Below are 143,567 nucleotides of genomic sequence, written 5' to 3'. Positions count from 1 at the left end.
AAAAGCTCAAGATTTGACAAAGCCATATTTAGTGCATTTCCCAGCTGAATGGGGAATTGCCATTATGCATTCAGTTTAAAGAACACTTATATTTATTCCAGGAAAGCTCTAATGCAACCTTTTCCTATTAGTTAAATAAAAGATTAAGTTAATGCTGCCACATATTTTAAAATTTACTGGAATAATTATCATGGGGAAAAAGAAAAGCCAAGACTTTTGAGATGAGTTGCAACGTTGGTAAAACTTTGCTGGGCATCATTCATTAATATTCACAATAAATTTCACTAATTCTAGTCTGAAGCAACACTTCCTCCTTCCATTTTTCACCTTTTCCATCGTTTCATGGAATTTCTGGTGTTGTTTTGGTGTCAGCATGCATGAGTCTGTCTCCTTGAAAGAAAGGGCAGGAGAAGGAGTTGCAGGACATGTGCTGTCCAGAAAGCAAAGGTTTTGAATGGGGCTGTCAGCAAGCAGGTGCTGTTGGTCTTTATCATGCTGGGGAGTTGAGATGGGACAGGGCTCCTGTGGAAATCAAGTGTCCTTCCTCCTTTCACATGGAACAATTGCTTGATGTGGGACACCTGGCATCAGCTTTTATCCTTTCAGCACTTCCACACGTGAGCACATAAAAAGGGTGACTAGAAGTAACATGAATATAAGTTTGAGCAAGGAACTTACCTTTCTTTTTCCAGCATGGTCCAGCTCAGATTTTTTTCCTTACTTTCTAATGGATGGCAGGTTCTCTGTCCAAAGCACAGGGTGTGCAGGAGACAGACGGATTAAAATGACTGAGAAATTGTATTATTTTATTTTTATTTTAGCTAAACCGTGTCCTCTGGCTCACAAGACTTTGCAAGGAGACCTGCAACTCTTTCTTTAATGAAAAGGATTCCATCACACACTTCCTATTTTTTTTTTTTTTTTGGGGAAAAGCAGAGAAACACACAAAAAAAGGTCTAAAATAAGATGTGCAAATATTATTCAGTATTGTAAATGGGACCAAGAACCAATTTGTGGTCAAATTTGTTGTTCCGGGAAGGATATTTTATTCCATTTTCCCTAATTTCACTACCCAAACCCAAGATTTTATTGCTTTTCATACACCCATGCTTGCTTCTTACCAGCAGCGCTGACGTACAATGTGATTTCCCATATTCCCGCCACTGTTTACTAAAATGTTTTTAAATTATTGAATCCGGTCCTGCACCGGCCTTTCACCACAGGCTTCACTGCACAGGCACAGTGTGGGATCTGGTTGGGAGCCCTGCTCCTTCCTTTTCGCTTGTTAATTAATCATGTCATGCCACTGATCGGCTTTTGCTGGCCAAGGACTGTTTTCCTGTATTCTGAAAATGCCACAGAAGTGTTGCTGTAAAGGTCTGGCGTTCGGGTAAGGAGCGATTCCTGGCTCCAGCGAGCATCTAGAGTAGAGTAGCATCTACTGGAAATTAAATGAAATGACAGCTCGGGAATGAAAAGCACAATAAAACCTTGGCAATACAGAGGAGGCGGCTGCTTCTGCTCCTCAGGCACAACCTTTCCACAGCCCGTGGGACAGTGGGATGAGATGACCAATCTGGATAAATCCACATAGCTGAGCTGTTTGGCATATTCCTCAGTTAGGTTTTATCAAGACTCTTAAATGGAAGAGAAGCCTTCACAGAGGACACATCAGTGTCTGGTCCCAGCTGCACACCTATCCCATCCTCTCTCCACAGGTTTGCAGGGACCAGTGTCCCAAGACACTCTGCTGGGCAGAGCTCCCACACTCTCCCACACTCCTGCCAGCCAGTCCCTACACTGTTCTACATCTGGCAACCGGCATCCTCCTCTCCTGGGACAAGGTTTTGCTTGAAGATCCTCCACAGGAAAGGAGGAGGCGTTTTCCAGAGTTCAAAAGCAATCCTTCGGATTTTGACCCCGAATTTCTGTGGGAGGCTTTCCCCCCGAGGTGACACACAGCCAGCATCTCTGTCAGCACCACTTTGCGTAGGTAGCTCAAACCTACATCGGGAGTGAGAGAGGGAAAGTTCTCCCACTAAGTGGGCTGCCATTGATTTTCATGTGTTCAGAGGTATTAGAGTGGAAAAAGAACTATTAAATCATCTAGTCAGTATAATCAGGGCAGAACTACTCCCTGCTGGACATTTACTGGTGGTTTGTCAACTCTAGTTCAGGAAATTGAGTTGTAGTGTTCGATATAATGGATCCTAAATTTCCATTTAATATCAGTTTTCTTTGGTTTCTGCTTTTATATTAATGCATTCATGTGCTTTATATTGATTGACTTTTCTTAGTGTAATGAGAACAAAATGCCACTTATCATTTAAGTCATTTAACTCAAACTAGCAAGCTATCAAGCTAGCTCCTCCCAGGGGAAAATCATAATGGCCAGAGCAGAGAGCCATGTCAATACAGAAGTGTTGGTAAGATAGATAACTTTACAAATGTTTTAATTTATTTCAAAACAATAGTAGAGAGTTACACAGCCGATTATACCATCAGATTCTTCAAAATCACATGAAGTGAACCAAACAGAGCATTAACCTTTGAGCCAAATCCCCGCTTGGTTATGACCACTACACTGTGGAGATCTGCTTGAGAAGGACTGAAGGAAGAAGAGTAAACTCATTTTGCTTTCCCTACCCTCAACTAATAAAACCTGATGTTGCTGTAGTGGGTTATTCATAGATTTCCACGTAGCAGCAGACCTAGCATGAGAATAGATGACAGAGGAAGGTTTTGATCTTTATAAATAGGCTGTGGAAAAAATGCTGTGATTACTGTCATATACCCCTCTAGTACCAGGCTCTTAGAAACATGTTCTGAGTTTTAACACACCAACTGTTTCACAAATGCTGCCAAACTGTTTGCTGCTGGAAGAGAGCTCCAGGATTAAACATCTGTAGAGTGAAGATGCAGTGCAGGGTGAAGTGTAATCTAAAACTGCCAGAAAGCAATTAAAATCTTACCATTCTTAGTAACACATCACTGGAATTATTTAGAGCATTAATTCTGAATATTGTGTAGCAGCCTGCCCTATAAATTGGGTGAGAAATGATCAGACTGAAGATGTTGTACTCCTGTCATACATACTTTGTGCCAGACTTCTGACTGTCAAGAGATCTGTTCTCCCTCTCTGCCAAAAAAAAAAAAAAAAAGTTAATTACAAGTAAATTATTTCAAGACAATCTGAAGTACACTTAGACCAGGCAGACTGCTGTCAGCAATTCTCTGCAGAAGGTGAAGAATCACAAAATTTCCCATGACTTCAGGCTGTTTTCCTGGAAAGGCATCAAAGATTGAACGGAGGAGAAGGTGGCTGGGACTTTAGCTAAGTCACACTCCTTGTTTCCAGAACTAATTATACTGTTTACACGTGGCTGCTCTCCAAGGAAAACAAATCTATCCATGTTTTTTTTGTCCACCTTGACTCATTCTAGAAGCTGCTTTTGATTCATCCTCCACAATCCTATTAACAAAGTCAGAAGGCAGCATAAGGGTAGGCAGGATGAAGGTCCCTGTCTCCAGCGATGACATGATGGGATCTCATGAGAAATAAGAACCAGCAAGTAACATCCTTCCTCTAATGATCACCCTGAATGAGTGATGAGGCAGATGAGGCAACTTCTTGAGCCAATACCTTCCAAGCCTCCTGCTGGCCCCACAGTCATTGCATCCTTGGCCTGGGAGTGCTGGGGACATTCTGGGAAGGACCACGTCCACGTGCCTTCTCCAGCTCTGGCTCTTACCTGGGTCCTGCCAATGCTTCCCAGTGGCCTGTAGTGGAAAAGGTACTGCAAATGCTTGACCCTCTCTGCTCCCTGCTCCCATGACTTATCACCTCACTTCCCACATTTCCAGGCAGAAGACCTTTAGGCCACCAACTTGTCCCTCATAGGGAAGTTTCTGACATGTGATCATGCTTCTTGTCCCTTCTTGACCTTTTCTTTTTCCCTGGTTCTGATAGCAGACTTTTATGTTTCTGTTTCTATTTTCTGCATCTGTTTGAGACCAGAGCTGCATAAGTACTGAGGAGATCCAAGGCTTACTAACAGAGTAAGCTTATAGTAGCCCCACTGACCTCATAATTCAGATATGTAACACTTCTTGTTCTTTGTAAAGTGGAGACACCAGACACAAAAACAGAAGCAGCAGCTGGAGCTGTGTACCCCACAGTGCCAAGAAACAACCATAACAATACATCGTTGAGCTTCTTCTTAAAATTTTCTTTAAAAGAGGATTTTCTTCTCCCATTCTCCCACTCTTCATCCCCATTCCTTTATAGAAAATTTCTCACATATTTATTCCTCCTTTTGGGTTAGAAACCCTTTTTCTCAAACCCTTCTTTTCTGCTCTACCTTCATTCATACACAGATTTTGTCTCCTGTTCTTGTGGTTATGGGTCTTTCCTTAGCTTACAGATATTTTTCATGTCCCGCCTCAGCTACAGATCAACAAAGGCAAGTGAAACAGGCTCTTCTAATTGCTGCTTAGGATGAGCAAATCATTCTGGGACAGTTCAAGATAATCACTAAAGCTGTGGGCCTGCCACTAATCATGATACCTTTGGCTCAAGCAACTGTCCTGTAGGGACCCTCCTTTTAATCACTCAGTAACAACATTTAGTATTCAACATTTAAATTATTAGATGGCAAATGCAATAGCTCTGATACACACAATCACTCATCTGGAATACACCAGCAGCTGCCTCATCTCTCTGTTCCTGGAGTGGCTTCAGGGCTGTTCCAGTGCTGCTCCATAGCTTGTTTAGTGCCTCTCCTTGGGCATCTGCTCACTACTCACCCAGTAACTATCCCTTAGTGCTTTCTCTGCAATTATCTCGGGTTCCCAGACCCTGTATGATTGCTCCCATAAACACTTTGCAACCATCTTTCCCCAAAACCGAGCCTCTACTGAGATGACAGCTAAACTTTTCCTGGGGCTGTGAGAGTTCCCTGATAAGATCCCACATAACGTGCTGGAGAACGTTTCTCACCCAAGAAATCGAATTAGTGGCACTTTCACAGCGTATAAAATAATTGGGAAAATATGCCAGAGGGTGGCAGGGAATGGTGCTGAGTCACTGGATATTAAGCAATGCAGAACAATGCAAACAAGGATTACAGACTCTTTGGGGATGCCAGGTCAAGGAACCACTTGGAGGCAAGTGGGAGCCCTTGCCTGACATGCAGGCACAGGCAGCTGTCACCATAGCCACGCTCTGGCACAGGGCAGGGAGGTAAGAAGGGAGAGGTCCTGAAAGCCAGTGTGGCTAAATGTTATCTCAGCTGGGTCTTGTTACTCACCTAGGGAAGGTAAAAGGAAAAGACTAGAAAACTATCTTAAAGCAGAGCTAGAAATACAGCTGCTTATTACAACAAACCTTGATTTTTAAAAGAATTTTTATTGGACTTTCTTAAATAAAGATATATGTCTTTTATTTTGTAAAATTAATATCACCCTGGTGTCCACCAATGTGGATACAGATACCAATCTGTATTTTTTAAACTTGATAATGGACACTGGCTAATTGATAATTTCTAAACTTGATAATGGATACTTGCAGTGGATAATTGTTAAATCTCAGCTCAAGGATTTAATCACAATCTTTAGTACACCTTCAGCTACATATTTTGGTTTTTTATATTCTCTTCTGAAATACTAACAGAGTCGGGCACGAACAGAGGGTGGCCTTAGGTGTCTTCATCACAAAACATTAAATGCTAAAGGTATGTGGTAATTAACTTGTGCTTAGAGAACTTGCCATGAAGCTGTTGCATAAATCCAAAACTACAGCAGACAGAATTATTTCAGAGTTTATTTCACTACATAAATACGCATCACCAGATCCTGACTTTTTACTCCTGCATTCAGAAACAGTTTTAGCTAATTGTTACCTGTGGTTTTGGAATAGCATAATGTTACAGATGCCAGAAACAGAAGAGAGTCCTTAGTTGCCACAGAATCCAGAGAGCAAAGTGTCTTGAGGGCAAAAAAGAAGATATTCTGAGAAACTGTAAGTGCAAAATCCTTTTTTCATTTCTTGCTAAACAGACATGGCAGGGTGTGGAGAAGAGGCAGTGTGTTTGCACCCCAGAGGACGGGAGCTGGCTGTGCTTCTTGTGAACCACCATAAATCACCAGGAGCACAGGAAAGAGATGAAAGCTACTTATAGTCCTCCCTGCAGAGTAGAGACACGGTTGTGTTGTATTTAATTTTTTTATTTTATTTTACTTCGTTTTTTGTATTTTATTTTAATATGGGGCCACAGATTTGTCATCATAAAAACTTGCAGCACTTGAGTAGAGGGGATAAAGCCTATGTCTCTAGAGTTTCTCTATGTGTATTTGATAACACAATGTTAGGGATGTCTTTAGGTCTCAGATCCATTCAGGGTTCAAGATAAAGTTCATCTCCTGATTTCTTCTCATTTTTACATTCCTTTGTATTTTTTAAATGAAAGCATTTTACTATTAATTGCTTCCTGACTTTTAAGTGAGTTTACTCAATATACAAAGCCTTTACAGATAGTTTCATAAAGTTTGTTTTCTACCTGTGTGAGCCAAAACCAGACAATATGGCAAGTTTGAAAGATAAATCCACACAGGCCTTTCTGAAGAGTAAAAAATATTAATTTCAACTCTTATATTTCTAGATCACCTTAAAAAGAAGAGAGATGAAAGATTGCTTTAAAAAAAAAGGGGGGGGGATATTTATATCATATTGGCTTCTACTGATGAGATTACATGGAGAAATATGAATTGTAAAACCATTTAATATGGCAAATATAATTTGCCACTGATGGTTACATTGTGCTCTGTACAGTGTTATAGATAGGATTAGGTAAATGTGCAACAAGCAGAGTGTAAATTCTTTCCTATTTGATGAAAAGGGCAAGACTGAATGATTTTGTGTCCATTCTCTTGCAGATGTCCCTGCCACGATGGATGTTCCCATTCCTGTTCTGCCATACTTTTTGAGGCAGCAAAGCCCAACTACTTGCAGATGAAGGTAGGAAAGCTGTTGGAAAGCTGCTAGAACAGCTTCTTGAAGGAAGCAATGGAAACTTGCTTGGGGACACTGGGACTGAATGTTGTCACGGCAGCACAAGAGGCTCTGAAATCACAAAAAGAAGAGATAAAATGCAGATGCCAGTCCTGAGGATCTACCTGATATCCCAAGTCGAATCTGGTTTCCCAGAATTGTGGTAAAGATGAAGGAAGCAAAGCATGTGATGTGTCATCACTGATGCCTTCTGCTCTGCTGATAAGGCAGGGGAAGGACTGTCACTTGCTAGTGACAGTGACATTGGGATTGCAGCTTTGGAGAGCCCAGCTGTTCTACTGTGCTACATGCAGGGGATAAAGAGGGGCAAAAAGTGATGCAAAACTCAGCAGCCTTAAAAAGGCACAGTGGTCAAGCATCTGAACCAGGAAATCCAGTCTCTTCACATTTCAGGTCCATGTCATCAGCCATTTTAGAAACAAACTGATCTTCCTTCCAAAGGCATGTTTGGGGGGGTTTTGCCTGTTTTGGCTGCAAAGCTTCTTCAGAATCAGATATCATTAATGGCAGACAGCTGTTGATAATTCCTAACTTTACTACTGGCTGACCTTTATTTATTTAGTTGTTGTCATCTATGCCTGTTGCCCCCCTTCAATTCCCAACATACATTCTCCAGGATGCTCTTCTCCCCTTTCCTTGTAATCTAGTCTCTCCCCTCACCTAATCATCTGAGCAGCCTTTATTCCCATCTGTTACAAATCACTGGCTTTCATATGTTTGGCAGGAGCAAGAGAAATTAGAATTTATTTTTTTTTCCTTTTTTTTTAACAAAGGTTGGAGGAATCTATTTTCCTCCCTGTTACAGGCACTTGCATCTCAAATTCTGGTATTAGAATCCAAATTTGAAACCTTCTCATGCTTTCACTGAATTGCAAGTCTAAAATCTATGGTGTGTCCATCACTGAAACCACAGAACAAATAAGACCTAGGGAACACAATCCCAGTCTGTAAACACTTATGCATTTTGTTCAGATTAAAGTATTTATGTTCAAAGACACATAAACTTACATTAAAATGTTTTAGAAGTGCCTGAGTTGCCAAATCTCACTGTCTTGCAGCTGGACTTAGGTTCTTCCACCATTTACTTGTTTTTTTGGTATCAGCTGAAGTTCTAAATTTCATGAATTTACAAGCTGCCACAGAAATTCCCTTTATCATAGACTGAAAATAGGTAGCAGTTGCATATACTTTTATTGCCTTTCTACACAAATTTAATTTCACTCCTTTGACTGAAATGTAAAACACCAGGAAGCACAACTTGAAAAAAACTAAAACCTTATGTTTCTCCAATGTGCAAATGCAAACAAATTAATATGTTTCAAATTTCATCTTATACTGATCAGCAAAGTATAGATTGACAAATCATATTACAAACCAAATTGCTTCCTCCATTTTTTAGCAAAACCAAAAAAAGTCAAATTAGTTGCGGTCCCTCATTCTTTGAGCACAGAAAACATTTTTATCACCAACATACCAACTATTTTCCCATGTGCATTGCGCTCCCCATATGTGTAACTACAAAACAGATCAGAAGGAAACAGGAAAAAAAAAATCAGAAAACAAAGATGTATTTCTCCCTTCAAAATATAATCCTAAATGCAGCATCTGTAATAATTAGCAGCCTTTTACACTCAGAAACAATTTTAACATAAATGAGAATGTAACCTGGAGTCCAGGACTCCAAGCATTAAAGAATATGAGGTTATTCTATGTATATGAGTAATTTCTCCTCAGAATATTTGCAAGATTAAAAACCAGAGTAATGTGATAAAATGATACGGAAAGAGGTTGTTAGACACCAGTTAGATACCCTTAATGGAGTCTATTTAGTATTAGTCAAACTCACCGGCTTTATAGAGATTATGAGCTATTTTAACAAAACAAAATTAACCTATCTCGAGCACTTTCAGCTTGGAAGCTTTGCCAGGGAGAAAAAAAGTTTAGCTAAATACTCCATTTTGATAAACAATCACTCTGTATTCTCCAGTATATAGAAAGTAAGCTCTGAACATCCTTGCTGATGCAGAGGAAATACATTAATGGAGTGTTCTGCACCATATACACAGAGGTACATTCTTGTTGCCTGTATAGAGTGGTCCAGCCCTCCTGCTACTGCAGTTAGCAGCAAAATGCCAGGTACTGCAGGAACCAAACCTTGCCTAAATTGTCACTGAAGTGATAAGGCACCAGTGAGCCATAGACTTAGAGGCAGCAGGGTCGCATGCATTGCATCAGCAAGAGATCTGGCCCTGGGTGAGTCTACAGAAGGATAATGTTAATTTTTTTTTTTAATTCAAATACTTTAAAAGGAAATTTTACACATAGACTTATTTTTCCCTGAGCTTTAAATGGGCAGCAACGTGCAGCAGAGCACTTCCACAGCTCACAAAACTTCAGTGATTTTGCTAAAAACACAGGCAGTGCCTTTGGAACTCACACTCCTTTCTGGATGAGAGGACCTTGTTATGTGGAGATGGAGAATCTGTTGGGTGAGCCTTAGATGGTGGACGTGTTTTTGAAAGCATAAACAGTTTGACAGTAATTTCACTTTAATGTTACATTAGCAGTTTGTATCCATTTTGTTACAACCAGACCTTTGAGCCACAGTATATATAAATCATTTTTGGCCAAAAACACTGGAGGGAAAAAAAAAGAAGTCTCTTTACAAAGCCAGAAATGTGTAGCCTATCATACAGCCAAGTCCATCTGCTGCACAGTCCTAAATCCTAAGTATATATCTTAATTGGATTGAAATTTTCTCACTTGTACCAGAGGAGTGCAAGAACCACTTTACTGAACTTGGATGATCTTCTCTGGTTTAGTCCAAGTCCTACTTAGGTCAACAGCATACATTTAATGACTCAGGCAGAGCTTAAACAGAACAACTTCAGATCTCAGGAGTCAAACCAGTGTTTTCTAGAAAATTTTCTGATCCAATGAGCTTTCTTCTGACATAGCTCATCTAAAGCTCATTTCTCAACCAGAGAAATGGTTCACTGCAGAAGGACTAGCCAAGGAACACTGGATTCTCAAATACAGCCTCAGACAGCAGAGAAATCACCACAAAGCAGGGGGAAAAGGCCAAAAAGTGAAATTAAATATCAGTACAAACACTCACAAGGTGCTGAACAGAACAGATGCTTATTCTGTACCATGACCCTTGCTGATCATAACAGTTCATCTGCTCAGGATAGCTATTCTCAAAAGATGTGAAATAGTAAATTTTGTATTGTCTGATGAAGACATACAATGTAAGATTTCATCCAACTCTGTCACATGTAACAGAGCAAAGACATCTTCTGTTATATGAAGACAGAAAACATCACTAGTTATGTGCATGATCAAAAAGGTACCAAGTTCATCAACAGACACAAACACCCAAACTTTGACAGGGACAGTAGCAATCAATCACAGTGTGTGGCAGACCAGGAAACTCACCCTGGACTAGGCCAATGAATCAAAGTATTGCTGAAACTGAAAATACTAATGCAACTGTCAAGGATTTAAAGAAATTAAATTCAGTAGTATTAAAGCAATAAAACTCTACCAACATCGTGGTTCTGAGGCAAAGAGATGTCTTAATAACCTAAAAATAGAATTGGCACTGTCTTCTCTCCCCTGAATCATAAATAAAAGTCCTATCATGGTTAATTCAGCCTTTCAGGTTTCCCAGACAGATGCTGTTCTTTATGGACAGAAAAAATTTCTCTGCAATTTTTGTAAGCGTATATTCTGATACCCATTACCAGTCAGTTTTTTTTTTCTTCACATTGGTGTACTGTGTTAGAAGACTGCCATTTCCTCCTTAAAGGTAACTGGACACATATGGACCTTCTACAGCTATTAGCTAGGTAATTATTTAAATAAAAATCCTTCCAGTAAAGGAATTATTTAAGCAATAATATAAGTAAAATTCATTTTCGACTTGATATTTGCCCAAAAACCCTGAGAGCACTTCAAGATCATTCTTGACCATATGCATGTGAAAACACATACATAAATAAATGCTGCAGGTGTGTGACTTGTCCTATCTATGCATTAAAATAATGCACTGATTAGCACTGTTACACTACTAAAGTTGTCATTGGAATGATGAAGTTTTAGAAAACTGTGTTCCAACGTCTTCTATAGCATCTAAAGTACCTAATAGTCTCTTTGTAACTAAATTCATGTCAGATGGATGTGAAGGAAAATACTACTACAAGACCACTATGGTCTAGTCCTGTTAATACAAGAATACACACCTATACACATGGATAGGTCCATACAGAGGGGAAGTTCTATCTTCCAACAGAACTGAGACAAAAGTTCACACGCTGGTAGGATTATATGGAGACAAAGCTAGCTACAACCCATGTGATTTTCTTACTCTTCTGATATTCTTCTCCCTCTTATTATTCATATAATTATTATTATTACTATTAGTATGTCCACGTGAGAGAGGTTCACAACAATGACTGCCTGTGTAGCTGTAAACTGCTTGTGTTGCTTTCTCATGAGAAGCTTGAGCCCAAATCTTGCACCCAAGCAGGAGCCTGAAGGAAAGAGAACAAAGTTTCTCAAACCATTCTCCTACCTGCGTTTTGCCTATAGCTAATAACAGGCTCTATCCTGCCATGTTTGCATTCACCTGTGTCTGACATCTAGAATTAAAGGGCCCCATTTTTGGCTGCCTGGTGAGACACTATCATAAAAAATATTAAGACCTTACTAATTAACCTATAAGGAAAGGTCATCTTCTTAGTTACAGATTAACTTCTTAAACAATAAGACCTCTCATTTAAAACAAACTATGCTTTCATTTTAAATTAATTTACACTAGGGACTGATTTCCATTTTCTCTTAGGCTGGGAATGCAACTATTTTCCAATGACGACATAGGCTATATCCCTTGGTTATTGACAATCCTCCAACAATGACTCTAGAGTGTCAGCCAGAAGTCCTACTGATGTATCCTATAGCACCAATATTTCACGTGGCATTAAAATGCAGCTGGTAACACCTAGGCTAATTTTCACCTCTGGTAAAAATGTCACAAGCTTGAGTGACACAGACAAATGGCTCTAAATTAATAATTTCATTATAGATAGCAAAATACAACAATTGAAGCTTCATGCTTAGCTCTTTCATGCTTCTCAGCCACTAGTGTGCAAATACAAATCTATTTACCTCCTAATTCAAGAGGAGCACCCCCCACTCTTTGAGAATCACTTCAGGGACCTGGTTTTCCTCCAAACACTTACCAGGATAGGGATTTCCTGACTAGAATGGTACAAACAGTTTGTCGTGTTAATCTGTCAGCATCCATCTGTGGTTTGAATTTTTATTGAAAAAAATAGAGCATTCTATAGACTCAAAAGTTCTCTTCTAGTGGGTCAAGATAGACTTGTGATTTTACACAGTGGCTACTTCCTTAATTTAAATACATTTTCTTATTTGAAGACAAAAACCACACTGAAATACTTCTGCCATAGCAATGCCTGGCTTTGTAACTTCAGAGACCACTGTAAAAATCAGGCAGTCCTGCAAAAATGTAGCAGTGTGCTTAAATGTTACCTCAGAAAAGAAAGAGCAAGCTTTTTCTCTGTAACCTGTAGCCCTATTTTCCTTTCCTCCATTGTGGTCCTGCACTGGCATTCCACTTCTTCAACTGGAATTTGAAGCCTGTCTATTGCTAACTATTATATCATCAACATTCTTCACAGATTACAAGTTAGGAACCCAAACTTTGTTGTCTTTTCGGTTTTTTTGTTTTGTTTTGTTTGTTTGTTTGTTTTTTTCTTCAGGTGTAAATGAGTGCAAATTCCTGGAGTGATATGGTTTAGGCTGGACAGTGATATGAAGTAGACAGTGGAAGCACTACATAAAATTTCCTTTTCAGATTTTCTTATTCTTTTTTCAGATTTTCTTATTCTTGCAATGTCATTGTTCAGTTCACTGGGTCTACAGGAAATTTAAAGCAGCTGCTTTAACTTCTGAGCCTTTAGTCTTTACTGAAGTCAGAATAATGGTACTTTAAAGATACGTTTAAACATGTATTCTTATCACATGTCTTTTGGAAAAGTTGTAAGATTTATGAAATATTGCTGAACACTCATTTTTCTCCATAGGCTCATCTGTCCAAAGTCTGAGCAGGCTATTTAAAATTTCAATCACTTCTAACAGAATGGTAGTTGCTGCACCACTGTGATAGAAACATCTGGATTTTATTCCAGAAGCATTCTACAGTTCTGGCCGCTAAACCGCTTTTTCTCACCGAAAACTAGTCTGTGAGGATTTAATTTTATTCACCTGAAAATTCCATTTGTCTGACCTTTTCACTGAAATGCACATGCAGCATCCTTCAAACTAAGGGGAGCTGATATTAAAATAAATCACAGAAGGGAGCGAGTACATCACCGTCACATTAGCAGACGCTTTGAGACCTGTTGAGAACTATTATCTTTCAAAGGAAAAAATAGAAAATGCAGACAAAATCAAAGCCAAACATAAAGAGTTATACCCTCTGAATAAATTAAGAGCATATAAATACATTTCTGAAGTAGTCTCCTGCTCTTTTACAGAAGAAACTCACACAGTATGTCATGCTTGTAATTACAGTGATTTAATACAGTCATTAGCCCCACAAAGAGATGAAACTGGTGCCAGACAAGAAATGTAAAGCACATCTCACATTTCACACAGGAAGAACAACATTAACATATATATATATATATATGTGTTTGTGTGTGTGTATCTATTATAGATAAATACAGATACACAATTTGGTATATATTATATATTTATTTATACTATTATTTTATTGTGTATTTTTATATATTTAGCTGTATGTTAATATATATTATTATACACATTATATAATAAGATCTTATATAACACAGATTATATAGTATAATAATCACAGGATCACAGAATAGTTAGGGTTGGAAGGGACCTCTGGAAATTATTCTGTCCAAGGCAGATTCACCTAGAGAAGGTGACACAGGAACTTGCTCAAGTGGGTTTTGAAAGTCTCCAGAGAAGGAGACTCCACGAACTCCCTGGGCAGCCTCTTCCAGTGCTCTGCTACCCTCAAAGGAAAGAAGGTCTTCCTCATGTTGAGGTGGAAGTTCCTGTGTTTAAGTTAGTTCATGGCTGTTTCTCCTTGTCCTGTCTCCGGGCACCACTGAAAAGAGTTTGGCAGCATCCTCTTGACACCTGCCTTTGATACACCTGTATGTGTTGTTCTGGCCCAGGTCCCACAGTCTCTCCTCACAACAGAGATGCTCCAGACCCCTCATCATCTCTGTAGCCTCTACTGGATCCTCTCTAGCTGGCCACACTCTTCCCAATGCACCCCCAGATACCACTGGCCCTCCTGGCCACAAGGGCACACTGCCAGCTCACAGTCAGCTTGTCACCCACCAACATCCCAGGGCCTTCTCAGCAGAGCTGCTCTCAACTGGCTCAGCCCCCAACCTCTACTGGTACTTGGGGTTATTCCTCCCCAAGTGCACGACCCTACACTTGCCTTGGTTGAACCTCAGCAAGGTTTTCTCTGCCCAACTCTCCAGCCTATCGAGGTCCCCCCCAAAAGGGAGCAGAGCCTTCAGGTGTATCAGCCACTCCCCCCAGTTTTGTATCATCAGCAAACTTGCTCAGGGTGCATTCTGTCCCTTCGTCCAGGTCCTTGATGAATAAGCTGAACAAGGCTGGACCCAGGATTGATCCCTGGGGAACACCACTGACTGCAGGCCTCCAGCTGGATTCTACTCCACTGATCACGGCCCTCTGAGCTCTGCCATTCAGCCAGTTCTTGATCCACCTCACTGTCCATTCATCTAAAATCAAAATTCACCCTGAGCTGACCTTTCAGGATGTTATGGGAAACTGCGTCCAAAGCCTTGCTGAAGTCGAGGTAGACAACATCCAGTGCCCTCCCTTTGCCAACCTGTATGTATGTGCATATATAATACATAAAGATAGTATGTGTGTGTGTGTATGTGTATTTATACATGTAAATATATACTTTTTTCTGTGGATATGAATACATAACACATATATACTCCATCTCCAGGGGACCCTCGGCGCACAGAAAGATACGCCCTCGCCGTGCGGCGCTTTTAGCGTGTCCTCAGTCACCTTCAGGGATGGGGGGAAACAGGGAGAGGGCATTTTCCTACTGAAAACACGGCTGTTTTGGCGATCCCGCAGAGCGCAGCGCAGCCCCGGCCACCCTGGTGCCGGCCCGGCCCCGCCCTTCCGGCAGGGCCGCGTCACTTCCGGCAGGGCCGGGCGGGCGGGGGCCATGGCGGCGCTGGGGGAGCCGGTGCGGCTGGAGCGAGGTGAGCCCTGTCCCTGTCCCTATCCCAGCCCCTGCCCTTGTCCCAGCCCCTGCCCGGCCCGGCCCGGGCGGTCTGTCCCTGAGCCCCTGGGCCGGCCCGCGGCGGGAGCGGCGGCGATGGCCGAGCTCCCCCCGCGCAGGAGCCGAGCCGCTCCTCTCTCCTCCGCTGCTCTCCTCTCCTCGCTGATTTGGACACGCTTCCCTTCCCTCCCGGCTCTTTCAGCGTGCCGCTGGGACTGGCCTCTTCGGGGCTTGCTTGGCTTTCTGCAGCCCCCGGAGGGTTTTTCCTCGCGTTTCAGGTCGCGGCTGGGTTTCCAGGGGTGGCACTCGTCCCGGGCCTTCTGCAGCTGAATGTGCTGAGCTTCGCTGGTGCCGGCGCCTCGGCCGGTTCTTACTCAACCTGCCGTCTATTTGTTTCTGTTTCTCTCGCGGGAACACTTCATCCTGCGCGCAGCAGAATTATTAGCTCTAAGTTCAAGGTGTTGGCTGTGTGCTGGTGTGCTTTTTTTTTTTACTAGTTTACTTTGTTTTGATGGAAGACAACTGACACGTGCAAGGGCCCCTCTGCACTTGTTCCTGATTCTGCTCAACTCCATTGCGCTCTCACGTTTATGTTTCCGTCCCGTTTTTCCAGTATACAATGATAATTTGTATTGTTAACGCATGCGGTGTGTAACTGGAATTATGAGCGAAATCGATAAAATATAAAACCTGGGCGGGTATTTTTCTGTAGCATGTTTGTGATGTTAACCCAGGGCTTTTAAGAAACGATGATAAATTACCTTCAGTGTGATTCTTCAGTCCACAGTAGCTCAGTGAACACATGCTTCTATAACAATATACGTGATGGATTTACTGGTGTGTATTTAGGACAGATAGGGATTGGAAAATGGAATTTAAATGGGGAAATATTGCTGATAATTAGAAATCGTGTTTTGGCGAAGGAAAATAAGTAGATGGAGTGTAGGTGATTGAATGGAGTGACTGTTTTCCCACTGCCACTCCTACTGCGACCACCACCTTTGCTCGTGGTGGTAGATGCTTTTTTGTAGGCATGTAACATGCAGTACATACCCACTTTGTTTTGTTTGGTACTATCACGTTACCAGAGAGCTCAGTTTTCCTGTTTTTGCTAACCCTGCTTCCCATTCCACAAGTGAACTACTTGTAGTGCGTTGGAGTTGGTCTGTAAATAGTGACTTATGTAAGGTCTTTGCTTCCCACTGTGCAGCTCATCTACCCTCTCTGCTCCAAAGCTTGTTAATTAGGGCAGCTGCTTTGGCAGTGGATTAGTTGATCTTGAAAGGTCTGCGGAGTTAAACCTCAGGCCCCATCCTTCTTCACCTCATTACCCTGCCACTATGCTCTGTCCGTGAAAACAAACAAATCTGCAGAGTTACTTAGGGATCAGTGGAACAAAGGAGCTATTTGGTCTTCTGACATATTGATCTTTTATAAGACAAGAAGAAAAAGGGAGAACCTTATAATGGACGTACAAAAGCAAGAGCTTTATTTACAGAAATAAGTAACTCTGTTAGTTGTGTGGTTTGACTGCAGATAACCTGAGGATGAATCATCATCAGCTCGAGAGTGAACATCACTATTGTTGTTGGCAAAGAGCATAAGAGAAGAGAGAGTAGTGTAGAAAATGAGCTGATTTAAAATTGTTACCATATGCTTACCAGGGCAATTGAAACTTCTTCTGTCTGTTTTCTCCTCCAAGCTGTGTTGCAAACACTGCCACCCAAATTCACTAGAGGGTCGGAAGGAAACAACAGTTAACATTTCAAAGTTATTCTTATGGTTTGGTGGTGACATGTGGTAACTCTGCATACAGCTTAGGAATCCAGACTATTTGAACATAAGCAGTGGAGGTGGTTAATCAGGAGTATCTGTGAGGATGCTGCATTTTTCCTCTTTCAGTGTTTTGTTCACGCATGTGCTTGCAGGGGTGACTTCTTGCTGGCTTTTTTTCCCCCACACATTCTTTTAGTTTAAATGTGTATTTTTTTCAGGATTCCGATTTAATATGCCATGATCACAAAAAATGATTTGTGAAGAACAGGCAGCTGGTATAAAAAGGATGAAAAGGTTAAGAGAAAATTGATTTTTTAGTTATGTGTGGATTACATTTTATAGTTTGTTTGGGTTTTTTTTTTAAATTTTTTTCCCTACCTCTGGAGTTATTTCTACATTGATTCTTGTTGAAATCCAAACACTTCTGTGCTGTTCATTTTGATCTCTGGTGCTGAGCAGTTGGCTAAGCTGTAGTGTTAATATTGTGAGGAAGACACCTTTCAGCTGGTCACATCCAGAGCAGTAATTCAGGAGGAAGCAAATTACATCAGCACAGCAGTCAACAATCTTTTCTTGCCAAGTGTGTGTTTTGCCACTTTTCCCCAGCCAAACTAGTTCTTTCCCAAAGTGGTATTGTTGGGATGGATTGAACCCCTAGTTTTTGACTAGCGGTGCCTCATGCAGTTCAGCAGAAGAAAGTTATGCTCAGTTGCACTTTCAGGCTGATATAATGGGATCCTCTCAGGAAGGTAAAGCAAAACAAACTTGGGAACAAAGTGTCCTGCTAATGGGATCCATTGTCTGTATCTACCTGAGCAAGAAGTGTGGTGCGATAAAACATTTACTGAGTGCTGAGGATCCAACTTTCATGCTGTGTTTTACTGCTCTGAGTTTTTACTTTATAGCAACAATTTGGCCCTTTGATCTGAAAGGCCCTTTTTTATTAAAGTGTATCTGCTGCTTTATTTTCATTTAAAAGGAACCCACTGTATCCTAATCACTTTTTGAAAAGCTGATTCTGTGTTCTTAGTCTGCGCTTTTTGAAAGACACAGCTTAGTTCCCAAAACAAACCAGTTTTACCTTAGGGTATAATATGCTGTGTCATTAAATGTTTTGCCTGTTAGGAGATAAAGGTAGGAAATATATGTCATTTACTGGCAAAATATGCAGGTCAAAAAACCAGAAATTATCCCATGGAGTTCTGGAGTCTTCATTTCTACAGCTACCCTTTGGATCAGTAGATTGCTGTCACGGTTTAAAATTTCTTGCAGTATCCTAAACAAACTCATAACAAGTTCACACACCTTGCAGCTTAACGTGGGTCATGGACCTGAGGCTCAAGAATGTCTGTGTAGAGCTGTACTCTTTATGTGCATGAAATAATCATTCGTCTGCAAACATCAGCATGTATTTAAATGATAGATGTGTTGTAATTTATGTACTTGCTAGACTTTCTGCATGAATATATGGAGTGTTGTGAGATGGAAGTGCTGCTATTGCCATTTGATCATTCTACTTCAGGCTGTTTAGTGGGAGACTTCATGAAATTAGGATAATTTGTACTGCTGTTGCCGAACACAAGGATTACTAAGAATGTTAGTTATTTTTCATCATCTAGAATGTCTTTAATTTCACCAACTATTTTGGATTTAAAATGAAGTACAAAATATGTGTTAGGAAATTAAAAGCTTTAGAAGCATTTATTTTCATTTTGTAATTGTATAAATTGCAAAGATCCATGTCTGTGTGAAATATGCATGTTCTCTGTAGAACATGGGATTAGTAATTTAGCTTTTGATATTGCTTTGCTTTAGATAACTGCTGCTTGTAAAGCTTGAAAACACTTGCCAGAAAACACCAAGTTCTCATGGCACATAGCAACCTGAACTCTCATCTGAAATAATTTGGGTCTTGTGGCTGTGGTGATGATACTTGAGTGTTTTTCCATGAAGGGAAAAAGTTTCCATTCCATGGATGACCAGTCTGTGAGGTTAAATTATACCTTGTTGAATCAACTGCAATGCCTGATCTTGGTGTAGTAGTCTGTAAGGTGTGTGTGATAATTCATGGAAGTGGACAGAACATCACTGTGGGCTATGTCTTGCCAGTGTACTTCACCCTGATTTCAGAACATGCACCCCACTGCCTTTTCAGCATGTTATGTAAGTTCTCTCTTTTTACACTTGTTTTTTGGGAGAAGTTCGTGGCTATTGCACGTCTTCTGTGCTGATGTGATGCCATTGAGTAGATATGCATTCACATGAAAAATGAGTGCCTAAAGGTTAATTACAGAAAAGAAGAAAGTAATGCATTTGGGACTAGCTGTGTCCCAGACTTCATCCTTTTCTAAAATAATCTGTGCATTATTTATATAGTAGATTATTCACTGCTTCTTGACCTTTGTGATAATGAAGGTAATCCTTTCCATCTGCTTTTCTGAGAGACTGTTCTACTTCTGTTCGAGAACTTGTGTGTTTCAGAATCATCACTAATGTAGCACTTTGGAAATACAAGTGAGGGATGTGAATGTATTCAACTATTGTAGAGCTGCCAAGAGAATGTCACATTGCATTTGATGCCTGTCTTGAGTCATACTGGTGTGGAATGAAATCCTTCATGGAGTTCAGTTTCACAAAGCAGCGTTTATGAGAATATGGACAACATGAACTCTTAGGAACAAATTTCAAGGAACTGAAACAAAGAGGTTTGGGCTTCGGGATTCTAGACTACAGAGATATTGTCTCTCAGCTGAGGATATCAAAAGGAGTTTTGTTGTTTTTATAAGCGCTTCAGGGGGAAAAAGAATAGGCCAGATAGTTCTTAGCCCTCTGGTAGGGAAAGTACTGAGTTCAACTAATTTTTGAATGTAAAAGGAATGTTAGACAGAATATTTGACAATATTGTAGCTGGTGTTAACAAAATCCTGTCGGTGGAGTAGATGAAAAACACTACCAATATACCATATGCATGTATCAGTGAAATATTTCAGTCCAGTTCAAACTTTGAGGGAAAAATCAGATTTTCTTTGTAATATGCATGTGGCAGTGACAACTCCAGATATGTTACAGGGCTGGGTTGCTGTGGTTGACTTATAAACAGTCTGAAAGTACAGTGTTTTTTGTAGCATTTTGTAAATACATGGTTTTACGGGCAATGAAACTAATGTGTGGTTTTAAAATGTATACAAGTGCACACAGACAGACTGCTGCATTAACTTAATTTAAAAAAAAACAACAAACATACCTTGAATTTCCTCAGGCATTCCTCTTTACTATTGTTTTTTTTTTTTTTTCCCCAAGACATCTGCAGAGCAATTGAATTGCTGGAAAAATTACAGAGAAGTGGAGAAGTGCCACCACAAAAGCTACAGGCATTGCAAAGGGTCCTTCAAAGTGAGTTCTGCAACGCTGTAAGAGAGGTAAGTTAGCATAAGCAGTTATCTTCAGTTTAAGACCAGTATGATTTCCTTTTTCCTTTTTGTGCTCAGAGCAGTAAACTGATTTTGTACTTTGTAAAAGCTGAATTTGATTTACAGAGCTTAATAGAACAAGATTTATTTTTAAATAAGTTCAAAAGAAAAGAACTTGGGACGGCATAGCTGTACAAAATAATGGCTCAGGAGCAAATCACTTCTTAAAGGTTATTTTGAAAGTCTGTCCTTAGTGGCAGCTAACAGGCTGTTATCCTGTTGGAATGTAAGAATAGTCAAGGTACCAATTGCCTATTTTACTTTTAAGCCAAATCCACGTCACCTTTAGGTGGAGCCTTGGGCCACCTCATCTTCATTCCAGGTACTCTTTTGGAGATTTTTAGGTGTTGGAATATGCCTTGCTGTTGGTGATGATAACACCTGGAATGATTTTAAAAAATCTGTTTGTAGACACAGATGCATCTGAGTGTTTTCATCCTATGGAGGATGTTGTGTTTCTTGCTTGGCAAGTCCAAGTGGTTGGCAGGCAGATGTGAGGATGTGGGTTAGCCTTCAGTGCAAGGACTCCTTGGCATTAGTATTCTCATTGCCTCTGTGTTTTCGGTTCTGTCTGTTCCTGTAGTTATTCAATTATTTGCCACTGAAACTGTTTTGTCTCTAAAGGTGTATGAACACGTATATGAAACTGTGGATATCAGCAGTAGCCCAGAAGTTAGAGCTAATGCAACAGCAAAGGTAAAAGCCAAATATAACTTGCATAAAATTCATTACTTTGGAAGCAGAAGAAGATTATATAAAATTCTGAAGGATATTATCTAGATGTCTGATAAAATGGATAAGCTTAACGGGTTATTAAAAGGGTATAAAAAGATTTGTTATTTTTAAATTTCTTCTATTTTAATTTTATTCTTGGAGTTCTGAATTTTTCATGCTAGTGTTAGTATGTAGAGAATTAATCTCATTTGTCTTAACACTTAAGTACTTTGAGATAAAGTACATTTTCAGCCTGCTCACTGTGTCTAGCTAAAGGGACTGTTTGTGTCTCACAGGCCACAGTAGCTGCTTTTGCTGCAAGTGAAGGTCATTCCCATCCCAGAGTGGTTGAGCTGCCCAAAACCGAAGAAGGTCTTGGATTCAACATCATGGGAGGCAAAGAACAAAATTCTCCAATCTATATTTCTCGAATTATCCCTGGAGGTATAGCTGACAGACACGGAGGCCTGAAACGTGGAGACCAGCTGCTTTCTGTGAACGGAGTGGTAGGAGCTGCTTTTCTCTTTACGTAGCAGTAACTGCTTGTTTCCACTTGAGGGCACACAGAGAATACACATGGCACAAGCTCACGTCTTTTGACATCGGCACAATAGTTTCTTTCTGTCCTCACAAAAACAACTTGCTTAGGTTTCTATAGAGTTGTGTGCATTGAGAGTTTTAGGCTTATGCTTTAGTTATCTGTCTCAGCTAGGAACTGTACGATGTGTTTCAGCACTTAAGAATCTGAGGGGTTGTATAAAGGTAGTTGCAAGTATTTAGTGAAATACTAACTGCCTTTATGACTTCCTCTTTCATCCAAGTTTCATAATGCAGATTCTTATTAATATAGTTTTCTGCACCTTCTAAGGTAAGTAGTAAATTATGCTATCTTGCATTAGACTGACCAGATTGTTATTTTTCCCAATAAAAATGCTACTGCATGATGAAAGCTGTAATGAGATGGAACTACAAGGTGATGTTACCTTAAGTTGTGTGGTATTTTTTTAACTTCCACTTAAGTGTATTGAGCTTCAAAAGCAGGCTTTTTTCTGTTTTTTAAGGAATATAGTATTTTTTTATGTGTGTTCTTTTCTGAGGAGTTACAAAAAGTGAAACAGGGAGGCTGGAAAGAGGAGATTATGGACAGGCTTTGCCTTGAGGCAGCTTTCAGTCAAATGCAAGGAAATACCTCTCAAACACTTGCTTTTGTTTACAGAGAGGCTCTCTGCTGGCCTAAAATTAATGTTCTCATCATTACATCTGTGAACCAAATTTTATTTTAAGACTGAGGGTCATACTGAATCCTGGGGGTGTTTGGCACATGAAAGGAATAGTGACTTACTAGGCATCTTTTCTCTGGGAACTCCTGGCTAGCACAGATCCCCAGCATACTTGGCTCCTGACTATTACCTGGGAGTCCAGCTGGCCTTTTCGAGAGGCATAAGAGAAATCACAGCTGTAGTGGTGCAGCTGTCCTTGGCTTAACCTTCCTGTCATTTGGAAACATATTTGGAGGGGCTGGTGCAAAACTGTCTTCAGATGAGTCCTTCCTCAACCACAGACCCTCTTAAAGACAACAGAACCACCACTCCACCCAAAGCTGAACCTGATCATCAGACAGTTGGCACAGCTAACAGTGACTGTGTTTGTGTGCATGCAGATGTATAAGTGTGTACATGGCTGTTGTAAGAATACAGTGTGTGCATAAATTACTGTTGAGAATGCCAAGATAGTCTCAGAAGAATCACTGTCATCTGACGTTTACAGATGGAATCCTGTCGTCGTAATACACGAACAGGCATTTTCTTGTGATTGTAATTTCTACTTTGATAAAAGTGATAAAGAAAATGCCACTGCCAAGACTGCAGGGAATGTGCCTGAAGACAAGTTTTATTTTTTTCGGGTGGGAGGTCTTGAGTGTACTGCAGAATTTTAGGTGTTTTGGTATAATTAAACACAGAACTTTACCATCCTTTTATTACTGGTTTTAAACACAACAGCCTACACATCCACTTGAATAACAAAAGTGAAAACATTCAAATGTATGTGTTGTCTAAGTCTGATAGAAGAGAAATAACTTGGTGGTTTTTTTAACTTTTGTCTTTCTTTCTGTGAGTAACTTTATAGTAACGGGGAAACCCTCCAATCAACAGGTACATCACCTGCCTTCTAGCTTCTAGTAGCACCATTAGGAGGTAGGCTTGGGGTAGTCCTGTCGTTGTGTTTAATAGGTTTGGGAGAAATAAACTTTACTGATAAAATATGTGCTGTCCAGGAATGTGTGTTTGGATGCAGTTTTTGCGAACCGTTGCTTAAAAATTTTAGTTAGATTAATCTAATCTAATTCTGAGAGTTGTTTTAGGGAAAGTATTTTTATTCTGTTCTTCCTGAGTTGGGTTAGGCTGTTCTTAATCAGTTTAGAGGAAATTAACTTGAATGTCTTGTGTTTACTGAGAGAGGTGTGGCGCACTAGGATAAGCACCACACTGCAGGGTGGCTGCCCCACTTCAGGCACCCAGTGTTCTGTCTTGTCATAACGCAGGGTAACATCAAGAAGGCAGCAGCATCTTGCAGTAGTCTGTGGCAGCTTACTAAGCAAATGGAGGGTGGCTACTGAATTTAAAAATGCATGCCAAAAGAAGAAAAACAATACTGAATTTTAAGTAAGCATTCTCCTGAAGTTGTTGATTTTTAAGTGTAATTTCATAATTGACAAACGTTATCCTTGAAGAATTTAATTGTTCAGCACAAGATTTTTGTGCTCTTTTGTTAATGCTAGTGAGTATATTTATCATCATCTCGTTGGTTTGCTGAAGCATAAATCCTGAACGTGTGTGACGTGGTCCTTGTGCAGTCTTGAAACTAGAATACGTGTAAATAATTATAAATAATTTGCTTATATAGAAGTTGTACAAAAAAAAAAAATTTTCAGAGTGTGTCTTTACTAATAACTATACTTAATGGTTTATGCTTTACAGAGTGTTGAAGGTGAACACCATGAAAAGGCTGTAGAACTGCTGAAGGCAGCCCAAGGAAAGGTTAAATTAGTTGTACGATACACGCCAAAAGTCCTGGAAGAAATGGAGTCAAGATTTGAAAAAATGAGATCGGCAAAACGCAGGCAGCAAAACTAACGTTGTATGCAATAACTTAAAGAGAAAATATATTCCTTTTACATATTATAGTTTCTTTGTGACTCGGTTGATCCAATGCCTGGGCTACAAAAACCCCATCCTTTTCATAGAATCATGGAACGACTGAGGTTGGAGGGACTCCTGGAGATCCAGTCCACCACGCCCTCAGCTCAGAGGAGGGCCAGCTAGAGCAGGTTGCTCAGGACTGTGACATGCTGGGTTTTTAAGCATCTCCAGGGATGGAGGCTCCAGAAGATCTCTGGGCAGCCTGTTCTAGTGCTTTGCTCTCCCTTACACCATGAAAGTCCATTTTTAGTTTAAATAGAGCTTCCAATATTTCCACTTGTGCCCATTGCCTCTTGTCCAGTCACTGGATTCTACTGAGAAGAGTTTGGCTCTTTATTTAATCCTCCCTTTCAGGCATTTACACAGGTTGGTAAGATCACCCCTGAGCCTCCTCTTCTCCGGGCGAGACAATCCCAGTTCTCTCAACTTCTCCTTGTCTGTAAGATGCTCCAATCACTTAATCACCTTTGTGGCCCTTCACGGAACTCGCTCTTGTACACCCATTTCTGTAATGAACTGGGTAGCCCAAAACTGGACCCAGCACTTGTGTCTCACCAAGACTGAGCAGAGAGGGAGAATCCCCCTCCCTCAGCCTGCTGGCAGTGCTTTTCCCAGTGCAGACCAGGAGACTGCCGGGCTGCTTCGCTGCAAGGGCGCTTGGTGGCTCACAGCTTACTGCTGCTCTGCCAGGCTGCTTTGCAGCTGGTCAGTCCCCCAGTCTCTGCTGGTGCGTGGGGTTATTTCCCCCACGCTGGGTGTAGGACTTTGCACTTTGCTGAACTTTCTGGGGTTCTTGTTTGCCCGTTTCTCCAGCCTGCTGAGGTCCCTTTGGATGGCTCGCTGAGAGCGTGATCTGTCCCGTCACCCGGGTTGTTAATGAGAACAGGCAACAGTTTGGACCCCAGCACAGGCCCTGGGGTGCATCAGTAGTGACTGGCATCTGGCAGGACACTGTGCCACTGATCACAAACCCTCAGCAGTTTCAGAATGTTTTCAGTCTCCACGTGTTTCACAGTTTAAGAGGAATGTGTACTTTTAAAATGGCCTAAAATACCCTGAAAAAACATATACGGTGATATTTCTATTGATTTTTATTTTTTTTTTAATAAATCTCACGTCAGACCTTTAAGCAAGAAAACGAATTTACAGATTTTTCAAAGGCATTTAATAAGACATACTGGTACAATCGGCATCCCTTTCTTCCTGTTCTCTTTTGGCATTACTTAACATAGAATCTGCAGGGGTTTTTGCTGAATGACTTTTGGAAAAAAAATTCTTATGTAGCAGTATTTTGGCACTTTTCTTAAGAATATGTTGTATATCGACTATAAAACCTAATCACAATCTACTGTGTAGCTGATAATGATACCAGATTTTGTAACGTTTTGGTGAATACGTTGTTTTTACACTTCTGCTAAATTGTAATTCATTATTCTGGAAATTGTATTACCTCTCCTGTAAATAATTTACAGTTGGTGTTCTCATATAATGATTTTGTAATAGCCAACATTTACAAATTTGCAACAATCATTCCTGTAACTTATATTATTTTGTACTAATTTTAAAGCAGTTAAGGGGAAAAATATGACTGTTGTATGCAGTTCTGGATTGACTCTCTAGATGTATTTTTATATTGAGAAACAGAAGGTATATTAACGCAGTGCAAAAGAATTCCAGATGTTTCCCTGACTTTCTGCTGTTTAAAAGAATTATTCATCTTTACTGTCATACCTCTCTTATCTTTTTCATATCTTCTATTGTAGTCTTATCTACACGCTGAATGTGTTGGTCCTGCAGTAGTTAGTACCTACATTACTGATTGTTATATTTATAAGAGTAAAATGTTCTGAGTCTTAAATGCCAGGTTACTGTGACATGTGAACTTGTCTGGGGTTTTATTACTGACTGCTTCTGACTTGGAGGATTCTTGTTTGTGCTACAGAAGTACTACATCACCACTGCTAAGTAAGGACATCTCCATCTGTAAGCAATTGATGTCTTATCTCATGCATGCTTGGTGATGGCATGGGTTTTGTGTGCCCTCTTGGAGAAAATTTCTGGACAGAGATTCACTTTTTGGAATCTACCAGGTGTAGTTTAGGTTTGGGGTTTGGATTTGTTTTGGTTTGGGTTTTTTTTGAACTTCACCTTTTGGTATATATCTAGGATTAACTTCATTGTCTACTGGGTGTCTGTTCACTTGTATGGCAGCTCCGAGTCCTTCCTGTTAGTAATTTGATTTTTAGAGGCTTAAACTGAAAAGTGCAGTTCTTGCTGTGTGATTTCTAGTCTGATTTCACATGGGGCAGTATGTGAAAGGAAAAAGGAAACAGCTAGTGATCTGAAAATGGCAGCATGAAGCTTGTGCTTTGTCAGGTGAGCTATTCGAAAATAAAAAAAAAAAATGTGATTGCTACAGGCAAGTGAGAAATGTGATTGCCTCCTGCATGTTTGTAAGCATGGTAAGCCTGCAAAAAGAAATTTCGAAGATACTGGTAATTTGAAAATTCAGTATAAATATTTATCAGCTAGATGACATTGAGCACTGAATTGCATGGTTCGTTATGTGTCATAGGCCTCTTTCAAAAGGCCTCATGTTACTGATACAACCATGATGTTGAATTGTATATTTTTATGGAACAACTGATGTTTAAAGTATTGAGACCAAAATCATTAGTTAGATCAATTGTGGATGTGTTTTAATTTAATTGTAAATTAGTAGAGGTTTGTTTTAGAGCCATATATAAATATATATATAATATAGAAAGGTATGGATACAAGATAGAAATGTGCATTTTACAACCTGTATCCCTTGTGTTACTGAACAAAGAGGTGTGTTTACTTACTCTAGTGCAGCTAGAGCTGTTAAATGCAGTAGCATTTTCATTCTGAATTGTGAATTGAATCCAAATATGTAGCATTTGGATACAGTTTGTCAACTACTACAAAATGTGGGGAGGTGTATCTGGGCATAGAAATAGTACATGTAGAATTTGATAAAATGTTTTTTAAATTGCAATAACGAAAAAATGAATAACAGACAACTAGTTGTCATCTTTTAATACTATGAAAACCCTTTAGTAATAAGGAAAGGGTGGATTAAAATATGCCAAGAAACTTGATCTCTGTTACTACTGAGCAGTGCCTGTACTGTGTTAATATGCAGTCCCTACACACTTGGCATACTTGGGTGTGCAAACAGATTAAGAAGAGGTATCATTTCTGGAAGTAACTTCTGCATCTGTTGCTGCTGTGAGGGATCTTTGGTTTTATCAACAGAAAAATAAAAGTTAAATCTCACACGCGTTGTGATTGTGTGTTTTTCTTCCAACTTTCCATTCTGAGTACAGGTTTCAGATTGCTGTAACCTCCAGGGCATAACATGAGCACCCTGCATGGGTGTGGGTGTCCAAAGAGAAACTTTAAATCTGTGGTAGTTTGTTCTCCTGGTTGTTTATGGATCTTCCGTTTCCTACCCCAGCGTTTTCTGATTTGCTGGAGAAAATCAGAATGCTCTGAAGTGTGTATAGTAACTTGGACTTCTTGCTTTTTTGAGACCTCCTTAGTCTCAGCTACATAAACTCGTTATTCTCAGTCAGATATTATCTTTTAATTGTTTGAAGCAAGTATCTCAAGTAATGAGATGCTGAATTTCTGTAAGTCCTTGCTTAAAGAACTTGTAAGATCATTAGAAAAATGTGCCTGGAGTTGAGAATTGAGATAAAAGGTAGGAGAAAATGCTTCAGTTCTGAATGTTAAATAATGGGGGGAGTGGGGTTTTTGTTGTTGTTGTGAGGGGCTTTTTTGATTGGTTTTGGTTTTTTTTAATGTAAGTAGGCTGGACTGTGAATTGGAAATATATGCAGAAATATTTATGTGAATATCTGATGTAGAGGATTAATAATACTTGAAATAAAAAACACACATTTTCGGTTTTATTTTAAAATCGAACAATTTCCATGACCGGGCTTGTGCCATTGATGTAAGTCAAAAAGCAAAGTGCATTGTCAAAGGAGTTGCAATGGTGCAAGGAAAGAGTGAGACTGTAGTTGGTAGATAAACATTGGAATTAAAGGGAATTCCAAGGTATAGAGTAGTATGGGTTTCTGTGATTCTTTGTCTTCTAAAAGCCTGATGAGAAGTTGATTCCAGAGCAGAGTCTGGGTTGCAGTGCTCACTTTTACATGGAAATTGTCCTTTTCTTGGAGAGTCTTCAGAGGGCACACTCAACACAAGACATCTGAAATTCAGAAGTGTGCCTCAGGATAAAATTGGCAGCTAGTTGTAGTGATAAAAAAAAACCAAGAAAACTGCAACAAAAGTTCTAGGGAAGCCTTTTAAAATTAAGTTAGAAGTAATTTGAAGTTTTGATGTGCTGCTGTTTCTTCTCGCTTTAGAGGCACAGGTTTAGAGTGACAAAACCATGAAAAATAAAACAAGCTCTGCATCTCTCGCCTTTGTTGGGTTTTGTTGTGTGGTTCTTTGGTTGGTTGGTTGGTTTGGGGTTTTTTTTGGTGGGGGGGAGATGAGTAAATTGGGTATTTTATTGTTAGGTTTAAAATAAAATCTGCTGCTCTGACACATGCTAATCATTTCTTCCCCACTCCTCAAAAAAAAAAGAAAAAGGAAGGAGCCTTGTCACACATTGCAAGGCTTAAAAAACTGGATCTATTAATTCCAAATAGAGCAATCCTCATATCTCTTTTATATCTGTTTAGTTTCATCATTTGCTATATTGATAAATCCTGTCTATATAAAGAATGGCTCCCGTTAGTATAAAAGCTGGACTAAGATGGATACATTCCAATATTACTGGGCGTTTATGTTCAGTCTTTTAAAACCTTATATGGAGATTGTGTCCTGTTGAGAAACAGTGATATTTGAACAGTCATTTTCTCCTTCTAGAGTAAATTTCCATATCCCCTTCCCCCCATTTTTTTCTAAATAGAATATTTTTCTGTCTGGTTAATCTCACTGGGTAGTATAGAAGGCAAACACGGCTCTAAAAGTTACTCAGGGTTTTGTATGAAGTTACTGATTTTTTTTTTTACGTCATATCGTCTGTTTTAGACACTCAAGATGTATTTCTTTCATGTTTCCTTCTGATTTCTCCTTGCTTTCTAGAAAATAGACTGGGAGGGGGAGGGAAAGGGGGGGAACCTGGAGAAACAAGTGCCGCCCTCCCAACCTGACCAAAAACGTCCAAAGGTGAGTACAAGCACCTGTGCCTGGTTCTTATCTAATCACACTCTGCTTCTCTGCCTGAGCAGTACAGCAGCATTGTCTGAATAAAATCTAATCATTGGTGGAGACTGGATGGCTAACAGCAGGGAAATAAGTCACCAGGCCTTTCACCTACTTCAAGGGCCTGGAAGTAAAAGGCAAAAGTTAGTGATTTATTGTATTCCTGGCATTGCAGCAGCACCTGGAAGTCCTAGGTTTGAGTTGGGGTTTGAAAATGGCCACTGTTTTCTGTTTGTGTATTAATTTCCACTCTTGTAAATGAGAGTGAGATACAGTGGCCTACTTTGCCTTCCTGTACCGTTACAAAAATATGGGAAAGAAAGACCAGAGCAGCTGAGCAGTGTCAAAAAGAGTAATTAAAATACATGTGTATGAAGGACCTTGAGAGACATCCAAGGCTCGGGAGGTTTTAAAGACCTTTTTTCCTTATTGCAGAATGCAAAATCTGATTGTTGTGGACAGGCACTGTGTACCTTAGGCATTGGTCATCACACATAATTAGACATACAGTGAAACTAAAGCAAGTATTAATTTTGATGAGTATTTGAGAATTTTTCTCCAAAATCCTTGCAGAGGATTTTTTAGAACAGTTCACAACCTCCTCCAATCCTCTTAAGAATCAGGGTTGTGTTGTATTTTGCAGTGTACAATGGCAGAACAAATGGTTTGGCTCCAGAAGCCCTCAATCTATTGCTGCGAAATTGTAGTTTTTGTGGCTGGCACTGTAAGATAAATGCTTCTGAGAAGTGGAAAAAAAATACAGTAGAAGAAAATGAAATGAGTTTTTGCAGTTTCCTATGTGATTTTATTTGAGGCAATTTATAAATTTTTCTTTTTTTCCTCCAAGGACTACAAAAGTGAGCCTGTCCCTCTGCATGAGCAAACAGCTTGAGTTGCAAAACTCTTGGTATATTTATTAAAACTTTTAATTTTTTTGCTGAATTTTTTGCTATTATTTCTTTGTAACCTTGCTGAAGCTGAGAAGCTGAAGCAGCTGTCTTGCTGCTTCATGAAAGTGTTACAGAATCACAGAATCAATTGAATTGGAAAAGACCTCTGAGATCATCCAGTCCAATTTATGACCGAACACTACCATGTCACTAGACCATGGCACTGAGTGCCATGTCCAGTCTCTCCTTAAACACCTCCAGGGATGGTGACTCCACCATCTCCATGGGCAACCCATTCCAATATCTAATCACCCTTTCCATGAAGAATTTCTTCCTAATGTCCAATTTAAACCTCCCCTGGCACAGGTTGAGGCTGTTCCCCTTGTCCTGTCGCTGGTTGTCTGGGAGAAGAGACCAATCCCCACCTGGCTACAGCCTCCTTTCAGGGAGTTGTAGAGAGTGATGAGGTCTCTGCTGAGCCTTCTCTTCTCCAGGCCAGACAACCTCAGCCATCCCTCCCAGGACATGTGCTCCAGACCCTTTAGGAACTTTGTTGCACTTCTCTGGACCCACTCCAGCACCTCAACGTCCTTCCTGAATTGAGGAGCTCAGAACTGGGCACAGCACTTGAGGTGTGGCCTCACCAGTGCCAGGTACAGGGGCAGAATCACTTCCCTGGTCCTGCTGCCACACTCTCCCTGATACATGCCAGGATTCCACCGGTCTTCCTGACCACCTGGCCACACACTGGCTCATGTTCATCCATTGTTGACCAGCGCCCCCAGATTGTTTCCCACTGGGCCACTTTGCAGCCACTCTGCCCCCAGCCTGTAGCACTGCAGGGGGTTGTTGAGGTCAAAGTGCAGGACCCAGCACTTGGTCTTGTTGAACCTCCTGCCATTGGTCTCAGCCCATTGATCCAAAGGCTTTGCTGAAGTCAAGGTAGACACATCCCTGTGTATAACATGTCTGTCTGAGCTGCTGGTGCTGTTAGGCTTGGGTCACACTGCAGTTTAACCGTGCACAGCAACAGCTTTAGGTAAATGTGAGGATGTACTCAACATAGCGAGACATAATTCTAATTAGACAAGCAGAATGCAACTGGGTGAGTAAAAAAATTGGATCACCGTGATAAAGGTTTGCAGTTACCTAAGGAATGTGATGGTTCTTGAACCAACCCTGTAAATATGTACTGTGTTTTACAGAACAAAACTCGAACCTCTCTGCGTGGCAAGCCAGAGAGAAATTGTGGGAAATGACTTAGCAGTGAGAAAAAAAGACAAGGATAACAATATTGGCAGAGAAGGTAAAATAGGATAAAATAGGCCCCAAATTACGAGTGTATGCTTATGCTCCAAATTTTGAAAGTAGCTTCATGTCTGATAGATGAACTTGATGATAAATTCTAATTACTTAGTGTTCTTTCCTTCCTCCCCCCAAGATAGAAAATAGTTAAAATAAGGCTGAGATTCCTCAGTTACTCCAGCAGTAAGGATTCTGCTGAAGCCTGGTGAGTCAGTTGCCTTTTACCTATAAGAGCTTTACAAAACTGCAATTTAAAGTCAATCCTACCAAAACTATCGCACCCACAGATTAGTTGTGTTTATACAGCTTCAAAATATGGATAAAAATATAAATTTTTGTTCTGCTGTTGTATTTGAGTGAGAGACAAAGAACAACACAAAAATGTTGGACAGTGATGAGGAATTGTGTGCTATAGGAAAGCAAGCCCAACACTTCTGTTCATCTTTGAGGCTCCATGTATAGGAAGAAATCAGTGACCAAGTCATTTCAGAGAATGTGCCAAAGGTATCTGGCATGTGTGCAACGTGATATAAATCAATGCATTGCACCTAGGATGTCAGTGAGTTAATTTATACTAATAGAAAATTCAAGTCAAAACTTATGGGCTGTGTATCCCCTCAGTCCTCACCACAACACTAAAAAGAAATAATTTGTTAGCAGCGCAACTGAAAATTGTTCAATACTAAATGGTTACATTATGGTTAATTGTTCCCTTATAAGATCCCCCGTATTTCTCCCTATGTATTTCTTTTTCCAGATTGTTTGAGTTATTCTGTGATGATGATAGTTAATGTACCAAATCAAGTCTTCCTTGATAAAGGACTTGAAGAAAAGGATTTTATTCAGTCTTACATAGGAGCTTTAATAATATTTGGCTAAACGTTTTAGGATCATGGGCATGTGCTGGGAGTAATTTATCATTGAAGATAGTTTACTCCTTTACATAGGCTCTAGTATAATTCTTCAAAATAGTGTTTAAATAGGTTTACAGCTACATAATCCTTAAGCTGGTCCTCTGCAGAGGCAGATTTCCCCCTTAAAGCACTGCTTTGTTTAGGTTTTTTAATTCCTGGTATAATGTCTTGCCTTCAATTTTATACTGGTCAGCACTTCAGTGGCTTATAAAAAAAAGTTAATAACAGGTTGTGTGACTTTAAAAATGTGATTCTTTTTGTTTCCTGTGGAGGATCTCAGAGAAAGGGGTATGGGCAGGATGGGAGCTGCTCCAGGGTGGCGAAGCCCACACTAGATGCTGCCTGAGAGCCCCTGCCTGCCCCTGCCCACCCCTCACCCAAAGTGCTCTCCCTGCTAATCCTCAGTTGGCCACATATGGTGAAATATGCCAGAATGCATAGAATACATATGGGTGGATATGGACGTTGCCTTTTTTGCTTCTGGTCTTGATCTGCATGCTCTTCCACATCAAACCCCCATCAAATCCAAATGAATTCATGTCTTTGAAGGAGGATTTTTGCCAGAAGCAGTTATATTGCTGGACAGTTTTGTGGCAATAAAAGAAAAAAAATTCCGATGTCCATACTTTTTGTATTTTTTTCCCTTCATCTCTCAAGCTTTCCTAATGTCTTTTCAGTGAATGTCTGACAAAAGTTTTACAAACACCTGCCTATACATCGGTCTCTAAATCCTGAAGAATTTATGCAGCGATACAACATCAGTTCGTGGTGCTTTCCAGTTTCCCCAAAGAACAGAGCATAGTTTCTCCACAGCTCAGCTAAAGTGAACCTTTCATCTATGTTTTTAGTTGACTTGATTGTTAGATCCTCATGTCCGTCACCTGGTTTAAAGCACAGCTTGGGATTTTTCTCTCCTTTGCAGTTATTTTTTTATTAAATAAGCTAATTGCTGCCTTATGCTGTATTTTGAGGGATGCTTCTTGGCATTTGTGACACTAAGGACTAGATTTTTAAACTATGATAATTTCAAATTCCACGGGTACAATTTTTAGTAAATTTAGTCATTTAGTAAAATGTGCCCATTTTTTCCCAGCTTAAAACACCTTGTAGATCTTTGTTACGTAAATAAACCAGCCTTGCAGAAAATATTAGAGTTTTCCTTATAAAGGAAAATAAAAACAATAAATGCCTGCAAACAGGTTCCTGCATAAGAAAGCGAGAGAAATGTGGGTTGTTGATGGAGAGGAGAGAGCAGTGCTCTGACAGTACTATCGAGGGAGAGGCAGAGGTTGAAAAACTAAGGAAAGTATTAATTTGCCAGGATGAGTTATGGCCTAAATGGAAGCAGCAAAGCAGTATTGACTGAATGGCAAAGTCAAATGGATTGCTCCTAGGACAGGAGTTTCAAATATGGAGACTTGAGAGAGCTGCACTATGGAAAATACACCTGAAGCCATGTTGAGAAAATTAATGGAAAGATTGAAATCAGATAAGGATTTGAGAGGAAAAGCTAAACTGTTCCAGTGTTTCGAAGCATGAAGAGAAAAAAAACCCAACAACTTTGCTATTCTGCTTTTACTAAAGATCTTTTGTCCTTTTTTTCCAGAAGTTCTGTTTCTGTGGGCATTGCAGGCCACCACTGCTGCAGCACAAAGTAAGCTCCCTGCTACTATTCGTCTTCCAAACGCCAAGCAGGCACTGAGGGCCATTTCTGCTCCCATTATCTTTGGTTAGTCAAGTGAGACTATTTGCAGAGTGAGTATAAGTGCTTTGTTATTTTTCTTTGCCAACTGTGGAAGAAAAAGGTCATTTTTTTTCTTATGTGGATTGGTTTGAATCTGTTTCATTGGAGTATGTCAAGATAACTCCTTTTAATTTTTTTCCCCTACTATTCTGGTTGCTGCTGCTCCATCACTGTCCCTGAGCACAGGCACAGAGGGTGACATGAATGCACAGTTTTTGACCCTGACATTTCTTAGAACAACATGGCTTTGATGATGCGTTTCCCTGCCAAGATCAACCAGGGAGAAGGACAAGAGATAAACATATGTGTCTATATTTGTATGGCAAAGTTTTAGCATACATTGGTGGATTCAACTTTGAGAGCTTCGTATTTCTCACAAGGTACAGAACAAGCACATAGCCTGTTATTAAATGACCTTGCTTTTGCACTGATGATGTCCACACAAAATCAGTGTGTCAGGAGTAGGATTCTCAAATGGAAGAGAATAACATTTTTAGTGACTAGGTAAAATAGTGTTAGCACTTTTAGAAGAGAGAAGTTGAAAAAACTCGAGGAGAAATGTAGGAGGTGGAGGAGGTGGCTGGAGGATCTATATTTCTGAGGTCCCCACTGTGAACTCTACTTTCTTGGGCACAGGTGATTTTAAATCTTCAGGTCTCTGCTGTTTACCTGCTTGATTCTTAATTTTCACCAAACAACCACCTTTAAACCAAGACTTTTCCTTTTTTACCCCACCTCAGTCAGCACAAGGAAGGTGTCATTAGTCCAGACATCAGCCCAGCATGGGGTGTCCTCTGGCATGTCAGCGTTGGTACGAGCAGTCCTTGAGAAGATGAATTGTAAGGGATGGGTGTGAAGAACTGGACTTTTTTAATTGCCTTAAAACATTTGTGAGCTGTGCAAAGAAGCCAGGAGAGTGAAGATAAAGGCTGAGGGGAGGAGGCTTTGGCTCACAAACTGTTAACTCTGATGGCCCGAGGGGGGAGGAGTCTTCAGGTGTGCGATTCTTCCCTAAGTGTGTGATGCCTTTCTAAAGACAACCAGCAGCGACTCTCTGTGTGTGATGCTTTATCTCCCATGAGCCAGGCTGTGTCAAAAGGGGCCCTTTTGTGCACACACCCCTCCATTACCCTGCAGAACGCCTCACTTTTAGCAGGGGTGCCTCGAAAGCGGTCCCCCCCCCCTTAAGCCTAAAATGACTTTGCAAAAACCAGCACCTCCAGCTCTCTGCAAAACCAGCATCACTGTGCCAAACAGCCCCCTCCCCACACGCATGGGGGAGGCACCAGGAGGGTGTATAAACCCACCGAATTTTATATTTCATAGGCTTCTCTCCCCCCCCACACCCCAATGGACAAAGACACCAGCAAAAACAACATCCAAGTTCACCAGAGACCTTTGAGTGGTGACAATGAACTTTAATTCTTTTTCTCGCTCTTTCATTCTCTTTTATTATTTCTCTCTTTTCCCTTACACATTTTCTTGGGTGATACATTCATACTTTTGCATTGCTATATTACAACCAAAACGGCTAAATACTTGTTTTCCTTTGCAATACCTTTATGCTTTTATATTTCCATGTTACCATAGATAATAACAACCAAAACGGCTACATATTGTTTTCCCTTGCAATCAAATTGTTCTAGAATAAACCATATATATAAATATATATATTTATCTGTAAACACTGATATGTGTTTACCTGATTGATACTGATCATCCAGTATCGATTTACTTTAATTCATACCAAGGGATTTATTAGCAAAAAACAAAAGTTACTCCTGCCTGGCAGGGCAGGTCGTAACAATGGTGTCCTCAACTCTTGACTGCCCTGCACCAGTGCCAGGCCAGGGTTGCTGTGAGCTTCACTGTGTGTCTGCTGGGAGCAGTCTGCCTCACCCCTGACATGTTTGACTTACCACGTATGTGTGGGTATTTGGGATTGTTTGGATGCAATTGCAGGAACTTGAAGTAAGTGCTGCCGTGCCATGTGACACCCTTGCACAGTTGCTTTTACTTTGCATTGCAAATCTGCTCCTGGCTTCGGGGAAGCTGGCGGAGCTCAGTGTTCGCACAGCGATGTGGTTCATCCCCTTTCCCTGCTGCGGTGGAGGCAGGTTGTCAGTCACTGTGCTTTCTGTGCTTCTCCATCACCTACCCACAGAATGAACAGACAGGTACCTGCCTACCTGCACGGATCTGTAGTGTGCTCTCTAGGTGTTTGTGCTGTTTAGGTTGGGCTGCACAGACACCTGCCTGGGTGTGACTCAGGCTGGGCTGGCGGTGGAGCTGGGCAGGCAACTCCCAGGTAAGTTCAGAGCGTCGACATGTTAAGTAGGCGGTGTGAGTGTGCACCAGGACAAGATCTGGTGCTTTCACAGTGCTTGCTTCAGTCTGATCTGTGGGCTCAGAGCTCGTTATGGAGTCTGGACCAGAGGGAGCCAACAGTAAGAGGTCCCAGCTGGCGTTACCCAAGTGCTGCTGTGACATCTCCAGTGAGATGTGGTGATTGTGTGGATCATGATGCACGGCCGAGATGAGCTGAACGTGTGCCAGGCTTATTCCTGGCGGTGGCTGCTGGTTAGAAACATCCAAAAGAAATCATTAGGAAAAAAAGAAAAAGCTTGGTTAAAGAGAAAAGCAGCACAAAGAGGGTGATGGAGGGCACTAATGACAAGGATGGATGGGTTTTCAGTTTTGTTTGGCACTCTTTTTAAGGCAGTAAGGAGAAGAGGACCCAGACTGGCACAGGTTTGGTTTCAACATACAGGTTCTATAAAAGCCAGGTGCCACGGCGGTGTTTCGTGTGGGAAGCAAACAGTTCTTTAAAAGCAAACCAGCTTTGAGAAGAGCTCGGGCTGCTTCGGGAACAGGAGTGTGAAATGCTTTATGTCCCAGAGGCAGAAGCACGGCACGGCCCCCCGTCCTCGCTTCCAGGGGATGGATGTGCCATGCCAGCTGGGATCCTCTGGTACCGAACCCCCCATGGGGCTGCCTTTGTCTCCTCCCACTGCATGTCAGGTCTCGGTGCCGGTGCCTGCCGGCTGCTGGGGGATGCGGGGCCAGGAGCCCTCACGCTCCCGCCGCGGCAAAGCTAGAGCTGGAAATAGTGTCCTGTGATCCCAGGGCCCGGCGCTGCCCTCATTCACAGGCCCGCCCGGCCCCGGCCCCGCGGCTCCTGCGCTCATCCCGCCCCGTTCCCGCGGGACGAGGCCCCGGTGGTTCCCGGTGGTTCCCGGTGGTTCCCGGTGGTTCCCGGTGGTTCCCGGTGGTCCCGGCGGCGCCCGGGGAGCGGCCCCGGGGCGCGGGGGGCGGGGCTGCCCTGTCGCCAGCCCCGCCCACCGCGCCCATTGGCTAAGGTCGAACTCTGCTTTGCATATTACCCGCCCCGCCCCCGCTCCGCGCCAATGGAGGCGCGGGGGCGGGGCCTCATTAGCATGCGCACCCCTGCCCTGGGCGCGGAGCCGCCGCAGGACCGAGGTCCGGGAGGGGCGGGGGCGCCGAGCGCAGCCCGGGAGCCGCGGCCGCCGAAGGGCCGGGGACCGGCCCGGGACCGCCACGGCCACGGCCGCCCCCGAGCGCTGCCCGCGGGGCTGAGATGAGCGGCGGCGAGCGGCGCTGCGGGCTGTGCACGGGGCGGGCGGCGAAGGGCTGATTTCCCGCTGAGGCAGCCCTAGAGCCGCGCCGGACGGAGGCGCCTCTTTATTTTCTTTTTTTTTTTTTTTTTCGGTCGTTGTTGGCTTTTTTCTTTTTTTTTTAATATTTTTTTTTTTGGCGGCGGCGGCCGGCGGGGCTCGGTGCGCGAAGGGCGGCGGCGGAGAGCGGCAGGCCGAGCCGAGCCGAGCCGAGCCGGGCCGGGGCAGGGCAGGCTGGGCGGCCGGCGGCCGGCGGGGCCGGCGATGCGGTGCCTCGCTCTGCTTGGCCTCGTCGCCTGGGGCCTGGGGAGCTGGGCCGGACCCAGCGGCGGAGCGTCCCCCCCTCCCTGCCCGGCCTCCTGCAGCTGCGACGGCGACCGCGGCGTGGACTGCTCCGGGCGGGGGCTGGCGGCCGTGCCCCCGGGACTCAGCGCCTTCACGCACGCCCTGTGAGTCGGGGCGGGGGCCGGGCGGGCAGGTACCCGCGGCGGGGAGGTACCCGCGGCGGGCACTGGGTGTCTGTGTGTCTGTGTGTCTGTGTCGGTGCGTGTGCGGTTGTTGTCGCTGCTGCGGGTCCAGCGCGGCCGCCTCTCCCGGCCCGGTGCGCGGCGGGGCCGCAGGGCCCGCACGCAGGGCCCGGCCCCGCCGGGGCAGGTGAGGGCGGCGGGGACACGGGCGGCTCCCCTGGGCCCCGGCGGGCGGACTGAGACGGCCGAGCCCCCCCAAGGGATCGGTTTAAAAGGCCGGGAGGAAGCTGCCGTGGCAGCGAGAGGGGAGGTCCCGGGGGGTTCGCCGTCCCGAGCCGGGGGGGAGCTGCTGCCCGCACATGTGTGTGCGCAGCGTGAGGTCCTCGCCCCGAATCGCCTTTCTCCTCCTCAGTTTTCTCCAGGAACCAGTTCCCGGGCTAGACAGATTTCTCCCAAGGCATTTTCAGTCCGAAGCATGCACAAGTCTAGTTAAATAAGGTGCCTTCGCTTTTACAAAATCTCTCGCTGCGGTGAAGCACAGGGGGGACCTTGAAAAAAAGAACAGCCCAGCGTAAACAAGCGTCGAAGGTTTATCGAGTTTTGCTTGGAGGTGGAGAAAAATATAAACTCTTAAAACACTTTCTCCCATATTCTGTGATAATATTGTAAAGCAGGCACAAACTGGTGGATCTTGTGTTGAGTTTTGGTAACTTTATTATTAAAATTTTAATTGAGGAATGAACACTCTGTTCTGTAGAGACATGACCGAAGAGGGATTTTCAGCTTTCAATATGGTAGCTTTGCTAATCCACAAACTTGTTAAGTTTCACAATAAAACCTGTCAGTCTTGCCCCACTTCTCAGCGCAGATTTCACAGGGTGGAGCGAGGTCTCGTATGGGCCAGTGGTCAAGTCTGGTATTACTAAAGCTTCGCTGCGTTTACAACATGTAACACAGCACACTACGGCAAATGATGGCGTGTGGTTTCACATCGGTACTGAACTGCTGTTTTGTCAGAATACGAGAGTGGTGTATGCTTTTGAAAATTGCACTTTTTTTTTTTTTCTTTCTCTTTGTTTGCCTACACTTAATATGCAAAGGGAGTCTGATTCTTAGTTACTGGACGTTTTGTTTACTGAGGAGGTTTCCGATTTCTCCTACCTATTTAGATTGTTTCTTTCTTTTAATTGTTCAAGCTGGGTGGAGAAAGATTACTAGGCCTTTTCCCTGTGTAGCACTTGATAAATGGCAGAAGTTACGGGTCCCTGTTTTTACCTGTGCTTAAATATCTTACTCCCTTTTTTGTGCTCATATGGTGTTATTGGGACCTCGCTTTGTGATTTTTTCTTTTTTTTTTTCTGTCAGAAATTGTGGTTTGTGAGTGTTTTGGGGTAGGGAGTCAGGAGCTGCCATTGTGAAGCCTTGGACTTGCTGGGAGGTTGTCTTCTCCTTCCTCCGCAGATAAAACAGGGGAGTTACCCAAATTCATAAAGCGCTTGAAGCTTCTTTGGTAAAAGGTGCGTTTAAGCGCCAGGTTTTATGGCTGCTGTGTTGTCTGGCTGCCTTGTGAAATGGGCTCGGTACATTCCTGCGTGTCTGCAACATGGCATTCGTTGTCTAATGGGCACGAGTTGCCGTAACCAACACCCATTAGAGATAAAGCTGCCAAAGGCTTTCAGTTTATAAGTTCCCCCTTGCTGTGCAGGCAAATTTCCCAAAGCCAACGGCGAAAATGAGAGGAGACCTCCATAGCTTCAGTGTGCTTCGGGATGAGGTTTTGTAGCTGTTGGTTTTATGTTCTTTGAAGAACTGGAGAAACTTTGTAGCTAACTCATTCTGTGGCAGTGAAGGATACTCTTGATCCCCAGTTGTGTTTAGTTCCTGTTTCCTTATTGACAGAAGGAAAAAAATGGGTGACTTCTTGGCACTTCCAAGCTTGACTAATCTCTCTTGTAGCAAGGCCACTAGAACTTTAGGATATGTAGAAGGCAGTTTTGGAGGCAATAAAAAACCCGTTTCCAACCTGCTGGAATGTGGCAATGTATAGTTTTCCCAGAGATGCAGATTTGGTTTGTGTGGAGAAAAAAAACACATGAAAATAAAATCACCCCCCCCCAGCTGACATGTTGGTGTCATGGCAAAGTGCCTTAGCTACGTGAAGAAAGCTCTTCTATGCCCTCTGGAAGGCACCAGAACAATGCCAGGAAATCCCCTTAGCATTGCTATGGGCCTTTTTTTTTTATTATAGCCATGGCAGGAGAGAGCCCCTAACGTGGAGATGGTTGCAAGAGTGTCACAAGTGATGTTCTGTGATGCTAAAGCAAAGCTGTGCCTGGATTATTGCCAGGAGAGAGCAACTGAAGAGAAGTTGCTCACAATTAAAGTCGGCAGTGAATGAGTTTCTGGCCAGTTGAAAACCATGGAAGGGGGCTGGTATTTAATTTTTACTACTTCTGTTTTCCTGCTGTCTTAATTTCTTTGTATTAATTCTAATAATTTAACCAAGCTTCAAGGTGCTGCCATGAATGGTTGGGCAGGGGGTTTATGTAGAGTGTTAAAGGCATATCCTTTCAGGTTCCCCTTCACTTTCCTTATTTCTGTTTACTCAGCTTGCTTTGATTCCCTTGCTGATTCCTTGCTTACTGTGGTGGTTGGAAAGCAGGGAGAGAGGGGCTGGGGTGATAGCAGGGGGCTATATGGTTACCAAAGTACTGGGAGGTCACGTGAGGGTAGTTGCATCAGACCCAGCAGCTTGGAAAGATGGAGTATCTGCTCATTACTTTTGAGTCACCGGGGTGCTTCAAGAGGTGGAATTTGAATAAAGAAAGGTGAGTATGTCATCCCAACCACAGTTACCTGGGTAAAGAGATTTTTGGCACACATACAAGTGCTCAGAAAGGAGAGGTGACAGCACTGGAGCCAAACTCTCTTAGGGGGCTGGATGGGATGGGATGAGATGGATGGGGAGGGAGTCAAAAGGACATAACCAGAGATAATTGCTTGATACTTTTACTGTAGGCAACCATTTGTTCTGTATAATTTAGGTAGATGTTTATGTAACTCTTAATTACCATCTACCTATTTTTCTGTTTATGAAGGTTGATTTTGCTTTGCTGCAAAATAAATGTTGTCTGTGCAAGTGATGCCTGTGCTAGAGTGTGAAAACGTTGTTTGTTTGGGTTTTTTTCAGTGCATTGTGCTCCTGATCTTTGCTATGATGTTTCACATGCCATATTCTAGAAAACATTCATGCAAGTGAAAGAAAGTTATGGCAGGGCATATGTATGCTGGTATTTCTCATGATGTCAGTTTGAGAACCCCAATTCCAGTTTGGGATGTTTAATGCATGTGTGAGTCTTGTTTAGGAGACGAAAAGCAGATAATTCTGCATAATGACTTCGGAGACATCTTCCATGGGCCTGGCTGCTTTAGGGTCTTGCCTGACAACCATGAGGAATGCAGCCCTGTCTCAGTGCACTTGAAATAAGAAAACAGTACAGATCATTTTCATTCTAGCACTTCTTGCTTGTATTTTCGGGGAATGGCAGGGTCCCTTGCTTTAATTTTAGTTTCTTTGAGTTCGGAAAGGCAGGCTTGTGAGCTCTGGCTGCCCTAGACTAGAGGACAGACCTTCAGTCATCTTGGCATTTTGGATTTTATTACTCATTTAACCTAATAGTGCTGTCTTTCTGTGTGCTGTGTTATGTACTGGCTTTATAAGATCAAGATATGACAGTTGAGAAGATCCTTTTTTCACTTATTTCATACTGTGGGTTGTTTCAGCAGTCACAGGGTGTTTTGATATGCTGTCTGGAAGTGCCTACTTCTCAAGTTTGAATGAGATGCCCTGCTTCATCTATATATAAATGGCAAAATGATATGGTTCTGTGTGGATTGAGGAGAGCTTGCCCTTTTTTTTTTTTTTTTTTGTCTTTTCGTCTGTCACTTATTTTTTGTAGCGTGGTGATAAAATGCAGTAGGGAGATGTGAGATGTCTTCTAATACATGTGGTACAAAGTCACAGATATTTAGCATCCTGCTATGGTCAGATAAGCACAGTAAGGACTTGGTTGAGTTCTGTGAATGCTGTCTAACAGTGTTGTTATGGTGAAAAAAGAAGATGTCCAGATGTGACCTTGATTCTGGAAAATGTGGCATAATTGCAGTCCTCCTGAGATAGGACTTATCTAATTAGAGGTTTGAAGGTTTTACAGTTAAACCATTTAGTTTTTCACTTGCCTGTGTCACATACTGATGGGATCACAAGTAATAATTCCATACTTCTTTTGGAAAGACACAATAATTTCAAAATTAATATTCCCATGACTCAGCAAATGTTGTTACATTTGTACAGGCCCCTGAAATCCCACAGATGGGAGAAGGACTTGAGTTTGGGGCAGCATCCAGTGGCTCCAGCAGCAGTGTCTCCAGCAGATATCACACAAGGATTGGAGTCTTTATGATTCATTTTAAACTGGCTATTCATCTGTCAGTCTTGCAAAAAAGTAGATGCTCTTAGGTAGTACATACAAAAGTGAAGCTGTTGATTCAAAGTTTATTAAATATTTTTACCTTTTTTGTGTTTCTGTTGGTAGCAAATTTGGTGTTTTCCTCTTTTCCTTTTATCCCTCCCCTCAAAAACCCCAATGCTCTACCATAGCATGTAATTTCTCAGGTATTTGGCATTTATTTTGTACGTGGAGCTCATTTGTATCAGCAATATATAGTTTCTTGTTTGATGCTTACTGCCAGAGGCTTGTAAGTATGACTTTGGAGAGTAAATACTAAGATAAATCTGCAGCGTGGAAAAAAGTTGGACTTTAGTGTAAGCAAGTTTATGCTAGTAAATAATTACCTTTTCAGTTCTTGAGAGGAATTTACTAGTAACTATCTGCTCAGGAGGGGAAAATATGGAAGCTGTAATATAAGGACTGCAAAACAAAACAAAACCCAAAGAAACCTCCTCTGCAGGGATCTATCTTTGTTTTGTATTCTACATCTAAGCCAGCAATTTTTGTAGAACACAAGCTCTTATTTACCCAGAGAAAATTACTGGCCTAGATTTTAGGAGGGCTGAGCACCCATATCACATTTTAGGGAGCATGGGAGCTGTGGTGCTCTGGGAGTGTCTCTGAATGTCAGAGGTCCTCTGGCCACCCTTGTGCTTCTAAAAGCTTGTTCCTAAAGATGAGCCTCTTATTGGGAATGGGCAGGAGCTGATGCTGTGTTTATGTTCTGGAGGATTTGCCAACCACCCGGGTTTGCCTGCTCCTTTTTTTGCTAACAAGCAAGGGATTGAAATGGATGGGGCTCTCTAGCTTCAGCATGGCTACATGAACTTCATGGCCAGCAGTTGTTCTACTGAGAGATGAATGTGTTTCAGGCAGCAGCCCTGTGCTGCCAAATTGTGGGTTTGGGGCTCTTTACAGAAGAGCAGAAGGTCAAAAATCTCTTGAGGAAGAATTAGAGAGCTCTGTATGATCCTAGAAATAGGAGACAAAGGTGGGAGAGGGCACATAAGAGATGAGGAGAAGCAGCCACTCCTATTTGAAGAAACCTGTAAATTGAGGCAACAGAGATTTAAATGTTACAAGACCTTTGCTAACAGAGGTATCAACAGCATTTTGTGGGTTAGAGGTGCCTGGCCATCCTCCCCAGATGGTGGTAGGACTCACCATCTGCTTCAGCAGTGACCTGGGATTTTGCTGCAGAGAAGTGCTCTTCTGTAGTCTTTCATACCTGCTGCAGTTTTCTGATAAGATGTTCTCAGACTTTGGTCTGAAAAGAGATTTCTGGTCACGTGATATTGGTTCTTAGTGCTCTCCCACCACTAGCTTGCCCTGCTCAACCCTTTTGGGAAAACAGAGGTAGCTTTGCTGATAGATGGGCAGCCAGTCTGGTGATGCAAAATTGCAGCAACAGATGTCACAGGAGCTCACACAGGGGAGAGGAAGATCTTGGTGTTACCATATAAATACTGTCCTCACTATAAATATGTGTGAAAGTTCTTGTTTCAGAATCAGGCCCAGATTTATTAGTTTTTTTTTGTTCCAAATAAAGCTGGTATGTCCAAACTGGAAACATGTAGCAGTAGATATAGAAGGTGCCTGGAAAGTGTAATTAAATAATGAAAAAATGCCCTGTGATCTACCTGGCAAAACAACTGACCTTTTTACTTTATTTTTTGTTTAAGTGCTGAGTTATTGTACCTGTCAGTGAGTTTCACGGAAGTTGAAATTTCCCAATATTTTCAAATCGTATGTCATTTGTTTTAAAATACATAGTTGAAATAGCAGAATCCATTTTATTTCACTGTTGAGTGATTTAACTGTTACAGGATTGTGACAAGGTCAGAACTTTCCACTTCCCAGAAACATATTACTGTTGCTGAAAGATTAGGGCTTCGCCATGAATTTGAATGATATTATACAGCTCTTACAAAACAACAGAGGGGACTGTAGTGATCTCAAAAATGAAGTTTAAAGCTTAAAGTTGGTGTCTGAAAACTGCTGTTGAATTTGAACGTGTAATAGCCAACTGATGGCATCACACATAATGTCAGCCAATATGATAACATGATTTAAAAAATCCAGATAGCTATTTTTGAACAGGTGATATTGATATATATTCCCTGGTGGACTGTGAGGGATGTTTGTTTTTAGGAAATAAGAATATCACTTCGTGAATTTTTATCAGCCTCTTTTTCCCCCCGTGTGTTTTTCATATCTGCCATTTATACTTACTGAGCCAGAGGAAAGTCATATATCTGTTTGGTGGCCTGTTTTGGAGTTAGTAAAACTTTGGACATTAATTTTTTAAAACCTATTAAAAAGTATATTATTAAATATATCTTGTTTAATTCGATGTCTTCACAAAGGAAGAATGGTCTCCATAGCATGGCAAAAATAAAAAAGTTAATTCCTGAGGTTTCCCTTGTTTTTTTGCATTTCTGTCTGATGAGTACAATTCAGTAAGGACACCTGTGAAGTAACAAGTGTGTGGAAGATAAGAGTGATATATTTTTTACACTTGAAAAAGGTTTCTTGTGTTTCTCAAGTCATAGCAGTTTTAAATGTATTCAGAGGTTTGCTGGTATAATGTGAGATAAATATAAAACATCTAAGGTCTGTTGCTGAAATTTGTTTTTTTGTTGATGTTCAAATCTAATATTGATAAATACACATGTAATTAAAAATCTTGCTTTATAACTTGGTTACCTGTTGGTAATTCAAACAATGGCTGGTGAGTTTTGACAACTCAACCTCGAGATTTTGGCACAGTAAAGGTATAATTAAAGTAATTTCTGGGTCTGAATTTTTTTTGTTTTGTTTTTGATCTGAAAATCAAAATTAAAGTTAAAAATTATGAAAAAAATTTTTTTTTTTTCATTAGGGGTAGGGAAACTATTACAAAACCCAAAAATACTATCACTTTTTTTTTTTTCTAAATGTAGTAATTAATTCCTGTAAGCTTTGCACTAAAGATGAAGGAGGAGCCTCTAATCATTATGGTCTGGCAGATGGGACTGAAGTTGCACAGAAGGTGCTGTCTTTGGGGCAGAAAAAGAGATCTTCTTTCCAAGAGAGCACGTGCTAATTATTTACCTTGAAGAAAAGGCGAAGAAGAATCCAAAGTCAGCTGAAGTTGTCGAGAGGCCTCTGGAGAGCACCCTCAGAAGTCAGGCCCTCGGAAAGTAAATAGCTCTCAGTTGAGCATTTTCTTCCTAAAATATAGAGACTTTTTTTTTTTTTTTTTTCTTTTAAAGTGGTGTACCTCCTCCTCCTTTCTTCTCTCTCTCTCCAGCCAATCGTGGTGGAATGCTAGGTCTTGCAAGGACATTTTTTTCACCCTAAAACTTTTTAAGCGAATGCGTCTGGACTTTTAAATGGTGAACGATTAGCAGTGAATCATAAATGAATGTGCAATTTCAGAGGTATGCAGGGGAGGCCCAAACCTGTTTAATTTGGCTTAATAATGCAACTGCAGATGCAGTTGCGTGTTTTATAAGGTTGCTCTGCGAAGATGTTGTTATTGGGGAGTTTTCCCATCGCCTCCCTGCCATCTGCCCGGTCGCGGATGAATGGCCTGACCCAGCGCCCCGGCGCGGCCGCGCTTTCAGCAGGCGTGTCGCTGACAAAGGCAGCAGATGGAATATCTCATCCCCCATCTTTGCCAGCGATGGATGGGGCTGGAAGGGCAGGGGGGTGCGGGGACTTCCCAACTTCATGGTGGGTTGGCCATAAGGTTTTGCCGCGAGCCGTCAAAACGCTCTCGCGGAAGGCGTCGTGCTGTGCCTGGTGCTGTGCGTTGCTGCGGCACCAGAACCCCGGGTGTCAAACAACACTGCTGTGGCACTGCAGTGTCACTGATGCAGTACAGCTCACCGTGGTTCTGTTCCATTGTTCCCTGTGTGTGATACCAAGCAATGGTTTCTCTCGATCTTTTGGGCGCGGGGGTGGTTGGTATGTGGTGTTCAGGAGATGTGAAAGATGGGAGTGCAGATGTGGGACGTGCCTGGGGATCAGTCTCCTCCTGTGCCCGTTGCTTCCCCTTTCAGAGCACAAAGTGAGACCTGCTGTTCCCTGCCATCCAAACAGGACAAGGCAGCGTGTTGGCTTGTAAAGTGAGAGTTGGTTTCTCCTGCACTCAGGACTTTGGGGTTCTGGCAGGAAAGTAGGACAGTTTGCTCCTATTGCAGGAGGAGAACACGGTTGCAAGTCAGGAAAGGACATTTGGGGAAGTTTGTTGCTCCATGTCAGAAGGACTTGGTGGTGTCTAACTTCAATCCTTCCTTTGTTACTAGAATTTGATGAAAGGGATGTCCTGACTGTCCTTTTTAAAACTTTGTCTTGTGTTACTTTAAAAATAACTACTACTTCAGAAGTTTCCTCGCTGTTTTTCTAAATGCTGATCCAGAATAGTAGCTGATGTAGTTGGTTCATCTGGAACAGTGAAGAGACTGAAACCTGTGACTTTGGAGTGCAGACCTCTCTCTCTGGGGCAGAGGGTCTTTCTGTGTGGAAATGTGTCTGGTGTTCTTCGCTTGGAGGAACTGGTGGATCTGCTCTTCACTCTTGCACATAAAAGCTGTAAAGAGGCTGTCATCTTTTTCAGGTGCTCTGGTTGGAAGCCCTAGAAACGTGCTGGGGTTTTTTAGCTAGGGGAAACCTTTCCCACACTGGGGTACATGCTCATAGTGCTCTTAGCAGTTCTCTGAGCTGCTCCTGCAAATTAGGAGCCCTTGAACCTACTGAAGGGAGCCCTGCACTATTTGAAAGTTGGGTGCCAGGCTTACGTGTTCTTAAAGGGAATTTTGCAAAGCCACTGCCAGCAGCAGTATGTTCATCTCTCTCTAGTTGCAGTTTCATTCAGAGCAGCTGCTCTCTTGAGGCATTAAATGCTCACTGTGCTGGGTGGCCCTTTGGGGTCTTGGTGACCTTCATGGAACTAGGTAGGGAAAGTTGAGCTGGGGAGAGAAAAGGATATAGTCCTGAGTAAGGAGTCCTACTCTGAGAATGCAGTTCCTGATGGTTTGGGCCTACACAGGCTTTTGGTAATTTTTTAATGCTGTTGGTTTTAACACTTGGGTTAAAAAAAAAGAAAGAAAAAAGAAAAAAAAAAAGAAAAAAGAAAAAAGTGGATGTGCTAATGTTGACCAAACTGTTAATATTTTACAGAACTAGTGTGAGTCTTGCTAGGTGTAGAAAATCCATGTCTTTTCCAAGGGCAAATCTCTGGCTCTGTGCTAAGTGTTTACTAGAGGCATTATATCTCTTCAATATCCAGGTCAATCATTTATTTATCATGGACTTGCTCTTGCTTGACATTTTAAACAAAATTTCAACTAGTTTGTTTACATGTTGGGTTTTTTTGACCTGCTTACTGCAAAGACAGGTCTCTAGTTTCCAGACTAAAAACGTACAATATCTTGATGTTTAGGAGCCTTAAGCAGGAATTTAATTTGTTTTGAGGATAATAAATGGCAGTTGTTTATTTCTTCAGCAGAATCCTTTGCAACTGTGCAACAAGACCAGTTTTTCCTCCTTAAAGTTCTTCAGCTCTCCTAAGTAACTCTCCTAAGTAAAGTAAATGTACACATTCAAAAAAGGCTATTGTTAAAACGATAATATATAAGAAATCCTGCTTAAGAGTAGGACTGCTTGCACTGTCACTTTATCTTCACTTACATAAGATAATTTTTTTTCCCCTAGTAACTTGCTGCATCAATGGGAGAAATTCTGTAACATGCATCAGATAAATATCCAAATGCCCTGGATATTTTTCTTTCCAAATATATTCCCTATGTCCTTCGGGCAAAGTCCATCACCTGGTCTCGGTTGATTCAGTGCCATCACAAATAGAGAACAGTGGAATGATAATGTAAACATTAAAAAATATTCCTCCTTCATGCCATTTTTCAGCGAATCTGCCCCAGTGAATTTGGTGTCCTCTCTGATTTATTTACTATAAAAGGGTTACTGAAGGTTTTCTCTGCTATGGGGGAGTGTGTGTGTGTAGGGGAAACGTGAACATTTATGCAGAGAATGTGAGTGGAGTTTGGGAGACTGCCTTCATGTTGCCTAAACAATCCCACTTCAGATTGCCCCTACCTTAATTTCCTTCCAAGAAGATTGTAGATAGGTCTTGCTAAGACACTCGAATATTTCAGTGTTCACTTCCCCTATGTGATTTAACACGCACAAGCTTAATTATTCTTTTCTGGCCTAGGGAGAGATTTCCTTCCAATAATTACCTTCACTGCCCTTTACCCTTCTGCACATTAGTTTGTTTGGACAAACATAGTTGCTCGGTAAGCAATTCCAAACAAGGCAGTGCCTGGAGCTGTCTTGGAAACGTAAATTATACCTTTTAAATAGCATGTTAAGCTTCAGTTTGCAGAAACTCAACTACTAGATGTACTGAATTAGCAAGCCCTAAACATTTCTTCCTTAACTAAAGGCCCTATGAGTTCAGCAGGAAAGCACCAGTTTACATTGCACTTCAATACTGTAGTGGGGCAATACAGGTACTAAGGAAAAGACATTCAGGTTAGCAAACAACATCCATTATTTCAACCATTTCTTTCTACTAGCAGCTGTTTAGTCATACAGTATTTAAATGTCAAAAGAAAATGACTCCTTATGAGATGAATGTGATGCAATGCTGCCAGACTGATTGCTCCTGTGATAGCAAAGAAATTTAATTTTAATCTTTTTAATCTTAATTTAATCTTGTGGAAATTTCTCGGGATCATATCCTTCTGTTTGCCTCCCATGCTGTCCTTCCTAATACATAGTATGGATGAAAGAAGAGAAAATATGAATAATAAAGACCAACAGGAATAAAGTGTATACATTCTTTGTTAAAACCTTTTTCATTTGAAGTCAGTGGTAGTTAGAAGAGATGTGACTGATCACCTCTTGGTACAGAATTATTTCTAAAAGCTTTTTCTTTTGAAACTTTTATTAATCTGTAAGATTTACAAAATACAATCTGATATGTCAAAGGGATGGGATGCTTCCCTTTCTATCATATTTACCATAAACAGTACTTACGTCATTTTAGCTATTTTGTGGTAAATATAAAGAAAAGTAGCAAAAGGTTCCATTGGTCTTGGACCTTTGAATATTTTGTGCTCTTATTAAGATGGACTAATTATATAACTCTAGTTCAAAAACAGCCAAAAAGTGATCATGTTTTACATGTTTTCTCACCTTTTTCTTTAAGGTAGTCTCTTAAAGCTCTAATCTGATCAGGTGGGGGAATACCTGTCCCTCAGCTAAAGGTTAAAATAAACCACTGCATCTGGTTTATACCTTTCAGGTTTGGTAGCCAATATAAGATGTGTTGTTATTTATTGTGGAATCTGACACCATAAATGCAGAGCACTACTTAATTTCTGGTACCTTAAATATTGACTTTAGTAGGTGTGTTGTGTTAAAAACGAGAAGAGGTTATGGTTTGCCAGTTTCAATAAAAACCTTTTCACCCTCTCAACTTTCAGGGCATTAATTTTTTTTTAATTTTGTTTTAATATTATCATCATAATTTTGCTGGTGATAAATTGGAAAAATCGGTGTGTTAATGGTAGTAAAGGATTAAATTGGTAATGAGGAAGCAGGGTGTCAATAGCACTAAGGTGACTGTACGAGGAGCAGGTTTCAAGCTGCATGGCAAGTTTTACTGGCCCCAGTTTACTGATTCAGTAAAACTCATAGTCTTTCAAAGTAGAAGAAACCAGACTTCTTTGAAACGAGCAAGAACAAGACAAACCAGATCTCTTTATTAATGGAGCCTGGGAAGGATATGTTTTGTCCACCTTGCATCCATTATAGTTGTCTTAATGTCAATTTACATTGATCAGTGGCCTTTAGGTAAGACCTACAGTGTATTTCCTTCCCTGTAGGATAGCTATGATGAAGTAAAAATATGCCCATTTTTGTCATGTGAAGATAGCCAAGGAGATAGGGGTTCACAGGGCAATTTTTTTTCTTGGATTTCATGTGTAAAATGCATATTTCTGGAAAGATGCATGTGCTATTTCTATCTATGAGCAGGCTAGAAATTCAGGCAGATTGCTTGATTGCCTTTTGTGGGTCGCTTGCTTTTCCCTCACACACGAATTAGATGTGTTTATATAAAAATTGATCCTATGTACATGATTAAACTTGACAAGCCTTAATCTCTGTTGCAAAGAGTGTGGACTGGATAGTTAACGTGGTAGGTCTTTGTTTTTCATGTAAATACTTGTAATGTTCTGCTTGCATTAAGTATGCTGATTTTTTTTCTTGACAATTTAGTGATTAAAATCTGCTCAGTTTTAAATAGGTGTAGTCATTTAAGTACTGAGAACAAAGTTAAGCTGAAGGGAGAACTTAACTTTTTCAAGGAAATTACTAGTAATAAGTGCTTCTTTGACCTCTTACTTATAATTGCAAGTGATGGCTAGTGGTTCTTTTTGGCAGAGGGTTACTGGAAAGATTTCATATGCTTGTATACATTTTCCTTAAAAATTAGAAAATATGCTAATTTTTAATTGGTTTATATTCTTGGGTCAGCGATGGTAAGTATTATTATTTTTATTTATGTTAGGGTGGAATCCTGAAGTCCAGAGGTGTCCTACTAAATTTGGTTATCACAACTATCCAGTTTGAGGTGCAATTCCTGACTAACAAAGTCATTCTGGTGAGTGCCTCCGATGTCTGGATAGTTTTTGGAGGATTGTCTGGTTTCATGTTTTTTCACAGAATCACATCATTGTTAGAATTGGAAGGGACCTGTGGAGATCATCCAGTCCAAACCCCCCTACCAAGACAGGGTCACCTAGGGCTGGTGACACAGGAACACATCCAGGTGGATTTGGAATGTCTCCAGAGGGGGAGAGTCCATGCCCTCCCTGGGCAGCCTGTTCCAGTGCTCTGCCACTCTTAATGGAAAGAAGTTCTTCCTCATGTTGAGGTAGAACATCTCGTGTTTTAGTTTATGGCCATATTTTCTTGTTTGCTTTGGTTTAGTGTGGTGTTTTTTTTTTTCCCCTAGACCACTGCAGTTTAGGCACAGAGCCATGCAAGCAGTGAGAGGCAGAGCCTTACCCTTGTGTGGGCTTTAGGGTGCATGGACACGCTGGGTCTTGCTTTGCTTTTTTACATTATATTGCAGTGGCATATTTTCACATTATATCGCAGTTTTATCAGATATTCTTGCAACATTTTTATCAGCTTGATATGAATTTGGATTGTAGTTTATGCATCGGGTGCACTTAAGGATGACATTTCATGCTTGTTCTTTTAGAATGTGAATTACTTTTCTTGCTCTTTGCTAGAGAGGAGTCCCTCCTGAACTGCTCTGGTAAATAATCACAGAAATTGTCAATAATGTAACAGAACTTGAGTGCAAACTCCTCCTTGATCAACACTGAACTTTGTCAAGGTCAATGATGCAAGATGTTCCGATAAAGGCTTGTGAACAGGCTTTCCAAAAATGTGTGCTTGGAGTTAGGCCTTCAAACCAAGTCATGCAGACATTGCTGTGTTTTTTTTTCCTCCTTATATTTTAGTATAGTTACATCATATTTTCTTGTAGGAGGAAACAGGAACACCATGTAAGACAAGTGATAGTCATGTAGTGTTTGTTGGGGCCTTAATTCAGTGGTCTAAGGTAAGACTAGAAAGAGATTTTGATGTATAATATGTAAGTAGGCAGTCTGATCTTTGAAAAGCAAAATCACTGAGTACCATTGGATTACCATTCCTGAAAGGCAAGTTGCTTCCTTGATTATGTGAAACAGAATTACAAGAAGTTGACTCTTTGGTGTATTTTTTAAAAAATAAGTCAATAAAGGTCTTGGCTGATTTGTACTCAGTTGCATTTTCATAAAGTCCTAGAATGGTTTAGGTTGGAAGCGACCTTAAAGCGACCCATCTTGTTCCAAACCCCCTGCCATGGGCAGGTTCACCTTCCACTAGACCAGGTTGCTCAGACCCCCATCCAACCTGACCTTGAACATTTCCAGGGGCGAGGCATCCACAGCTCCTCTGGGCTGTGTGCCTGTTCCAGTGCCTCACCACCCTCACAGTAAAGAATATCTTCCTCGTATCTAATCTAAACCTACTGGCTTTTGGTTTGAAGCCATCCCCCCTTGCCCTGTCACTACACGCTCTTTTAAATAGTCTTTTTCCATTTCTTTTGTAGGCTCGGTCAGGTACCAGAAGGCTGCAATTTGGTCACCCCAAAGCCTTCTCTTTCCCAGTTTTTGCCCAGATGCATTCAGTTCTCTTTATAGCATGTGGTGCTTGTTAAAGAGTGCCTGCCGGATACACAGGTAGTGTAGAGAGGAGGAATTTAAACCATTGCTTTTTGTATTCGTTCAGATTGGTGCTTATAATAAAAACGTCTTTGTTCTGTTCTCTCCTTGTGTTTTGTGGGGTTTCCGTCAATCATAAAAAGGCTGTTCCGGTTTTCTTGCAGGGAAGAATTCCCAAAGCTTTGACGTGAAAAATACCCTCTGCTAATGATTTTGGTAGTTTTTGGCTGGACTGGCAGGGCCGGTCCTGTGAGGAAGCTGCCTGTGTGCCGCCTTTCACAGGACGAGGGCATTTACAACATAATGGACTGAGGCTGCAGCACACTGAGGGGCTTGGGCCGTGGTTGGCCGGGTGATGGCTTTGTTAGGTGGTGCTTGTACCTGGTGCTCCCCACCCACCCCTGTGCCCTTCACCGCATGCGCTGGATGCCCCACAAAAACCAGCAGCCACGTTATCCTGCGGTTTGGAATGGTTTGGAGTGGGAAAGGATTAGGTGACTGGGTTTCCGCCAACCACAGCCTGCATCTGTGAGGATGCTATTTCAATAGCATTTTCTTAAAACCGCTTTGTTTCCTATTTGTGGCTCAAACACTGCAAGTCTCTGTAGCATTTCTGTTAAGCAGCGTCCACCTATGCTGCTGAAAAGCAGAGGTAGTCCTCAAATGTCCTTTTTGACACACAAACATCGGTTCGGTCCTAAGTAGTGGAGTACAGGCTACCTTCATGCATATTAAACGCAAGCAGATATTTAGTTGTACACGAGGCCACTTACCCATCAGGGTTTAATACCTTAGCCTTCACCAGCTCTATTTCCAAACAATGACAGCGTGTCATGTGCAGCCTCAGCACTACCCGGTCCCTTCTCAGCTGTCTGCTTCAGGATGCCCAGGGATGTTTCATCAACATGCTTTGTTCCACTTGCCTTCGTTTTGGAAGCTGCTGTCTTGTGATGGATTTGAGCGAGCTGTTGCAGTTGGGCCAGTTTTCTGCCTGCCTGTATTTACTTTTTTTTTCTTGACGTAGCAAGGGAGGTACAGCAGAGAGTAGGAACAGTAAGCTTGAACTTCTTGTTATTGACGATAATATTTAAAAGCTAAAATGTAACAGTATTTCAGTTGTGAATACATGGAAATTGTGTGTACTGCTTAATGTGTTTCAGAAATCCCTGTTACTTTTCTTCCTTAAATACAAGAAAACAGGCGTGTAATGCCTCATTGAAAGAAGCCTGTAGGGGTGCTTTGTGAGGGTCTTAATTAAGGGCTTTGAAAGACTAAACAAAAGGAAAAAGAAAATGCTACAGGGTTATTGTTATTCCAGCCCATTGGCTCGGAGAGCTGACCATCCATTGGTGCCTTCTGTCCTTTTGGGAGCTGAATGACACTTTTGTTCGTGGTTAACAGAGGTGAAAGAAGCCAATTATTGGCTGTCTTTTCCACAGGGCAGCTGCAGACGGATTTCACTGCAGGCAAATATGGACTCTTCTGCCACAAGGATGGTTGTGATGACAGTTATTTTTGTGGAATTGTATGAAAGAAAACAGATTTTTTTTTTTTCCTCTTCCAGTGACTTGTGTAGATGTTTATTGAAAACTACTGTGAATATGCTGGTATGGAATGGGAATGTGTGAGGGACTGGATTCCCCATGCTAGCAGTGTACTCGGCTTTTTCTGTGGGTGTGTGAGTGAGTGAGGTTTTTTGGGTTTCTTTTTCTCCTCATATTTTATTTTTTTTCTTTGAAATTGCAGTTGATTTTAGCTGTAGGTTTTTCTAACTGGTGTGCAGTGTGCATTAACCCTCTTGTGACTGCCAGCTCAGGCAGTGCTGGCTCCTTTGTGTGCCACAGTGATGGAGAGACAACCTGTGCAGGTCAGTGGGAAGCCCTACAAAGGCAGAATACGTGTCTGCATGCCGTTAAGGACCTCAAAAAGTGCCTCTGTGCCTGAAACTTGTCACCCCTTCTCCCACATCCCTATTGCTTGGTCCAGTACATTATAAAAATATTTTTCCAAAACTCTTTCTTTTATAATTCAAAGTTAATTCTTTCCCCCCCCAAATTTTCTTTGTTTAAGCCTCTATTTGTAGTTTAAATGTGTGAAGAGACTCAGCTGATTATGAACCATGTTCACTGACTGGATTCTGGAGAAATCTCTTCCAGTTTGGGGCAAATTTTGAGCAAGGAACCACGTCTCAGTCAGAGTTGATCCATCTTTGTTTGGGTAGCTGCTCAGCAGGCCTGTCAGGGGATGGGGTGCTTGTGGTGGCCTCTTTGCATTTAGGCAGAGTTCATAATAATAGTATTAAACAAAAGGGAAAAGGTGATGTTCCTCATCTTACCTCTGCTGCAGGTGAGAGGAGAGTCTGTCTGCCTTTTGTCCTCAGACCTTTGGAGGTGGAAGTGCATGTGAGTTCATTCCTCCTTCACCTCTTTTTGCATAAAGAGGAGTTTTTGTGCAGCTCTTCTCTAGGAGTGTCCTGGCAGATGTTTTGAGCAGATTTCATTTCAGTTCATGTCTAATGTTTACTGGAAGCTCAGGTGGATGCTCAACCCGTGTCTTCATATACATAAGGGACTTGGACGTTCATCTCAAATCCAAAAAAAAAGAGAAATGTAGCTGAAACCAGAATAAAGATCAGGAAGCTTATACGAAGCTACTGAGGCTGTATGGATTCTGGTATTCATCCACACTCCTTGTCAATAGGCAGCAACCCTCACTTTGCTGTTTGCTAAAGGTACCCCTTCCTGAGAGAAATACAAGGGTTGTGTGTTGGCACACGTGAATGCTGCCATGTGAGAAACTTGAGACAGACTTTAATCCTTTAAACGTCCCAAAGTGGAAATTACTCTTATGTTAAAATGCCGTGTGATTAATGACCAAGAATTTCCAAAACTCAAGTTTTACATCTTATCGGAACTGCTCGTGCTTCGTCAGCTAATTTAAGATGCCATGAAAATTGCTACACAAAAGCATGTTTGGTTCTAAAAAGGCCATTCCAGGTGCTGCCATGAAGTCTATTTTGGCACTAGGAAGCTGTACTATGTGCTTTTAGTTTTCCCACAGCTTATAGATAATTATAGTGCTTTTTGCCAGAAATAATTTTTAGTTACATCCAAGTTACATGTTATATGTAATTGAAAAAAATTCTTAAGTGCTGAAGCTGTTGTATATAGGTTTGGATTGATTGAGGCATTTACGTTTTGTCATCTGGCATCATCATATCAGTGACTGTGTTCATGCACCAATTTTGTTTTGCTTTTTTGCTTTTAGTCATCTAAAAATGTAGCTCTTGCCCAGACTTTTGAGGCTCTGGTTGCTTTCTAAACATTGGGTGGGACAGACTAGAAGACCAAAATAAACCAGAAGAAAATGAATAAAATTCAAAGTAGTTAGAGTTACTAAAGTTGGCATTTTTATGAAACTGGATTTGTGGCTGTTTATGTTCTCTTTTTGCAACAGCAGAAACACTCAGTGAAACTGCAGCAGAAGACTTTTGTATGAATATGTGTGCAATGATAGCAGTGCTTTTCTATCAGTAAACAGATTTAAGTGCAGGGCTCTGTCTAGGCAGCGTTAACCTCCTCCTTCCTCATGGAGATGCAGAAAGATTATTCTCCTTTGAACCAGAGGTTTGGGAAAGGAAAACAACCTATCCAAACCCACGAAATGAGTCTCTGCTGGGGCAAGTCGCTGAACCTCGCTGGGTCTCTGTCCGGAGTTGTAACGGGGAGCTTTTGGTGCGAAACATTTGTTGTTAGTAAATACAGTGTTGCTAGGTGGAGAGAGATGTGTCCTTGGAGTCCAAAGGGTGAGCGTGGCTCCTGATGCTCCCGTTGAGGTGGTTTAAGTTTTATGGAATTGCCCTTGAAGCTGTTAAATGGAATGAAACGTGCCTCGTAGGTGTTGGTGGTTATGCAGCAGAAACCTGAGACTGGAGCAGGGCGGGGGGACCCAGATCTCATTAAACTGGTTAGATTACATACTTTGGTGATGTTCCTAGTGTTTCAGCAATGGTTGTTCACGGAGGTTTTCGATAAGGAAAAAATGCTTGAGAACTTCCTCAACTGTAATGAACAAAACCTTGTCTTGATCACGTGTGAAGTGTCGGTGTCAGGTTTAGCAATATGTACTTAAATCAAAACTCAGATTATGTGTTAAATTTGGGACTGACAACTCGTTAAAGGAAATTCAAAGTTAGAGTCGTTTAAAAATGACATAGTTAACCTTGGTGATTGATGGTTCAGTTTGATTCCACGATGGTAAGGACAATTGATACAACTGGCAGTGCTGCCCTATTTTAACTCAGTTGCAGATATAGTGTTAAACTTTATTTACTTGAAACATGACAAATATCTTTCCATAAAACTCCTTTAGGGCATCCGGTGTGGATTTCATTGCAGGCATAGCTACATGTTATATTTGCTCTTAGCGTGAAGTTCCCACTGTCCTCAGTACTTCTGCTCTGTCCTGTTACCATAGGAGTCTGCTGCTTCATAGTTGGGCTGATATGGCTCTTTCTGGGGCCATAGTATGTTGACAGCTAACCCCTGATTTCATCTGATTAAAAAAAAAAAAAAGGAGGGGGGGGGAAAGGCCACAGCCTAGAAATACACCTGGAGGGTGTGACTGATTGAAGCCTTAAGTGTGTAACCTGTTGCTGCATTCTGTTTTTCCCGATGTGTGGAGACCTATGGATTAAAAAAATTAGAAATCTTTCTGCTTTCCTTTCCTGGCTTTACAGATAATCTCAAGTTTTGCCAAAACCGATGATTGTAATGCGTGGTTTTAGATGCGTGTGTTTTGAGCTAAGATTATCTTACTTTGTATAAATGATTTTAAAAAACTCTAATGTCAGAGGGTAGCTGTGATGTAACCATGCTTCCCTACCAGGAGTGTGGGTGAGAGCAGCCCATGCAAATTGGTTACAGATGCAGATGATCCGAGTTCCCATTTGGTTTTGTCCATGGACCTCATCGTGGTTTTGCACAGGTTATTTGCATTTTGTGATGAATACTCAAAGGTACAGGAGTATCTCGGCATAGGCTTGCCTTCAGACTGCTTGATTAGTGTGCCTGTCACACGGTTTGATTTTTTTTTTTTTGTGCTCAAATTCCCTGGCATTACTGTATTCCACAGAGTAAATAATTATGAAACTGTGAATAATACGTAATTTTACTCTCCGCTGTAAAAAATCTGTAAGTATGTAAATCTCTAACTGTGTAAAAGAAATGCTCCTGCACTGAAAGACATTTTGTTTCCTCCTCCAGTTTACAATAAGCCCTTCCTTTAGCCCTGTAATCTGCACCAAAAGTGTGGCTCTTAAAAATTAACTGAAAAGCGTGTTAATTTGCGCTATATTCCTATTCTGGAATAGGATCGCTTTCATAATAATGCAGTGGAATTTTTTTCTAGGTTAATTCCCCACCATGTGTCAACATAGGCCATTAACCGTATGTGTGATTGCTTAATGGCTGGCATGCAGTGACTCAAATACCAGTTCAAAATAGGGCTTTGCATACAAGTATTGTTCCCTCTAAGATCTTGATGATGGCTTGATTGGCACATGAATAGGGTACATTACAGCTAGTTACTGTGTCTGAAAGAAAGCTAAGACATCATGTTGGAAGGAAAAAAAAAAAAAACACCAAAACAACAGGTTGATGTGGCATGGGAAAGAGAAGGCAGGAGAAATAACTTGGAGATACGGTGGGAGAAAGAGGGGGATGTTACTTCTGTTGCAGGAACAGACCTGTCTGAAATTTTGCAGCTTTTCTGTTGTTGTCAGTAAAAATGTTGTAGGTCCTGCTTCAGCAACGTGCTAAAAGCTTTACTGGAATAGGCAGGATTTTTTTTCTTAATTTATACTGAAAAAGGGCTCCATGCACTGCTGTTTCCTAAAACCTCTCATGATCAATATCCCCTTTAACAGCCGGGGGTGGTGGGTAATCTGAAGTTTGATTGTTTCCATGAAAAAGCAGGTTAAGAGCCTCATCCCCACTGATGGGGCACTGCCACACGCTTTCCAGTTAGTTAGAGCCACAGAAAAGTGGATGAAAACGTTGCATTATAAGCCGCTTGCATAGCAGTTAGAGCTTAATTTCTTTCCGCCGCTACCAAATGGGAGAGAACCTCCACATCCAGCAAACGACGAATTGTCAGAACCATCTCCTGTCCTGTTTTCCTGCTAAAAAGAAAAAGCCGGGAGGGGGTCAGGGGCGGGGAGAAGGGGAAGAAAGGTAATTAATTTGTTTTGGAGATGACACGGTGGGCAGTAGCTAGGAGCAGAACATGGGAGCAGCGCTGGGCAGCTGGAGGGTCTCCAGGCTCTCTGGGTGATTTTGGGCAGCTCGCTTCACCCCCGCCTGCCTGTTTCCCCTCCCGCGCTGGTTGTTTCGTCCACTGAAGCAGCAAGCTCTTGTGGGTGAGGAGTGTCTCCAGCTGGGTATTTGTACAGCGCCGGTCCCGTTGACATGTTGAACAGGGCCCTTGGCTTCTCGTGGCAATCCAAACAGCAGATGATAAGGCGCTGTGCCCATTAGCGAGATAGCGCGGGCACTCAGGAAATGGCAAGTGGGTTTGCTGGGTGGGAATGCAACCTGTGTCTTTCTTAGCCAGCCACAGCAGGTACTGACTGAGGCTTGAAGGATTTGGGTATTTCCTTTCGTGTGAGAGTGTTTCCTGGAAGAATTGAAAAATGAAACGTGCTCATAAATGAAAAATGGCACGTCTGAGAGGGTTTTAGTGACTGCAGAATGGGCTATGAGTACAGAACCGGTTTCTGTGCTTTTTTTAAGTTTTGGAGGTCTCTGTGATCATGTCAGAGGCAGTAGGGACATGCTTAAGGTGGTTGGGGAGAGATGGAATCACAAGGAGAAAAGTCTACATTAATGCAAAAATTGGGTTTAAATCTTTCATTTTATCATTAACAGATTTGCCCATGTTAAAAGGAACAGTAGATGAATATCAGGAGGAGAAAATTGTGCTGGGATGTTGTAGTAAGGATTGGAAATAAGGGATAGTTAATACTGCAGAGTTTTGGCTGTTGGCCTACTCAGTGGGCCCTTTCCACTGGGAGATGGGCACTGGCAGTTGTGGAGACCTTGTCAGAAAGTGAGAGAATGTAAATTTTAAATACAATACCAGTCTAACACTGGGACATTGGGGTCCTATTACCATATAAATGTTAGTATAGGTTTTATACTATTACACTATTACCTTGCAGTAATAGATGTAGGTAGTATATGAAAGGTAAGAAATTAATTTCCCAGCATGTTATTTCAACTTTATTTTGAAGGCAAACATCACTGTGAACTCAAACACTTTCCGAGTGTAGGCTCCTCTGTAAACATCATCTTTGTCTGGTACTTCTTTGATTCCTGTTCATGATTTCTTGCTGTTGGGGTTGGCATGTTTGCATGTAATGCATATCCTTGGATTTTAGCTGCATCACTGGATTCACAGTGCAGACAGTCACTGTTCAAAATAGTAGTTGTGAGATGGTGCTTCCAGAAGAGAATTGTTTGCTTCTCGTCATCAGGATAAAAAAAGCAAAACACTACCACCAAATTTCTTTCTTTTTAATTGAATGAATTGAATTAGAATTTTCTTGCTGATCCTCTAGGCTTTCTGTGCTTTCATTACATACTGAATACAATTAAGACATGGGCACTATTAATGCAAACTCATTTAGTCTGTCCCTTCAGTGGGACATCTTCATCCTGAAGGAACTGGCTAAATGGGAAAGTGGATCTAAACCAGGGATGTAATTCAGCTCCTGCTCTCCCCTGGGACTGGCTGCTGAAGGGTGTGATTTGGATGAAAATTATGTTGGTTTTCATCAAGTGAACATGTTCCTACAAGGAGTTCGGCACTGAATGTGTTTCTTGAGGACTGTAGCACCGCAGTACAACTTAAATTACTTTAACTTCGAGTTTCCCTGATTTTGTGTCTTCCCCTTGCCCACTTTTGGCTCCAGCTTCTCTGCCTCTCCCTGCTGCCACAACACCAGGAAGTTCTCTTGGTTAACACAGATGGGACCTGGACCAAGTTTAAGGCACTGACCATCACCATTCAGCTGCATATGCTTCTGTCCCTTTTTTGTTTTTTTTTTTTTTGATCATTGGCAAAGAACCATTGGTCTCGTATTCTAAGAAGAATATATGTTGCTTTGTCTTTTTTGTCTTCACCAATGTTAACTTAATTAGGTTAATCCACGTATCAGTGGTCCAAATGGTAACGAGTGGTGGGTTGTTGCTGACTATTTTCCACCAATGTCATGTTGACATTCATTTGCAGTATCCTGGCTTATTTAATCTAGTTGCTAAAAATATTAACAGCCTCAGCTTTTCCTAGTACTGCTGAAGCTGGATCATAGTTACTACCTGGGGAATTTTGTATAAGATTAAGACCTATTACCTAATGGTTTTGTACAAGTAGGTAGGAGGGCTTTATTCAAATATAGATAGCTCTGCCTAAGTAATTTTCTAAGTGTTATAATTAAATAACTCAGTGGCAGAGGGCCCAGACCTTGGAAAAGACTGAATGGAGCCTACAGTATTACATGCTATTATCTATCAGCAAACAGGTTAAGCTTGCTCAGAGGCAGTATTTTATAGGATTTTAAAGGTGCCTTGTTGAAACATGATCTTCTTTACTTCAACCAACACTCCTCTCTCTTTTTTCTCTCCCTCCTTCCCTCTCTCCCATCCTTTCTAAACTTCACAGAGTCAAAAAGCCAAAAAGTAGATAGCTAATAAAGAGGTGCAGGGAAGCCCAGGGGTGTGTGTCAATTTTATTTTTTAAACAGCAGATCTCAGTTTGGTTTTGCTGAGATAAAATTTTACTTTGCTGTAGCTGGGTATTTCATGGTTTTTTCGGCCTAAGATCTGTCTTACAAAGGGGGGTGTTTTAGGTCGTTAGCATTCCTTGGGATGCCGTGTGTGAGTGTGGTGGGAAGGTGCCTGTGCCCCCAGCTCAGTGCAGATCCGAGGGTTGAGAGAGGAGCCTGTGAGCCAGGATGGAAAGTGTAGCACCGGCATCTCCTGTGAGTTTTAGGAGACGCTGGGTAGTGAGGAAGGTTTCTTTGCCTAAAATATGCACACCTTTGGCTGGAGAGATGCAGTGATGCATGGAAGGTATTGTCAGAAAAGACAAGACTGTTGCAACTAGATGTCCCTCGGTTCAGAGAGACTGGCGTTGTTTTCCTTTTCAATGCCCATCAGTTATTGTGGGTCATTTGCTTTCATTCTCTGCTTACATCTTGGGCTAATTTATCTATCATTTTGTTGTCCTTTCTGTCCTACAGGAAGCCTATACTTCCCATTTTGTGGTCCCTCTTTGTTGTTGCAGCTTTTCTTCTCATGCAAGAATTATTGTTCCCCTCCTCCCTTTCCATCACCTCTTGCCCATCACTTTCTAGCCAGAATCACCCTCTGGCCATCGGTAACAAAGATGTTTAAGGTAAATGTAACAAGGATCAGGCTACTTTATGGTAGAGGCAGTACTTCAAAATGAGAGAGAAGGCTACCTGTGCCTGCAGGAGACACTGTGACATGCTGTGCATTGCATCTAATTCTCTTTTGTGTGAGGCCACTGATGAAAGCTGTGACTGAAGCCACTTTCAAAAGATAAGAGTTTCTATTTTTAAAATGTGAGAGAATTAGTAAGTTGCTATTCAAGAGACAAAGTATTTCTGCTCATCGTGAAGCCTGAGGAAGTTTGACTTTGGTTAAGTGGTAAAATAAAGAATCCTTAAAAAAAAATAATCCAACCAATCAAAACTTCACATCAGGAACTGGAATTTTTGCATAGAAGGAGTATAATTAAAAGTTTAGGTGCATTATATTTCCTAGTTTATGTTTCTGAAATCTCCACTGCTGGTTGATTTAAAAGTGATTAAATCTCTGGCTTCATGCAAGACAAGATATGGTGCTCTGTGTTTTTTACTGTGTCCAGCAAAGATGCTTTCCTGTTCCAAGGAAAATGGACACAACGGCTTTAAGTTGGGGAAAAAAACCATCTTTTCATTTTCCTAAGGAAACATAAATCTCATTTGATGCCTATTTTCAACAGAGGGAGGTTTTTGTAGCTTTTACTGTCCTCATCAGGTAGTGTAAGTATTTTTAAAGACTTTAAAGTGTTTCTGTGTTAGGTGAAAGCAGGGAACTTTGCTAAACTAAGCTAGAAAGGAAGATTCGAGTAGTTGTCAGAATAACCTGAAGGGATATCCTTGAGCAGGCTGGAGACAGCAAATGACTGCTGGAGAACCATGGCTTGATTCTTAACTTTTTGCCTTTAAAATTTAGTATCTGCAGTACCTGGGATGGTGAAATAACATTTACAGTAGGTTTCTTCAACCTACTAGTTTTAGTTGGTTTTATTCTTTTCTGTGGTACCTTCCTGGAAGAAGGACAAAGCTTCTGACAGAGTGTGAGGAGCTTTACTTATCATTCAAAACTGCAGCCAGGGCAGCAGTAGTGTTGCAGGAGGGAGTGCAGTCGTGTTTGTTTTCTGGTGTTACCTCTGTTCTGCCTGAAATGGCGAAACTAATTGTAACTATAAGGCTGTGATTCATGTTATCCCCGAGATGCAGCCTCTTCTTGCTAAAGAGGTTACCACCTTCAGCAGTTCATCCTTTTAGTTTCAATGCTTCTTGCCCCATCATGTTTCCAGGGATGGGGCATCTGCCACCTCTGCCTTGGTTAAGGTAGGTTAGTGAGTGAAGAGCTAGCCTGGCTGCTTAGTACAGATAAACCCAGTTAATGGCTGCCTACTGAAAGGTGCAGGTCTACCACAGCTTCTCCTTCATTTGCCTGATGAACCTACAGTGTAAAACCGTGGCATTACTGTCATCTCTTCTCTCTTACAGTTGTTGTGTCTGTTTTGTGCTTTCTGGGGAAAACCTCCCAGATATGAGTGTGGGTCTGAATTTAAATTCGAGTCAGAGCTGTAGTTTACTGGGCTGACGGCAAACTGGGGAGTTGTTGGAAGAACAAGAAACTTAATATAAGCCTCTGAGATAGCTGAGTCTGAACATCAGTGTACCACTAAAGTTTAGGGCAGATGTAGGGAGGTTTTGGTGTTTTGTTTGTTGGGAGTTTTGTGTGCGTCTGTGTGTGGTGGCACTCGAAAGGTTTGGAGGTGTTGTGTTGTTTTTAGGGGGCTTACATCTGCATGTAATAACCCAGTCCATAGTGGGTCCTTTAGCTTGGTCCTGCTGAAACAGGGCCTTAGGCAGCTGCTGACACGATCCTTCTGTTGTGTGATAGCATCGTTCCCACGGAATCATTCGCAACTACTAGAGGCTGGGAAAGTACTGCTAGTGTTGATTTCGTTCATTCTTAGAACTTTATTTTATGTATTAGGGCCTTAAATAAGCTCTGGGCTCTTAGACCTGAGGTCTTTTTAGTAGAAGTGGAGGTACAGGTGGAGTAGGACAGCTTCTCGGAGGAGATGTCTTTGATGTATCTAAGGCACATACTAATATTTGTCTTCATTAAATGGACAGCCTTCTTGATACTGCATAGACTGATTTTTTTTTTAATTTTAGGATTAGTAAAATGACTATTTCCTAAAGTACAAGTAGCAAGGGCTATTTTTGTTTTGGACTGTGGTTTCGGGGGATTATTCGTCATTATTTTGTCATAATATATGGTGCTAGTCCATTTTTGTTGCAATTCTTCTATTAAGCATGTGTTATTAAAAGTATCTTCCCAAATTAACTAGGTAAGCTTCTTAGAGAGTAGTTATTAAGCCATCTAATTTTAGTGACCTGGGTGTTCCTAATGGTTGTAAATTCTTGTGTTGAAGCTGTCACATGAAAGGCGGGGCTATGCCCGACCCTTAGAGTGGGGAGATTTGCTCAACCCACAGAGATTTATTTGTCTGTTAGTGCCTCAGGGAAAACAAAACCATGTCTGTCTGACCCAGTCTGTCAGGTGTCCCACACGGGAACCCTTCTCCAAACAGATTCACAAGGTCAGAGTGATTTGATTGCCCTTTTTCGGGGACTGCTGGGTAACAGCCTAAGGGAGAACCCCTCAGCAGGCCTTCCCATGTTGTTATTCAGCACCTTATAAGGGACTCACCCCAACAGTTTACAGAATAACATACTTTATTAATACAAACTGTGACAAGTTAATGAGGTTCCTGGTCATCGGTGACCGGGTCTAGCTGCAAGAACACACTTCAAGCAATCTAATAATACTACAAAGCAAGGCACAAGCACAAACTCTGATACAAAACAATCTACTAATATATTATAGACCAAAACATGAGATCTAGTCCTTAAAGCAGTAATTAGCACATACAGCATAAGTTTCTCCCCCAATAGGTGTCCCTGAAGTGGGGGGGAAAGACATGTTCAGCCCATCAGCTGATCCAGCACTTTTGGTGGAAACTTTCCTCTGCTATTTCCCCATTTCCTTCCTTCCTTTTATACTATTTCTTTAGGTTTAGGTGGAGTTCGAGTGAATGGAGTCATAAGTGCTTAACTGGGTAGTTGTCCTTGGCATCAATCTTTCTTGGTGGACAGATATGGCACGGTCAGAGTGTCACCATGTTCCCCTTCCTGCAGGATGTTTGTGGAGGGAGGTCACAGTGCCTTCACATCGCTCCCCTTTCTGGTGCATCCTCCATAACAGGTGTTTATCAGAGTTTGGGGAACCTTTGTGGGGCATCGTGACCACGTTTCATCCGAGAAGCAGCAGCTGGGTCTCCTGTAATTCTTATTTTCCTTTAACTTTTAACCCTATCCATTACTCCACAGAAGCTCATGAACTATTTAATATTTTATTACCAACATATAATGCCTAAGAACTCATTCTCTGAGGATATTCTGTAGAGTGAAATGAAAAGAAAAAATATTTCACACCTATATCTAGATATCTCTGTGTGTGTATGTGTATATATATATATCTGCATCTATCTCAGCAAAGCTGCTTTTACAGAATGTTTTGAATTAAGCAAAAATTGCTTTAAAACTCACGTGGCGATTGTTAAGAAACTTTGAAAGTTGGTGTTTTGATGTTCCCCAAAGCTTGTGAGTCAGTGCTATGAAGATTGGCTTATTTACTGACTAAGAGTTATTAGCATGTGTATTGAAGACCAATACAGAAACTTTGTAATAGTTCCAACTTTTTGTAATAATTCCAGCTTTTTAGCGAGGCATCGTGATAAGCAATCTCTAAAGATTCACATGATAAATACAATCTCAATTCATATTTGTGTCTGTTTTTGTTGTAAATTCAGCTTCACTGAAAATAAATTTCAGTAGAATTTGAGGATATTGATGATGTTTCTCAGAGCCTCATTTTAAAGGTGATCTGTTTCATGTTTACATCCAAAGAATCTACTTCCCACATTAAAATTGTAGAGCTAACTCTTGGAGCTACAGGCAAAAAAACATTCTTTGCTAATTTCAGATCCCAGAGAAAGCCAAAATTGCGTAGAATTTGGATGTCAGCCATGCTGTATGACTGCGTGGTTTCCATTGACTTTGTTTCGGATTGCATATGACACTTCTGAAATTGGGCATTTATAGCTGGGGAAATTTCAAGACTGTTTCTTTCAGGTGGATGTGGTTTCTTTACCTCAGCTGTCCTAAAGAGCTGTTATGTAGTGCAAAAAACGTGGCTGCAACCAAAATCTTTGCCAAAGTGATGCATAGGCATTCATAAGGTGCTTTCTGGTGATAAGTACTGTTGACTTATTTTTACTACTACCATTTATTACTACGTGTATGTTAGTAGGGTTTTATGTCACCTGGACAGTCTTTTGAGAGAGTCGTGATTTTCTTGCACAGGTTACTATTTTTTAAGGATTAGGGTCTCCACTCCCTTCTTACCCTCCTACCTTTTCCGTAAATGCTTCCCAGTTGATACTGGAAGGAGATTTGCAGTCCTTTGAGAAGGAGAGGATGTGTGAAATGTGTGTTTTTATGACAATTTGAAAAATGTCTATGGGGGTAGAGAGAACAGAAGTTGTAGTCTCCCGTGGAGCAGACAGCTGACGATCCATGTATCTGATACTTTTATTTACTTTCCTGCACAAGAAGAAAAATGTCCCCCACAACAACTGCAGCATCGCATGGTAACCGGGCTGCTGCTGGGACACAAAGCAGCTCTTAAGGCATGTGGTCTGTAGAGTTCAGGGATAAATCACCTCCAGTTCAGCTCCTTCTGGACCTCAGTAAAGGAGCTTCTTGTGCCGTAGTGGATTTTCTTGGGCTTCTCTCACAGTTGGGTTTGTTTTGTCTGTGCTGAACCTTATTTTGATCTCATTGCTCTTGAGTTACTTTAGTGTACTGTTAACAGCTGCTGAGGAATAACTCTTGGTTTACATTGGGAAATGAGGAATGAAGTTTTGGACTACTATTTAATAAACATTTAGTTTAAAGAAACAGATGCTTCTAGATTTAATGTTAGAGTGCAGTGTTCACGTTGGTGGCGACCTGTGCCACACAGTTGGGCCAGCAGACCAGTTGCCAGTTACTTGTTAATGTCAAAATGAATTCACTGACATCAGTTGACATTGTCAACTGCTGTGGAGAAAAAATAATTTTTCCTCAGTAACTATGGATTTTTTTTATTTTTTTTAATTTTTTTTTACAAACTGAATTCTGTTGTCAGTGTAAATAATTTATTTTTTTTTTTTTAAAGAATTATTTTAGACATTATGGTCTGGTGACGGGAGAAATAATGTGAGTACTCTGCAAAACGTGATTCAAGTAGCTGCTGCAACATTTTTGGCAGGTTATATGGTACTGGACATGGCATTTGGTTCATCACAGCATGAAAGAAGGCACAAATGTCCTGAGACACTGTTTCCTCAGAAGCAGCACCAACCCCTCCACGTGCTCCTTGCTCCCCTTAGGGGCCTGGCTTAGAATCTCCTGAGTCCTCTCTGAGAGCCATGGAAGATATCCTGAATGTGATTGTTTTTGCTGCCCTTCCAGGACAGTAGGAAAAGTCTAAACCAGCCTTTCTCTGCCTCATCAGAAACAGTGGTAATTGCAGTTGAGGCAGATAGTGGTGGCTATGGATGGGCTAAGAATGTCTACCCCAGCAGCAGGCAGGGGTTGGTACTTTATTCCAAGGTCAAGCAGTTTAGGTGTCAACCAACATCTGTTGTCCTGCATGAAGTCACTCACCAGCCCTTCAAATCTTCGTGGAGGAGGTTCAGTGGTACTGGTTGGCTGTCAGTGAGATGAAAGGAGTGTTTTGACTGTTTGCTTTTTACCTGAATTATGTAGAGAGGTAGCACATAGCTGCTAGAGAAAATTGAGTGGAAGACAGCAAGCAGGGAGGCCTCTGGTAACAAGTCTTACTGAATTGCTCGTTATACTAAAAAAAATAAATAAAAAGTCAATAACAAAGTGGAAAGTAAGAACTTGGGTTATGTCACAAATTGTTAGGCAGTTATTAGCTTAATTATCAAACTGAATTGTTTTCGTGCTGCTTTTATTCACATTGAGTAATAACTAGCTTCAGGACTGGATTATCTGTGATGGTTGTGTAGGTGTGAACTGAGGTGATGGCACCAAGTTTGCCACTTACTGCTCCTTTGTGAAGAAAAAAGCTGAGCAGGTCTGCATACCTATCATGTAGGCACTTGCTGCTGGCCTGTCTCTGCTCACGGACTGAGAATGAAATCTGCTTAAAACTATTACCTCGAGGACTTTCGTAGGTTTTGTAGAAGGAAAACAAAAAGCAAAAAACAAGCAAACAAAAAACCACACACACGCACAAAAACTCAACCCCCTCCCGAAAAACACACACACACACCAACCCCCCCCCCCAAACCAAACAAAAAAACCTGTGGTAGGGCTAGGACATGTTTCTGCTATTCTTGTCAGTTGTTCCAGAAGCCATATTTGCCAGGAGCTATTTATTAAGTCCTAATGCATGTATTCTTTTTTCTTCTTTTTTTTTTTTTTTTTTTTTAAAGACACCGTGGGATGAAAATTTGCATGCTGGGTGGTCACATTTTTTTTTCCCCCTATGCTGTGGTTTTAGAGCAGTCTTAATTATCTGAATTAAAACTGTATGCACATCTAAGTTGGTAAAAATTAGTACTGGGGATAACAGTACTGTACAGCCTCTTCCATGCATGCCTTCCCTCTAGTTTTACAGTATTTATTTTTGTTTAGAGGTTTTGTAAAACTTGATTTAGTCAACTTCCCTTTTTGTAGGTCTTTGCTGCAACTGGATTCTCAAATTACAGTGATTTGAAAGTTTAGCATGCAAATTTCTGGAAAGAGATAATACTGTGTGATACTGGAATATTTTTTTCTGTTACTATACCATCTGATTAGGTTTTCTTCTTCTCATCCTTTTCCTAGAGTGTAAAAATTCCTTACAGGTTATTGATAAATCTGTATTTCCTCTTCTCTAGAGACATCAGCATGAATAACATCACAAGGCTTCCAGAAGATGCCTTCAAGAACTTTCCCTACTTGGAAGAGCTGTAAGTATTTCACACGTGTTAAAGTTTTGCTACAACATCATATGGCTGTGTAAAGTGGAAGGTGGGTGGAGAAACAGTGTTGAGGTGAGCTGTGAACAGAAAAAGCAATTATACTTTAAAAATATAATCCTGTATATGTTTGGAAACCGGAACAGTAAATGCTACTTACAAGGGACTTTTTACAGTAATTATTTTAATCATGGCTAGAGTGATGACATATAATAATTACAGTGTTATCCAAAGATAACACAAGAGGTGTGTAATTACCATTGTTTCTGAAGGAGCTACAGTATAGCTGTTGCATAAGTTCCATGAAATAGATGTTGCTTCACTTAGTGAGCAGCTGGCTTCCATTGTCCTTGTAGGCTGGAGATGCAGTGCTCACAAGCCCATCCTGACCTAGATCAGAAATTCAGCTTCTGTAGTACAGGGCTTCTTGCTCTTAGTTTCTCTGGCAGAAATGTTTTCTCCACTTCCCACCCCTCATTTGTCCCACTCTCTTTTTAGATTCGTTTTGTTTTACTTAGTTGATACTTAGACTTCTGAATCTTTGAGCTGCACCAAGGCTCATGTTCCCAGTACTTTGCTGAACTGAAATCTTACTGAGATGCCTTTGCAAAGTTGAAGCAGCCTAGCCCTGAATTAGGTTGGGTTTCAGAGTCAATAAACAGGGAGGCAGCTTTGACGTTCAATTACTGCTTTAGTAAGTCCTATTATATGGCATGGGACTTCTGTGTGCCCTAGTTTCCTTATCTGTGAAGAGAGGGTAAGGCTAATGGTTCAACCTTTGCTAAAGAGCTTTAAGAACTTCCAGTACTAGGCAATAGATAAGACAAAACTACTGCAATTTGCATTGCTTCTCTTGCATTCTCAGTGATAAAGTAGCATTTCTTATATCAAAGTGCATTTAAAATGCAAAAGTAAGGCTGTCTCTTTGTGACTTTGGCAAGACTAGGACTATGAATGCTGTGTTGAGAGGTTTTTTAAATGAAGGCACCTTAGGGAAAGAACAGCTCATGTCGCCGAAGAGACAAACCCTTATGAGGTAGGGAATTGGTGTCCTGACATTACCAATGAGGGAGCAAGTAAAGAATGAAAACCATTTGTAGAGGGCAAAAGGATAAATTAACCCTATAGCAAAACTGCAGATAAAACCCTGAACCCTTTGACTCTGGTAATCTACCACTGCACCTCACTGGAACAAAGATATTGAGCAATTGATAGGGGATGGATTGCCTGCTGCTGAAGAATGACTTGGGTTCCTGAAAGCTTCTCTAGTTTTATTTTTTGCACCTCAGCCTCACTGGTTGCTCTAATAAGATGTTCTACCTCTCCTTACAATTTTGATCTCTCTTATATCCTGGTAATGTAGCAGCTACCATTACTAAAGCACTTAAATACCTCCATTTTCTCTGGTTCTTAAGTAGTTTTGACTCAGGTCAGTACAATTCTGAAGCACAGTTGAGCTTATTTATGTCAGATGAATTGTGTGCGATATCTTATTTCATGCTTAACAGGTTCTGCTTTACTCCCTCTGATTTTAGGTATTGCTTAAATTTGCAGTATAGCTGAGAATGCTTCATGAAGAAAAATAGATTTTCAGATGGTGCATTTGTGGAATTGACAGGATTTAAGAAAAGCTCTATGGCATGAGTAGTAAATTGGAAAAAAATAAGCCTAGGAAGACTTGGTTGGCTTCAGAATATATACTAGCCAACATTCCCTATGTGCTTCATGATGTGCTGCTGTGTGTCTGTGTGTTTTGTTGAATTAGATTTGTAGTCCCCTTTTTTTTTTTTTTAAATTCTTCACAGTCATATTTCACGCCAAAATTTGAAAAAAACGCAAACAATTCTCTTTTCCCAACTTATATGACTATGGGAGACTTATTTTTTTTTTCCCAAAAAGTAATTAAGCAATAAAACCTAACTGGTGGGTGTGCACGTTGTGTAACTTCCATAAACCCTGGGGTGTGTCAGGAGGTAAAGAGAAAAGGCAGAGCCTTCAGCCATCATCTGTTGTGCTTATTGCCTAAGAGCCATTTGCTACATGTACCTCTAAATCCAGCTTTTTAGTTTGAAAAAAAATAGGCTAGCATTAAGCTCAGAATTGTGTGTGAACACCCAGAAGCTGTAAATCATTCTTACCATGCTTACTTGATGTGTTAAAGCAACTTCTGGGGGGAAAAGAAACTCCAACCAAAACAATAAAACCCCCCAACAAGTCAAGTCCAGGTTCTCTTTGTTTCAGCTCATGTTCATCTTAATTGGAAACATAATGAAGTAGATTCAAAGAAAAGCATTTCTTTAATAGAAATGACCAGCACCAGCTATGGCATGTTTTTGCTTCATTCTGTCCATTCCTTTTTCTCTGTGGAACAGGGTACAAAAATCCTTTCAGCCTTTATTTTTGGTGGCTGTGAACAGAAACAACTATTGTAACTTCCCACTGTACAACCACAATATTTCTTCTCTACTCTGTGATTTTCAAACTTTCTTCCTGGATTTTATTTATAGTTGAACAGATCCAAATTCTGACTGCCAGGCATTAACAAAGTTGCTTTTTCAGCACACAAAGCTGGATGCGAGTCTCCACACCAAAGAAAAATAACTTAAAGAAAAAAGTTACAGTGGTGTTGAAATCTGTGGTAGGAGTGACTTTTCCATCAAGTTCTCCCAAGAATTATATGTCTAAAGCAAATGAAAATCCCATAAACTAATGGGAATGCAATAAGTACCCACACCAGCATGGACTCTAGTAGGTCTCCATCGAGGAGGCAGCCCCAGACACCCTTATCTTCATACTGTGCTTTAGCCCTGCCATTGTCAAATGCTCTGGCCAATTAGCCCCTGGCAGAGTTAGTTAATTAATATTGCAAAATAGTATCACAGAATTTAATTGAATGTATATGCCAGGCAATTAGATGTATTATGTAGGCAACTGAATTGCACATATGGAGCAGCTGAGATTAAAAATGCAGCAGGAGCCGCTTAAAATGAGGGTTGTCATTTCCTCAATGCAATGAATTATTTGGTAGTCTGGAGAGACTCCAGGGGATCATTTTCTGAATCCTAAAAAGAACACTGGTGAAAGAAGCAAAGTACCAGCCTTGGGAAAGGCTGGCTGCTGGATTCAGAGGTGCCTCCTGCGTCACCAAGGGGGGAGCGAGTCGGGCGCTTCGATGTGTCAGTCCCGGTCTGTTTTTAGATGTGCTGAGTTATCCGAGACACCCTCCCTGGAGTGACAGGGCTGACACAGACAGGGAACCCAGGGCTGCTGTGAATGGCACTTGGGGCCAGGTGGAGGAAGACATCTGAAATGGCACCAAAGGGCTGTGTTCAGGAGACTGACTCCCCAGAAAAGTATCCAATTGGCGTGTATAACCTTGAGGTTTTGTGCCTCTGAGATAGTACCCTATCTGAGTATTACCTGCAGGTACACACAAGGGGGTTCCAGCTTGTCCATGGGTGGAATCCACCCACTGGGTTGTGTGCTCCCTGTACCCCCATTCACAGCCTCATCATGCATGTCGCTGCATAGCACACTTATCATATGTCTGTAGGATTCTAGCACTATTTATAAATGTTATAAAAATTCTCCATGTCTGTGTAACTGATACCCATCTGGAAGTAATTTGCAAATTATTGAAATGGCAACGGTCAGAGTCAGTGAGGAACAGACCACCAAGGGTTTTGCCTCAGCAGTTACTGACGTGTATTCTCCAGAAAATGCTAACGTAAATATGCTGCAGCCCTGAACATGATATGGAAGCTAAAAATCCTTGAAGAACTTGGCCATGATTTTCTAACCACACCTTTAAGTATTTATAGAAAACCAGAAGAGGAAAATACAGCTAAATAATGCAGTGTTTTTAGAAAGCAGAAACCATTTTCCAGGCTGTGTTATGTTTTGATGGCCTTTTAAAAGGTGTTAGTCCCTTCTAGTTATCTGAAGTAGTCTGAAGGATTTTAACTATATGATTGCCATTCACTGTAATTGTGAATGATCTGCTAGATCATTCACTTGAATAAAGCAAAAGTATCCTTGACTTAATCACCTTTTAACCTTGTTTCGATTTCCACTCTTAACCCTTTAAAATGTTGTTGTCTCATTTGCCCTGCACTCATGGGCAAGGTTTAGATGATAAGGTCTTGGCTGTCTGGCTGCTGGTCCACATGAGAGGTAGAGCAAACTGTCCTGTGTCTGTAGGTTGCCTCTTACAGAAGGATGTGTTGTCCTAAGGGGAGCACTGGTCACTTCCCTACCAGTCAGCCTCAGGGCAGGACTGTGACCTTCTCCAGCAAGGGTCAGGGAGGATACTCTCTGACTGCTGTGATTTTGAAGACCATATCATGCCCAGTAATACTGCAAGGAAAATAATCCCTCCTGAAAGCACCAGTGCCTCAGTTAACTTCCAGATGTGTACTGATACCAAGATCTGTTGTCGAGGGCTGTTGTGTTTCTGTTGTGTTTGCTCATACATGATGTGAAACAGTCTCTCTTCTGTGTCACTACCCTCAGACATTGGGGGTTTTTTTTATCAGGTGGGGGCAAAACTTTGTTATGTTTTTTATTTAATGGCTGATTGAAAATGGTTCAGGAAATAAAGTGATAAAAGGAAGACTTAGATCAATGAAAGTTTTCTCTTTTCTGAAACACTAATGCTGATCTGCTTTCTGAGAGGTGAATAAACAGAGAGCAAGAGACCGCACACATTCAAACTGTAATTTTTGCAAGAAAAGAAAGAGTACTGCAACCGAGTATTTGCTCGACTATTTAATGATATCCATGCTGATTACAGCAGTTAAGAGGTCTTGCTTAAATATCTCCTTACCTCCCCTCTCCCAGCCAGTGTCTCTGATCTTGGCTTTTAATTGACAAAGTATATTTTAGGAACATAAGGATTAATTAAAATGCATACTGGCAGTGAAAATGAGGTGGGTTTTTGCCATAAGGTTGTAATCAGGAAGTATCTGCAAGGGAAATGTCTAGTTATTTTCCCTCTTGACTGCAGCTGAAGATGACCACCTGGCTGAAATGGCACAGCTGCTTGCTTTTGTAGTATCTATTTCAGTGTGTAATTTACATGGTACCCTTCCTTCTAATTTCTGCATCAGCACCAAGTTGCATTATCCTTGGGGAGGGAGGGGGATTATCATGTCTCCTTTATTACTTGGGTTTTATGAATAAGACAGGTCTTGGAGTTATGCCAAGGCTGAGCTGTTAGTTCAGGATGCTGTGTCTTTCCTCACCTGGCTGTGGAACATTTGATGGAAGAACCATTTTTTTGTCCTTCAGTGCTAGGTCTTTTAAAGCCAGGTCTTTCAAGGTGGAGTGTTGATGAGATGGTGCAATTCCTTTCTCTTTCATAAACATGGGTAGTCCCAAGGTTTGCAGTGAGAAGCTGGAGATGAAGGACTTGTTTTGAGTAGAAAAGGTAAGGATGAATCTTCATGAGAAATCTGTCCTGATGCCTTGTGTTAGCTGACCTGTGGTAACTAAAACTGTGGTTAAACATTCTGTAAAGCAGGCTGGCATGATTGGAGACATTACCACCCCATCTCTGTCCACTCAGCCCCTCCAGCAGACTCTGAATGGCTGAGAGCTTTCTTCAGCTGCTTTGTTATGAAGGCAGCCAGTGTAGGTGCCTTCTGTTGGTCTTTCAAAAATAGCTGTCTGAAGTTCTGTTGGAAGCTGATGAGTGCCCTTCATCCATCTACCAGCTCTGAATATTTGAACAGCTGGAGGAGGTGATTTCCTCAGTTGCTCCAGCTTGAATTCCAAGAGATAAAGTTTTAATGAAAAAAATGCAAGGTGTAGGTTTCACGTGTGGTAGCAAGTTAAGAGCCTAAGCTTTAACTTGACCAGCCAGCACACATTAGAAATGCATGCTGCCTTGTGTGCACTGGAGCTTTAGAAAGTGCACTGGCATGTTGTAACTTGCACCTTCAAATTCTAGTCAAGACAAACCTTTAGGCAAAGACTCCCAAGTAGAATTAACCACAGTCAGCTAAGATATTTTTAAACATCACTTGTTTGGTCTGCACTAGATGCTAAATGATGTTTAAAAACATGTTGGCTAGCTCGTGTTTAATTAGTGTTTGCTTATCTCTGCGAGTCCTAAATCAGTTTGGTTCTGGATGAGTTTTAATCATGCTGATACGAGAATAATATTTCTGTAGTTTAGGAGTTTCTTGCTCTGTTTAACAGCTGCATGTTTTTTCCTGTTTGTGGGGACAGATGCTAGTAGACTGAGTAAATTCTATTGTTTTTAGAAGACGAGGAAGTTTCTTTCCAGTCTCCTTTTCTACATATTAATTTCCAGTCGGCATGGTTGTGTATAAGGATCCTAAGACTGGTTATTCTGCTGCAAGTACTTTTAGAGGACAATGAGACTTTATCTGTCCTTTTTTTGCATCTTGCTCAATTCGCCTGCGCGCACACACGCACACGGGAGCTGGGTTAGCTGAACGGCCTGGAGGCTGAACTTGAGGTGTTATTACACTTCAAGACCAGTCTTACGAGCCTGAATTTATTATGCTGCCAGGTTGGGGCTGTCTGAAGGTATAAACCAGATAAGAAACTTCTGGAGGCTGAGCAGTAGCCTGAGAAGCTCTCAGGCTGGGTCTCTCCAGGTAAAGTTCCCCAAACGGTGCTCATGGCATGCAGTCCTCCTCCTCCTTTAGGTTTCAGAAGTTGGGAGTGTGGGACAAAAGATGTATGTGTGTGAGCGAGCAGGTAGCCAGTTCCAGGGTTAGGTGTCAGGAAGAGTCATATGAGCTCAGCAAAAACCTTACACAGACAGAAAAGGAGGAAAACCAAATCCTCTATGTTGAAGGTAAATGCCTTATCCTCTAGAAAGTAATTGAATGCCTTCTGTCCTCATAGTATCATAGTATGACACTGTATGTTACCATAAAAAGACACAGTGATGTCATTCTTTTGCCTCCTTTCCTCTGTTTCTCTTGGGTATTTTTTTTTTGTATTTTTTTTTTGTTCGTACAGAGGTACTCTTGCCTAATTAATGGATTTTATCCTAGCATAGAAGTAGTAACCAGCACTCCTGTAAAGTTCTTTTCCTGCCCTTCCTATATAGAAGTGAAATTCTAGATGATTCTGTTAAAATATTTGCTCTTATTTCAGGTGGAAAAAAGTAAACAGTTGATTTAAATCTGAATCAAAGAATCGTACTGAAAATTACTCCCATTTCCTTAAGGTCATTCATTGTGAAGGTGTCTACAGAACCTGGGTCTTGCATTTACCCAGTATGTATCAGAAGGGGTTAGAAAACTAGTAACAGAAGTTTAATTGCCAAATGTATGTAGATTTAATCCACTTCCCCATTTTGCAGTGTCACTTGCTAGATGCATGGTCATTCAAAAGATCCCATGCCTGCATAGCCAATAAATGCCAGGACAAGAGACAAGGCTGTATGGACAGACCAAAGCAACTTTGAGGATTTATTATATCAACAGTAATTTTTTCATCCTTATGTCTGACCATCAACATATTTCATGATGGTGGAAACCTGAGCATCCAAACAGCACTATATGCTAAAAGCACAAATCTGAAGTTGGTTCAGTTGTTGCATCCCAGTTGATCAAAACCAGGCTTGGGTGCTTTTATCTCTGTGTCTCTGCTGTACAGACTGGGTGAGTGAAATGCATTTCCACCTGAGTGTCAGGGGAGAGCTGTCCAGGGAAAGGTCTGCCTGGCCTAAGGTAGAGCAGAGCAGAGTTACCACAACATCGTCCCAGATGTGCAAAGGCAAGTGGGGAGAAGAGGTTTGTGTTTTATAAAATGTGTTCTGCAATCTTCTTTGGAAGTGAGAGGAATCAAGGTTTCTTACAACAACAACTCAGTATTACTACTGTAGACTAGCTGTTAACCAGTTTTCAAGACAACACAGTATAGTTGCTTATGTTTGAGACATACATGTCTATGTTCAAAAATTTATGCAAACTTCTGGGTTTTTTTTGTTGTTTTTTTTTTTTTTTTTTCTGAACTACAAAGGCAGCTTGCTTCAACAGCTCGTACTGTATAATAATTGTTTTAGGTTATATAATTTCCTTCAGTGCATGTGTGTTGTAGCCTGTGGGGTCTACTTCAGGAAGGTCTTGCCCAAATACAGTACTGCTTGAAAATAGAATGATAGAGCATATTTTGCATGGTTGGGGATGCTTGTTTTCTTCAAAATCCATAATAATCTATTTTCCTGTTAACAAAAAAAAAAACCCAACTCTGATAGTCCATGAAAAGCAATATCATAGAACCACATTTTGTCTTGCAGTAGATGCTGGTGACTCTTGCTACGATTTACCCACAGAACTTATGGATAGGCCTTAGACTTTTTTTAATCAGTCAGTTTAGTTTACTTAGATATTTTAGCTTTTTAGACCATAGATGCATTTTGGAAATTACAACTATCTTAAAGTTCAGTATAACTTTGAGAAAGCTGTAAATGCTGGAAAGGGAAGGCTCAGGACAAGAAGTGCTGGATGGAGTTGGTGCCGTTTTGGTGTCGGTTGTAGTCACAGTTGTCTTTTTTCAGTCATGGTGTGTCTTGGCATACATACTCAGAATCAATTAAATAATGCTTGAGGTTGTATAATACTGAAACTACTGCAAGAAAAGGAGAAGGAGACAAATGTATTTTCCAGTAGCAGCAGTAGAATAAAGTACCCATTTAGTTTTGTTTGATAGGTGTGGAGGAATTTGGAGTAATCTGTAGATTATTGATTGGTTTCCCAGCAGTGCAGCAGGCTGCAGCTGACAAAAGTCCCAAAGGGGCTGTTTGCTAATAACAGATAAGCAAAGCCAAATTTAGTCTGGGGATGCAGCTTCCATTTACCAGCCCTTCCCCTTCTGCAGCTGCCCAACTTGGGCAGGAGCTGTTTGCAAAGGTGTGTGCCCTTGCCAGGCAGGCCATCCATCCCTCCAGGGAGGATGCAGTGCACCCCTGTATTTTCCTGCAAATGGCTGTACCTCTCCTGTAGAGCCTTAAACCTTGATGAATAAATTGTAGCACGTAACTATGCATCATCTGTTAAGAAAAACAGAACTCTCTTCCAGAATGACTGCTCTTCTGGAATAGGTGGAAACTGAAGCTCTTTTCATAGGTTTGAGAAAACTTAATCCATGCTGCCCAGCAGGTGTTACCTGTGAGGCGTTTTCAAAGGTTACTTCTGTTGTGGGAGAACTTGAAGGAAAACTCAAGCTTGTATGGGAAGCACAGAGAACCCTGAAAAAGTGAATGTTAGGGACAGTCACGTAAGGATGGCAAAATAGTTTGATATAAGACAGCAAAAAAAAGTAAAGAGGTGGCAAAAGTACAAGTGGGGAAACAGTGGAATATTTTCCAATGGGGTGAAAATAGGTAGGTAAAAGTTGGAGAGCTAAAAGGAGAGGTTGGGTGGGCAGAGAGACAGTGATGGATGGTCTGTGAGAGGGATATGGAAGGTTCAGTGTTGACTACACCTTAAAGTAGGAGTCTTGGGTCTTACCAGAAAGCAGCTAATGTAGAAATAATAAATCAGGTGCTTTTTTATTATGACATGTCAGGATTTTGCGGTCTGTGTCACTATTGGCATTTTCAGTGAGGAGGTAAAATTAGAGTTGATCCATGGAAAAAGCAGCCGTTGTATTGTTATCAGAGACAAGATATCCTGAGGTCCACTACCATCTGGGATGCAAGACAAGCAGAAAGGTTTCCAACAAGTTTGTGTTTGCATCCTGTCATTGGTTCTAATTGTTACAGACAAAAATGTATCCCTGGGACATCTTCCCTAATTTCTGGAGTGACACCAGTGATTAACTTGGCTTGGTTAACATGCAGCGGGTTGCCAGGCTCATAATTGCAGAAGTTTTAATTTCCCAAAAGAGGGAAAACAGTCTTAGCTGCAGTTTCAGTGCAAGAAGCTAAGCTTACTATGTCCTCTGGGGATGAGATACCATGGAAGGTTAGTCCTTGGCCAGATTGTATCATGATGTCTGTAATAACAAAAAGGTGTCCTCTACATCTGGAGATCATTTACTGTGTCACTTAAAATAATGATTAGAGGGTATTGTTCACCACTGTATGACAGGCTAGAAGAAGTATTTTTTCCCTCTATGTGTCCTGCTCTGTTATCCTGCTATGCTGATATTGATTCTGTAAATTTGAGTTTGCCCAAATTTGCAGAAATTTTGTCCCTTTGAAGCATTCATTTTTTTATTTTTTAAAGTAAAAATAGAGGACTACAAAATTCAATGCTAAACAATTACAAGATTGCCCACCTAAAAGAAAGGTACCTACTGTGTTAATACATGGCAGCAGAAACTTCCAAGCTTTAACTCAGATGCACTAATTCAGGATACCTGTGGTCCTCGGCAGTCTCCAAACTAGGGGAGTCAGGACTGAGCTAGCAGGAAAGCTCTTGGTCAGCGTGATACACATTTACATCCCACTTTGGATGATGCCTGATGCTGTGTCTCTATGCCTTGGAAAAATAAGAGACAGCAAATAAAGTTTTTGTGGCCTTATAGCATGTCAGGACACTTTACAATTAAGTCTTTACTGCCTTTGTGTCTCTGCTTGGCTCAGTAGCAAGAGATAGGCTTTCAGACCAGGTCTCTACCCATTTCCACTCAGAATGGAGGGGAGTACTTGGCTCTTGACAGTGTACATGTAGGGCTGCTTCCAGGTGCTGCTTCATGGCAGTGTGAAGCTGTCCTGCCATAGAGCAGAAATTTCCAGGGCAGTTCCCAAGCAGGTTAGTGAGTGTTGCCTCAAGGAGAAGAAGGTTGTGTCCTTTCTGTTGTGCTAGAGTTTTGCCCTTGGTAAAGCTGTGATTTCCCTTAGCCTGTTTACTGTGTGCATGAGAGAGAGAGAGGTGCTTTTAAAATATTTAATAATAAATATTTTGAAGACTTGCTGAAAGGAGATAACATGGAAAACCTGACTGGATGATTTCAGTGACATCTTAATTTATAACGCTGTATGTGCGCTATATACTACATACTGTTAATTTTTCAGTTCTCTCTTTAAAATGAACCTGGTTATGTAAAGAGAGACCTTTCCATCCTCCCAGTTGCTGCATGTTGCTGCAGAGGGAAGCATGTTGAGAGCAGTGTGTGATATGTTGGTCTTCGCCTGTTTGAGAGCTGCAGTTGGAACCTCCTCACGAGCAGCTCCCCAAGGCCAGGATGTGAATGATAAATGTGTATTTGGCAAACTGATTAGTAGAGCCTTTGCACACTTCCTGGAAAGCTGCCAGATAGAGGAGAAACGGAAATGTAATGGATTGTAGGGGTTGGCTTTTTTTCTGTTGGTTGGTTGCAAAAAGGTTGAATAAACAGGAGTTGCCTTGAGGTAGGTGAAGTCTCGCTATTTGAAGTCACGCAAGCCTTGCTCTGGCTCAGCTGTATTTTATTTCCAGTGCTTCTCAGGTTGTTGTTAGTGACACTCAGTGGGGTTGGGGGAGGCTATTCAACTGTATTTAGTTTAGTTTAGGGTTTTTTTTAATAATCCCCAGCCTCTCTGGGAGAGGGAGCAGTTACAGCAGATGCCTGAGAAGCCACACACCCACCGGATTAATGGCGAACCTTGGCCGAGCTGCAGCCAGAGCTGCCTGACACACATTTACCAGGGCTGCCACTCCTTGAATTGTGTAATATGTAATCAGCATCAACTGGTTCTGTTTGTGTGCAAAATAATGAGGAGTTACAGCCTCAGTTAAATTTCACTTGATTTAAGGATTTATATTTTGCTGTTTCAAGTACGTTTTAAAATAAATGTGTTTTGCAGATCACTGGTTCTCTGCTGTAGAGACCCAGCATGTTGCATCGCTATTTCTTTCTGTTTACAGTGAAATTAATAGGAAATTGTTTAAAAGAAAGTCATGAAATACTGCAAACCTCCCTCCCCGTCACCCCAGATAAAGTTAATAAAGTTGATTTGGACAGCTACTGACAACAAAATGAATTTTAGGGGAATGTTTAGTTGCCACCTGGAATCTTTCATTAATGTTAAAAATTCAAAGTATTTGAAAAATCACATCCCAGCTCTGAAATTCTGAGGTCGTTTGCAGACCAGAGATTAAAAACATAAGTATACATAGATTCTTTTTAGTTTTCTTCTGGCTTCAGAGCTGTTTGTCTGCGTGGCTTGTGTATAACCAAACTTCTCAGCAGTCAGCACATGTGGGGGTTTTTTTAGGCAGGCTTGTAATGATGTCAGAGCCATAACTATGGCGATTGGGGGGGGTGTGAAAATACCGGGGTAAATATTAAGGTCTGCCTTAACAAGCAAGAGTAACACAGTTTTCTAAAAAGAAGTAGTATCTGCTGCTGTCACCTTCCTGTGCATGAGAAACCATCCTCTTCTCCCTTGATTTATAAATAAAACCATCTACCTTTGAGAAATGGATTTGATAAACATAGCTAGCACCCTCTCTATTAGGCAGCATTTTATGAAGTAATTAATTCTGTTGCAAGGAGATTTATGTAGGCATTAAATGCTTTGGGTAATCTCTTTTATGTAGTTAGAGACTAAGATAAAAATGTAATAACGTTGCTATGTTCTGGCAAGCTGATACTTTAAATGTTGCTCTCATTATTTCCTTCATTTGCCTCTTTGAAATAGTATTTTCCCCTTAGTGTTCTGGCTTGCTTCACAGTGCCCTGTAACAGCAGAGGCGGGTTTTGATATTCTGTAACCGTTGTTAAAGCACATTGATTGTTTTTTAATTATTAACACTTATTGGACCCTGCACGGTATTTCCACGGATGATTTCATTGCACAACCTTGTCCAACATTGCTTTTGCTTAGTCTTGGATACGAAACCAAGTCTGAAAGCAAATACTTTGGCTGAAATTATAGCATCTTTTGGCAGTTATGGGTTACCAGGTGTTTTGCATTATTGTCTTTACCCTTCATAAAATACAACTATTAGCAGCTCAACAAAGGCTGGACCACACAGGGTCTGCTGGTCAGAGGAGGGGTAAAAAGGTTGAAGAAAAAAAAAGAGTGGGGGAAGGAGGAATGAACTGTTTGGAAGCAGCTGTTTTGGCTGCTGTTTCTGCTTTCCTGCTTTGTATTCTGCAGCATCTCCTGTATTTATTACTTTTAATATCACAGTGGTTTTCACAATTTACTTTGTGTTAGTGTCTAGCAGTCCAAGTTTGAAACCAGCTGTATCTTGAGAGACAATGAGCACAGATGAGAATCCTGGTCCCTTTCTCCCTCCCCCAAAGCAGTTTCCTTTCCTAAAAAGTTCCTCCAGATAACTGACCAAAAAGTTGAAATATTACCAAGGTGATATCTTGGTCACATCAACAGGCATCCTGTCAACTGTCAGCACTGTGAACTTCTAATCTGCTTGTGAATATTGTTTCCACATTTGGGATTCTCATAAGGGCTCTTCCTGCTTTGCTGTAGCATCTAGCTATTTTTACTTAACTTCATACTTTCTTTAGAGACTGCTGCATAGATTAAAAACACGTGGGTACCAGAGCTTGTGTTTCAGCAGAGCAATGCTGAAAGCCAGAGGATCATGTTGGTAAATGCACTCTTCAAACCTAGTACCAGAAGAAGATTCTTTATCATTCCAAGGTGTGGTTTTTCTTGCGTGTCTGCAGAAGAACATCCATGGAGCTGAGTTGTTCTCGTTGTTAAAAATGTGCAATGACAAAAATAAGTGTTAAAAAACTTGGAAGATGATGAATACAGCATACTCGAATGCAAAATGTGTAATAGCTGCAAGATTTGATGTATCAGTGATTTTCCTTGTTAGATGGTTGTAGAAGTACTGTATTTTGTGACTGAAATTATTATTGCAATTTTTTTCCAGGCGACTGGCTGGCAATGACCTTTCTTTTATCCATCCAAAGGCCTTGTCTGGTTTGAAAGAACTCAAAGTTCTGTAAGTAATTGGGTTTTAGAGCTTCATAGCTAGCTGTACGCTTTCTTAGTGCACAGCCAGACTGTTTACTGGTAGGCTGGAGGAAATTTTTTTGCCCTCCCTCCCCCTAAATTATAGTCCTCCTACTTTTTTTTTGTTTTAATAATTTTTTAACAAAGCCTGCTGTAAGTGGTTAAGGTGAACCATGGTGAACTTGTCTAAACTGTAATTATTGCATTTAATTAGAACACTTACTTGCTTCTGAAGTATATCTTGTAGCACAGGAACTGGAGGAAAAATCCTAAAAAGGGCATGTAAAACTTTTTGTTGTTTTCTACCCCTTCAGATTAGTCTGTCAGGTGCCCTGACATTATCAGATAGTACTAGTGCTTAGAGATTTATTACATTGTTTGACCTTAGACTTATTCTCTACTGGTGATAGAAATAATTTCTATGGTTTGAGGCTTCTTTAGGTGAAAATGGGTTACTATTAAAAAAAGTTTTTATTTTTCTTTCTGAGATAAGAATTTTCATGTCAACTTTTTTTTCCTCCATAGCTAAGGAGAAAAAAAGCTTTCTGTTGTTTGGGATTTTAAAAACCTTTGTTCAAAAATTGTAGCATTTCTGATGATGTAAATATTTCCAAATTCTAGCAGGGTAATAGGTAGTTAATTAGACAGATATTTTTAAAAAACAGTGGACTCTGAGGTTGTAGAGAGAAAAAAAAGCATAAACAGACACTATAAGCAGGGTACAGATTAGGGAACTGCCCATCTGCAATACTCCTTAATATGATATTTTGTAAGATGAATGCAGAGTGTCAAAACTGTTGGGGGTATATCCACTGTGATACTCAACACTGGAGATGCCTGAAATTCTAGCAGTTCTTGAAAAATTTGGGACATGGATCTTAATTAACAACTTACTTGCCCACTTGCATTTTACCCCAGTGTGCACCAAAACCTAGTAAGATTTATTAAGATGTGAGATCTCTGTTATTTACATTCTCTTTATAGAAGAACTCATCATGCTATAATACACTGTCCCATTAGAAAATTCTTAAAAAAAACCCAAACAGTATAGCTTAATTCAGCTTGGCCCAAAGGTGCCTTGTTGTGAACACATTTTGTAAATTAGATTGTTAATGTATTGTGTATTCATGTGACTTCAGGAAAAAAATAGAGGTTTATGTGTTTTGTAGCATGTATTAAGATGATTCCACAAGAAAACAAGAAAATATCTATTGTAGCAAATTTCTACTAGTATTAAGTTGTTCAACTTCAGCGAGTTCCCAAGGGAATTTCAGCCTATTATGTCAGAGGCTTGTTCTCTGCAAATTAATGCTGTTAATTAATGAGATTAATGTGTTGCAAATAAAACTGAAATAGAACATTTTTGTGTTTCATTGTAGCCTTTGGGTATCTGGTCTTGATAATTTTACATGCTTTCATGAACACTAGAAATCTGTGAAACCATAACAGGACTGTGGGCTTTTCTGTCACCTCTACTGTTGATAAAGATGACTGTCAAATTCTACTTTATTAATACAGTGGATTTTTACAGAACCCTCCAGAACAACCAGCTGAAGACTGTACCTAATGAGGCCATCAGAGGATTAAGCGGTTTGCAGTCCCTGTAAGTTTTCTTACTTTGCTTTTGTGTTTGGATTGTTCTCCAGGTTCCACTTCCAGTCGCTCTTTGTACACCTTAGCTTCGTTCTGTAGGGTTGTGAAGTGTCATCATGTATGTGTAGTAATGCACCTGGAGTTTCTGATAGTGCAACTGGAGCAAAGTTTCACAAGTAAAAGTCATAAGGACTTTTGTCATCTTTGGTGGGGTGACCCAAATGCAAACTCTTTCAAAACGCAAGCGCAGGTACGAGATTGCCGCGTAAATGCGGTGGTGATGTAGTTAAACCATCATCCTTCTTGCATGTCCTGAGGTGGTTTAAGCAATTTTGAAACGTTGTGCAAAAATGAATGATGCCCAAGTCTTTTGTATCCAGAGGAGGGAAAGGGGTTTCTGGGAAGGAGTATTGCTTGAGACACGCACAGTATTGGTTTTACGGGAAGGTGTTGAAATCTCACAGACAGTTATGAATACCTCAGCCATTATTGCTAGTTGCTCATAAGGTATTTCATACGTGTTTATACTATCTCCTGGCTTATTATGTTTTATAAAGCATTTTAATCAGACCTTAATAGTTAGTTACAGCTCTCTAGGTGGTAGATGCTTATCACTGTGATGAGGAGGCGGAGGTGGGAAGGGCCTCAAAATTTTTCCTCCTTTCTGCTTACCTACAGAGAGACAGAGGGTAGATTAGCTCTTCCCCCTGTGCCAAAATTCATGTTTCTGGTCTAAGATCCTGTTTCTTTCAGTGTTGCATCAGATTATGGATTTTTTTTTGGGGAAAAAAACTAATTAGTTTTGAAAAATAGCTTTCCAGACTGTTGCACAACTTTTGCAAAGGTGCTTTCTGCACTCACTAAGCTTGGATCTTGGCCACTACCTTCTCGTAGCTGCTTGGATATTCCTGCCTTTTCCACCTGAAGAAAGCACAGTAAGCAGCAAATTTAGTGTCCACATTACCCTCTTGTTTTAGCATGTGTGTAGAGGAAACAATAACTTGGTCTTGGTGCAAATATTATGCATTGTAGTAAAAATCCTCCAGATTGCATGATGTGAGTAACCCTTTAGTAATTATTAAAACAAAGAACCAAAACCAGAAACTCCTTCCTTGCTTCCAACACTTTTGTGATGCCAAAAAGAGGAGCTGCTTTAGTAAATATGTTTGTCAACAAATCATCCATTGCATTTTCAGTGAACATTCTTTTTTCTCTACTTATTTACAGTAATGTTTGTTCTCTAATTAAAGTTTAAAATATTAAATATCCAACTGCTGGTTTGATGATAATTTTATGTGCAAAAGGGAACGGACAAAATTAGGGGGAAAATAATGAATGTGTAAATTAAGTAATTGTATGTAGCTATTTTTAAAAAATCCATATACTTTTAATATTATTGGAAAGAAAATTGTTAGAGCCATTTAAAAAAATCAGACATTATAGATGTTGAAAAAAATAATGGAATGATTATGTGATATTGTATAATGTAATCAGTATAATTGCTTGGCCAAAACATCCTTACAATTAAAATATAAGAGTAACAATTTAAAGTATGGTGAAGTTTCCTTTCATGGGAGCTTCTTTGTTTAAGGGCAAATGCTAAACTATATCAATTTTAGGATGGTGAAAAAGGAGGAAATTTGGTTAATAAGTAGCAGCAAGCTTCTTGTTGCTTTTATTTCTGAGGAAAACCAAACTGAGATTTCCAAACAGCTGCTAGAAATATGGGGGGTAAATCCAGTCTGGAAGTTACTGGTGTCAGAATCACAGAATATTCTGAATTGGAAGGGACCCACAAGGATCATCCAGTCCAGCTCTTAAGTGAGTGGCCCATACAGGGATCAAACCCATGATTGTGGTGGTTTTAGTTCTAACCAGCTGAGCTAATCTGAAGCTCCAAGTTTTTATTATGGGGTTTTTTTCCACTGATGTGGATCAGGCTTTGGTTTGCTCATTTCTCTGTTCCTGAGGAGGATACCTGTCTGTATTGCAAGACCACCATAATTTATTAGAATGGACAGGAATTTGAGAATAAATTGGTTTTTGAGACAAGTGTAGTAAGAAATGTGTAAAGCGTTTTTTCTATGCAATGTTTACCTCACCAGAATGCATTTCTGTGATTTTAACAAATTTCAGAAAAGCTTTGTTTATTGCACTACTCATGAATAATTACACTAATTATGCATATCCCCTAGTAATGCAGGTAGCACCTTCTGGCAAAGGAATGTAGAACTGGTCCTCTGAATTTTGTGCCTGAGCATGGAAACATAAATGTCAGCATGCTGCTTTATTTAATTTATTAAAAAGAAAAAGTAAAAAAAAAGGAAAAAAGTGATTTTTCATCATGACTTTTCATCCTGTGTGGATTCAAAACTCCCAAGTTTTGTGACCTTCTTTTAAAACAAACTGCAGAATATATTTTAAAAACTTGCTTTCTACCCTTTTAATATATAATCTCCATCCCAAAGCTGCAAGTTTAAACATTACTGAACTGACTCCCTTTTTGGCAGTTTTCCATTTTACTCTGAAGTAGGGCTTGGGGGATTTTTTTCTTAGTGAAGACACAAATTGCTTGCTCATAAAACTTTATAGTATATTGATAATCACTTGATTTGAAACTCCTTTAGAACTGTCTGTTTTCTCCCTTAATGTGCTCCAGTTTTTAGCTCCATAGGAAGACAGTTGCCATACTGTATGTATTAACAAGTTCAGTAAACATACCTGGGTGGAAAGAAGGAAGATGGTTATAGAACCTTCATTTCATGATCTCTAATGTTTATATTAGAGCTGGTGAGTAGCCAGCCTGGCTCAGAAAAATGAATGACAGCTCTTTATTTTCTGTTTGCATTGGATATTTTCTCAGCTCTGACCTCCAAAAGAGAGTTAGAATGGAGTTCTTTTTTTCTAATGGAGGTGAAATTTAGCAAAATTAAAGAGTTTTACTGAGTGGAAACTCGCTGTGTAACACCCCAGGAAAGTTTATCTGGCAGGATGTGTTCTCACACTGCAAGACACTGTGACAGGTGGGGACCGTGGCACGGAGCTGCCAAAGGAGAAGGCACTGGTTGTCCACCTTGTGCCTGCCTCTTTTGGTAGCAGAAAAACGTGACAAATAAAGAGCTTCACAAATGCAAACAATAGTCTTGGGGCGTTTCAATTACTGCAAAGCATCAGCAGCATGTTTTTGTGAGCACGAGGTGCTGAGGTGGCGTACTTGGTGTTTTAGATCTGGAAATGGTGTTGTTGAGGTTTAGGGGCGATCCAGGGGTGACACAGAGAGCCGTGGGCAGCACAGCCCTGCTCCTTGGCAGCATGTGCAGAGCCAGGAAGGACCAGGAAGCCATTAGAGAAAGTCACTCCTTTTAATGCCTTAGCATTTGTGACTGCAATGATTTCCTTGGTAGCACTGCTTGTACTGAGCTTTGACCCAGAATCTGGGTGTTTGTAAAGTGGGTCTCTAAACTGCAGCAACTTTTAGGGTTGCTCTGATTCTCCCCGGAAATCCAGCTACATGGGAGTTTTAAGTCATAACACAGAGTATTCTAGTACAGTCCTCAGTGTGTGACAAATAGTGGAACTACACTGTTTAAACAAAGATGCTTTGGAAAGGAAAACTGTATTCCACTTGAATTAAAAAAAAAAACATCCTAACTGCCACTGACCAAGAGTCATTTTTGAAAGCCTGTCAATAGCTGCTAATGTACTGGGGACAATTTTATTATAACTGCAGTTCAGGAATGACCAAGTTACTGTCCCAGCACATGTGCACACATGCCCACATGCAGGGAACATTAGAGTGTTCTGCAGCAATAGTTCAAAGCACTGCAGGTTAGCTGTTCTGCCACATTCCCAAATTGTGGGATTTGGGATCATGCCAGTGTGGTACTCAGCTGTGATAGCTCCTGCCTTTCTTGTTGTGTGGATGTTCACCTGAGCTGCAAGGGTAAGTGTCTTCATGCATGTGGTCAGCAGTCACTTTGTGCTGTCCCTGGTGGCAGTTCTGGCTCCCTGAACAGCCTGCTCTGCTCACAGCCTCTGCTGCAGGATCCTAACCAATTTTTCAGCCTGTTTTCCTATCTCAGGAGGCTGGAGCAGGCTTGAGGCAAGGTGAAGCAGGAGATGTGAATGTGCTTAACCGGGATGTGACTGTATTTTCTGAGAGTGGGAATCATCTTGGCCCAGGCAGGAAACACTAGGGTCCTAAAGTGGAAGTGAAAGGAATGAGAGTGGGATCTTGCTTTGCAGGGTAAGGGTGTATGGTAAAAGCATGGGGACAGAGAATGGAGGTGTATTTCAGCCAGGACATATTTAAAATATGTGCCGTAGCCCGTATGTGCTCCAGCCTTTCATTTCTAGCATTTTCTTGTTTTAGATCAAGTTACATCTGCATTTATTAAAAAAAAACCCAAAAAACAATCAAATCTAGAAACATTCTGCTGGTAGTGAAACTGCCCATTTTTAAGCCGTAGTTCATGTTGGTGGCAATTTCAGGAATGTAAACCCATAAGCATGTTGAAATGTGTCAGAAGGGAAGATCCCTGAATTTGGAGAGGACAATGCAAACATAGTCCTATACCAAAAATACACAATTCTGTTCCAATTCTGCTATTTTCATCTTGACGAGTGCTTTATGGCTTTAGTGATTTTGGATTACAGAGTTGGGAAGGACAAGGGGTATCTGTAAGGATAGTGTTGTCTGGGAGGCTGTGGAAGGTGTTCATCAACAGCAATGACTAGATGAAGTTAAGCATTAGATGGTTTTGTATGTAGTATGTACCTTTAACAGTGGCAGGTGGTTTTTCAACTAAGTAACTTTTAATGGGATGTCTTCAGGGGTTTTCTAGTTTCCTGCTTTGCTGTTAATAAAGGGTTAAAGGGGATCAGACCTCAGGTTGAGTCTGTGTTAAGCTGTGGAATTAATCAGAATGGGAAACAAAGAAATTCACACGTTTTCTTTTTAACCTGCAAAACCAATACAAACTTAAATTTGCTGAATATGTCTTTTTTCCTTGAATGTTTAAAGTACGTATAAGAGCTCTCCTGAACACGTTTGATTGTGCTGAAAAATCTTTAAATATGCAGCAGTTTAAATATACTGCTTAGTACAGTTCACGTACTTGCTGAATGACAAGAATCTTACTTTTCTATGCCATGTTCAACTTTAGAAGCTGTTATGGTTTACTTGAAACTGAAGTATGGGTGTTTCTTGTGAGCTTCAGGAATTTCTGGGATTTTTGTAGCTTCTTTTTTTTAACTGTCTGGCCTTGCTTAAGGAATTGCTGATGTTTAAATAAAATCAGGGAATTATTTAGAAATTGAATGATCAGAAAATTAATTGAGATGGTGGAAGTTAAACAGCATGTAGGCAAAGATCAGCTGAATCATCTGTGGGTAATTTGCAGCAAACTTCATGATCTCTGACTGGTACCACGTTAAACATTTAGATGGAAGAAACAGATGTGCTGGCACATCAGTACTGGTGATTGAGATAGCTTTGGCAGGGATCATTAGTTTCTGAGAGCTGCTGTAAATTTGTCTTTGAATAAAGCAAATCCTTGTGTTGATGTTCTCGACACCTAATGCACAGAGAGCCAACGCTTGATACTGTGAGCAAACTCGCAGAGTGTTTTGAAGTGCCTCTGTTAACATGGGGGGTTACTGCCTCCCATTGTAGCAGGATTTCCGAGGTACCAGGCTTATCAGTACTCAACTGCAAAACTTAAAAATCTATTCCACTTTGAGTGATTTCTTTGTGGTTTTTGAAGGAGCACTTTAAAGTTCTTTAATAATCACCATTGAGCAGAAGTGGCTTAACACAAGAGTTGGGAGTGATTTGTCTTTTATCAACATCAGCAGTAAACTCCTGCTGTAAGCCCAAGGCTGTTGAAATTTCCCAGTTGGTGAAGCCTGGAAGACTGCAGTGGTCACAGATGAGAGCTAGCAAGGCTGGTCCTGGAAGGCCTCACAGGGGATGCAGGCTGTAGGGCCCTTGCCCTAAGCAGTGTGCATGTGTATATGTGTAAAATTTCATTTACATGTGTGTGTTAGGCTTGGAACTCTTACTCATTTGAATTGAGGTAGGAGTTCATGTTAGTCCTAGTTTCCCTAAAGCAGAGATAATTGTTTGATAGACCTTTCAGTTGCTATGTCCTTGTTTTAACGATATATCAAATACTGAGGTAAGAACTGCTGAATGTATAGGTTTCTGTCATCCTCCTGCTCTTTTCTTCTTGTGGAGTTGGTATTTGTGTAAGGAGGGAACCTGAAAGGTAATAAAAGTGAAGATGACAGCTCTCCAAGTGAACTCTGAATTTACAGACTAAAATGTAAAGGTCTCTCACAAACCAGTGCCTATAGGAAAGCTGGAATTGGAATAGCTTTGGAAGATTAAGGAACTAAGTACATGCTGCAAGCTCTCATTGAAAGAACATAGTCTTATCTTCAACACTGCAAAGGAAAAACACAGTCTTTGTACAAAGTTCAGTCCAAGCAAAGAATATTACTTGTACTTTGTTAGTTATCGTAGCTAGGGAATACTCCCTTATCCACCTTAAAGAAAAGGTGTGGTCCTTAATTGTTAACATTTTGTGAAAGTTGTCAAATATTTTAGGTTTGTTTTTCAGTTGTTTCACTAAATGCTTCATTATATGCATTTCACACTAAATAGAAGCATTTCAGCCATGTTTTGTGCATTCGGCATCACGAGGATAAGTTTTGACTGTTTGGAAAAGAAAAATAGCATATTAAGCTTACACTAAGGGACATGAAGGAACACAAAAGAAATATGGGTAAGACAGAAATGTCCAAATAAGTAAAAAACTTCTCTTTCACCCTCCAAACCTCCCTGCCCAATGTCAGTGGGTGGGTGGTGGTGTTCTTTCCCCCCACCCACACCTTCACTGCTCTGGGCAGGAGCAAACAAGCACAACGGACTGCATGGCTGTGAAGAGCCACCAGTTTAAGGTGCAGTTACTTGGGTACTGGATCTGCCTGTGCTGGGGGACAGAGGTCTTGGCAAAGCAAACCAAGAATTCGGAGTCCAGCACCTTCTCCTTGACCCTCTTTGTTCTCCCTGGCTGAGAGCTCGACTCCCTCGTTGCAGGCACCCACCCTTCCCCTGGTTATCTTCTGCTTTAAGGGTGGGGGAGGAGGAGCAGGACTTGGGGCTTCCTTGTGTGTTTTTGTTTTCCAGAGTCTGCTAGAATAAATGGAATTTAGCAAAGAGCCAGGGGAAGTGCAAATGCACTTGACAACCAGGCACAATGATTGAGGCCTGCCTCTTGAGTGTGCTGCTTCTCTTAAAAGAACCATAAACCCTCCCCCCCCAAAAAAAACCCTCAGAACAAAACCAAGAAAAAAAAAACACAATTGGGGGGGAGGACAGGGAGAAATTAGAAGACTCAGATATGTTTATTCCACTGGGAAATAATTCTTTTGATCTTCAGGGAGCTCTATGAATTTAGGAGAGAAGAAAGACAGGTAATTTCTAGTTGCCTTTTTTTTTTTTTCTGAAGCAGAGCCGCAGGCTTTTTTCCTCTCCCCCCTCCTTTTTTTTTTTTTCCATTTATTATCATCAGACTTTAATTTCTCTGAAATGTTCTAGTGTCAGTACAGCCTAAGAACATTCAAACAGAATATCATACACACCTGTCAGACCATGGGGCAAATGATAAGGGGATGCCAGTATAAGAACCATAGGAATTAGCTCTTTGATGTACAGTTTTAGAGCTAATGGCACCTCACTCATCTTAAGAGAGAGCTTTGACTACAGACAGTTTTGTAAGTTTCCACTTGTATTAGTATATTTGTTGCTTAATTTGATGTATTTTTTGACTTTTCATTAAATGGAAATTCAGCTGCTGACTTTTCTTCCCTAATAATTTGAAATATGTAAACCAAGTGCATCACAACAAGCTGTTTTAAGGAAATAGATTGTGTTAATTCATGATCAAGCTTGTCTTCTGCATTAATTCTTTGTGCTGCCCAGCTTCTCCCTTTGAATTCTACATGTCCTTTAAGTGTTGGGATCCAGAACACTTTCAGTACTGTGACTGTGCCTGGGGACAAGCACAGCAGTCACTTGGTCCACGCTGCCTGCCCGGAGAGGGTTGAGATGAATGGCTGGAGGCAATGACTTCTGAAACTACCAGCTAGACTTTCAAGAGAATGTCTGATCATGGCTTTAGAAACAAAGTGAACGATTAATGTTACTCCAAACCTGTGCTGATTTGTATCATAGTAAGCATCAATGCTAGTGGAGGAGGGTGTATCTGTTCTGTCTCCCCAGACAGCAGCACACTGCCATGGCTGGTACAGCACTCATTTCAGAACAGTTATGCAAGGTGTCTTCTTCTGTGTTTGCAGTGAAGTCACTGTGTGTGCATCAACATGGTTCAGCTGTGTGTTGGCCTAGAGAAGACAGCCTCTAGGTCAGAGGACAGTCAAGAGTTGCCTGGTGCTCTCAGCCCTATGCCTTCTCAGATCCATTACAGTCCATTTTTTAATCTCCTGGGCTATCACTGCTTTATAAATGTTTTGCTTCTTCCTGGGTTATCCCTTTCCTCTTCTCATTCCCGGGACTTCCACATGCTTAAATCCAAGCCCAGGCTTTTAGTAGGGTGGTTTTCCACTTTTGTCCCAAGCACATCTGGTTACATGGCATAGCATAGACAAATCTGAACCGGTCTCTGTCTGTGTCCTTTGCCCGCCCTGGCTGCCAGTGGTGCTGTCCAAACAACTGCACTGCTAGTGAAGGAAGATGAAAAAACAAATTGGCTCAGAACGTGTTGCATGAGGAAAAATCAGATGTCATTTTGCGTGAGAGTTTCAGTTGTCACTGCCAAAGCCTGACCGAGTTGCAGGATCGGGTTTGTCAGTTGTCATGGATCGGGATTCTGGTCTGACAGTAACACCTGTGCCTCCTGCCATGAGGGCTTCACATCTGGAGCTGAGCACATGCATTTTGGCAACCTGGCTTTCCAGGTGTGGAGTTCTTTTGTTTGATGCTTTGAAACCTGAAGCAGAGGTGCAACCCTGTAGCACAGGTAAGCTGGTAACTGTAGCAGTTACGTGTGGTTTGATTTTTCTCTATGAAAGATAGGTATGTCACCTTCCATGTGTGTCACTGTTGTGGTTTAAGAATGGTATTCTCCAATACAGTGCTTCCACTGAAACCACACATTGCCCACTCACTCCTCCCCCTGGGCTGGAGAGGAGAACTGGAGCCACAAAAGGTGAAGGTAACAGGTTGAGAGCAGAACAATTTACTGGAAACTACAATGAGATAATAAAACAAACGGTAACAACAACAATACTAATGACAGAGGGTACAAGAAAGAGGTGAATATTTCACATGGAAACAACAGCACCCAACTGCTCCCCCCCAGCACTATGTGGAGCTGGCAGGGACCCCTTCTTCCCAGAAGAGTCTCCCTTCCTCCTGCCTCCAGCAATGGCATCGGGTGGTATAGAATAACCTCCAGGTTATTTCAGTAAAACCCATATAAGCGTGGGGGGGAGAAAAAAAAAAAGAGTGATAGGACTTCAACTGATATCTCTGCTGATCTGTAGTTTGTGAGTTTGCTGCAGGAATTCTTTCTGTTTCAATACAGGCGTTTAGATGCCAACCACATCACTGCCATACCAGAGGACAGCTTCGAGGGTCTGGTGCAGCTGCGTCACCTCTGGTTGGATGACAACAGTCTGACAGAAGTCCCCATCTACCCGCTCAGCAACCTGCCCTCTCTGCAGGCCTTAACCCTGGCCCTCAACAAGATAACACACGTCCCTGACTATGCATTTACAAACCTCTCCAGTCTTGTTGTCCTGTGAGTATTTGTATTTCGTGGGTCACTTCGCCTTCCTCCTCCGTTACAGTTTGGATTAATCTGAGCTGGCGCTGAAAATGGTTGTTTTGCTGCGTTTTAGCTCAGTTATCTAGAAACACCCTGTGCTGCCAACACCAGATGATACCATGTGCACTAGAGAACCCACCCAAGGTTTGCTCAAGACTTTCTCCTAAACAGAAAGTCAAATGGGCTGTGGGTAGTGAAACTTGATTTATATATTCCTGATATCTCATTATAGGAATGAATATTTCAAACCAGTGGTTGTCAGAGAAAGCTTTCAGAGATATTAAAAGAAGAAAAAATGATGTTTTATCTGAAACGTGTTTCTGTGTGGGCTTAAAAACCTCCAAGAAATAATGTGAAAAACTAGTTTGATTTATATGTTTAAATCATATTTTTATCACACTTCTGGATAGTGAATAAAGAATTAAAATAGGTTGTCTTGACTGCAGGCAATCTATTCTGTTCCAATATGAGGATGATATATTTCTGTCTGGGAGTGAAAGATATTCTTCTACGTAATCTACCCCATGCAATGTTTTTTTCTAAACCATTTAACTCTCTTGAGTTCATAGAAATATCTGCTAATGTGTTAACTTATAGGAAATAATTCACTTTGTTTTGGTTTTGCTTTTTAGACATCTTCATAATAATAAAATAAAAACTATAGGAAAGCACTGTTTTGATGGATTAGACAACCTTGAAACCTTGTAAGTATGTTTCTTAAAACAATTTCTTGTTCAGTGTTTGTCTCATTCTCAGCTTAATCAAGGTTGCCATACTGTTATGATGAAGGTTTTGCAAATCAGGCACTGTGCAACACATGCCACTAACACTTAGGTCCAGCTCAGGTTTTGGAACTGAAGGCTGGTATCAGTGCAGTGCTCCACCAAAACTAATTAACTCTGTTGAGAAGCAGGTAAATATTAGCCTGGGTGAAATGTCATGCTGGATGATGTGGCTCTAATGTTCTTAGCCCTGATCTAGCTGGTGTATCTTTGCATAGCACTCCACTGAGTCAGGTGGATGTATCACAAGTGTTTGAGTGGCCCCAGGCGTGATAAGGGACAAATATTTGTTTCTCAGGTTTGCTGTAGGATTAAACATATTTAAGATACATTGCCAAAACTGTTGTGTGACAATAGGAGGTTTCCAAGGGGGCCCCAGTGGGCTGTTTCCTCACTGCTCCTCCTCCTCCAGAGTGCCTCATGGGCAAGGAAGGGCTTTCAGCTGCTTGGGTTACATCTCCCGTTTCCCTTGCTCACTCAGTGAATATCTAATAAGCAATATCTCCCTTAGCTGTGCATTTTGTTATGCTTAGGAGAACGTTAAATAAATAAAACTAAGGAAGGAGGGCAAGGGCAAGCCAGTGACAGCCTCTGTTAACTTGAGGAATTTGGATGAGTCCAGAAATGCTGCTTACTCCATCTTGTCAGTCTCTTAGAACCTCAGTTAACTAATGACATTCTGTGTAAATACACGCAGCTGATGTGAGACTGAAAATGGGTTTTGCTGCTTGTAAAGGAATCCCTTTTGCAGAAAAAAAGACTGTGACAAGTCCTGACATTACTGCTAGAACAGTGCAATGAGAATTCCACAGATCCCTGTCACCCGTGTATTGATTCGGTGTCATGAGACTTCCCTGTGCTTCTAATTTATTTTGTTTGTAATTGCTTTTGCTATGAGGTCTGCTGTTACCTAATGGCTTCTTTACTATTTGTTTTATAAAACCTGGACAGAAAGTTTTCTTAGTAAATTAATAAAGAGTAATCATTTTTACTAGGGTTCTTTTTTATTATTTAATAATCTTTGAAATCATAGTTCATTTCCATGTAAATTCTGTTGAAGAAAACTCTGTGAGGTATTGAAAAATACTGAGCTTTGCCGTAAGGAAATATTATTTGACTTAATATGAATAATCCTCTGGATAATATTAAATATCTTACCTAAGTTATTAGTTGGTTATAAAGCATGTAAAACATCAGAAGACTAAATCTAAGTTGAAGTTATTCTTTGGTCTAGTTAAAGGTGTTCTGAGAACTTTTTACTTTCATTGGACTGTCTTAAAGAAAAACTGTTTTGACAATTCATGACTACTATTAAAATTTTTTAATGTTCTTGCTTTGTTTCTTCTAGGGATTTAAATTATAATAACATGGTAGAGTTCCCTGAAGCCATAAAAGCACTCCCAAGTCTAAAGGAGTTGTGAGTATTACTTATTCTCCCTTTTCACTGGTTTCTTTCTCCTTTCCATAAATAAAAAAAAGAAAAGAAATTCCTGGATTTAAGAGTGTTTGTCTCATTATGCAGCAGCCTAAATCAGTTTTAAGTTATGCTAAGTGAAGCTATAATTAAAGAAAAATATAATCATCATCTAGAGAGGGAATGTGTTGAAAATTATTTTGGAGTTACATAAGCAAGCAATTTATTCAGGAGAACCATTAGCATAGATCTTAATCACAAGCTGGTTTTGGCTTCCAGTAGCAGAATTAAGTATTCATTGATCATACATGTTTTCTTTGTCCCCTTCTTAAGAGAGGAGTAAGAAAAGTGAAAGTACAGCATCATGTTTGGACAGAATAATGTCTTTCTAATGAAATATTTTCAGTTTAGCTGATGTGCAGTGGGCAGAAATCATACCTTTAAAGTTATTCCTACAGTTTAACTTATTCCTATTTAATTGCAGTCTTGGTTTTGGCAGGATTGGGAATTGAGTAGATGTGAAGAAAATAACTCTTGGTTGAATCTGCTGGCAGTGTATTTTTAAATGTTGATTTTCTTCTTTACTGATCTCTTTAGGGGATTTCACAGTAACTACATTTCCATAATTCCTGATGGTGCATTTGCAGGAAACCCCCTTCTACGAACGATGTAAGTCATTTTCATGCATCTATTTTTAGCTGTTAGCAGACAGTGACTCTAAGAACAACCATTGAAACATGTTTTTCATTTCCCAGACATTTGTATGATAATCCTTTGTCTTTTGTGGGGAACTCAGCATTTCAGAATCTGTCAGATCTGCATTCCCTGTAAGTACTCTCTTGACAGTATAGTACAATGAATGGGTATGAAATATGGTGACTAAGAACTCAAAATAAATAAATTTTCTGACTCCCTCTTACCTTATAATTTTCTTGCAGTAAGTTTTAACAAAATTGTTATTGTTGGGAATACCAGTTTCTTCAGAAGCTCTAGTAAATATCCTCTACAAACTTTTTTTTTATTACCTTTCATAAGACACATAACCCCAGGCTAAAAGCTCAGGTTCTTACTTAAACAAACTGCAATATGTCCTCAGTGTGTTTTTTGAACGGGGATGTACATTGTGAGAATGTTTTGCAGGTTAGTGCATGCATGCCCTCAAAAGATATCAGTTCTGGGGGTGACAAATAAGCAAAATGGAGTGAAACTTTGAACTGCAAACTATACTTTTCATAAGTGTATTGATACCACTCTTTCCAGTTTGATGAATTCCAGTTGTTTGCTCATGGAGGAGTAATTCATCAAGCAAAGAAGTATAAAAAGCAGTGAAGAGATCATCTTTCACACACTGTTCAAGTGTAAAATTTAAATAAAAGCAATGAGAGTGTTAGAATGTCTTCTTAGTGCAAATATCTACCTGATAATGAGATTGAATGTCACAACTCAATTTCATAACAGTTTACAGCTAATTTCCGTGGGGATTTTTTTTAGGGTCATTCGGGGTGCCAGCATGGTGCAGTGGTTTCCTAACTTGACAGGAACTGTAAACCTGGAGAGCTTGTAAGTATCTTCTACAGAAATAAATTTCAGTAATTTCTTGGGTTTGCTTCTTGTGAAGTAATAGAAATACTATAAGTGGATCTGGAGAGGAACTGCATATATTTCTCTTCCTGTCAATAGATGTAATGATACAGCTTTTCTTACTGTGATACCTGGGTGCCTCTTGAGATTTTGAGGCACTGTTTTTTTCAGTAGGGTAAGCTGATAAAAGCCTATGAAAAGGCCATTGGTACTAAACCCCTCTCACAGAACTGAAAAACAGAAAAGTTGTCCTCTTCCAAAAAAAAAAAAAAAAAAACCAAAGAAAAAATTTGGTGAGTGAATCTAGCACCCCGATAGCTGAGACACCATCCTTATTCTGCTCTTATATATGCTTGTTATGCCATCTGCCATCAACAATACAGGCATTTAGATATGTGACTTTGTTGGTGTGGGTTTTTTTTTCCACAGAACTCTAACAGGGACCAAGATAAACAGTATTCCTGTTAATTTATGCCAGGAGCAGAAGGTCCTTCGAACTTTGTAAGTAGACATATTGTGCCTCTCTTTTCATCTGCATCAGAATGCTTTGAAAGAAACTTTAATTTAGAGCAAAAGTATTGCTTTGAATTGCTCATACTAGTAGTTCTTTCAAAGTTGGAAATTTTGGTTTTCTGGTTCTTCATATCAAGACGTTTGGCAGAGTTGATGTAATGCCTTATATTCCCTAAACAGAGTCCCCTTTGTAGGGATGCACTATATTTCTTTCATATGTTATAAGACATATGTAAGATGGTGCTGCAGAGAACAGTCTTTGCATGTTCAGATTCACTCTGCCACCATTCATCCCTAACACAACATCTACATTCAGAGGTTAAGGAAGAGTTTAGTTATAGTGCTTTGACTTTTCATGTCCAGGAACATGGGACAGAGCATCAGGACCCAAGAGAAATGGAGATGAGGATTAGGAAGAAGGTAGCAATACAAAGCTCAAACAGAAAAAGCAGTAAGGATGTGTTAAAATTAATGCAAAAGCCCCCAAAGTGGTAGCTGAAGCCATCAGGACATTAGGGATAAACCATGTTTGTGAAGGATACACGCAGGAAAATGTGGAACAAAAGCAAATCCTGAAAAAGGGAGGAGAAAAAGTATGCTCTGTTTTATATAAGTAAAAATGGGGAGAAGGAATGATAGGGTGGGATTTATTTTCAAACAGCAGTTTATCTTTTGAATAGAAATTTTAAGATTATTAGCTTGTTCTAGTTTCTTTTTCTTTTTTTTTTGTTGCATAGTTTCAGAGAACATTCTGAGCTTTCCCAGCTCTGCTTAAGGAGATACCAGCACACTACATCAAAACTGGCACCAAATTCCTGCATTACATACAATTTATCCAGTTTATTCTGAAAAAAGCAGGTTATCAGTAAACTTTTTTATATTACAACTCTCAAAATTCGGGGAACTTGTACACTATGTTTTTAGGGTATGTGTATACCCAGATATACACTTGGGGTTCCTTCTGTGATTTTCTCTAAACTGCTCTTAGTTTTTCCACAGAATGGTACTAACAGGAAGATTTTTCTGTCAGTCTGTTTAACAGTTATCAGTGATGGGAGGTTTCAAATAGAAAGGAGTGTGAACTAAGCATCTTTTTCCTATTTTCTGTTTTGAAGGGATTTGTCTTATAACAATATAAAGGACCTCCCAAGTTTTAAGGGCTGCCATTCCTTGGAAGAAATGTAAGTTGAAATAAGTGTTGTTTATCTTTATTAACTCCTTAGTATGCTGAGTCCACGTCCCTAGAAACTTTTTTGCTTCATGTTTGATTGTAAGTTTCTAAAATAAAGGACAGAGATGACCACCTTCTGTGAGGAGTGGAGTGTGCTGGACAGAGAATTCAACCACGTGTGTTTTCCTCAACTAGCCAGTGTTTAATTATCCCTGTGGCACAAAAGAAATGAAAGACACACCTCAATCCCATGTATTGCTGTGCACATAAATGGAACGAGCATTTATATCTTTTCCTTCCTGCCTGTTATCCCTTCCACTCTTCGGTTCCCTCCAGCCATCAGCATGGGCTTGTGTAAAATGAGTTTTTTCCCCGGTCCCTGTAAGACACATTTAAAGCCCATCTTTGTTTTTCCTTATTTCATTGCTTTAAATCTACTTAAGCTCAGTTGCCAGACCCTACGCAATTTTTCCACTTGTGTATGTTCTTACTTCTCCTTCTACCTCTCAAGTTTCTATCCCCTTAATCAGAGTGGGGCTAGCAGGCCTATGGACCTTTGTTGTACTCATGACATCTCCAGGCTCATACCCATTGTTCATTGTAAAGGGAGCTAGTGAACTGGAATTAAAATTTCCCCACTAGCTGTTGAGGCATTTGTCAATATTTTCCTTTCATAAATCTGCATTTTGGAAAATGGAAGTGTACCTGTGGTTAAAATATGCCTAAAGACTTCCTGCAGAATGGAGTACAGTTGTTTTAAATCTTAGTGTGACTCTTCAACATTCATTATATTTAGATTGAAAGTAATTCAGTCCACACTTAACAGTCTTTTCTAAATTAAATGAGTTGTGCATTGGACAGAGGTGCCACGAAAGTGCTTCATGGTTGTATTAATGTAGCTAATGCAAAACAGTTAAACAGTCTGCCCACCAGGGGAAATGAGAAAAATCCTACCATTGATAAGGCTAAATACATGCATTAGCAGGTACCAAGCTCTCCCTTGGTTTGAAGTCAGCCCAGTTAGCTAATAAAGTTCTGTTTCTGCTTCTTCCCTTTGCAGTTCCTTACAACATAATCAAATACATGAAATTGCAGAGGACACCTTTCAAGGACTGTCCTCCCTTCGTATCCTGTAAGTGTACATAGCTACAGTGCTGAGTAAAACAAGATCATGTTTTTGATTGCCATGTAAACAGATGTCAGGGTTTGGTGCTATAAATTTGATTGATGGCAAAAGGCCAGGTATGCTGGATCCTAAGATAAAGTAAACCAAGTACAAGAGATACTAGCAGCAGCCAGTTTCAGCCCTGTTCCTTCTACTCTCTATTTTTTTGTAACCTATATTTTTATATATATGAAGACTGAAAATGAGATCTTTTTTCCCAGTGCTCCACTATTTTGCATTATAACCATATTATTCCATTATGTAATATTTATTGGAGAGATCCTATCTGTTTTCTTCAGGAGGAGCAGATCAGTAAACAAAATTATCCTGTCCCTTTACATCTCTAGGTATATGAAGATTATATGAGAAACATTTTAAATTATCAGGAAAAAAAATCCACAAATTGACAGGTATTTTAAATAGAGTAAGTCATGGTGGCCCAGCAGAAGCTGGAGCTGGATTTTGACATCCAAAAATGCAGATGCTCTTCTGCCTGTTCTTTTGGTTTCTTCCCCACCTCTGCCAGTTGCCCTGCTAGAGGTGCAGTTGTCACCAAAGTGGTTGTCCTGGCACCTTCGTGCTGGGAATAGGTGGTGCCAGAGCCAGCCTCTGCCTTGGGAGAACAGGCTGTGCTCCTGGAAGGAGAAAGGAAGGGAAAGGGAGCAGGAGTGGGAGATGGATTCAACTGTGGGGATGAGGTGAAGCAGGATACAGCTGCCTTACCAAGGGATTTGGCTGCTACTGCACCTGGCTGACTGGGAAGAGAGGGGAAATGATCTTAGCTTTTTTTCTTAGTACAGTGGCTGTTACAAAGATTTGGTGAAACTGCTAAAATAATCTCCCTTGGCATTCATTGCAGGGACCTCAGTAGAAATCGGATTCGTCAGATCCACAAAGAAGCTTTTATCTCTGTTGGAGCTCTTGTTAACCTGTAAGTAGGCTATTTGTGCAGTCACCTCCTCTCTCTATTATAAAACTTCTGAGGTAGTGAATATTTTTAGCTTAAAACTGATATATGCCCATCATTTAATATCTGTAAATCTGGAAGCCTCTTGCTAGCTGAACATATGCAGGGCACACTTCTTTAGAGTGCCTGCTGCACTGACAGGTATATGCCAGACCACAGACTTCTGTGAGACTTTAAATGTCCTTCCTGCTTCAATGAAGTGTATGCTATAGGGTCTTCAAACTTACTTTGTTTGTAACACTGTCTTAATATTCACATTCCAGAGACCTAAGTTTCAACGAACTCACTTCAGTTCCAACTGAAGGACTGAGTGGGCTGAACCAGCTTAAACTCACGGGCAATTCTGAGTTGAAAGAAGCTTTGGCAGCAAAGAACTTCGCAAAACTCCGGTAGGTTGGTAAATAACACCACAGAGTGCCTCCTTTGTTCTCACAGCAACAAGCAATGTGGCAATAAATGAAGCCAGTTTAGACAGTACTCATGACAAATGATCAGGCCCTTTGCTGAGTCCTGTAGTGCCTCAATGCTGGTGTATATAAATGGGCATCTGACTCTTCTGGTGTAAGAAACCATTTGCAGACAATTTTCGCAGTGTCTTTTCTGTTTTTCCTCCACCACTTTCCAGGCAGACACCATCTCACTTGGGAGGAGTGATTTGGGTGGATTTCCATTTGTTATTGAACTGAGCACTTCTGTCTTTTACTGTGGAAAATGGGAGCAGATGCACAGGTGTCTCGTTCCATGATCACCATGCTTTATACATATGCCATTTGTTCTTGGAGGCAAATGATAAGAGTAACAATAATCACTCAAATGGAAACTTGTGACTGATTTCTGTGGGAGGTGGATCAGACAGGGATGAACTGCTTTCCATTTTCAAAGATCTTTCTGCACGTTAAGAAGAAGCAGTTATAAATTATTTCCCACACTGTCCAATGGAAAAAGTGGAGATGAAGCTACTGTTAATTTGTCTAAGGCCAGTAAAAGAATCCATGTCACTTTTAGAATCAAGCTTCAACAGTACTGTGGAAACAGCAGATTGTTTTTCAGGTTTTGATCTGTGTTTGAGAATTCACACTTTCTGGGATTCTTTAGACTGACGTCCCTCCTAAATATTTACAAGAAGAGAATTCAGGAGCAATACTGCAGATAGTTGATAATGTAGTCTTGAGTCAGAAAAATTAGCTTCTGGTCTGCTATTACTTCATTGCTTATGTGGGTTATGTGGGTTTTTTAGAACTCTGTGTGCAGGTGTACTTCTCTGCCGGAATAGTAGTATGTACCATTTCTGCCAAACACGTGTAAAAAAAATTAGAAATCTTATTTTGGTACCACAAATGAAGAGTGAGATGGAAAGACGTAACTTAAAAGCTTGTAGTCATCTGGGAATTAACTTTCTTACAAAACAGTTACTCTTTAATTAGCGTGCTTATTTAGTTTTCAGTTTCATTTGTACAGCAACGCCACAAACACTGATCAGAATTTGGTTTGCATACAGAATAGAATGAATAGTAGAGGGCTAAACATAGTAACATTTTCTTTGTGCTTCTCACAGCAGGCAAGACTTGTATACACCACCTGTCCTTTATCTCAGTGTAAGAGTTTGTCAGAAATGGTTATGCCTGCTCCAAATTGAAGTAGTTTTTTATTGGCAACTGCAAAAAAAGAAGCTTTAAGTTTAGCACTGAAGTGTGCTATCTAAATATTTTTAATAGATGGTAATCTTAACTTTGGTTACAATGCTTACCAGTCTTCATTGTTCTGCCTGTATTTCAGGTCACTCTCTGTACCATATGCTTACCAGTGCTGTGCATTTTGGGGTTGTGATTCTTATTTAAACTCTAATGCTGAAGATTCCAGTCGCCAAGATCAAGGTGCCTTGATGGATCGTGAGAAGGGTAAATGTTTCATTGTACTTAACCAGCATTATTGTTTTGTGCTGGACTCAAATAACAGTGTATGTTGTCTTTGAATAAGGGAGTATGAGAAATGTAAATCTTGATAGGGCTACAAAAGCTGAAAGTGCTTAGCAATTGCTAACAAATAGCAGTACCTTGTTCCTTCTAAATATGTGAAAGGTATTTGTTGGGCGCTGTAAGACTTGCCTGTAAGGGGAAAAAAAATCAACTTTAAAAAAAAAAATATTCAAACTGCAAATATTGCTTCTGTCATGGTTTTACTGTTCTCAGTGTTTCAACCTTCCTATTCAGACAGGGCTTGTCCCTTCCACTGTCTGTTTCAGAGTCCTGGTGATCAAAGATGTTGCTTTGTTATAAAGCATCGTGAGTACCTGGGTCAGGCAGGAGTAACTCAAACTGCTGCAGCCATTTCTGCACTGAGCTTTTGACCTTATGTGGCAAACCAGAGCAACTCCACTTGTTGAAGGCTGGAGAGCTGGTGAACTGTTAGGTGTTTGATCCCTCAAAAGACTACTCCCATCCTAGGCAGCTTCACTGCATTTCACTTTTATTTTCTTTCTATGACTAACGTGTTTTTCACTTTTACAGCTGATGTTCTGAGAAATGAGGAAAATGAGGAACTGGGACAGACTATTATTCACTGTACACCAGCAACAGGTAAATCCTGTAACGTGCTTTAGCCACACTGTGAACTTCAGGCATGGTGTTAGCAAAGAGCTGGCTGCAGAATTACATCTTTTATTCCTGGTAATCATTCTGTGCACAGGAGATTAATTTATACAATGCTTTGGGTGAAACATCACTTGATGTCAGTTTTGGATGAGCAATCACAAAGATTCGACTGAGCTTTAGACACGTAGCACTTTATTGGAGAACTATGCTAGGAAAAATACTGGAGTTTCTTTCCATGAGCAGAACAATCAAGATTGTAATACTTATATTTGGAGTCTGCTGTATTTAATGCACTGTGCCCCGTAATTCTGCTTTATTTTTGCCAAGGAGATGTCTGTGGGGCAGACTGTAATGAATGCTCACCTGTTTCAGTGGCAGTTCAGCCCATGTTCTAAAAGCTTGACTCAAGACTGCTGTCATTGGTGGCTTTAACGAAGCTTGATGTCTTTGCAGGAGAGTGGATGAGGAACACTCACCTGATCTGTTCCCCAGCCCTGCTGTAGCTGCATTAAGTGAGAGCAGAGGGCTGTTACAAGTAGTTGGAGTAGGCAGTAGCATCTTAAACTGCTAGAGGCACTTGTGCAATGAACAGTCTTATTGGCATACCAGAACTACCAATTCAGGCTTGAACGGTCCATGAGTGTTGAAAGTCTTTGATTTTGCAATGAATATTTCCATTCCAGGCTTTTTTTCTGCCCTTCTGCTTCTCTTTCTCAAACTGCAAATTTCCATACATAGTTCCACTCAGCTCCTGAAAGCAATTATGGTGGTGCTTCCTACTTCCTTGCCTTTGCCACAGCCTCTCCAGAGGATTCCTTCCGTACATCTTGTATGCTCCTGTTTGCATAAAAAGGAACACATAGATGGGGGAAACAGTATGCTTCCAGTAAAGTTACTTCTGGATGAGCAGGAGTTATCCAAGTCTTATTTCATTCTTTTCTCCTAACTTGTATTTTACATTATGAAAATCTGTTCATTCTCCATCTTTTGGGCTAGCTCGAGCTTTAGTATCCAGCATATCACAAGGATTTCTTGATCACAGCCAAAAAGAACTGTGGTCAGACAGTCAAAGATATTATTAATGTCATTGTACATAATCTGAGAGTTAATTTGTTAATGCTGCTTATTTGCTTTTGATCTCCTGTTCACAGAATGAGAATTCAGATGGTGTGTTACATGGGTTAAATCTTTGAAGTTTTCAGTTCTGTCTTTTTGCCCATACCAGAAATGCTGTAGTAGATCTAAAAGGAATGAAGAGCTTGTTTTACAAGTTCAAAATTTGCCTTGTTTTTCACCAGTCCCTCCCATACTAACAAGTTTCTGTGCCATGTTGTCATCTGGTCATAAGTAAGATTCTCCACCCACCATGTAAGTTCTGAATCACTGCTCAACTCGTAGATCCACCTTTACTTTGCCTAATGGCAGGAATGGGTTGCTGAACAGTGGTGTTCAAGTAGCTCAGGTTCTCTGAAAGATGTGAAACTCATCCTTCTGAGAATGAATTTTTCCCCTCCTCCCACACGGGCTGGAAATATCAGTGAGAGAGAAGGGTAGCTTTTAACTCTAAGGATAGCAAGGCTTCAGGAGAAAGATAGGAAAGGGTGGTGGGTTTTGTTTGTCTAAAGTACTGCTACTAGAAAAATGGCTTCAAATTGATTTTTGTAAGCACAGAATTGACATTTTTAAGTTTCCTAAGTGGGAAGTTGTTTTTATTTTTATGTAGATCAGCTTAGCAGGTATTGTTGTGTCATGTGAATGTATTGTAAAACTGATTATTCTGGCATGGATGCCTTACTTGGGAATACCTGCTAAAAAGGGATATTACTGCTGATTTTACTGGTCTGTTAATCCATTGAGCACCATTATTTCATGTCCATAAATGAAGCTTGCTCATTTAAACAAAATATTAATTTTTGTCTTGTCAGTTCATTAATTGCTGGAAGTTGCATTAGGCCTTGGGAGACCCTTGCACTGACATTTAGTCGTTCTGTGCAGTTCTGTTTCAGCCCATGTTAGGGATGGGTTGTCCTTATCTTTCCCCTGCCAAAAGGGAAGGCATGTGCTGTGCAGAGCCAGGGTCACAGGCTGAGTCTGGCTCAGAAGCTCCAGCCTTTGCACAGTTTGGCATTTTCCTTCAGCTCCCTGACTGCAGGGAGGGATCCCGAGCTGTTGAGCTTTGGACAGTTAGCAGTGCCTAATGGGGATATAGGAGAGGTTCAACTCTTCTAACTGTTACTTAAAATCAGTAGGACTTCCCTGTGGAATAAATAGCAATTAGAAGGATTAGAAGGGTAAGCAATAGTAGTGACCTTTCTTCCTTGTCTTGCCTTCTGTTATTTCGCTTGCTGGGCTTTTTTTACTATTTAAGCATTTTTAAGTGGCGAAAGAAGAAAAAAATCTTTTTCCCATATGGCTTTCCAAGCTCACAGTGTGTTTCAGTGACAAGGCAGGGCTTGTGGTAAATTCCTGTCCTTATTGAAGCTGATTAAATTGAATTTGTCGGCTGTTTTACAGATGTTTCCTTGTGACCAAAAGTTACACCAGAAGGCATGTTTGTGAATCATTTTTTGAGAGAACATGTTCCTTCTAAAAAAGTCCTTCCCCTTACAAGTGGGTTGTGAACATTTGCTTTCACATTTTTTGCCAATCTTTTTTTATGATGTATAAAATCTCAATAAAATAAAGTATTTGGGTGGCACTAATAAAAGCTATTTTGAGTAGCTAAAAGTAATTAAGTTGGTTTAGCTAGCTTGTTTATACAAAGTGTTCTCAAGTGACCATTCACTTTGGTAATTATTATTTCAGGCATAATTAATTAGTAAATAGCTTCAGCAGAATAGTTTACTTTCAACTGACCTATTTAGCAGTTGAGCTGTGTACTCTATTCATTAATTAATGAGTACTCTTGTAATACCTTTTCAAAATCTTGCTTGTTAAGGCAGAATTTTTTCCTAAATTGGTTGTCCTTCTCTTTGTTTTTTGTTTTCTTCTAGGTGCCTTTAAGCCTTGTGAATATTTATTGGGCAGCTGGATGATTCGACTTACTGTCTGGTTTATTTTTTTGGTTGCTTTGTTCTTCAACCTGCTTGTCATGTTAACAATATTTGCATCCTGTACTACATTGCCATCTTCCAAACTGTTTATAAGCCTGATTTCTGTCTCTAACTTATTTATGGGAGTCTATACTGGTATTTTAACTTTCTTGGATGCTGTCTCTTGGGGAAGATTTGCTGAATTTGGCATATGGTGGGAGACTGGCAGTGGTTGCAGAGTTGCTGGGTTTCTTGCAGTCTTTTCATCAGAAAGTGCCATTTTTTTCCTGATGTTGGCAGCTGTTGAACGGAGCTTCTCTGCGAAGGAGTTCATTAAAAAGGGGAAAAGCAATCGCCAAAAACAATTTCAAATTGCAGCAGTTTTTGCTTTCCTGTGTGCCGTGGTAGCGGGATGCTTGCCACTTTTTTATAAAGCTGAGTACTCGGCATCCCCCCTTTGCTTGCCCTTCCCCACTGGAGAAACGCCCTCACTTGGTTTCACAGTAACTTTAGTGCTCCTGAACTCGTTAGCGTTTTTGCTAATGGCTGTTATCTACACTAAACTGTATTGCAACCTGGAAAAAGAGGATCTCTCCGAAAACTCCCAGTCCAGCACAATTAAGCATGTTGCTTGGCTAATCTTCACGAACTGCATCTTTTTCTGCCCTGTTGCGTTCTTCTCCTTCGCGCCGTTGATCACTGCGATTTCTATCAGCCCCGAAATCATGAAGTCTGTTACTTTGATATTTTTCCCGCTGCCTGCTTGCCTGAACCCGGTCCTGTACGTATTCTTCAACCCAAAGTTCAAAGAAGACTGGAAGATGCTCAGGCGCCACCTGACCAGGAAGAACGGCGCGGTAGCAATCGCCGTCAACGCTCAGGGGGGCTGCCCCGCGCAGGATTTTTACTACGACTGCGGCGTTTACTCCCACCTGCAGGGTAACATCGCCGTGTGCGAGTGCTGCGAGTCGCTCCTTCTATCCAAGCCCGTGCCCTGTAAACATTTAATAAAGTCTCAGAGCTGCCCCACGCTGGCAGTGGTGCCTTGCCAAAGGCCGGATGGCTACTGGTCGGACTGTGGCACCCAGTCGGCCCACTCGGACTACGCGGACGAGGACGACTCCTTCGTGTCGGACAGCTCGGACCAAGTGCAGGCCTGTGGCCGCGCGTGTTTCTACCAAAGCCGAGGGTTCCCTTTGGTTCGTTACGCCTACAACATACCAAGAATTAAAGACTGAAAAGGCTTTCTGCCACCAGCTGTTCCAATAAAGAGGTATAATGCTTTGCAGACTGTTGCCTGTTTTGACCTTTCGAGCAGGAAGCACTTTTGTAATCATTGTTTAGTGTCGTTTGTAAAGAAGGGAAGCGGGCAGCAACTTCTTGAGCCATACATTTAAAAAAAAAAAATTAAACAAATAAATCAATTGCCCTGACTGTAAATAATTGGTAAACCAAATTTGTTACCCGATATTTTTACTCTTTCCACGCAACAGTGGTTTCTTTTATACAGTTTTTACATGCTAATGGTGTGTTTCCACATTGTGCTCCAGTTGTACTTTGCTTCTGCTGTTGGCGAGGTAAGTTCTGTTGATTTCCCTCCCACCCCCCCGCCAAAGCACAATATAAAGGACAGCTGTTTGATATTATAGAAATTATTTTTAAATGTAACTTTTCTATAATTAAGCAAAAAAAAATCTCTTGCTAGCTTTGTATAGTGTATTCAGCATTGAATCTCAGGATGAATTTTATTGCAGGGCCAAAAAAGGGATTAATTCTCCCATACGTAACTGTGACAGCAATATAGGAATACTATGTTTGTTTTGTATTTTAAGCCAACATTCAATTAAAAGAAAAAAGGGTTTGTTGCAGTAAAGCACTTGTAATCCACGATATTCTATAGATTAGGGGAATAAGAATATGAGGTTGTCAGGAATAGTAGGGTTGAACATGTTTTTCCAGTGATGATGCATTACTTCAGGTGAACCACAGCAAGTTTCTTCAGTATTATGCAGTCAAGTCATACCATTGGAAGGAATGTTGATGTATCAGGGGGTGTTAGCAGTGCTGTCAGTGTACACAGCTCATGTCTTTGCAGAAAGACTGACTAATGCTCTGCAGCCTATTGAATGTTACAGCACTCCAGTGATACTTATGGATAGACTGAGCAAATGGAGGGAAAATGCAAAGCAATTTGGCAATGAAGAAAAGCATTTTTCCAATTATTTTACTAAGAGTGAAGTACACTCTGTGAAGTCACTGATTTTCACATAAATCAGTGCAATCTTTTTAAACCATTAAAGTCCTGAGACCCTAATGATTTAAGTACAATCAGTGATCCATTTTCTCTATATTTAGTTTGAAATCTGATGGATATAAAGTTATGAATGCATGATTAAGTATTTATGTATGTTTCTTGAACAATACACTAAATCAAGAGCAAATCCACTGCCGTCCCAGTCACTCTGGAGACATTCTCAGTAAGAATTAAAGCTAGATTGCTGTTTTGAGAATTAAACTGTACATACTGTTCATACAATGAATTTTTATCTTTGTATTGTAAGTTATTTGATAGAACCCATGATGGAAAATGTGGCTTCAGTTCATTTTGTTAATTAAAGCTACCTCCTAAACAATAGTGGCTGCCAGTAGCAGAGTGTTTAAAATGTGGTTTATATACTTTTTGCATTGTAAATAGATGTGGTTGTATATTGTCACTGTAATAAAAACAGAATCCTTGTATATCAAAATCATGTAGTTTGTACAAAGTATGGGAGGATTATTTACTGTATGCTGTTAATTTTGTAAGCCAAAATATTCACGTGTAAAAAGGGAAGAAAACCAACCCAGAGTTGTTAATTCTTATATTTACACTCATGAATATTACATCTGCAATTAGCATGGAATGTTACACTGAAAGCAAATAAAGGGTACATGAACATTGATTGTTATTTATCTCTGTTTTTCAAAAGTTAAGGCTGAAAATGGTGCACATGTAGAATTATTGAGCATAAATAATGTGTCATCTGCTCTTGGCTGCATGTGGTGAGTTCAGGAAAGAACTGCCAGAAAATTAAGAAAGCTGCCAATTTACATGTGGATTTATGATCTCTGACTAATGCTGTCTTGGCATTCAAAAGATTAAAACCTTCAGTGAGGTGTTTGCCCTCTTACAAAGCAATCTTGTGATTATAGATATTATGCATTGTATTTGAGTTAAAATGTTTTTAGTATGGCTTGGATAATCATACAGATTATAATTTTCATATTGGTACTTTTTTATGTTGAGAGTTGGGTGGTTTTTTTTTAAGCTATCATTTTGTTAGAGTCACAGTCTGTCCCACATTCCCTCTGTTAAGGTGACACGAATGCTTCTCAAAAAGGACTATAAATGTCACCTGCCATTTATAATCAGTAGAGAAGGAAATCCAAGCATCAGTCTTCCAAAGAGCCAGTTGTATTTTCAAAACGTGTTCTTGAGAATGGATTTATTTCTTCTGATTCTTCACTGCAATGCTGTTAAAAAGGTCAGATGTGATCCATTTGAAGTTCCGGTACTTCATTTTACATCAGTATGTTTGTGGGGTTCAGCTGTGCTAGTGGTTAACTCTTACTGCAGTCAGCCCAGTGTCTTCCAGCACACACAGGTTCTGTCTGCTGCTGGTAGAGGTGAAAGAAGACAGGCAGCAGCTACTAAAACCAGCCCACCAAGAAGCAGTGCTGCAGAGCTTGCCTCTCTCAACGTGACTACGTGCCTGAACGCCCGTGGACAATCACATAAGGAGAACCTGGACAAATCCAGCTGTCAGGTGCTTAGAGCCACCTTTGTTGTGTCTTTGCTGGTCAAGCTGATCTCGGGCTAGGGCACAATGGAATGTTCAGATGTTCACATCTCACTCCTGCTCCAAAAGCAGTGTCAAATATATGGACACCTTGCCTTAAAGCGGTGTTGCGTTAGCAATGTGTGGGATTTTTGTTACCTTTGTACCAGTGGCTTTTTGAGCTGTCCCCTCAGCAGCCTCCTCCTCAGCTAGGCAAAGCTTCCTAACTTCAGTTTTGAGACTCAAAAACCTCACGTTACACCCTTCTGGAGGTCTGCAGAAAATAAATGTTCCAATTTTCTGGAGTCTGAAGCAAGCTGAAACTGTTTTTACAGTGATAGTGTCACATACCTTGCTTCTAGACCTCCAACAAACTGTCATACTGAATTCCAGTGCTGGATTTAGCAGTCAAAAAGAATTTGCTGTTGAATTTAAATGAAAAAATTAGGGCAAGGAGAGAGCATTTTTTTGTTGTTGTTGTTTTTCTTCCTCATCTGCCATTGTGAGGAAGCAGTTTTTTGCAGGGAGACAGAGTCACAAATAGTATTGCCAAAGGTATTCCCAACCTTTCCCCCATTAAGAGTAATTTCTTACTTATGGCTATTAGCCTGCTCTGTGGCAGTATGGTGGGGAAACTGAGCATTTTCATTCTCTTACAAAAATTATGCATCTGCTTTGCAGCTTTTTTGTCTAGAGTCCTTTTGCCTCTTTTCATTTCTTTCCAGTGGGATTTCCTGTGTTTATTCATAAATTTACTCAGAAATTTCAAACTTACACAAAGATACCTCAGTAATTCTTTTCACTTTGACTACTATTTTTAAGCCTTCAGCTTTAGTTTACAGGGTAATGTTTTTAATTAAAAGCTCAATGCAGAGTTTGTTTCATATGTACTCTCAATAATTTTTAATTTCATAAATGTTTTTGATCTTTTACTGGTAGCATAAGTTTATTTTTTAGCAGGAGACTTGTAATATTACCTTTCACATATTGTACTGTAGAGTCTGACTGATTTAGCACTAGATGTCAGTTGAAGATGATTCAATAAATAAGGAAATGAAATCTGAAATGTCATAATACACCACAAATTGCTGTTTTCTGTACTGTTGTGTACTCTAAGAACTTGGAGGGTGAATGGACTCATATGTTTCATGGCACTACAGTAATATAAAATATAATTATTTAGATTTTACTTTAGGAATACTAGTTAGTGGTCACTGTGGTGTTTGCTGTAGGGAAATTATTTTGATTTGAGGGTAACAAGATATGAAGTGGTCTCACTGGTTTCCAGTAACAAAAGCATAACCTGTGTCTTGAAAATTTCAACCCAAAAATGAGCAAGTAAATCTGTTACTATCTGATGCTTTAAAAGAAAGACTTTAGGCAGAAGAATAAACTAGCTAAAGAAGTGAAGGCTGTTCAAAAGCAGGAGGGCTGTGATCTCCAACTCACAAAAAAAAAAAGCTGGGTTGAGTAGGAATCCTGCCAGTTATTGAAAAAGGTGTGATTTTAAAATAACAAGAGAAAAATTCTCATCTGAAGGCCCTGCTCCTTGGAAGAGATGGCTCCACATCTGCAGTCAGCAGAACCTGGGCTGGGATAGTGGTGCGTGCAGTGTACTGCAGCCATGGGAATGCACCGTACTGCGAAGGGAAGTGAAGCAATCCAGGACCTCTCAGGTTTCACAGCCTCTAATCAAGCAGAACTACACACTCAGGCACAAAAATAGCCAGCAGACAAGTATAGGCAGTGCTTGTTCAGCTCTGACATGGAGTGTGAGCCAAGTTTCTCCCTCACTCCCGTGCCTGCCACACTATTTTTTATCACAGTGGAAAATCGGAAGACTTGGGAAACTTCTTAAATTCATCTATATTTGGTTCAAATTTTCTACTCTTTTTAAGGTCACAAGTAAAATTAAGATCTATATTCTTCAAGCTTAAGGCATGTTGTCTAAGCCTCTGTTTCTGTCTAAATTTAGTAATTTTTTTTCCTATAGGATTATTTTTATGTTTCTATGTTCCTGAATACAAGTGTGGAACTAGACATTACATCTGATCTGATTCTTTTCATTAAATCTGGGTAGTATTCATCAAGTTGAACTGAGAAGATTCCTTCTGCTGGCTTTTGTGTTTTCAGAGATTGTTTATCATATTACAGTTGAATTTCTAAAATTGAAGTATTTCATAAAGAGGAGTTGGCAATTCAAGGTACTTAGTGATTCAGACTAGTTGATTTGTGCCTAGAGTTTAATTCATTTCTATGTCTTTTACCTGTCAAATTGCTTTCTTGATATTTTCTGCATAAAAGGTTTTCTCAGATATTGTGGATGGCAGTTAGGGAGTACTTGTGAGAAATTTGCCAGGAGCATTGGGATGTTCAGACACATTGATTGGCATGACCAAACAGGTAGAAGGTATAGGTCTGTGAATACATCATGCTGTGTTTACTCTGAATTTTACTCCCTGTTGCTAGATAACTCCAAATGCTTATTCAGTAGCCTGTGGCGGTGTTGGTTCAGTTAGCACTGAAAGACTGAACTGTAGTTTCTTTAGTGAAAAATTAGGATGATTTTGCACGCTGGCATCAACCGTAGGGATGCGTGGATATATTTATTCACTACACTCAGTTGTTTGCAGCAACTTCTGTGTTTCACTGTGGCAGTTTGATTTTGCCTGTGGGCTTTAGCACTGTTGGCACTTAATTCTTACCAGGGCAGATGCTTTCTGGCACTCAGTTCACAGAATTAAGGATTTGCTGTGAAGCACTGTCCTTGTAACGTGCCATTTGCCTGCTTTGTAAGTCCTGCTATGGCCATAGGAGTTGTGTACCTGAACCTGCGGGATTGTTGTTTCAATCCTTAGTATTTTATTAAATTACATTGTTTGGGCTCTTACCTTGCCTGTGTTAACTAGGACACAGTGGCTGTGGAGGTGGCTTGACAAGTTGGGCAGAATGGTAAGAAGGATAATAATATTATTTTATACTTTCACATCTCTTAGAAGTTGGATGCTTCTGCCATTCCAGTAGCAATGCTTTGATTCCCCATAAGGTGAACTGGCTTTTGCCACCTTCTCTGTGGGCAGTCTTGCCCGACGCTGGTAGCTTGTCACAATGCTAAAGTTTGTTAATAAAAACTATTTGCCCAATATCTGCTCCTGAACCCTAAGAAATTCTCTTAATCTGTATTACAGTATATGGAAGGAAGAGACAGACTCAAATGTTTGTGTCTTTGGCAAGATTGCTGCTGCCTTGCCGTGAGACACCCATTTCATAGTTTCTGGCCATCCCAGATGATGTGATGTGGGCCTCCATCAGAAATGAGAGATGCCCAGTGCAGTGAGCTCCAGAATTCCTCAATTTAGTGACACAAGACGGGGCAACATTTTTTCTATTCATTTAAGACTGTTATTAGTCTTCACTGTGAGACAGGCTTTAAGATTGGGGAGATTTTAAAGCCTTCCTAAGATGTTCTGAAATTACCTTGGTCTGCAACCTGTTGAAATACTTGAAATTTTCCTGCTTGGAGGAAATGGAGCTTTGCTAGCAGTGCTTGTGTAGCCATGGAGTAAGCAACTTTTATACTACTTTTATTTTTTAGCTGCGTGTGGCACATACACAAAACTTCTTGTAAAACCATAGGTGGCTAGTGTTTAACAAAGCTGAGGCACTGGACTGTGTAACTTGTGCCCTAAGAATTCAATCCAATTTGAAATTGTCTTCTTCTTATAACTTTAATTGGCATGAAACTTAGGTTCTAGTGATATTCTGTTGTCTCCAATACTTAAGTCACCAGTTTAAGTTATTTTATTTGTTATTTATTTTAATGATTTTAAATTATTTTGATGGGTGTAATTCATTTGTTAGACACCGTGGCTAGTCATACTTGCTTCTTTGTTGAGCCTGATTATCATCAAATAATCTACTGCAAGTGACTGGAGTTATTTCAGCATCATCAGCATCGATTTGCTGCATAGTGGTGTCGTCAGTATTCTGGGGATGCTTAGATCAGAGATCCATTCAGGCCTTTTTTGTGGGTTTTCTTCAGTTTGCTGGAAAACCATTCCAGATGATCAACTGGTTATCAGCACATGTGATCCGCGATGGGATAATATTTAGGTTTTTTTCTTTCAGGAGCCATAAGGATATTTCTCCAACCTGCCAAAACTGCAGTTCCCACGAGACGGTAAGACAAATGAAGAAGCTCTACGACTGAAAGGGGAAAGTCATCTCTGCCTCTCCCTTCCAGTTTGTGGCTCTGCATCCCTGGGGCTTGTCTGGTTTTGCCCTCAGCAGATGACAGACATATCCCTGAGCTTTAACTTGCTCGGACAAAAGAGTTTGCTTGGCCAAAGAGTTTTCTACTATATTAGTAAGGTTTTGTGGGTCAGTGAAGGGTCTGGTGAGCAAGAGGGAGGGAGAAGTATGTGCTCCTGAGAGACAGGAGAGATGCAGCTCCTTTGGCTGAGAAATTATAGACTGGGGTGCGTGTGGCTCTGCAGCCCAAGAACCAAACAGCCCATCTTAAAATTTCCAAATTATGACCATTTGGGCATTTTTTACATTCAACCTTTATCCAACTAAAAATATATTTCTTGCTAAACTCATACACCTGGAGAATCACCTTCAAACTTCTATATCTCATGTTAATATCAGTAATGCTTCTGCTTAGTCAGCCACAGCAAAATGAGTCAATGAAGTTTTATAAAAATTTGCCCAGTGCTAGTCAGCAGTTATTTCCTTGGTTGATGACATTTGAAGGCAGTGAAAAGCTTTGGTGATACGTGTTTGTTGCTGATCCTGGGTCAAGGTGGCCCAGCATCAGCAATGAAGAAGGGACTGTGTACCTGGGATTTGGAACCACACTGGAATACTGACAAAAAAATCTACTGGTAAACAAGGATAGGAATATATATATATATATAATCTGATCTATTTATAACAGATAATTGTTGCTCATTGGAGAATTAACTGAGAGGAGAGAAGGGAAAGGACACCATTTGCCCAGCAGAGATGTATGAAAACCAAAAGTCTTTAGAATTTTAAATCGGAAACGAGAACAACGGTGGCGACCGAAAGGGGATTTTTGCAATTCAATACAAGTGCGGGCTACAAACTCCGACCGGGCCGTTGGCAAACGTAACGCTGCCTCCTCCTGATCCACTGCTGTTGCCACCTGCAGGTGAGGCGGCTGGTTCCCCTTTAGCGAACTGGTACACGCGCAAAAACATCACTAAGAAAAGGACAACTGTGAAAAGTTCCCAAAGACCAGATCGCGCGTCAACCACCCCGCTGCAGATGCCCGGGGTCGGGCCGGGGCGCTGAGGCGGGGCCGGAGGGGCGCTGAGGCGGGGCCGGAGGGGCGCTGAGGCGGGGCCGGAGGGGCGCTGAGGCGGGGCCGGAGGGGCGCTTAGGCCGGGCGGGGCGCTGAGGCGGGGCCGGAGGGGCGCTGAGGCGGGGCCGGAGGGGCGCTGAGGCGGGGCCGGGCGCTGAGGCGGGGCCGGGCCGGGCGGGGATGCGCGTCCCGGTTGCCGGGGCGGCGGGGACTGTGGGGGCCGCGGGTGCCGCCGGGAGCGCCGGTAACCGCTGGGCGCTCCTGCAAGGGCCGCCCCGCCATGAGCGGCGGCCACACTGCCCTCGGCCCGCCGTGCTCCCCCGGCTCCGGGGGCGAGGAGCCCCCCAGTCCCTCCGGCGGCTCCTCGCTGTGCCCCGCGTCCCGCTCCAGCTGCCCGAGCGGTGAGGAGGAGGAGGAGGAGGGGCAGGAGGAGGAGGAGGAAGGGGCGGCGGCCGCCCGGAGCCCGCCGGGCCATAGGTAACCCTGCGGCTGGGACCGGGCTCCGGCAGCGAGCTCAGCGCTGCCCGTGCGCGACCAGCCGGGCCCTCCGCTGGAGACCTTGGGGACACAGGATTATTTTACATAAATATAGAATTGTTTGCATAGATAAGCGCTTTAAGCGCTTTGTTCCGTGTTTGTTTCTTTGTTTGTTTTGGTTTTGGTTGTTGGTGTTTTTTTCTTGGGAAGTCTTCTTGGGGGGGCAGCTGAGTATTTTTTAGGGGTTTGTAAACTGTCTGCAAGCAGTTGACCCGAGCCTCGGGGTCTTTGCCAGATGAAAAGCTGCAGCCTTTCCTGTCATCCTTTTAAAAGCTCTTGGAGACCAAAGGGCTCCTCTTTGCCTAGCGTATGCAGCTGCGTCCAGAGTCAGTGTTGCCTGTATGCATTGCACAGTGCCCTCTCCTGTGGTTTAACTTTATTCCCTTTGAATAATATGCAAGCCTAGCGTATCTTCTTTTTATTTGGGATCTCACCAGCTTGACAGGAAAATAAATAATTCTTATTCTTCCCTTTAAAACAGAAGGAGGAAGAGCAGGCAGTGCCTGTCTTATTCTGTAGTACAGCCTTTGCCATGGAAACTTAACTAACTTGTGCATTAACTGGTGGTGAATGTAATTAGTAAGGCTGAACTGGGCTAAAAGTGCAGGTGGGACAAGGGTTCAGGATTCCAGCCTGGTTCTCACACCTCCAAGGAGAGCAGTGGAGGAATATGAACCACACTGAACTTTGCTTACAAGCACTTCTTGAAAAAAGCACTGAGAGTTCAGGAAAAGCATGTTGAAGCGTAGTCAGAAGCTTCAGAATGAAAAAGATAGTAGCCAGTTTATGGTCCCTTCTCTTTCAGCTTTTCTGTTACCTCACCGTTTACTTCTTCCCAAGAAGGAATTTGTTAACATACCTTGAAGTTCAGTAGCACTTTGTTCAAGTTACAGCATGTCCTTACAGCTTGAGATGCTCTTCGAAACAGCTTTCAGTTTTGGGGCCTGTTGCTGCAGTATTCTCTGGCAGCACTAAGGTGCAATTGAAGATGACCTCTCTTAGGCCCTGAGTTAGCACAGCCTCGTTAAACTGTGGGCACAGTATATACTTCCCTCACACAGACACCACTTCTGAGTAACTGTGTTGTACTAAGTGCCTACCAAATGTTCACAGAGCAGATTCCGGGTACAGGTGCCAGGATCTCAAAAGTATAATAATAAAGAGCACTTCTTACGTAGCCACTGCCCTCTCTACGTATGCACATACTCTGAATCTTTTTGTTGTTGTTGTCCTCTTAAAACTACACAAAAACTAGCTGGAGGCAGACGTCCAATGTGGGAAACGCAATGTTTGCAGGAGAGAAAGGATGTAAACAAGGCCTTGTGAAACGGTGTTAGGCATTTTCATACTTTCATTATGGACCAGTAGTGTTGTGTTTGATGGTGTGACGGAAGTGAATATATGGCAAATGATAATCACAGTGTTTTCTATTAATCAGACTTCACTTCTAATGCCAAATATGTCTGCCTTCTGGTGCAGTCTGAGAGCTTGAGACACAATACTGGGGAGGTGTTTCTCCCAAATTCATATTGAGGTCTTCATATTGAGTGTATTTTCCTCTGTTGAAGCTTCATGCTTATTTGTCTACAATAAATCTTTAACCTATTACTGTGAATCATTTTTTTGAGAAGTTGACAGCTTGAACTTCATAATTACTGATACAAGAAAACACATAGCAAATGTTATTTTTCTTAATTTGTTCCTTCTCCTGGTACTTTTTCTAAGGTTGCTTTAATGTGTCAGCCTTGTTCTAGTACTAGGTGCAATAATGCAAATCACGCAAAGCAGAAGAATGCGTTGAGGAAGTATCCCTGCCCAAAATGTCAAGTCTGTACAAATTTGTGGGTTTTTTCCTGCATTTGAATGCTTAATACTTTTATCCTTATATTTAATAAACTTCCAGAGAGTTACTGTCTAACAAAATGTGTTATTATGCATTCTTAAGTTGCATCCCTTATTATATGTACGTGTTAAATTTTTGGTCTTTGGTAACGCCGCAGCAGAATGTGTTGGACAACGCCAGGCTTGGGAGTGTTTGGCCTGTGCTGCCTCTGTCCTTGCACTGCCTGTGTGTCAGGGTGTCCCTGTCAGTTCTGTTATGCTACATGTCTGTGGCAGCACAGTGTAAAAGAGGGCTGGGGGCTGATGTGAGGAGGAACAAACCCTTTCCAGGTGAGTTTCAGCGTGAATCAGTTCCCCCGAACATGTCACGACCTGAGCAGCGAACAGTCATGTTAGCACAAACACACCTGGGTAAAACAACAGAGAAGAGTAGGACAAAACTCCTTTGCATTGACATCGCCCCCAAATGCTTCCTGTCACAGAAATATATTCTTAAGATGACTGGGACAGAAAATGTTTTCCAACATAGTGTTGGAGTGTTGCTGTTTCCTGTGAATATGTTACACTTTCATATTGATAAAACCCAGATATATTATGTTTAAAATATTTATGTCTGGGGTCATTAGCATAATGGATCCTACTTTTGTAGCTTAAATTCAGCAAACACTTCGTAAATATATAGGTAGGTATTTCCAGAGCCCGTACATCCCTGTAAAATACTAAAGTGGAGTCTTGTTTCACTGTTTGTTATTAAGAAGAAATTCTATGTCAGATAGAAGAAATCTTTTAAAGAAATCTTTCGGCATGTTTTCAATTTTTGTTGACTTAGAGCCTAATATACTGTCTTACTTAAGAAATAGTATGTGTATAGAATATTATAAAAGACATTTCTGACCTGAGGCTAGGACTGCTGCATTATTCATGAGTAAAGAAGTTGTAAGTGAGTTATGTAAGGTATTCTCTTAAAAGTCTAATAGAACCTTGTATAATACCATCAAGTGTTGTATGCTTTCTGCAGTTCTTAAGCACGTTTCCTGTGAAAGCTTTTTAAGGTGGAAAACTTTACCTCTTTGAGTGAACGGATTCATAATGCTGAGGTGGCTTGATATCATGAATCCGCTTCGATGGTACTTGAAAGAAGAAGAAATATTCTTGCTCTTTCTTTGCTTGTGCTAAAGGCCACTTGATACATGAGGCCTCTCTGTGGGCAAGGACAGGATGTTAATTTTAATCTGTTTTTCCTTGTTTTCCGTGTGTGAGAAGGAAGGTGACACTGATGTTACTGGTGTTCTTTTTGTTTAGGTTCTAAAAGGTAACAATTAGATCTGTTCCACAGTTTGGAGCGGGGGAGGATGGGGGTGTGCCAGGGGTGGGGAAATCACTAACAAGCTAGAATTTAACGAGTAGAATGTAGAATATAAGGGGGATGGTCAGAGGTGCACTATAAATGCCATTTATCAGTTAAGGAGGTTACTGAGCAAGTAGAAAAATGATGTCACTGTTGTCACATTATGCCATAAAAGTAAGTTTTCGAGACAGTAGCACTGCTTAACCTTTCAATCCAATACATTACAGATAATATTCCCTTACGTTTCTCATTTTTAATTCAGGAAGGCTGAAGACTCTGAAATAGTAGGAGGGACAAAAGAGTCACCTTTGAAAGATAATCTTTCGCCATGGGAAGAGTGGTTCATTGGCAAAGAGAAGGAACTGCGTGCCCGCTTCCAGGCTAGAGCTGAAGAGGTGAATACATCCAATTGGCTTGATGTTAAATCTAATAGAAGACAAGAAATACCAGGATTTTTTTTTCTTTTGTGGAAACATGAGTAGTGTTGTCCACTGTTTTTTAATGTCTTAGGTCTGCATTATGTTTGCATTTGACAGTGCTGGCATGATTCGTGTTATGTGCATTCCCTTTTGCTAAATGTTATGCTTCATTGAAATGATGCTGTATAATATTTTGCTTATCCAACTGTTAGGTAATGGTTCAAGTTTAAAAGATTAAAACATAGTTATATAATTGGTACCTCAGTTTTCATCTCGGGTACATACACCTGCACGGAGGTAGTAAAACACAACAGGGTGTGTGCTGGCTGTAAGTATGCCAAGCTCCTTGGTTAGATTTGAGGCACAGTATTGTTACCCACTTAGTGTGTAATTTTACAGCTGTTTGGTGTCCCTTCCCAGGATAGGGTTCCCTGTTACAGCATTTTTTCCCCCTCATTCTGTCTTTTGCCCCCTTGCAAGTGAACAGTTCTTGAATACCGGGGCTGGGGCACAATTAAGTGAGAGCACTATATCTTTTCTTGATTAATATGTTTGTAGTTGCAGTTGATTAAATGATACTGGTGTTGAAAATCAAACTAGAAGTATTGGATAGTGATTAGAACAATCACATCAAAGTTGGATAATTTCTCACTTTAGTTACTGATTTACTGTTTGACCTTGAACAGTGCCCTAGCTTTTCTGTGATTATCTGTAAAAGTGCATATAGCATACAACTGTTTTATGTGGGCTACCTCATGTTATTTATAAAACACCTACTGATGGAAGGTTCTGGAACAGTCTTTTAGAGGTCAGCAGAACACCAAAGTAGTTCCTTAAGCTTGAGGAATATGTTCTGATCCGTTAATATCCACCCAATGTTTCCTGACTTCCCCTTTATATTCTAATTTGGTAATTGTCTTTCCCTATTTTGATTTTTAAGTACAAAAAACGAGCCAAAGCAATTTTAGGCATTATGTAGAAAATGTGGTTTGTGTATGGATCTCTCATGTGGTCTTGATGAGGAACCAAAACAATTTATTCTTGAGTATCACACAATAACATTTGCACCATACTAAATGTAATCTAGATGTCTCTCAACTCCTCATATGTATTATGAGGAGTTATGGGACAAACATTACTTAAAGCCATGTAGAAAATGGCTGTATAGGTAAGAGTTTTATTTTTAATTTGTAAGATTTTGAAAACATTAGGTATTAAACTGCAACATAGGCAGCACAAAAAGCTTATATTTGGGGGAAAAAATACAATCAGCATTTTTGTAAGATGCCAGAAGCCAATGAAGTATATGATAGTGATATAAAAATTTATTACTACATCTGCATATAAAAAGTACTCTAAACTGATATCATAAGAAACAACTGTGAAGTCCCAGATCTTTTGCTGGCAGCAGCAAGAAGTCTGTCCTGATTGTCAAAAATGTAGATAAACATTTGGAGTAGATAGTGGATTGGGTCTTCTAAAGTAATTATAATGCCATCAGCTTTTACAGAAACCAGGATCCCTGCAACACAGATGTCTCAGAACTCAAAGGAGTGGTACTTGCTGTAACTTTGCCTCAATACAGCAACAACTGTATTTTCACACTATCTATTGTGGGTATTTGAGCTTTCTGTAGGCTCCTCTTGATGTCCTGCTAAACTGAATTCAATTCATAAGATAAAAGGGTTCTCTCTGAGACTGGCTGCAGTGTAGGAACCATAAAGTCAGTTTTGTGGAAATGATTCCATCTGTCTGTGTTTGAAGGTATGAATTTTCATTGAAAAAGAGCACTTTGTGCTAATGCTCCTGTTGGAGAAGCCAGACTTCTCAAACTGTATTCTTACTCATGTTTTTCCTTTATCAGTTAACTTCATTGGGGATACATAAGTGATTACATATACACTGTATGTCCTATAAAGATACTTGGGAATTTCTTCTCTCATCTTCAAAATAAAGCTCCTGTTTCAAAGTTTGCTAAAATCTGCAATAATTTTGGTTTTAATGAGCTTTGGGTTAAGCCTAGGTTCCTGTAGCTCTGGTACTAAAACTCACCAGTGAGTAATATTTCACTTAGCTTTTGATAGCATCCACAATGCAGAGCATTACACAATGTAAATTTTAAGTACTGTAGAAAAGTACTGCTGCAGATTAAGGTTCTGCTGACTGAAAAGGCGTTTCAATAAGCTGAGGAGTGATTTGTTCCATTGATTTGCTTCCAAAGCTTAATTAAAATATGTATTTCCAGTTAATACTCTAAAAATTATACATTTCCACTGAATGTATTTCATAATATTTCTGTGTTGACTGTCATCTATCTTTTCCAAAGTCTTTAATGAAGGAAAAATACCAAAATCTAATGCTTACATTGTTTAAACTGCAGCACTATTTCCAGTATTGGTGTAGATGGTCACCACAGATATAAGAGGTATACTTTTTCTTTAATTAGGAAATGAATATACAGCTTGAGAAGATGAAGCAAAAGCAAGAACGTGAAAGGAGGAAAAGGATAGCTGAAGAGAAACACAAGGAATGGGTCCAAAAAAAGAGAGAAGAGGTAAACATTGCTTTGGCTGCAAATATTCTAGTACATGCCATGTTTGAGTAAATCTATGTAAAATTTACTCAGTCTGTTTGGGCACCCATGTTTTAAGTTTGCTGAATGAATGACTGCTTTAACTGAAAATTATAAAACAGTTAAACATTTTTCCAAGACTGATCTGTTTTCTTCCTTAAGGTGTTAAGGGATTTGTTTTCTGAGTAGTCAGGTAACTGACAACTGGCCTACATCTTGTGCAGTGGCCTTCTGCTGATTATAGCTGTGGTTCTGGTCTTCAGTGTACCCAACTCTTTCAGGCTTCCTAGGTTCAGTGCCCAAGCATTTTGGGTAAAGTGTACACCCTGACTGTGTGCAATGTCTTGTACACCAAGCAGAGACAGAAGAAGGATTTAGTGAAGTACTGTTGTGGACAAGCAAATAGTATGGTAAAGTTTAGAGGGATAATTGAGGTTTGGGGCCAGATTCAGGAAATTCTCAGTAGACCACAGTTAGCAACTGGGAATTCCTTCATACAAAAAGTAATTTCTGAGTGGGATCAAAACATTTTTTGAGTTTTTTAAGAGAGGAGTGCCTTAGTCGAGGATCAGAAGCAGACAGAATCTTGATCTCAGTGGGGCTCTTTACAACTCTGTGTCACATGATGTGAGCATATGCACTGGGTGACAAAAATGGGAATGCTTGGGAGACTTGGGCATGTTCAGCCCCTGGTAGTTCACGGGCATATGCATTCGTTGTCTAATGGTCTGGAGCACAACCAATTGTTCACTGTTCTGTACTTCTGGTTCTGAATAAAATCAAATGAAAAGGGGTTAAAAATATCATAACGGCATCTAACTGGGCTAGATATCCAGAACTTACAGAATCACAGAATATGCCAAGCTGGAAGGGACCCACAAGGATCATGGAGTCCAACCCCTGGCCCTGCACAGGACCACCCCCAGGAGTTGCACCTTGTGCCTGAGAGTATAATCCAAACACTTCTTGAACTCTGTCAGGCTTGGTGCTGTAACCACTGCCCTGGGGAGCCTGTTCAGTGCCCAACCACCCTCTGAGTGAAGAGCCTTTTCCTGATATCCAACCTAAATCTTCCCTGACACAACTTCAGGGTCCTGTCACTGGTCACCACAGAGATGAATGTCTGCCCCTCCTCTTCCCCTCAGGAAACTGTAGACTGCAGTGAGGTTTCCCCCTCAGTCTCCTCCAGGCTGAACACACCACATGCCCTCAGCTGCTCCTCACACAGCTTCCCCTCAAGGCCAGGTCAGAGCAGAGCAGGACAATCCCCTCCCTTGCCCCGCTGGCGATGCTTTGCCTGATGCCCCCCAGGACACGGTTGGCCCTCCTGGCTGCCAGGGCACTGCTGGCTCATCTTCAACTTACCTTTGACCAGGACCCCCAGGTCCCTTTCCTGGCACTGCTTTCCATCATCTCATTCCCCAGTCTGTCTGTACATTTGGGGTTGCCCCATCCCAGGTGCAGAATCCAGCACTTTCCCTTGTTGAACTTCACACATTTGCTGATTGCCCAGCCCTCTCATTTGTCCAGGTCTCTCTGAGGGCCTCTCTGCCTGCCAGGGAGGCAACAGCTCCTCCCAGTTCTGTGTCATATGAAAACTTGCTCAGTGTCCCTTCCAGTCCTGCATTCAAGTCATTTATGAGGAGGTTGAGGAGCTCAGGGCCTGAGATGGAGCCCTGCAGAACCCCACTAGTGACAGGTCACCAGTCTGATGTTGCCCCAGTCACTGTTACCCTCTGTGCTTGACCTGTGAGCCAATTGCTCACCCACCACCTGATGTGTTTATCCAGCTGTGAGCTGGACATTTTGTCCAGAAGGATCCTGAAAGCTTTACTGAAATCCAAAAAGATTCCATCAACTGGCTTCCCTTGATCAACTAGTTGGGTTACCCAGGTTTGATAAGCAGGACTTTCCTCTCATGCATTTGTCTTCTTCCTTTCAGAAGTCCCTCTTCAGATTCAACCTAGAATGACTAGAATAACTTATGTTAGGATCTAATCTAATTAATCTTAGTCTTAATGCTGACTGGATTATTGGCATAAACCCGTTGCAGAATCTATCCTGCTCTGATCATTTATTATGCTTCAGGAATGATCCTTCCTAATTAAAGTACACAGCAAAAAGTAAAAGATTTATTACTCAGCACAAACAATGCCATTTTCCTCTTCTAAAATAAAAATTAAATTATAGGTGTCTGTAACTGTTCATTGTCTACCTGTTAAAATAGTTCCCAGTTCAAAACTGGAAGTTCTCATTCTGTCTCCTCCCCACTGCCCCCACCCCCTCCTTCAACTTCTGTGGACTTCTACTTTTTTGGGGCCTCCCTGGACCTTCATCTTTGTGGATTTACTGACTAACAGCTTCTATTGTCAGTGGGAATGGGAGATCTTTTTTTATGGTAATCACATCAGCCCAGAGGACAGCAAAAACCTAGTTGTGTCTAGACTGTATCATATTATATTTTGGAAGCATAAGGTCATCCTTAGAGCGTGTCCCAAGCTTTTACCAAAAGTAATCTGATTTTCATTTAAATTGGGTGATTCATTGGCTGGTCTTTTCTGTAAACCACACCCAAATGAAGAACAAACTGAACTTAAAAGCTTAGCTGTCTTTAGGATATTAATATTTGAGCTGCATAGATCTTAGCACTTCAAGTTTCCACAAGAGTATTTGTGGATCTGGTCACAGACCAAAGGATAAATATGTCAATTCAGTGACTATGAAGGTGTTTAAAATTGCATCAAGATTTCACCTGTAGTTTAAGGTTAGAGTCATGAACGCTGACAGTTGCTGTAATTTTCTTGGGGGCTGTTTATACATCTACTATTTGGAAAACTCACTTTATTTCCTCATAGAAGTCTCAAAAGGTGCTTCTTGAGGCAAAACTTGCAGTATTCTTTACTGAAATATGCATTAAGCACTCACCTTTTTCATATTCAGCTATTGATTCTGAGCCCCTGTGTGTAGACTGCAGAAAAAGCTTTATTTGGCAAGAAGCAGTGCTTTCAGGGATGTTATCTCTGTGATCTCCACAAGTCTGTATCCTTTTCCAGGGCTCAGTACTGTAGTGATGAAGGAAGCAAGGCATGGTTGAGCATACCTGATACTTTTTCCTTCATCTTGAGCATCCAGCACAAGGAGACACTGCTGGAATAGTCTTTATACCGTGAATGTGAGAGAATTTATGTCAGAAGTAAAATGTTTGTATATGCATAAAAGAATTCTGCCATTTTTCTGTATGTCAAGCCAGTTTTCTTGCATTTTGTCGCATGGCAATGTCAGTTGTGATGCTCTTACTGTTAAATATACTCCTTACATAGTCAGGTTAGGAAGTAAAGCATTGTGAATGCATAAACTCTGAAGAGTCTGTAAACTGCCATGACTGTTTAATTATTTAGAACATTGTCATAGCAGTCAGAACCTCTTATGAATTAATGCTGAACAAAATATTAGGATTAAAGGTCAGGCCTGATGACAACAGAGTTTTGATTAAATATTAAAAAAATTAACACTGATACAGTGCACTCCACCCTCTACACTCTAATTTGGTATCTTCCAGTCATATTTAGTTCACCTTTACTGACTCTGCAAAGCTGAGCACTGTCGTGTGGACTATCCCTTGGGTCACTTGGGGTCAGCTGTCCCTCCTGTGTCCCCTCCCAACTCCTTGTGCACCCCCAGACTACTCACTGGTGGGGGGGGCAGTGAGAGAGAAGCAGAAAAGACCTTGAAGCTGTGTAAGCACTGCTCAGCAGTGACTGAACCGCTGTTGTGTTATCAACAAAAACCATATGGGTCACAAATGCAAGTATGTGGATTTGTAGACTGTAGACTGAACCCACAGGAGCTGCTATGAAGAAACTTAACTCCATCCCAACCAAAACCCAGTGCATGTGTGCAATGCATATGTTTGCAACCATAACAGAAATCCCCAGAGAGGAATGCTTGCATCCCAAAATAGCTAGCTCTGAAACTCACGTTGTTAACATCCTTGTATTTAGTCTTTGCATGTAATTCTTTATGTTATATCAACATGATATTTAGCAAAGTTGTAAGAGCATGAGTAGTGAATTTACACATTTTTAACTGGAAAAACTAATTAATACCAATGTGAATTTGACTGTAGCATTTCTAATACTTTCTGCATTGCAGAACAGAGAATAAGGCATCACTTTTTTTTCAGCAAATATGAACAAAGCAGGCATTAGTCATAAAATGTGAATGTTCAACTTTTTTTTGTTCTTTTTTTTTCAGTAAGACCCCTTTACTCACTGAAAAATATAATTTTAATGGAAACTAGGTACAGGATGGGAAAATTCTGTTTCAACGCCTTTTCATTGAATATTTTGGTCTCACAATTTACTGTGCCCTTGACTGATAGTCTTTCTGGGAAGCAGAGAGCAGTAAGAAGTATGAAGGCCTAGAACCAACACAGTATATAGCAATGAATGAGAGTGTTCTTGGAGCAGACTTCCCTTTCTTGGTGTGCTGTGTGATTCCTCCCAGAAGAGACACCGAGATTCCAACTCTTACTCCAAAGACTTTCTGTTTAATGTGTGCTTTATCTCAACATTGGTAATGAAGAGCACAGATTGTTCAACAGCTTGAGCATGACTTTCAGGTTCAAAAGCCATGCTCGCCCATGCTCTCTTTCATCCAATGAGTTGTTAATTATCTTATGAGGAGTGGGACCCTTTCAGCAGAAGGGGTGAAGAATCCTGTCATCCCAGCCTGCAGTCTGAGAGGTGGAGACTTCTCCTCTCAGTGGGACATGTTAACTGGAATGCCCTCAGGGAGAAAAGTAGTGAAATCCAGATCTTCCCTGTCCCAGGTTAATGTTCTAACAGCTGAACTACTGTTCTGAGTCGAAGCAGTGGTTGCTAATACAGACCCTGATGTACTATGGCTTTCCCTGACAGTTTAGGCTTGAAAGAGATACAAAGATGTCTGCTTTTTTCCAGACTGAACCCTTTCAAGAAGTGTGTTTATGAGGGCATCTTCTAGCAGAAATGCTTTCCAATATTGAGAACCAACTGCATTTAACAGTTAAAATTTTCTGTTTGCATAAAAGTCTATGTATCTAAATTTTTTGTGACTCTGGGATAAATTTGTTTAGGATATTTTTCTGCATATTGTGGATCTTTCACTCTCTGAACCTGGAGTGTCTTTACACAAAACTGTTCTGTGACATCATGCCTAACCAGTGCCATAGTTATTATTTTAGGTTGTACCTGAATCTTAATTACCTTTAGATTTCTGTAAGTAGAATGAACTAATTTCTCGTGGTTAGTGTTAGAATGAGTTTTAGATAGAGCTGTGGAGGAGGAATTCAGGGTGACAGATGAATAAAATATGAGTGCTCATGTATTTCAGCAGCATTTGTGGACTCTGCATTCTTCTGAAGACCCTGAGAGTGTTCCAGGGACCAAGTACATTAAAACTTCCTGTTTGTCACATACATTGAGTACCCACATGAAATGAGCATGGCTGGGGAGAAAGATCCAATAATTCTCCAGTTCCTAGACTGCAGTGGGGTCTGCACTGACTTTATGTGAACTTGAGCAGTAAATCATTGTAAACCTGCCTATCAGGAGACAACTGCAGCTCAGTGTTGTTTCACTGACCTCTTCTCTAGCCTCTTGTTCTTTACACCTGCCAGTTCAGGAGAGATTAAAGAGGCACTTCTGTGGGCCGGTTTGGTGACCAAATTGTGTTATAGGGCAAAATGCAAAAGATAATTACAGTTGTCTGAACAACCCAGATTTCCAAGATTGCTAAATGTGGTTGATGTTCAGGATTATTACGAGGATAAACAAGGAAATTTGGATGTATATTCTGATGTTGGCAGTGTGGACTTTTCCTATATTTTGCCATCAGACAGCATTAAATCATGCTAGAGTATGGTAGCTAAGATGTCAGGGCAAACAGCTGTGAAATAGAACCATTATCTGTGAGAAGAAAAATGTTGTCACATTCTGCAGACATATAGTGGAAAAGGATTGCTGTGAGAAGTATCTTAAAAATATCAGTCACAACATTAATTTCTGGAAATATTTCTACTCAGTGTCAATCTACATAGAACACGCAGAACAGAAGCATCTCTGCGCTTTACCCTCTCCAGCCTCTCATTTAAGCACTGATGTGAAAATACAGAAGTATATATTTTATTAGTTTTCTTCCAGTTGGATATAGTGCCTCCGATTCTAAGGCAATTAGGCTTTTTTTCCTGCATGGAAAATAACATTTCTGCCTTCTGTCAAGAAGGAAGTGGGGTGCTTCTTCAAATTTTAAAATCCTGTGACCGCTCACCACATACGTGTAGGTCTGATTTTTCTTGAAAAGTTGGTAGTTAATCCTGACTCAGTGAGACTGCGTCACCATCACTGCTTTGTGGGACAGAATGATTTGGTTTGGGTGGGGGATTTCCAAGTACAGACCTAGCCCAGCCTTCATTAGGTTCTGAGGCCTGATAGGATCACAGCCCAGAGCAGTGAACCCTCAGGGTAGATTTGTATCCTCTCCTTAATTACGTGCTTGGGTAGGGTGGCAGGAGAACAAGCCTTTCTTGCAATGAGTAATTGGATGTTTTACAATCAATACCTTAGTTTATGTAATGCCTGTAATCATACTTTAATGTATGTAAGTTTACTAGTGGTTTAGCGAATAGATCATGTCTGTTTTGAACACAAGATCAAAGAGAATTTTTAAAACCCAATCTGACAACACCAAGCATAAACAAGTGGTTTCTCCCTCCCATATATACATGGAAGGAAAGTACAAGAAGGATTGAAGAACATGTACATTAATATGCACATTCATAGCATTTTTGATAGACCTGTATAAGGGAAAGTAATGAGTAAGGGGGGGAAGCTGGGAAGGCCAGGGTGACAGGAGTTTGACATGAAACAGGTTCCTAAAGCAGCTGGGAATGTGGTGTACACTAAGTTTATGAAGGAAAAGCTGTTCTGATTATGAAAGAAAGAGGAAGTGTTTCTGATTTGTCTGCAGAATAATTTCTAGGCAGCTGCAAAGTCTGCAGTTCTGCAGGGAGTCTCCCCATCTTAACGATGTCTCACTGGAAGTGAAACTTAGCAATTGCTGTGGCTTTCATGGTAGTGTGCATGGCATATTATTGTTTACATAGGACCTAATTTAACTTTGGGTTGGCCTAGGTACTAGCTAAACTCATCTGAAGTATTGTGATTAAAGATACATAATTTCGGAAGCTTCCCTGCATTTCATTAAGAGGATTTAGAAAGATTTTAGGTCTATTTGCTGCTTATAATAGTTTTCCATTATTGAACAATTCCCCTAGGTATGGAAGGGGCCCACTTTTTTCAGTTTTCCCCTGTATTTGTTTTCATGCCTTTTATATGCCAAGACTTTAGCTAAAGATGTAGTTTTGGAAGATCCTTAGTTTTGTAACCTACATTCATGTACATCAGAGGTAAGTCAGCAAACAACAAAATATGTGAAGTCTTTGTAAGCCACCTTCACCAATAGTTTGACTCACTGGTTTAACCTTTATCTCTCATCTATGTTAATGCTTCTTTTGTGTCACAGACTGCCACTGTTTTGAAACAGGAGTTGTTGAGAGGTGCATGTGGGGAATATTTGTAATGGAGAGGCAGAGAAACAGCTCTGGATAAATGAGATTAGGATGAATTTTAGATGATGAAGGAGGAAGAGCTTAGACAATAGATTATTTGCTTTTTTCAGGAAGGTGATACTTAGAATGCATAATTTGTCAAAAATACATTAATTTTCCTCTTCAACATTTTTAAGTATGGAAACATTTGTTTCATGTTAAGAAAGATCTTATTTCCATTCTCTACTAGTACGAAAACATTTCAGAATCTCAACTTTTTTTTTTTTTTTTTTCCAAAATGAAATTCTTTTTTTCATTGATCTTAGTTGTAAATAATTTTATTACATGTACAGGCCTCAGTGCTGCGAAATCATATTAATAAGACTTCAATTACATCGTAATTCTATGGAGCTTTGCATTCCAGAATGTACACTGGCATTGGAGTGTATTCATATTGGACCACTTTCCCTACACTACAGCACAGATTCAGCTGATATTTGCTAGAATGTATTAGAAGTGAAATGGAAACAAACACAAGAGAGACCAAACAACAACAACAAAACAAAACAAAACAAATCCAAACAAAAAAAAAAAAAAAAAAAAAAAGGAGAAAACAGAGTTATTAGCTAATTGTAATAGTTTTGTGAAACTGTGAGCAGTATGTACATTAAATAAATCTTTGTTGTCAAATAAGACTATTTGACAAGAGTATACCAAAACAGTAGTACTGAAAGTATCATTCTGATTTAGGTGAAGAAACATCCAGATTATAGCATTAGAGATTATAGCAGAATTAATAAAGTACAGCTTCTAAGAGGGGGGAGAGGAAATAGTTTAGCTGCTGGTTGATAAAATTGTAGTAATGCTTCTTGTGTTGGCAAACACAGAACAAGACACACTAACTCAAGCAGCTCTGTAAATTGGTTTCTTTTCTGGTAGAAATGAGGTAGTGTCTTGCAGGGCAATATAAGCTGAAGTTTTTATTCTGTATGATGCTACTTTATTGGGTTGCTGGTAAGTTTGGTGTGGGGGACAAGCACTGAACCATCAGATATCCTGTTTAGACCTGACTGAGGGAATCGTGCTGGTACCCAGCTCCAGTATTATGGCTTCTGCTTCATTATGCATAATTGGATTTTGCAGAAAGGCAGTAAGTCTGGGGGAAAAGATGGGGGAGGGAGACATGGGGAGAGCTCTAGTTTCTGCCTTCTTGTGCTTATAATGGGAAAAATGGCGATATATAATGGTAAAATGGGAATGGGGGTATATTTCTGGTTTTCCTGTGAGTGTGTTTTTCCTCTATTTCATTTATTTATTATACTTTGCAGCTGTAGTTCTAGGCATTTTACATCCATACTGCCAACTATAGCAATTTTGAGTCAGTCTAAGTTTCTGCTGAACTACACATCCCCTTTGTTCCAGAAGAGTACGCAGGGAAGCATACAAGTAAAAGGCTTCTTAGAAGAAAAGCAACATTTTTTTTTTTCAACAGCTCTTTTCTATAAAGATGAAACTGCTCTTAAGTCTTCTGCCTCTCCTTCAAGTCACATGCACAGCTTGTCTGGTAGATTTTTGCTTCTACACATGTATGCAGCTGCTTCAGAGCTAAGCGAGCTAAGCAGGAGTATGGAATCGATAGAATTCCAGACATTTCATAAAGGTTACAGAGAATGGAAGGAAGAGCTGTTGTTACTCTTCAAATGGAAATACCTCCCTCTCCAGATCAAGACCAGGCCATCAGCATGTGGTTGTTTGCTTAGAGCAAGGTCCCCAAAACGTTGGGTCCCGTTGGGTACACACACACTGAACAGAAGCAGAAGTGAATGACACCTCTGTGTGTTCTGTCTCCCAAATCATGCAGGTCAGGTAGCAATTTCACTTCACACTCAGTTACCACTCTTTTCCTACCCTAGAACGTGTTTTCTCGTTTTCCCTTTGATAATTTTGAGAGGAGAAACATGTGGATGGATTCAGTGAAGTAGTCCCTATGTGAATGAACTAAAGAATATAAAAAATTTAGAGACTTCCACAGGACATGAGCTGGATTTTCATGTGAACTTTTTATTTTCCTATCAATTTATGCTCAGGGGTGCTGAACAATCTGCATATCTCAATGTCTTAGGAGGGGACAGTTTGCCTGTCTTCCATTTGGAACTGTAGTTTGCTCTAGATTTCACTGACAAGTAGAACTAACACACCACTGTTGAGAATTGAAACATATATTTCTTTCCCAGAAATACTGAGAAGTGTCTGAAGTGTTCTAACAAATGTCTGAGTAGATAAAACAGAATAGTAAACATAATAGTATAAGGAGACCTGAAAGTAAAATTTTTATCATCTTTTTCTGACAGGTTTATGTGTCTGAAACTATTTTATCCGGAACCTAAAGATGAATAGGTTCTGTCTTCAAAGAGGTTACAATGTTACATATTTTTTCAGATTCATGATAATTTTATTTGTAATTATGTAGTAAAATTAACTGTATTCCTCAGAAGAATTGCTCATGGAAGTATACTGAAAATTTTGTATTCTGTTCCTTTGGTGTATTTCACATAGGAAAGAAGAGAAAAGAAACGAAAGCTGAGCAAAGAAATGGCAGAAAAAGCCACAAGGGAACTAGAAAAAATGCAGTTACAAGAAAAGGCTGAGGTAAAGTATAAAGAATGGTTAAAGAAGAAGAGAGCTGAAGAGGCTGAAAAGAAGAAAAAAGAGAAGGTATTAATGAGCTGATCATTTATTTGGATTAAGTTACTTAATCTGTAACCGATATTAAATATGTTGATATCAAATGCCAGTGTTGTACATGAAAAATAAACTTTTCAAAGTTGCAATGTTAGTGCATTGAAGACATTGTGGTGTGTTCAGCAAAGCAAGATACACATTAATGCATTTTTTTATAACCTTTGAGCTTTTTTGTCAGAAACAGTGGAGTAAACATGGAGGTTGGGTTTTTTGAAATTTTTTTTCAGACTGAAAAGATTGCATCCTTTCTATCATTGGGGAAATTGTGTTTGTAGTTGAAGACATTTGAAATATATTCAGCAGCCTGGAAATCTGCAAAAAAATTGTTTACCATTTTGTGTATATTGTACAAAGCTTTGTCTATAAGTATCTTAGATTTTTTTTTATTTATAGGAAAAAGAAAAAGAACGGGAAGCTGAGCTACAGGAGAAGAAAACAAGATCGGAGAAAATCTTTAAGGAATGGCTACAAAATGCTAGAAATAAACCACGCCCTGTTTTAAATGATTATGGTTGCCCGCATGGGAAGTCCAGAGGTTTGTACTTCTAGTACACAAATATGTAGTGACTTAGATTTGTGGTTCCTTCCCTCTAATATTTTCATGTAAAATGAAGCCTGTTTGAGATACTTGTCCAGTATCTAATTTTGGCACATAGGGATGACTACCTCATATGGTATAACTCAGAGAAATATACTCTGAGACCTTTTGTGCACTTTTCTTAGCTTTTTTACCAGGCACAGGAATCACCAGAGCCAATCACTGGTTCCTGTGAAGCAAATCAGTTATGTTATCATCCTGGTAAAGGGGATGTTCGTGCCACAGAAGGCGTGTGCCAGCTTAGCACACAGGAATCCCCCTTAGGAAAGAGGTGGGGTTGTGAGGCACAAGAAGACTGACAGAAGACCTGTCTGTGAAAGGAGACATGGGAATCAACCTATTGTGAGCTACAATTTCCTTTCCATTTTGCTTTTCCCTTGCATTGCACCTCCTTGGCCTCTGTAATCCTGTTCCTTTTTTTTTTTGAAAGCCAAGTGTGAAAGAGAATGCTGTTAATAGTGTGGTGTTTTACAAGTCTCACTATTTTTGGTGGCTTCTGTCATCCCACATGGTACAAAAGCAGAAGAGCAGCAAGAAGTGGTATTGCATTACATGTTTGAGTGCTTTATTATATTTTAATTTTTTTTCTTTAAAAATAGATAAACATGCTATTTCCTTTTTTTTTCTTTTTTGTACAATTAAAATACTTGCCTTTATTTGAATTCGAAACAGAAATAATGTTGGGACCAAAATTCTGAATGTTTAAACATGTATAAAGCCAGTGAACAACCTTTACTCTTTTGAATACATTTATTTATAGATAGTGATACACTTTGCCTTCATGTTTCGTTTTGGACCTTCATTACTTTCTGACAACTGCCATCATTTATTGAAATGATTTTTGAAAAATATTTCTCTACTCACTTGTGTTCGTGCAACAGAATATATCACAGACTTTGAAGTGTATCCATCATGTGGTTGGGTAAACAAAGTAGCCAATTCATAGACATTTACAGCTTTTAAGTATGCCAACGACTGAGCATTCAACATGCTTATTATTTTAGTAAACATGAGCAATACACCAGTTATTGGTAAAAAAAAAAGGTGGAGTATTTATTATCTTGAATGATTTAAATTATGTGATGTGCCTGTGCTGTCTTTCTCTGAAGATGCTGTTGTGTCTTTGTTAATCCAGATGAATATTATAACTGCTTGTTTATTATTATTATAAAAGCTTGCAGTGTAAATATTCATTTTTAGTTATGTGTATTTTCTAAATGTTTTAGGGATTGGTGACAGAAATTCATATCCAGCCCCAGCATATTGTAACCCCATTCCTTGGAAACCAATCCATGTTCCTCCCCCAAAGGAAGACGGTGTCCTTACCATGAAGAAGAATAAGAGACCTGTATCTTGTCAGCCACGTGCATCTGCACCTATGGTAATTTCTAAGCCCAGGAGCAACCCTGGTATTGGATCCTTGTGCAGAAAGAAGTCATAGTTCAGAAAAAAAGTGTTCTTATGATCTGGAGCAAACTGAGCCATAAGTGTGAGATTGTATGTAGACATATGTCCAAAGCAGATTGCTTTGTGCTTTTTTTTTTTTTTTTCATTTTTGGAATAGGTTTCAGCTAACTGACCAATCAGGTTTTTAATGTTTTTTTCTATGTTACATTTTAGTAAAAAAAAAAAAAAAAAGGGGGGGAAAGAAAAAGTCATCTTTAATCAATTGTAATGGGACTGTACTTAATACCAATAAAATACACAGGATTGTTTCTTCCTTTCCTCTCTTGTTGTTGTTGGAGTTCTGTGTATGTGATTATTCTTTTGGGCAGCAGTATAACTGGGTTATTTTAAAGATGCTAATTATAACTGATTTTAAAACAATTTTTGGCTTAATGCAGCAGGAATTCAAGGCCTGCGTGCAGTTTCAGGGTTTATGCGTGCACTTTTCAGTGTCATTGGGATTGCAGAGATGTAGTGGGATGGCTTCCATTTCTGGAGCACTGCAATGAATGGATACAAATGCTGGTCCTGATATGTGCAAACCAGGGAGAACTGGTCAGGGATGTGAAGGCTGGGGCAGCCCTGCCTGCAGTGGCACACGTGAGTCTATGGGATCTGGCAGTGTGCACCTGAGAGTGCTGAGTGTAAGGCCACACCCCATTATCTTTGAGAGATCATGGTGATCAGGAGAGGTTCCTGAGGACTAGAAGAAAGCAAATGTCAACCCTGTCTTCAGGGAGGGCATGAAGGTGTGTCTGTAGAACTACAGGCCAGGCAGCCTCACCTCAGTCACCTAGAAAGGTGATGGATGTGGGAAATGCAGCCAGCAGCGTCCTGGGCTGCAGGAGGAAGAGCACTGGCCAGCAAGTTGGGAAGCAATCCTTCCCCTGTACCATAAGTGTTGGAGACCACATTTGGAGTAGTATGTCCACTCCTGGGCACTCCAGTGAAAGAGTGACATGGACGATCTGGAGCAAGGTCAGTGAAGGGCCACGAAGATGATTGAGGGATTAGAGCATCTGACAGACAGAAGCTGAGAGAGCTGGCACTGTTCAGCATGAAGGAGAGAAAGCTCAGTAGTGTCTGAGCAATGTCTGTGAATACCTGATGGGTGGAGACATGGAGCAGACCCATCCCAGTAGTGCCCAGTGAGAGGAGAAGAGGCAGTGAGCACAAAAATTAAAATACAGGAAATTCCATTTAAACACAAGGCAAAAGTTTTTAGAAAGGAGAGTCTTTAAATGCTGGAACAGATTTCCCAGAGATATTGTGGAGTTTCATCCTTAGAGATATTCAGAACCTGACTGGACACAGCCCTGAGAAACCTGCTCTAGTCGGCCTTTGTTTTGAACAAGGTGGTTGGACTAGACCATTTCCAGAGGTCCATTCCAATCTCAACAAGTCTGTGATTAATGGTGAAAAGGAGAAAGCAGAAGGAAAGAAGACTGTTTTTCCTCTTATCGTAGTTGTATCACTTTGGGAAATATCTTGTTCTTCTTTAAAAGTTACACTACTAAAAAGTATATTACATATTATAAAATTTACGTGGTAAATAAACGCACTAAGGCACATTCTGGCATGTAAGTATTCTATTAAATTGATTATACTTCTAGTCTTAATAATATATTTCAAATTCCTCAGAGCAAGTTGTGAACAATACTAAGCCATCTCATGTATTTATACTTAATACATTTCTTGTAGCATTGCTTTGAGTGAATCAGTTTATACAATATGCCTGTGTCTGTTCTTTCAGGATAGCGACAAATGCTAACAAGACTGCAATACTGTGCAGTAGTTACTGTTAATAGATTATTTGGTTTGTGTTTGCATTTAGACTTTCACAAAGTCTTAATTTTACTGTACACCCTTAGGAGAAGTCTGGGCTCTGTAAAATACGTGGAGTGTCAAACTGTGTTCCTGTTAGGTAGAAGCACGTGGGCTTCAGTGAAGAAGTCTGCACATTATCTTCAGGATCTAGAACTCTGTGCCCCAGCTTTTTCTGGAAGGACCTCTGCAACAGATGGGTATGAACCTTGTAGATTCATAGATTAGTTGTTAATCTCTCCATCTGAACTTGCTGTGTTGAGATGTCTAATCAGAGTCAGAAGTTTGACAGTGATGTAAGCTGTGAGAAGCTCATGAGTGTTTAGGTGAAGGGACAGCATTTTACTGCAATGGAAATGATCAATTTTGGATTGGGACTGATTTAGTTGAAGGGTCATGTAGTGCCATGTTAGTGTTTTCTCTAATAGTTTCTCTGAAATAACACGTGGCCCCCAAGAAGGTGTGTTGACATAATTACCTGAGTGTATATTTGTGACTTTGTATTTGTTTTAGCATTTATTTGCTTGTAGTGAAACAAAATGATCTAGTGGACTTACAACCCCTAAAACAGAAGCTTTAAGATGAGGCCCTTGCTGTAGTCTATCCATAGCATTGTAAACACAGTTCTGTCCTAACTAAATTATAAAAAAGGTTAAGGCAAGATAGCTCCTGAGTGTACATGCTGACTCTCATTCAGTCCACATAATGGTTTTGCTGAAGAAGAGAAATAGTGTTTGGATTTTTTCCAACAAGGTATCAAACACACAATAAAATGGTCTGGCTGTGTGGCATAGTTTTAGGTTGTGTGCTGTGGAAGGCTATAATTTCATGCTGTTGTGGCAACTAATTTACACCATTCTTTCTCAGATATTAGAAAGATAAAATCTTGACACTTTGTTGTAGCTTAAGCAGCATTCTGTTATTAAGGCCTCTCCTGAATTTCTCTGGGCACAGAATTTCACAGTAGATCAAGTTTCAGAGTCGCAAGTTACTCACTGGAACCAGTCCAAGATCTTGCATCTTGATGTCTATGCTGCTAAAATAACAGGAGACTTAACATCAGCTTTTTTTTCATCCCCGTGTTTTCGCAGAACTTCTGGTTGTAAGAATTCATAGACCACTTCCAAATCGTGACTGCTGCGTCCTTCTAGGATTCACAGCCTTTCCTCTTCTCCATCTGTTGGCCATAAATAGAGTGCCACGCTCAGCTTCACTATGAAGGATTACATCTCCTGGGAGCTTTTTCTGGGTTTGAAAGTGACTGTGTAGGTGCTCTGTAAAGAAGCATGTCTTTCCAGAAGCTAACAGTGGCTCTTCACACGTATATTTCAGGGTTGAAAGCCTACAAGCAGAAAACTGGATCCAAAGTCCTGGAAGAGCATACAAAGAGTGGGAGGTCACTAGGATTGCAGGGAGCCTTGCAATCATAGTCTGGTTACTGTAGCACAGTGCAGCTTCGCTGTCGCAAGTTTTGTTACTGGTTCTGATGTGGAGCCAAGGATTCACCTGAACCCGATAACTGCATCAGATTCTAATGATGTCCTTCCCAGTGTAGTGTTTGATTGTAAAATTAATTCCTTAATTTATCCTTTTGAAAGTCAGATTGAAGAGCAGTCAGTAGTCCTGATATGATTTTCACTCGTAGATTTTTGTGAGTAAATATGGAAGATTTCAGCCTTTTTTTCTGTTCAAAAGGTGAGTGTTCCTCGGGCAACATCAGGGGCTGTGTTTAAATTCAATACTAGAAAGGAAATCTGATCACCCTGATCTAGTAAAGCACATAAACACACGGTTAACTTGAGGTGTGCTAGGGAGATCATTGATAAGGAAGGGTTAAAGCAGTTACACTTTCTGGGATTTGAGGCCTCAGACCTAAGGCCTGTTCAGTTAGCAAAGCCTCCATTTGTAAGGTGATGTCCATGTTTTTATACAAGTAACTCATTTTATAATGATGTATTAGACAATTCTCTAAAGTTGTAGTTGAGTGAGGTAAATTTTTGGAAAATGTGTAGACTTTTCCTTAATTATGCAGACTCAAGTATTTGCTTGGTCTGGCTTAGTGACTCAAACAGGGATTGCAAGTGTTTAATTCACAAGCAAATTTGACTTTACAGAAAGTTGGCAGGGTGAGTCATTTGGAAAGTGAAATACTTGAAGTTTTTAAAACCAATTGAACTGTGTTGTAGTGAGATGCAAGGGTGCATTCAATTATGTTTCAGTTATGTTGTTACAAAGAACTCAGACTTTGGTTTGTTTTACTGAAGCTAAACCTGAAATTATTTCAGTATTATTAGCACTAAACAAGTGCTAAGTTCTTAATCCAGCTCGATAAATATCATAGTAAGTGCTTTTGTGTATAGGTCCTGTGGAAGATGGGTCTTTGACTTTTCCAGCTAATTCATTGAAACAATGTGAGGTCGTGTGTTTTGGGATTAAGGCAACAAGTTGTTAATAAGTGATCCAGCAATGCCAAAATGTTAATAGATGCTGGAATGTTTTCACTGTAACTTGGGTCTGACGAAAACAAAAAAAAACACCCTACAAGTTTTGTTATACAATACCCCCATGTGTGATTGTACAGGTATGAAATCCATAATATATAGTTCTTTTTAGGTAAGATGTTGATCAGGGTAAGAAGAAAGCTCTTCCATTTCCCTTTACATTGGCACATCTATTGTTAAATAACAGTTCCTGAAAGCCATGTACTATATCAGTACCTGTGAGGAAAGCAAGATGACCGTGATATGCCTGAGTTCAAAGAGCCCTTCAAAGATACTGGTATAAATCCACACTTCAGCCTTTCCTAACAAAACTGTGATCAAGTTGTAGAGGATGGGTCCCAGGAACTCCTGTGTTGTTCTTGCTAATGCACTAGTTCAAAGGACTAACACCAGTGGCTTTATTTCCACCATTCAGAAGTGATTTCTCTCTGTTAGGATATCTGTTCCAGCTGGGCAGAGCTCACAGCACACTGAGTTAGGCAGTGGCAGGTGTGTGAAAGGACATGTGGGGTTTGCAAAGACAGTTTCCATAGTAGATGCAAGTGCCAGGATACTGGACCCAAAGATGAAAGGCGGGTGGCAGCTGAGGCTGCAGCTGTGACTGGGCAGAACGTGGTACCTGTGCTGCATCCTTTATTTCACGTGACATCAAAGTGTGTGCAGTGTGGAGCTGGAACGAGTGAGTTACTGTGCTCATCCAGCACTTTCTCCTATGCCACCTTATACACAGTTTGTCAGAGGTGTACCAAAATTATCCCAAGCCAAACGTGAATGACAACAGCTTGAAGTGCTCTCATCAGTAGAATCTAGACAGTGACATTTATTAAGCCAAGTGCCAAGGCTGCTGCACTGGTACAGGGCTGAACATTAAAGCCTTTGGCTGGCACATGTTTGTAATGTTCCAGCCCATTGCAGCTGACATAAGCTGTATGAAACTTCCTTGTTTCCTTGTGCATGCTTCAACCTCAGCCAGCTTTCCAGACCTTAGTTTTGTTTCATATCCAAATTCTCGTACTTCTAAGGAAGGAAAACGGGAGGATAAACTCTACCAGCTTTCTTGGTGTAGAGGAAGTGGGTAATATAGCCCCAATGAACTTAGCAAGGAAAGTATTTTCATACTGGTTTAGGAAGCTCTAGGATCCAGACGCTGCTGATGTTTTTTTCTCTTTTTCCTTTTTTTTTTTGGTTAACTTGCTTTTTAAGCCGAAGTTATTGTTGAACTATGAGCCTATCATGTTTCATGAGATTCCAACACAAACAGACCTTTGAAAAAAATCTCCCAACTTTTTTGTTATTTCAGGTGCTCTGGGTGTGTTGCTCATACATAAAATTGTTAGGCTTGTTCTAAGACTGCTTCAGAGATATAAGATTTCAGGATTAAAGTGCTTAAACAGGAATAGGGACACTAAGCTTCAACTTTATGCCTTTTAAAACTGTTGAAAAGTGTCATTGCAACTTACCTTCAAGCCTTTGATACTTTTAGAGCATAATATTCTTGTAAAGCTGTTCAAATGTTTGGTACAGTCACTTAAAATATTAACCTACTTCATGCCTAGTCCAGTTAGATCAGTGATTTATTTTTCATTTACTGTCCTTGCCAGTAAATTTACGGAATTTGACTTCCCTCAGACATTCTTTTTGAAATGCTGATGGTTTTTCTAGAATAGTTAACAGGTAATAATGATTCCAGAGCCATTGGTCTAGAAAATAAGATATGTGACTTTCAGTGTCTGATCAATGAACTTTTACTTAGTGAAAGTAAAGTAAAGCAAAGTAAAATATTTCCAGCAGAAAGGATTAAACAGCTCCTCTTTTGGCTACTAGGTCACTCACCTGAGTACCCCTGTTAAAAGTGAGTGGAAATCACTACTTGACTATTGGGAAATAAAGTGGTTTGATGATTTTTTTTTCCCAGAAGTTCTGTGAAAAACCTCTTGTAATCATATTTATGGTAAAAAAAAATTGTTTCATCTTCAAAAGTTAGTGTTGAATTAACAAGATTTTGGGCTTCTGCTCTTTAAGGGCGGTTTTAGCTTGGGTTTGGATGCAGTTTGAATGATATTTTGGGGAAGGGATTGAGGTGGGAAAATGTACTTCCTCTACTGATGCTAAAACCCTAATTATTTTTACAACTGTGTCTCTTAGTATCTGAGCTACAGTTAAGGTTTCACTGCACACAGCTAGTTGGCAGGACATGAATGTGTGGATGGTGACTCATATTTGTGCACTGCGACTTGTGTTTCCCTGTGTGCTCCACAGAGAGGCTGTCTGGGAAGAGAAACAGGATTAATTGGCATTTTGACTTCATTTGTAATACAAGTGCTGCAATACTGTGCTACTGTTTCCTTTTAATTTTGCACGTATCCAATCGTTAATTTTGTTTAAGTCCTCT

At 40.6% G+C, this 143,567-nt stretch overlaps 3 protein-coding genes across 5 annotated transcripts; all 3 read left to right on the top strand.

The window, feature by feature from the left end:
- Window positions 1-15,322: 15,322 nt before the first annotated feature.
- On the top strand, window positions 15,323-27,875 carry LIN7C (lin-7 homolog C, crumbs cell polarity complex component). Of its 2 annotated transcripts, XM_064656972.1 has the most exons (6): window positions 15,323-15,393; window positions 20,490-20,608; window positions 21,284-21,355; window positions 21,670-21,879; window positions 23,916-24,036; window positions 24,352-24,438. In XM_064656972.1, exons 1-5 carry the CDS (start codon window positions 15,357-15,359, stop codon window positions 23,988-23,990), a joined length of 513 nt encoding a protein of 170 aa, XP_064513042.1. In that variant the 5' UTR covers window positions 15,323-15,356; the 3' UTR covers window positions 23,991-24,036; window positions 24,352-24,438. The 2 variants fall into 2 exon arrangements, with proteins under 2 accessions (XP_064513042.1, XP_064513040.1); XM_064656970.1 differs by lacking the exon at window positions 23,916-24,036 and having other exon boundaries at window positions 24,352-27,875.
- A 10,601-nt stretch (window positions 27,876-38,476) lies between these two features.
- LGR4 (leucine rich repeat containing G protein-coupled receptor 4) lies at window positions 38,477-111,553 on the top strand. Its single transcript, XM_064656967.1, has 18 exons — window positions 38,477-38,754; window positions 69,965-70,036; window positions 83,866-83,937; window positions 85,480-85,551; window positions 95,153-95,368; window positions 96,028-96,099; window positions 97,526-97,594; window positions 98,189-98,260; window positions 98,347-98,418; window positions 99,083-99,151; window positions 99,602-99,673; window positions 100,801-100,866; window positions 101,917-101,988; window positions 102,881-102,952; window positions 103,252-103,377; window positions 104,765-104,886; window positions 105,496-105,564; window positions 108,573-111,553. The coding sequence occupies exons 1-18, from the start codon at window positions 38,570-38,572 to the stop codon at window positions 109,847-109,849; spliced, it is 2,847 nt and encodes a 948-aa protein (XP_064513037.1). The 5' UTR covers window positions 38,477-38,569; the 3' UTR covers window positions 109,850-111,553.
- Window positions 111,554-117,988: 6,435 nt separating this feature from the next.
- CCDC34 (coiled-coil domain containing 34) lies at window positions 117,989-137,128 on the top strand. 2 transcript variants are annotated; one of them, XM_064656968.1, is made up of 6 exons: window positions 117,989-118,235; window positions 121,748-121,880; window positions 124,351-124,458; window positions 134,621-134,779; window positions 135,200-135,341; window positions 136,631-137,128. In XM_064656968.1, exons 1-6 carry the CDS (start codon window positions 118,039-118,041, stop codon window positions 136,843-136,845), a joined length of 954 nt encoding a protein of 317 aa, XP_064513038.1. In that variant the 5' UTR covers window positions 117,989-118,038; the 3' UTR covers window positions 136,846-137,128. The 2 variants fall into 2 exon arrangements, with proteins under 2 accessions (XP_064513038.1, XP_064513039.1); XM_064656969.1 differs by having other exon boundaries at window positions 117,994-118,159.
- Window positions 137,129-143,567: the final 6,439 nt, after the last annotated feature.

Source organism: Pseudopipra pipra, chromosome 6 (genome assembly GCF_036250125.1).
Source record: "Pseudopipra pipra isolate bDixPip1 chromosome 6, bDixPip1.hap1, whole genome shotgun sequence".
NCBI lineage: Eukaryota > Metazoa > Chordata > Aves > Passeriformes > Pipridae > Pseudopipra > Pseudopipra pipra.
The sequence above is the reverse complement of the archived record's forward strand: the minus strand, read 5'-3'. Positions and strand labels throughout refer to the sequence as shown.

What these genes read in the sequence shown, in the direction of transcription:
- LIN7C (XM_064656970.1), top strand. Translation starts at nt 15,357, where the DNA reads ATGGCGGCGCTGGGGGAGCCGGTGCGGCTGGAGCGAG. An exon ending in GCCGGTGCGGCTGGAGCGAG is followed by an intron (nt 15,394 to 20,489) that starts GTGAGCCCTGTC and finishes TTTTTCCCCAAG; the next exon opens with ACATCTGCAGAGCAATTGAA. An exon ending in TGCTTTCTGTGAACGGAGTG is followed by an intron (nt 21,880 to 24,351) that starts GTAGGAGCTGCT and finishes TATGCTTTACAG; the next exon opens with AGTGTTGAAGGTGAACACCA.
- LGR4 (XM_064656967.1), top strand. Translation starts at nt 38,570, where the DNA reads ATGCGGTGCCTCGCTCTGCTTGGCCTCGTCGCCTGGGGCCTGGGGAGC. An exon ending in TTGAAAGAACTCAAAGTTCT is followed by an intron (nt 83,938 to 85,479) that starts GTAAGTAATTGG and finishes GGATTTTTACAG; the next exon opens with AACCCTCCAGAACAACCAGC. An exon ending in AACCCCCTTCTACGAACGAT is followed by an intron (nt 98,261 to 98,346) that starts GTAAGTCATTTT and finishes TTCATTTCCCAG; the next exon opens with ACATTTGTATGATAATCCTT.
- CCDC34 (XM_064656968.1), top strand. Translation starts at nt 118,039, where the DNA reads ATGAGCGGCGGCCACACTGCCCTCGGCCCGCCGTGCTCCCCCGGCTCC. An exon ending in TCCAAAAAAAGAGAGAAGAG is followed by an intron (nt 124,459 to 134,620) that starts GTAAACATTGCT and finishes TATTTCACATAG; the next exon opens with GAAAGAAGAGAAAAGAAACG. An exon ending in CCCGCATGGGAAGTCCAGAG is followed by an intron (nt 135,342 to 136,630) that starts GTTTGTACTTCT and finishes TAAATGTTTTAG; the next exon opens with GGATTGGTGACAGAAATTCA.